The sequence below is a fragment of the Saccostrea cucullata genome, unplaced genomic scaffold, assembly GCF_032062105.1.
Source record: "Saccostrea cucullata isolate Sc308-1 unplaced genomic scaffold, CSIRO_AGI_Scuc_v1 ctg2384, whole genome shotgun sequence".
NCBI lineage: Eukaryota > Metazoa > Mollusca > Bivalvia > Ostreida > Ostreidae > Saccostrea > Saccostrea cuccullata.
Genome location: NW_026941540.1, coordinates 1 through 132,702, shown reverse-complemented (window position 1 = coordinate 132,702; position 132,702 = coordinate 1). Strand labels below are relative to the sequence as shown.

Genomic DNA, 132,702 nt, shown 5'->3' with positions numbered 1-132,702 from the left:
TAATTTTGAAAGGCAGAAAAGAAGATGTTTTCATACACCACCATTCCGCCAAAATTATAGTCCCTGCTAGTTTTCAAACGCAGTTTACCATTTCTATTTAAAGTTGTACAATTGTGATGAGGAAAGAAAAATATGGTCTTTTAAATTCCTCACACCTCAATATATAAGACATATAAGCAAATATACTTTGAATGTTTCATCTAGTCAGAAACCAGAGAAGAATCCTACCTTAAATATAACGCAATGAATTAACTATTTCGTGAGCTTCGTTTATCTGTGTTGCAACATACCATTATCACCTGGGGTTTATTTTTCCCTGTTGATTCCAAACGCAGTAGCATGCCCAACATACAAACAATATCTAAACCGTGGTCGGCTACTGACAATTAAGTTTGTGACACATTAATATAAACAATCCAATTTAAGAGTCAAATTATTGCATATTCTATGGTTTTTATGATGGATTTTTTTGAAAATGAACTTGTCCTCCTGATTTACGTTCCATAAAGAAATGGCCACGGGATTTCTTCGATCATTTTATTTTATTCCGCTACTTCTGGGAAGGGTCTTGTTTGCTCTTTTTCACAATATGCATTCTTTAATTGAACTACTGAGCTGAATTTCTGTTTGTTCTACTCTAATTTTCTTAAACCGTTGACCAACAATGTCTGTTGCTCAATCCATTCATGTTTCATTACATTTTAAAATACATTGTATGTTCTCGAAATCAAATTATCAATGACACTTAAAAGTTCGTTGCTTAGCACTATCTCATTGTTTAAGGTAAATATAAAAAAAAGTATGAAGCTAGAGGCCATCAACTCTTTACTTTAAAAAATATATATAAAAAATCCATAAGTTTATATATATTTAGAAAATACATGTATAGATCCAGATGGACAGACATACAAACGGTCAGTCATAATGAAAAATATGAATAATTTTGATAAATTGACCAACACACTATGTTCTAGTAGATAACTCTACATTCGTCTATGATCAATTTGTCTTTTTTTTTTTGTTTTATTTCTGGACGTAACACAAGTGACATCTGTTGACTGATAGCCAGCAGCATGATTTACACATGCAATTTTTTTTTTAATGTAAACAACTCAACATCAGGCAGTATAGAAGAACTGAATAACTAAAATACTGAAACAAAACTCCACTCACCTCCAAATTTATATTCTTGTGCCAGGTGTGGCACAATGAAGAGAAAAGAGCCCATGCCCATAATAATAGAACCACAGGCAACAATACGGGGTTTATGAAGTCTGGCGCCGATAAAACTAACGAATAACACCACTGCTAAGGCGCCAAAGTCTTGCGAGCTGGCAACCACTGCTGATTTTGTGGAAGAAATGCTGAAGTGTTTTTCGATGGCGGGTAGACCTGCATTGGCAATACCATTCACAGCAAACCCCTCCAAAAAACACATGATGAAGACCCACAGAACAAATAGGACCATCTTGTTCAGAAACTGTAAGCATCTGCAAAGATAAGAAAACAATGTTATTTTTCGGCATTATGTACATGGCGCTTTTTTTGTAATGATAACCGATGTTTCGAGATTTCGAGGGTAAAATACTAAAAAAAAAAATACTTCCAAACCACTTCGACAAATCCATAATATTCGAGATAGCGAAGTTGAACTGTACTTACTTTGGTTTGCAGGATCCCCATCCGATTCTTGTGTCCACTGCGTCTGCCGTGTCCTCTTTTGTCGGAAGCTAAAAAAAAATGAAATAAAGAAAATATAAAATAAACCATATATTTTAAGTGTAATAATAGTGATATTGTATATCTCAGGTTAACAATTTGATTTGAAAAAAATAAAATAAAACGGGAGAAAATTCGGGAAAAAAAGCTAATTACCCTAAAAAATTTAGGCTTCCTGAACTGAACACATCCAAAATTGACAGATCTAGACATTTTGTAAACTTCAAGATGAGCTGATTACGGAATGAACAATCACAAACCTTACACCCCGTGAGTAATTTGTCAAATCAGAAAAGATCAAGAGATGAGCTACATGTTACAAAACAATTGACATCTGAGTAATAATTATAGATTGATCTACAATAAAGTGATAAATTTACCATCAACTATCCTGTGGGCAGCCAAATTATTAGATCGATACTTGTGTGTTTTGTCTAAATTCAATTGTAGGAAAAATTTTAAATGTTCGAAATTAGTAAAACGAGAGAGGTTTAAACTTGAGAAATGTTTATGTCTAATTTACAGTGTTTGAAATGGACAGTGGCATAGTCCTAAGTTTTTATGCTACTTCTCAGTAGTGAAGTTGATAGTAAAACTAATAAAGCTTTTTTTTTTATTTTTGTAAGCACAAGTAACATATGTAAGCGAGAGAAATTTCCACTCGGCTGTTAAATATTTAGCATACTTCAGGGAACGTAATCAATCGCTTTAACTATCCACGGTTAATAAAATAATGAATATCATTCGATAGTTGCGATATACACATTTTTTTTTTCATTCAGAAAGCGTTTTTTTTAGCAACTTGAATAATAATTTAGTGAATTCAGCTGTCAATCATTTGTCGCGCTTAATCGTGTTATCATATAAACAAAAACACAATAAAATCCGTAATCAAATTCATTACTGTTAAAATTATCAATTACTCGAATTAAGAGAATAAAAAAAAAAAACTTCTCTCATTAAGTTTCTTGTCATAGTTTTAAAACTACTTGATGAAAATCGCACGTCACGTAATTTTAATTCTATAATTGACAACTTTTTTTACCTTTCCATTTTTGTCCACCACTGATATTTGAACAACTTCAGTGCCTTCAAACGCTGCGTTTACAACACCTCCAGAATTGCCTTTTTCCATCTTCTGAAAGGAGAGAAATACAACTTAGTTTGAATCATCTACTCCTTTACTTTGCAAAATACAATTTAAATATCGAGAAAGAAAAAACAAATCCCTCCTCTCACCAAAAACATATCCTAATTGTCTTAGAATTACGTTATATTTTATAATGAATATTTTTATTTTTTTTATTCTTTTTAATGCACGTCCTAGTCCAAATAATTAATACAGTAAAACTCGGTTATAACGAAGTCACTGGGATCTGGAAAATTACTTCGCTATATCCGTAATTCGTTATATACGTATAAGGAATTCATTAAATTTGTGTAGTTGGGGATCCAAGATACCGAGTAACCTCGCTATATCCGTGTTCGTACTAAATGAGTTTTATTGTATATAGTCAATTTGGTACAGTATTGACTAGTCTTAATCTAGGTGAAGACTGGGGGGTATATTCCACTCAGGTGAAAAAGCGCTTCATTTACATATTAAAAGGGCCAAATGAAATGGGAAAACATGGAGAAAAGTGATAAGTATCTTAAAATGATTCTGAAAGAAATAGGAAAAACATTAAGAGTGACAGCGAAAAGCTTGAAATAAAATCCAATAGACATAACTCTAAAAAGTCAACTCATAAAATGTCATTTATTTGAAAAATAAGTTGTGTTTAAAAGTTATTTATAATCAAACTACCATAAATCTGAAATTCGGTAAGCAAGGACCATTAACAGCTAAACTGCTAATAAAAGACGTTGCATTTTCCAAACATATGAAAACAAACTCAGGTCTACTCGTAAGACACACCCTTATACTTAGAAGCTACCCACCCATATCGAGATTACAGTTGTAATAGAAATCCCAGAGATAGCATGAAAACAAGGTTGGAAAGGTCACATTGTTCCCCTGTCAAAAGCAAGACTAAGAACGTATTTGCTGAAAGGTGTGTGCAATAGACAGAGAAGTTCAAAGAATCAAGGAGAGGGGCATCACAGACGTAATAATACCCACACAGCTGTAATCCAAATACGTGTACAAAGAGGTATTCCGTGTCAAATATAATATAAAAATAACAGTCTTACATATTTGTGAAAAATATGTCGGTTAAAAAATGCCCCAAATATGGACTGTGTTTGTAAACCATGCAGGTCTTTTGAATGAAATACGAAAGGTTGACCAGTTGAACCCCCTAACATTAACTAATTTTTTGCTACCCTGTCTCGGTTTTTAAAAAAACGATCGCACTCAGAACATGTTCTTTGTAAAGAATTGGTTTGGGGACAAAAATCTAGCGAGGAATATTACTACTTAAAACATTTTTGTTATGTAATCCTTTGTGTTTTTAGTACATTATATGGCATAATGGATTTGGATATTTAAAACCTGTACATTAAGTCACCTGTAACTGTACATTAAGTTGACAAAACTCTCAATTCTTAACTTAATCGACAGCGCTTTGTCAACTTAATGTACAAGTAAAGGTAACTTAATGTACAGGTTTTAAATGTTGAAAACAATACATAATTAAAATAGGCAATTAAATTTTTAATTTAACGCACAATCATGCATAAATATCAAACAATTGTATATGAAATGTTCAACAGTATATCGTCTTTGGAAATGACGAATCCAAAGCAAAAAAGACACATGTGTAAATCCTGATGCTTAATAACTCTAGAACATCCACATCAAGAAGTTTCTTTATCATAAAACAAACATCTCATCCTCTTCACAAAATTTGTAAATGAATGCTGGACGTGGTAGATCCATTCCATGAATGTTTAAAATATATCTAACAGCAATTTAAATTTTAAAAGAAAAAGGCTTATTTCTAGATGAAATAATAATCTCACTAGATGCACTGCAGGTGGAATCATTTTTGGGACAGAGATCACAAATTTTATCTTTTCATACACTTGCCATCAACTGAATCCCTCATATTTCCATGAATTATTCCATTTACTCTCTCCTGCTATTTATTGTTGGTTCACTTGTAGGATCAAACTGTAATAGATTTGTGGCCTGTTTTTTCTGTTATAAACTGTTTCCTCAAACTTCATACAAGGGGGTCGCCGTTATTGTTCACAGAGAATGTTTCGTATCACAGTGTCCCTTAAATCCTGATTGTTAAAAAAGATTTGCGATAGCTTTTGTCAAAACTTGAACACTAACTTCAGAATAAAACCTACTTCTGCTTGTGTCTACCTACTGTAATTTTGGAGAAATATGTATTACTTTCTTCATTCGATGAGGACATCTTCACTCATGAAGCTTTACATGGGAAGTGGTAGAAATCAAGAGCTATCATTTAAATGTAAATTTACCTGGCACTGTCCATTAAGTTAAACAATACAGCTACTGTTTTCACCCCCACTCTCTGGATCAAGTGTGTTACGTTCATAGGAAATACATAACCATCACCTGGGACAGTTTATTAAGTTAACAATAGAGAAAATGTTTTAAGTAGGATAAAGTTCTCAAACTGTCCATTCTGTGAGAGAAAAAACTATTCTCGGCCCTTCGGGCCTCGAACAGTTCTTTCTCTCACAGAATGGACAGTTTTCGGACTTTCTCCTTTACATAAATGATGAAAGCTAATGATTATATATTTCATTGATATTTGCACATAAACATCAGAGTTAGTAAACTATCCAAGTGCAAAACAGAACTGACAGAGTCAGAGAGTGATACCAAATAGTTACCTTTCTCAAAAATGAAGTAAGACAGTATCTATAGACAATGGAGAAAATATAGAAATCTGAAAACATAACTGATGGGAATAGGTGCCATGTAATCTTCGCCTAAGTCTTCAAGGGAGTAATGAAAAATCGCTCTACTAAGACCCTATCCTTACTTTTTACAAAAGCATTAACTGCTGTTGGGGAGAAACTCCAGTCGCATTGCTCTACAGCATATTCTAGAAGTTGTGTAAAACAGGTGCAGATATTTAAAAAAAAAACCTCAAAAGAACTTTTAGACAAGTTAAATTCGCTAATTTTCCAAAAATTCAGTAACATCACAGCGTACGACTTTTCGAAACCTTATTCAACCAAATTAAAAACTAGACTTTTTTTAATATAAACAACTGCTTCTTCAATAATAATTTTGTTTTTTAAAAATGCTTAAATATTTTCCTATCTTGTCATCAACCTACTTTTCAAAGAGAACAAATGATTAAGAAAATATGAATTAAAAAATTTCCTATCCATTTTTTTCAAAACATGTAATAAGAAAATTGTGGAGATAGAATAAACTTTAATTCAGTAAAGAAAATGAAGTAACTTCATTTTGATCAGAGGATTTGCCTGTCGTTACAATGTGTTGCATTGTAATGCGGCAGAGTGCAGATGGTGTTGCATTGTATTGCAGCAGCAAGCAGATGTTTTAATTACACATTCCCCACCATCCACTTCCAAAGTCTTCCTATATAAACAATTTTCCCTTGGGATTGATTGCATGTTGGAAAATTTGCATAATGTAATTTTACGTGAAGTTCGATAACTCAAATAACGTCCCTTTGAACAACGCAGACAACACGATCTTTGTTTTTAGCTTTATATTATGCAAATGTTTAGACAAAGCTAATAAGTAGCAAGCTTGAATACTATATAAGACTTCAGAGATTCGCTCACATTTAAACAACAGTGAAAGGCGGAGTAAAGAAAGCTATTCGCCTGTTAAGATTGCTCGTAGCATGAGTTTATCTCACTTACCAAGCACTGCTAGGCAGCAATATAAGGCGCTTTTCATTGTTCTTCTAATTAAACCTGTCCTGTATTTGAATTATACTGTACATAGACGATATATATGTAAAGGATTACACTGCAATATATTGCAGAACAGTTGCAGTTTAATCTATTTAAAATCAGAATTGAACGAGAAGAAAAAAAATCATTCAGTACTCAAATTTTCTCGGAATTGTTCTCATATGCACTTGCTCCCAATCCATTCTACAGAAAGAAAAATCAACAAAAGTAACTGTTCACTGTACCGTGATGAGAACTCAGTATTGTTATCAGCATAAATTCCATTTATCATAAAAAAAATTCACTCATCACATCAATCAAACAAAAAAATTTCTCTTTTTTTTAATCGTTCAGCCCAATGTTCAAGAAAATAATGCAAAACAAAAATTGGACTTCACTTTTTTGATGGACATGGCAAAATTATTCATCGGTCAAAGAGGAGTTTTCATATCTTGTGGATGTTTTCACATAGCCAAAACCAGTCGTTCAAAAAAGTAGCATTGCAAAACTTTGTCGAAAAGTTCCTCGACATGAATACAGATTGTTAATTTTAGATTCATTGCAAAGAGAAATAAAAAAAATATTTTTGTCAGTTTTGCCAACATTGTCATGTAGGTTCAAAAGAAGACCTTTAAACTCTCAAATACATGTATCTAACTCTTGAACAATAGTTTCAAGTAAACTCAGATGCTTCGACATTATTGCCCTGGGGACAAGATAAAACCTCAATAAACAGTGACAGAGGTCCGGATCATTGGAAGTAAATGTATATATCTGTTCGAGTAACTACATGTAAAAGATTTTTTAAGGGGCTATAAAATGCAAGTTACGGTATTTTGCTCCGCCGCGTCTTCAGTATACCCTAATCAGGCGCGTAGCCAGGCGTACGTTTGTACGCACAAACGTCCACATCATTTTCAAAAAAAAAAGAAAAGAAAAGAAAAAAAAGGAAAAAAAGAAAGAAAAGAAAAGAAAGAAAGAACATAAAGAAAGAGAGAAAGAGAATATTGTAAGCGTACTCATCATTTTTGCAAAATATTAGAAAATAATTTTTTAAAATAAAAAAAAAATACTAAGAAACAATTAAGAATTAACGATATAATACTGTCGAATATTCCTGAGTATTTCACACAATGAAACCCAAGTCGGCTCGAGCTCCCTTAAAACAAACGATGATTTTATTTAATGCCAAGAATTTCAATTTCTATTACTGGAAATGAACTTCCAACCGTAATGCTTAACTTCTGTAACGATAACCCCCCCCCCCCCCTTAAAAAAAATAATTATCCTATCGGATTCATGCGAGACTTCAAAAATCATAATTCAGCCTTATTTATGAACATCAAAAATTGAAAAAAATTGGTAAAATTCAGTTTAACCTTTAAAAAATATAAGTAAAAGTACCTTAAAACCAACAGTATTTGTACATGTTTTTATTATTGTTGCAAAAGTTAGATACCCGAATTGTGAATATTTTTGAACATTCATTTTAAATTGTATACAATATACATATGTAATCTGCAATTAAGAAAATGAGTTGAAAAGAATTCTTCTGTCTTTGTTATTTTCAATCTTTAGAGATGTATTTTTAACATTAATGTAAGCCTGACTATCAGTCAATTACGTGATCTGTCTAAACCAGTCAACCACTCTAGATAACCAACTACCGTATGCAACCATACGTATTTTGTCGAGCTTCAAAGGTCTATAATTGTTTTAGTGGGTTCGTCATGAACAACAACCCAAATTTTATTTAATCAAATGACATTTTCCTTTATTACATTTTGAGTGTTTTTTTTCAGTCCGCATTTTGTACAAGAAAAAAATAATAAGAACAGACCTCAATTGTGGCTGCGTAACAAACTGAAAAAATGAAAGAAAAATGCTATCAGAAGGCTCAAATATGCACATCGGAAAGTTGGAATTTCCAACTTTAAAGTTGGAATTACCAACTTTAAAAAAAATATTGCGTCACTAATACGCTTCCGAAAATTCACAAACAAAAAATGCTTTCAAATATGGGAATCGGAAAATTCACCAGCTTTCGTCCCCTGCATGGGTCCCCACCAGGGCTTCGTCCAGGACCTATTTGGCCCTTAAGGCGGCCCCCAACTCCCCCAACTCCCCCAACCCCGCCTTTTCAGACGTCCACATCAAAAGTACCCTGGCTACGCCCCTGCTAATTACTTAAACTTTGCTGAATTTAGCGATTGTAAAATTGCAGTAGTGCAGTGCATCTTCTGTACATGTACAAAGAACAATATTTATTCGGTGTCCTCGGGCTAAACTGTCAAATCAAACTCGTATAAAGTAGAAGAATGTTGAGAAAATGCAGGAGACTGCAAGTTAGAACATTTGCACTGTTCTAGGTCACATAGAAGTCTTGTTCAGTCTGATAAATGTATCATCTTTTTAAAATTTTCAAACATTTCAAAAATTCTTTTTCCTTGTAAATATGAAGTTTAGAACTAAAGGCTGGAAAACAAGATGTTTACTATAAACTTAAAGTCAGTACATATTTGATGATATTACCATCAAGTGTTTGCCTTCTTTGAAAGCTTCTGTATTTTGTGACGCTTCACACTTGACCTGTTTTTGTGAAAGTACAGCTGATTTTAGGTGTCCATCGATGGATATTTAATTCTCCAATTTTATTTGGTGTCTCAAATACAATTGTTCGGGGGTTCTTTTCTGCCATTAGAGTTTCCTTTAATGACAAAGTAATGTCAATAATCCCCATACCATTCAAATTTTACCATTATTGATGTGTTTCTCAAAAATACAGTATCAGAGCTCCTATGTAAAATAACATAATCAAAATACCAAAATAAATGAATGTAAATATGAAATACGTCTATGAATCCATGTTTTAACAGTTGTCATTGTTTGTTATGACTTATTTTATTCATAGTCAGGTTCGAGTAAATATTTAGGTACAAGTCACACGTTAAAAATGTTTGTATGCATCACCTTTAATACATGACGGTGCACTCCACACACATATAAGGGATCGGGGCATTTGTAATGGTTTAGCAGAGGAAGGTGCACAAAGGAAGAAATATTTTCTTGGCATGATTTTACACCACTAAAGAAAAAAAACAAGTATTTTCTAAGGAGCAAGAAACCTTCAACTTCTATTTAAAAGAAGAAAGTTTTAAATATGTGAAGTGTTCATTAAAATCAAACAACAAAATAAGACAAAATATCCAAATGACTATATAAAAGCGAATAAAAATAAAAAAGATTTACCTTTGGTATTTATTCCCGTCCAATTTGTCACATAAATGTGGGTGATTCGCTTGAATGCTCACGACCTCCGACCTCTTCGCTATCTTTGATGACTTGTCTAATCTTTCAATATTTTTTTTTCCAAAATGCAGGAGTTTTTTCCAAACTCTATTGCTGATGGTAATTTAGACACGGTCTGAACAATCGATTAGATTTAAACAATTTTTTCGCAAAAATTTTTATCTCCTAAAAAAACTTACGCTCATTTATTCAAACCCAAATACAGTATTTTCTCTAAACTAGCATTACTAGTACTAAACCAGTTTTAGTAATTTTAAAGACATACCTAAAATTATTCTAGATCTTTCCACTCTTCTGTTTATTTACAGATGTCAATATTCGTCAGATTCAAAAACAAAACTATAAACACCACCCGCAAGAGGTTGTACCCTCACGCCTCAGCAAAAATTTTCGCTTTACATCTGACTTTTATATTGTCGATATAACAGTATACATGTACGTCTTGAGTTCTTACTGTATATTTTTAAATTTATCTTTAAATACCCTTTAATGACACAAAATTAGCATCTATTCTAACAAATGGATTTCAATTATTCAATAACATGTTTCAAAAAGATTTATGCGTGTTTATTTGCTGCTTAAAGTGATAGTCCCTCTCGAGAATGTTTTAATTCACATGGAGACGCCACCAATTGCCGGTGGAGGGCTGCAAATTTTTACCTATACTCGGCACTCAGGGTCATTTAGCATTGAGGTTTCATTTACTACGACACGGGACCTCGGTTTAGCGGTCTCATTCGAAGTACCGGTCTCCACGTCCAACAGTAGGATCGAACCCGCGACGTAAAGATCAACTTACTTCGCGACTGTAGAGCAGACGCTCTAACCACTGCGCCACTTGATCAGCTAAGTTGATCCTTCCCTACTCAATGACCCTGAGTGCGTATAGGACAAAATTTGCAGCTCTCCATCGGCAAGTGGTGGCGTCTCCATATGAGTGAAAAACTCTCGAGGGGGACGTTCAACAAATACAATAAACATACAATCCATCAAAATCACTACGACGTCGTCAGTGTTGCGCCGATAGTTGATTTGTTAGATAAGTTTATCTGAGAGGAAAATGTTATTTACAGAGATATTTCATTGAATTTTTTTACATTACTTTAAAAATGTTGACCATGATCTATGCCAACTTTGGAGTCTTAGTGAAACGAAAGATATCGAAAATATTTGCGTTTTTCTGAGACAACCTCGTATTCATTAAATACTTCTCTTAAAAATGCAAATATGTTCGTTCTGTGTTTATACTGTATCTAGCGTTTCCTACACCTGTTAATATATAAAGTACCCGCTATCGCCTGTGTATGTGTACTCATTTATATTTATTTTGTACTAATTACTGTGACCAAAGAACTTGGCACACAGCTGTCACATATATCACCTATATCTCTTTGGATAGATTTAACAATTTGTTTTAAATGAACATCGTTTTATTACAGTCTATTAAGTAAATAATATAGGTCTATCGATTCTGACAAGTTGAGTCTCTTTCTTTAAAGCTATATTCTTTAACTTTTTCGCAGCCTTACAGACCCCCCCCCCTCTCTCCTTGAGTTGTGAATTAACCATTTGTATTTATAGATGTATCATAATTGATTAATTTAAAAAGTTTTTTTTAAATAAATTTAGAATAAGAAATTGATTTTGCTTGGCTCCATATTTGCTACAGGCATTAAAGCGTGGAAGGAAAATCAATGGTGGGGTTAATCAGGGCCTCAATATAAAAAATTAACATACTATTTTACAGTTTTAACAAGAACCCAGGTACTCAATCCGAAAATCATCTAATTAGCTGATTATAAAAAATTGACTTATTTCACATCCTTAATTATTATTCATTCATTTATTCAATTACTAGTACTATTTCATCATTCCTACTGATATAACCATAGTACTAGTAATATATCTGAATTGAAATGGTATCAAATTTTGAATTATCATATTTTGTTTTTAAAAAAAAGGCAACAGGTAATCTATGTCAGGGACATTTTATTCTGATACATGTCCTTAAAGCAATGTTATTCAAGAACAATCATATTTTTGTCCATGCAGTCCTCTATTCCAGTTGTCCTTCTTTGAAAGCAAAGTATATTTCCTCAATCTTTTTTGATAAGCTAAATATGAACAACAATCTTCTTTTTAACTTTCTAGCACATTTTTGACAATGTTGAAAATGTTAAGGGATTGTAAATACGAATCACGTTGAACCTTCTTGGAATTACTTTTTGTCTGTCAGCTGAAACAACCATTTTTATTGGTTCATTCATGACTGATGACCTGTCTCAGTGAGCATGCTCTGTAGCAGAAGATCCGCCCTTTCTTCAATATAAGGCTGGTGTACCCAGGCAGATGTAAAGAACATGACAGAATCTCTACTGTCAGCATGGCAGACATTTTCATAGATAGACTGCTTAAGTTCCAACTCTTTCTTATACATTGTGGACAATTCTTTGGCTGCTGATACTGAAATAAAACACAGCTACATCATACATGTATAAATTTAACAATGCTGGGTAAAGTAGTTAATGCTTTCGATATGAAAATACTGTGAGCATTCAAGTTTCCTTAAATTGTTCAATAAATACACAAATCCAGAATGTGCCATTAAAAGGGATATTTCACAAATGAAGGTCATTTTTAAAGTAAATCTTGTCTTCAAAAATTTAACCACTGCCTTACCAAAGTCTAGTGTGGACCAAGTTTGGAACAGCACTTCTGAATCATTCTTGTACTGTGACAGTGTCTGAACTCCTTGAAACTTTGCTGCAACTGTTCCAATCTTTAAAACTACTTTCTTCTGTGCAAAGATAAACAAAAATACTAGTATATTTCCAGTGCTTTAGTTTTTTAACCGTTTTACGGAAATTATTGAGTGTATCATTGGATTATATACATATTGTGAACTTGCTACTGTAAAACTGATAAAAATGACTGTTATTTAAAATTTTCAAGTTTTCATTATACATGTAAGAAGTTAAAATTCTGGTATTTTATTTCGCATGTTTTAAAACACAACCATAAAACATACTTAAGTAAATCATTTTGAAGTGACATGTTAATACATTTATATAATTTTACCAATTTTTGCACACATATTTTGCTCTGCAAGTTTTCACAAAGAGGAAAATAAATAAGACTCTTATATTCATTTTTTGAAAGTCAGCTGAGTTATCAGGTTTCTCTGTATTTTCTTATATTTCTTCATATTACTTAAGTAATCTTTTTAAAACAATAAGATATAAACAGTCCAACCATATCATGTAAATAAAAATATAAAATTATGTATACAATTATTGCAAATCCTATCCAACTTGAAATTAAAATTTTCTTGTGTCAATTAAACATGCCACTTTTCGCCAATGACAAAAACTCAGGAGAGACAAATATATTTTTCTACCATTCTTCAAAACGGTTAACTTTTTATTAAACAGTTGCAAAATGCCCCTCGTATAATATGTTGCATCTGTAAAACTGAATACTAATTAAAATTCCTTTAAAACAAAAACATAAAGCAAATCATTTTGAAATGACATGTCAATTTGTTTATATAATTTTACCAATTTTTGCACACAGCTCTGCAAGTTTTCACAAAGAGACTCTAACTTCAGAATGTCTGTTGAATTATCAGGCTTCTCTGTATTTTCTTCTTCAGATTGTAATCTTAAAAAAAATAAAATGACCTTCAATTGTTTAAAAAAATTAAGTTAACTAAATTCATTTTATATCACTTATTGGAAATCTAATCCAACTTGAGTTGTCTAAATTAAATATGCCACTGCAGATGACAAAAAAACACAAGTAGCTATGCATACATGTACTGGTAATATGCTTGAAATAAGTTTAATACAGGTTCCATAACCTGTTAATCAGGAAGAACTAAAATTCTTCAAAACTGGTAATAAACACAGATACTGTACCTAAAATGTACCTAATTTGGATTTTATTCGTGTATAAAATGTACATTTTGGACTATTCACAATTTGTCAGATTTTCTTGTATTTCAATCTGTCATTTTTCAAAGGCAATTTAAAATTTATTAGAAGACATGACCCATTAAAATATTTTCAACAATTTGTGCACATTAATTTCACAAAGCAAAATAAATGTATACAGCGTTTAATATTTGTTACACTCAAATGTTAAAATAGCATTAATTCAATAATTAATCTTATTTAAAGAAAATAAAAGTTACACGAAACTTGTAAGTTTGATATTTCCCCCCACCCCCACCCCACCCCATCCCGCTAAATGATTTTTTTACGTGTCATTTCATCAACTTGTTGCATATAAAATAATAAAAATTGTATACATTACAGGAAATCACTTTCCGGAACGCACACAATACACAGGTAATCAATATGTAATTACATGTATCATGTAACCAACAACTACATAATATTCTTGTGAATTTCGAATAAACTATATATATATGTGAAGAAACTGATAAACTATCATTATTTTAACAAAAACTGAATTTCTTTTTTCAAAACACATGACTCTAGGTGTATACAACTTTGTATTACAAATTATCAGTAATAAAATTTATATACACATGTGATGTCCAGTAGAGGCCATCACGCGACCACCTCTCTCTCTCTCTCTCTGAGTGTCTCTCTCTCTCTCTCTCTCTCTCTCGTACATTTTGTAAATACAAAAAAGTTTAGGATGTGTGTAAATTAACATGCTTAATTTATATCATAAACCAAGTTACTGGTGTAGAAATTCTGATGTTTGCTATTTCTGTTATGATTTCTGTTCCTTCCCGATTAGTTTTTGTCCATTTCTGTATAGCGTTGTGTAAATCAGCACATCCATCTTTAATCTGTCTCTCATTCCCTGTCAGATTTGCAGTTTTACTAGATTTTGCTACATCTGAAAATAATTAACCTGTCAATAAAAATATTGAAACTCCACAATGTTAATCATTAATTGAACATTAAATAATTTCTTTGAATTAAATTTCAATTATTAAATCTCCCTTCAATTAATTAAAAAATCTTTTTTAGGCCTTTTTTTTAATAGTGCAGGTCTGTTTAAAGTATCATCACATCATTAGACAATAACTTTAAGATATGAATGAGTGTTTGTCAATAATAATGTCTTAGTGAAACAAACTGTGAATATATAGCCTAGGGGGAAATATATCTAATCAGATATCAACATCATAATTTTAAGATAGATTTTGCCTTTAGTACTAATGACAGAGAGTTTTCACTTTTGTTTTATTCTTGAAATGTATTATTGAGCAGAGGGGAGTAACATGGTGGGGAAAAAAGACAAGAAATAACAGTAAATTGATGATATACCTGTATGTTTATTTGAAATAGAAATATAGATTCCTATCGTTATTTTCATATGATTGAAACTCTGATAAATTATTGTTAAATTTTTCGAAGGTGTGCTAAAAAAATATGGCACACTTCACCATCCAGTGCAGAGCTTACACAAAGTATAAAGTAATGACTTCTAGGTACATTTATAGGCACATTTTAGGTATGCCTAGAAGGTACACAATTAACACAATGTTACATATTAACCAGTTAACTGTAGTACCCATACTGTTTAATCGTACAGGAGAGAAAAGTTTATCCATGCTAATCTGACCATCTTCTTTTCTGGACATTTCACCATGCACCTCTATTTCTTATTTTCTTAATCTAGCACCTGTAGGCTGTACCTCACATGTTTTTTTGCGAAATTGAAAACCGGTTGTTGAACGGGTCAAGCTATGCTCGTACTTATTTCGTAGAGAATACCTTTTCCCGTAAAGGTTTTTTGCATTCTTTCGAATTTATGCAAAAATTGATTAAATATCTCTGATTTCATTTTATTTGTTTTTTAAGATATATTATTCATTGCACCTAGAGAAATTATCTCACACGAATTATTTTATGTACCGTTTATCTTTCTGGAAACCGAAAATGAAAATAGAACCAAAACAAAACATGAAAAAGAAGAAAAAAGTTTATAGAGTTTTTAAAGTACAGAAGACTTTTTAGAAGATAGAGTCAACGATGTCGTCATTTATTAATACTGTATCTTCAATAATGAACTCGTTGAAATGGACAAAAATTGATGCCATAACCTCCAAAACTATTCTTATTGGGATGGTATCTTTGATGTTGATGGTAGTCATTAAGAAAATATTTGATTTCTGTTTGTGGTACCGACATTACATAAAAATAATGAAACAGGTCCCTGGTCCTGAAAATACACACTGGCTTTATGGAAATTTGCATCTGGTAAGATGTTACTTATTGTTTCATTGATCATTCATGTTAGCAGATACAATATACCACAGAGTAAGAGATCCATCCAGTAATAAAATCATATTTAGGGGAGGGGAGGGTTGGTTACAAACTTCAGCTAACATTTCTTACAATAAATGCGTTCCAATAGAGAGTAGGTTTGTCCTACAGTGAGGGCACCTAGAGACTTGGTTTAAGTTTATTATCCCATGTAATATGGAGTTGGAGGGGATATGATGCACTTGTATGTGTGTAAGTTTGTCCTTGTGCAAGACAGAAGTGCATCTGGATCAATTTCAAATGCTGCTTTGATTTATTTATCTATATACATGTACTATATAAAAGGGTAGGCCTATGCTTTGCTTTGCAGTATCCTTATGGTCTAGCAAGCATTCCCTTAATTAACTTGGCTTGGGCAAGGAATTCAGTTCAACTTCTACTTTGTTACTTGATTCACATTTTAATGGGTAAAAACAGCAAAAAATAATGTGTAAAATTACAGCTAGAGTTATGCACTATTTTAATTAGGACTCTACTCTGAAGTGATCTATCTGGTCATGTGTCTGTCCATTGGACATAGTATATCTTGTCTCCTCTAGGCCCATTTCAAAGTTCAAGGTTGATAATGTCTCTGTAAAACACTGTCTGGAGAATATTTTCGTTGCTGATGGCCCTACCTGGTTCAAACTCTCCTTATATATAGAGTGTCCTTGGGTACAGGAGGCACAGTATTCTTGGGCTAAGAATCAAGATTAGTGGTCATACTTACAGCAAATCTCTGTCAAATTCCTTTCTTGAGTTTTTTTTTCTTCAAATAGCCTCGGGCTTAAAATAAAAATTTGTTTGTTTGCAGTTGCCTACCGACCCACTGAAAATGCACCCGACCCAAACTTTTTTTTTTAACCATTGTGTAATAATATTTTTTTTTTCTTCAATTTTTTAGGATATTAAAACCATTTCATTTTCAAGTTTTGACTTTGTTTTTGTCAAACAGTGGTTTATAATAAGAGTGGAGCTTATTCTTGTTTAGAAGGCCTATGAAAAGCTCTCTTGTTCGTTACCTAACAAAAATCTTAAATCATTTTTTTTTTTCAAAAAAAAAAAAACAAAAAAAAATGCCTACCTACCTACCCAGTCTAAAAATTATAGGTCAGCAACTGCAAACAAAGAATTTTTTAAGCTTGGCCTCATTTGGCTGAAATTTCACCAAAAGACATGGTCTTTAATCCTTATATCTTTAGCTAAAAGCATTCCTTTTGAGATGTTCAAAACTCGGAATGTCTAGTTCATATTATTGTCTCCCTCTTTTGCGAAAGTGGAGGGATGTTAAATCTCATCCGTCTGTCTGTCTGTCACAAAACTTAAACTTTATCATAAACTTTGAATGGGAAGAGAAAGGACTTTCATATTTCACATGTGCCTTACCACTAAGACAACAAAAGGGGGGACCACAATTCTGTGAATTTGCTTGTTATGAATTCATCTTATTTTTTATTATTTTCAAGCTGACAGAGAAACACTCAGACCAGCTGAAACTAGGAAGTGAGTTGACAGCTCGATTCCCAAGAATGTACAAGTTCTGGGTTGGACCATTTAATGCCACTATTGTTTTGAACCATCCTGAGACGATCAAACAAGTTCTGAAATATGCAGGTCATTGTTTAAATATGTTTGGTATAAGTTTTATATACATTTAATATCTTCATTTCGATATGTCAGATTTCAAAGTACACTGTATCAAATCTTTGACTAAATCAAGCTAGATGTCAAAGATTGATTCTGGTGAAATCTATAAAAAATGTTTTGTTTTTTTTTCCAAAAAGGGTAATAAAGTGAAGAGAAGGTAAAAAGTTAATTAATACATGTTTTAACATGAAATATTTAATATGACTCAGGGTAAGTGAATATTGGTAAAATTTTCAAAAGATTTTTCAAAATTTTCATGTCATATGTGCCAGTGTGTTTAGATGCGCTATTTAATATTTTGCTTGGTGTAGTTTGGTTTTGAATTTGGTGTATGGTGAAAAGATGTCTAAGTAAAGTAAAGCAAATACATTAAAAGTATATACATGTAATACTGAGGACTAAACGACATTAAGGTTTTTAACCATGAACATGTTTAAAAGGATTTTTGAAGTTCTAATGCATTAAATAAAATGTTAACATTTTCTCAAGTATTGTTGATTTACAACAAAGTAAAGGATTTATTTTTGTTTGTAATAATTTAATGTGGATTAATGTACAATTTACTCAAAAATCTTGATGATTTACATAATTAGGCCTAACTGGAAAATCATAATTTTGTGAAAAACGCTTTTGCTAAATTTCTTGCTTCTTTCATCATGTTCATAGTGATTTCTTTATTTAATGTAGTTAAAAATATTCCCATCAATAAATTGCCTGTATGTAATTAATTAGTTTACCTGTAAAATGATTTTTCCAGTTTTGATTAGATGTGAACTGCTGCTGAAACTGTGTTTTTTCTGTGAATTTGTGGACCTTGGCTTTTTGTTAAGGTTATAAGTCAGCAATAAATGAACTTACTTTTAAGAAGAATCAGTTGATTAATTGATTATATTTTCTATAGATTCCAAATCCATGGGCTTTGGAGGAGCTTACCGCCATGTTTATCCTTGGCTTGGGGAGGGACTACTTTTAGCAGATGGACAGAGGTGGAGCCGAGCCAGGCGACTTTTGACCCCTGCCTTCCATTTCAAGATCTTGAAACCCTACATACACATTTACAACAAAGCTACCGATCTACTGCTGGTAACTAAATGTTGTTCCTGATTTTATGAACATTGATGTCAGAAACTGTCGGTAAAATGAAATCCATGTTTAGAATGCAGCTCTACTTCTTACATACCTGTTTATATTCATAGTTTTATTCTGTTTGCAAGAGTAACATGTAGTACATGTATTAACAATGTATTTGTTAATTAAGGTACTTCTGGTTAAATTTATGATTAACTCATCAAATTTAATGTTGAATAGCATTAACATTTTAATTCTTTAACTTTTTTGTATGAACTAAAATTTCTAATGAAAACAAATCTGTTTCATAGCAAAAGTTTGAACATTATGCTGAGAGGGGAGAAAGTTTTGACCTTCTGAAGGAGATGAGCTTATGCACCTTAGACATTCTTCTACAGTGTATCTTCTCCATGGAAACGGACTGCCAACAAAGGTTGCATTTCTTAGCTCACCTGAGTCGAAGGCTCAACTGAGCTTTTCTGATCAAAATTACCAGATAACCTTTTGTCACCATAATGGTTGTTGTCATTAACTAGCTGTTTAAACAATTTTATCTTTTTCTCTGGAACCACTTGGCCAACTTCAACCAAACTTGGTACAGATTATTCTTGGGTAAGGAGAGATTTACATTCACTTCCCTGAAGGGCCACACCTTCTTCAATTCTTAATTAAAAATTTATCTTAAAAATCTTAAAAACACTGGGCTATTGACTCATGTGAGCATTGTGGCCCATGGGCCTCTTATTTTAAATTTTGTGATTTAGATTTTGGTTACATGTTATTTAAAAGTTTTTTCCTACCTGTAGACATGTAAAGTGCATATTACATGTATTCTGGAGTAATCCGAATATATAAATAAATTCATTGGTGTATTTTCTTTTCTTTAGAGAATCTGACTATGTCAAGTCAGTTTTGAAACTTGGAGAAATTTGGAGCAAAAGAAATAGGTAATAGAGATGTTTTTTTTTAATTCTTTTGTGTCATATTTATAAAGATACAGTAAATTGTAAAATCATTGAATCTTGAACATCTATATCTCAGATATCATGTATATGAAATGCATAAGGTTTTACTTTTATTTGATGGACTCATTTTTATTATATATACAGTAAATATAGATATATATATATGTGTTGTAAATGCAAAGGTAATTTGGTTAACCCTTTATATTTTTACGTTGTTTTTTTTTTTATAGAAAACTATGGCTGTTTCCAGATGTTATCTTCTACAACACAAGATGGGGGAAACAATTCAAAGAGCATTGTTCCAAAGTCCATGACATTGCACAGAATATTATTAAAAGGAGACAGCAAGAAATTGTAGGTGTTCTTGTGACATTCTCTCATTTATAACAAAATGTCGGTTTGCATTTTCTTGACCAACTGACTAAAACGGTCAAATCCAAACCTTTTTTTGCCTCTGGGAAACAATGTTTTACATTTTTTCAAATTGTTCCAAAGTTTTCTCATCTATTAGTATACCCAATTTTTTTTATCCCGAGCATAAATATATTTTCTTTTGAAGAAGGCCTCAGAATATTTTTTTTCCTGCATTGCTTTTAATATATTAAGGCATTTTTTTATATATATTTTACAAACTCAAATTTTTAGGATCAATTAGATGGAATGGGTGAACGGCCATACTTAGATTTTCTGGATCTGTTACTGCAAGCGAAAGATGAGGATGGAAATAAATTGACTGATGCTGAGATCAGAAATGAAGTTGATACATTTCTATTTGAAGGTATATTCTCAAATGTTTGTTAGTATTTAATGCCAAAATTCATGATTTTTCTCAAATTTGATTTTAAAAAAAGGTAAATTTCCAAAATAATTTTTTTTTTTTTTTTTGTAAATCAAAATGAATGAAATTATTCTGCGTATCTCACAAAAAACAACCATACATATAATATTATAAAAAAAAAATTTCAATCACCAGCTGGCTTAATTTGAATGTAAATTTAATCATTTATGTACAGTAAAACTTGCATAAAACGAAGTACCAGGAACGGACGATTTTGCTTTGTGATGAATGTAATTCTTTATATGTGTTAGCATCACAATATGTTTTAAATCCACAGAAGATGAAAAATCACATCACTGTGAGCATCAGTTCATTATAAGCTTGACTGTATATACTCTATATACACATTCCAGGACATGACACCACTGCCTCCTCCATCAGCTGGTTGCTTCATTTGTTGGCCCAGCATCAGAACTATCAGCAGAGAGTCCAGCAGGAACTGGACAGGATATGGACATCAAAGTCAACCGAATATGTCCAGTGGTCAGTACATGTCTATGCTGTTTATAAGATGTTACAGTAAATAAGTTTACAAACAAAAATTACAAAACAAATTTTTATGTTGGTTGTTTGTGCTTTGAAGAAATAAATGCTTTTAACAATATATATAAAAGCTATCTGATACCTGTATTTCCAGCAAGAAAAAAGGGAGAATATTGATATACATATGTACATGTATATTCGTAAAATATTTTTGTATGAACTTTGCCATTTGTTTTAACAAAAATAATTAATGTGATGATTATTTCTATCTAATACTTGAAGGGAGGATTTACCTCATTTTGAGTATCTGACCATGTGCCTGAAAGAATCTTTAAGGGCATCATCCACAGTGCCAATCATCCAGAGACTAGTGCCAAGGGAAATAACTATTGATGGCAAAGATTTCCCACCAAACACTCTCTTCACAATAGCTATAAATAGTGTCCATCACAATCCAGCTGTTTGGAAAAATCCAGATGAATATCTTCCAGACCGCTTCTCCAAGGAGAATATTTCCAACATAGATAATTTTTCTTACATCCCATTTTCTGCAGGTCCAAGGTAAATTTATAATATCATGAAATCACTGATTTACCTACAGGGGGTATGATTTTGTGGTATGAAGAGACCTATAAAATCATATCCTCCATGAAATGTTTAAATTCATTCTGCAGTATAATGTTTCTCCTTCAACTACTGTATACAGGGTTATTTTCGCCCTTTCACACTTGCAAACAATTTTGCCCCATTTTAAATTCGCCAAGTCACAATTTTGCTTCAGAAAATATACTGTACTCTTTATTTAAATTCGCCTCTTTTAAAATTTGGCTGTCCGAGGCTAGGACGAAAGGGGCGAAAATAAAACAGGGATGAAAATTTCCCTGTATACATTATTTAATTATATCCCTGGATAATTTTTATCACACTAAAATAAAAGTTTTTACAGCACCCATGTTTTCTTTTATTCCCTTTTTATACAAGAAGAATACTTTTTAAAACAAATACTCATTTTGATTTAGGAATTGTATTGGGCAGAACTTTGCATTGAATGAAGAAAAGGTGGTCCTTTCAAGAATATTAAAAAAGTAAGTCTTCTTATTTCAAAAATGTAAAATCTCATCAATTGTGCAGGCCTGTTTCATTTGCCTTGGATTATTTCCAATGACGTTTGTTTGCCTTATTTAGTTTTTTTCTGTCTCTTTCTCTTTTCCAGTTTCACGGTGACGCTGGACCCAAGTTTTACTGTAGAGAAGAAGATTGGCCCTGTGTTGAAGGCAGAAAGTGGAATTCATGTGTTTCTCACCAAACGAAACATCAGATAGTTCTGATTTTATCAGCAGACTGTTACAGTAGTGCATTACCTTTGATATTGAAAACTTTTAATATTGAAAGCTGGGAAATTTATACTCACCACTTTTTGATTCTCCTGCAGCTTGTTTTAATACATTGTATTTACAGTTTTATGTGATTTTAAGGAAATTAGCTGTAAAGAAGAAGGTACAGTTTCAATACAAAAGTAAGCCCGATATTTTTCTAAAATATGAAAGTGATATAAGAAAACAAAATTCATTCTTTCTTAATCATAGAAATTCCCTGCAGCAAGAATACACAAATCGTTTTTCTCATATGACCTCCTTAATGCTAATTGTGACGTCATTAACTTGTGCATTTTCCCGTATTTTCTTAAAAAGTTGCAGAAGACATCAATTTTCAGTGGAATTTTCTTTCAGAAAACATACTCTGCCACCATCGCCCGGAAAGATTTTGAGATATGTGATTTTTCATAGCAGTTTACATAATATATCCAAAAATTAAAGTGGGCGACGGTGGCAGACACTATTTTCTAAAGGAAAATATATGCACAGAAATGAGTCGTTGTGAGGCTTTTCTGCATGAAACTTAGAAATGCACCAAAGTAATGACGTCATACTACCAGAAAGGTCCTCATCCATGCTATATTCTTTCATGATTTATCATATTCATCTACTCAACTATTGTTAAAGCCAATATCATAACTTTTTAAGACCATTCAATTTTTAGGGCACATTAAAGCTCAAACTGTACCTTCTTCTTTGTTTCAAAGTGGGTAAGTGACTTATTCTTCAAGTGCCAAGAAAAATAACTCATGCAGAGATGTAACCTTGTGATATTTTTCAAGAGAACAATTTGAAATCTTCACCAATAATACTAAAATTGGATGATTGTTTAATTTTTCACTTAAAGTATATGTTTATACATTCATTATGTTATTGTTTATGATTATAATACAGTTGTTAGTTTTTTTTTTTTTTTTTGTTTTGTTTTTATTTTTGTTTTCAATTAAGTTGTTTTAAAATTCATTCCTTACTCAGATATTTTGCAAAATTTTCTGGTAAAATAAAGCAATTAAAAAGTTATCAAACCATCAGTTTACATGTAACTGTGTAATTTGAATGACATGTTTTAACATATTTTCTTAATACTCATCAAGATATTCAGAATTTTAGTGTAAGCAGAAGCACTACAAATATTATACTCGGAGATACTATATCGCTTTGTACTATGATATTTTCAATATATGTGTTTGTATTGGTTATAAATAGCAATAGCTTCCTTTCTCACTGTAAATAATTGATAAACATGCAATTGTATGTATAAAATTATATGTGTCAGTATACATGTACCTACTTGCATGACAATAAATTATATATGCTTTAACACCCCCCCCAACTCCAGGATGCTAGAGGTCCATAGTGAGATACCTTTGACGATGTGTGTCACAGGTATATAAGGAGCATAGGGATGTTAACTGAGGCTTTTACTTGTAGGAGTACCCCCACCCCATACCCATGGCATATTAATAACTTATATGTATATGTTTGCTTATGTTAGCTTTGTTTTAAATTTATGGCATTGTCTAAAAAAATACAACAGTGTGGAATTTGCTTATGGCTCTCTCCTGAATGGAAGAGGATTGTACATTAAGGCCATGATTTGTGATGCATATATGGGGATATCTTTTAAGTAGGTACGAGATTATTAAAAAAAAAATTGTTTCAACTTTTTATGCCAAATGATAAGAGATATTTTACGTGGAAGCAATCTTCTGTTTTCGTTGCTAGGGAAGATGCACATTTTCATGGGGAAAATTGTGTCTCAAGGTGATTTTTTTTTTCTGGTTTACATAGTATTTATTTTCAGTTTCTCTGTTGTGTTCATTATTATTTCTGCCATGTACAGGACCTTTTTTAATGTTACCTGGGTGTTCTTTGTTATATATTTTTCTGAGGTATTTATAGTTTTATTGGTTATCATTTAATGCAATACTCAATATATCACCTTCTATAACTCTGCTTACAGAGAAGTCAGAAATATTTTACTCATGTTTTCTGAATGTACTGGAATATATTTTCAGGGTATATTGAACTATTTAATATGTAGAAGAATATTAAATAAAGAGTTTTTGGAACTCCTTTGCCTTGTTTTTCATGTAAAAGTTAACATACATGTATTTTAAAAAGGTGGTATTAAAATCCTCTGGATTGCCAATACATGTAAGAAAAAAAACTTTAATCTATTTATTTATTGTTTGTATCCCCCACCTCATCTCAAAAAAAGGAGGGGGTGTTATAGTTGTTGGAATGTCTAGCTGTCCATTACATATGGGGATAGCTATTCCTTATCTGCAACTCCTCTAATTTACACCACTGAATGCAATTAAATGAAACTTTTACACAACGTCTTTTTGCAGGTCCTATTTTACTTTTGATTAGATACATATTTTGGGCTGCCCGTAGTAAAACCTGACTTTGTCATTTCTGTTGTTCTAGGGAGTTGCCGTTATCTGACTCTCACAACGATATTTTCACAGAGCCTTTATTACCTAACACAGTTTTGCTCCGCCTATATTTTAAATTTTAATTGGAAATTTTGGGTTTGCCTTTTCAAAAAACAACAAAAAACATTCACTTTGTTGATAGACTTGAAAAATGGGGTACCCATTTGTTAAGTTAATTCCTCCTTAACACCCCCCCCCCCCCCGAATGAAATTTAGTGGAATTTTGCACAAAGTCTCATTAAAATATCGCTAAGAAATACATGTTGCTGTTATCATATTCATTTGGTTGTGTAAGGTATAATTTTGTGAGCCTAGTGCTTGCAGTACCTTTACTTTTTAGCATGTTTTAGTTCGCCTTATTTTGGGCTGAGCATTGTAGCCTATGGGCCTCAATTTAATACATTGAAATGGATAGATAGGTATGAAATTATAAAGTTATTATATGTTCCTAAAGAGTATTTGGTACATGTTCAGTGATTTAAACACAAGCAATATCGATTTATTTAAAACATTCTACAAAGCTGATTAAATAAATGTAAATCATATAAAAATGAGATACCTGATTTTTCGTAAGTACTACTTCATTGTGAAAGAAAGTTAACAGCAATTAGTTTTATAATTATGCGATCTCATTCGTTAGTTTCTAAAACCTAAAGAATGCATCCTTACTACTTCGGTGAGAATTGAAAAAATCCCTACCGAAGAAGAAAATAAGGATGTATCCCCCCCCCCGGCGCACCATGTTTCTGCAAATTGATTTATTTCCTTCTCTCGAAATAAATTACGAGTCTAAAAATATTTTTTACATTTCCGTTAAACCATAGTTCTAAATCTATACGCAAATATTCACAAGAGATAAAACTACAAATAAGGTAATAGCTTTATAACCTCATAAAGCAATTTGCTCAACTCGTGACAGAAATGCAAGCTTTTTCACATCGTCGGAAACCCACGGGTGATCTCGTCCTAACTTATCACGTGATCTTAAAATGAGATCACCCGTGGGTTTCCGACGATGGCTTTTTCATTACGTGTTGCTTGGTAGCTCACCTGAGCTGAAAGCTCAAGTGAGCTTTTCTGATCACCCATATTGACCGTCGTCCGTCTGTAAACTTTTTACATTTTGTACTTCTTCTCAAAAACCAATGGGCCAATTTAAAGCAAACTTGAAACAAAGCATCCTTGGGTGAAGGGGAATTTAAGTTGTTAAAATAAAAGGCCAAGTCCTCTTCTAAAGGTAGATAGTCAAGAAAATACAACAAGAGGCCCATGGGTCACATCGCTCACCTGAGCACTGTGGATAGGAATGAAATAGAAATTGGTTTATTATTGAAAAGTTTAAATCCAAAAGTAAACCTTTGACCAGTTATGGTTTTACTTTTCTTGAGAAAAATTTTAAAGAATTTTCCTATATATTTCTATGTAAAACTTTCGTCGGCCATCGTGGCCCCGCCCTACCCCCGGGGGTCATGATTTGAACAAACTTGAATCTACACTACCTGAGGATGCTTCCATATAAATATAATCAATTATGGCTTTGTTATTTTTGAGAGGAAGATTTTTAAAGAATTTTCCTGTATATTTCTATGTAAAATTTTGGTCGGCCATTGTGGCCCCGCCCTACCACCGGGGGTCATGATTTGAACAAACTTGAATCTACACTAACTGAGGAGGCTTCCATATAAATGTGATCAATTATGGCTTTGTTATTTTTGAGAAGAAGATTTTTAAAGAATTTTCCTATATATTTCTATGTAAAACTTTGGTCGGCCATTGTGGCCCCGCCCTACCCCCGGGGGTCATGATTTGAACAAATTTGAATCTACACTACCTGAGGATGTTTCCTCATAAGTTTCATCCTGGCACAGTGGTTCTTGAGAAGAAGATTTTTAAAACGTACCACCAAATTTTCATTAATTCCCAATTATCTCCCCTTGAATGAAGGCGTTGCCCTTTATTTGAGCAAACTTGAATCCCCTTTACCCAAGGATGCTTTTGGCAAGTTTGGTTGAAATTGGCCCAGCGGTTCTTGAGAAGAAGTCGAAAATGTGAAAAGTTTACAGACAGACAGACAGACGGACGGACAGACAGCTAGACGGACGCCGGACAAAATGTGATCAGAAAAGCTCACTTGAGCCTTTGGCTCAGGTGAGCTAAAAATAGGGTGGGGTCATTAAAAAAATCTTCTTCTCCAGAACCACTGGGCCTGAAAAGCTGAAACTTATGTGGAAGCATCCTGGGGTAGTGTAGAATCTAAATTGGTAAAAATCATGACCCCCGGTGGTAGGGCGGGGCCACAATAGGGAATCCAAGTTTTACATAGAAATGTATAGGAAAAAACTTTTAAAATCTTCTTCTAAAGAACCACTGAGCCAGAAAAGCTGAAAGTTATGTGGAAGCATCCTATGGTAGTGTAGAATCTAAGTTGTTCGAATTGTGACCCTTTGGATTGGGCAAGGTCAAGATAGGTATTGCAAAGGAGGAAATCTGTTAAATAACAGAATGGCCAAAGTTATTCAGGTGAGTGATGTGTCCAATGAGCCTTTTGTTTTCTTTTTGAATCAAAGATCAGGTCAAATAGTAAATAAAAAGAAATTTTGTCTGTTTTTGCGAGTTTTATGATAATAATCAATCAGTTTGTTCGCTTGATGATTTTACGCCTTCGGCGTTTATGCAATTTTTCATGCGAGCAAATTAATTGATCGTATCTTGAAGCAAAAAAATGGGGAAAAAATGGACATTTATTCCTTATTTCTATTATATATTTTTATTATATTATAGTTTATTATATAAATTGGCTGTTCAGGTACCAATTTTGTATTATCGACAGTCTCTAAAAATTAGGTCCTGAAAAATCCGTGTTTCACAAATAAAATCACTGTGTGTTTGCGCGAATTTGAGCATGAAACGACAAAATTAACTCGGGGCAAAATATTCAAAATAACATACGGGGCGTAGTGCTTTAAATGAAGATACGATTTCATAATCAGAAGGAATTTCATATTTTATAGAAATGTAACAATTAAAACTGCGGAAACGTAATATATTAAAACATTTAAAAATTGCGGAAAGGTAATATCCCACATTTACGTTTTCTCAAAGAAGTCAAGGGGGATTTACATGTTCCATAACCCGTCTCCCTTAAGTTGACAAAGGATTATAGGTGAATCTTTAAAACTCATACTAGTATAGATAAGTGTACGTAACATTTGATTTTTAAAGATCAAAAGACACTTATGTCAACGCCCACTTGACCTCTTAAATTATACTTACTTAATAGGTAAATCTGACCAAATGTTTCGTGGTCAGTGCACCTTTAATGTTTTATACTAAATATGCACTAATTAATCTGATCAAATACATTACATGGGCTGTGTCGACGAGACGTGGGTAGTGTAAGGATTACACTGTCGACTTCAATATCCCCCAAACCCTCGTATTTTAACATTAGATAAAATAACAAGTGCACATGTCCGTTGTCAGAAATTTTAATAATTTAAATCGGTAATATCTTGTTTTGTTGTATGGTGCACTATGTACATAGAGCATTTGGCGATCATTGAATTAAAAACACCCTTTTCGATTGATCGGGGTAGATGAGAAAACTGGGTTAAGACGTCCCGACAGAATCAATAAACGTGAAGTATAGAAGTGTTGACTCACACAATATAATGCATATTTTATGTAATCTCTTCAAGGAGTGAATCATTTTAAATGGTGTCTTCACAGAATTTCAAATTAATTATGTTGATATTTTTTTTAATAAAGTTTAATGAAATATACTACTAACAATCGATAACAAGAAATTTTGACAAAACATCAGTCTAGCCACATCGGGTTTTACTGACCTTAAGTCTTTAAATTAATGGACTTCATTTGTCTGAATAGCCTTTAAACAAAAGACAGTGTAAATCAAGAAATCTCGTTCGAATCCCACTTAGTCACGTGACATGGAGATGATGGCAAAACGCTTTTAATAATGAAAATCTACAAAATATCTACCGAATATGACGTACGTACATACTTCAAATCCCGTTAAGTTCATAAATTCAAGATGAGTAAATATAAAACAAGATGCATTTGCGAGTTTGTGCAAATTATCAAAGATATTTTGTAAAACACTAAAGACCTTTTTGTCAGCGCTCTATCATGGGTTAAATTAATTTTAAATAAACTCTAAATTTTGAACCCAGGTATATCCATATCTCTTCTAAAGACCCTATACAACAGTTGCTGTGAAACACCGATGATCTTTAAAATGAAAATCCTTTTCATTAATAGCGCAATACCCGATCTACCTCGCCGACGAATTACTGCTGGACGAGGCTGAGAGATACACTTAACAGACTGAGTGTCTCATCCGACCAATCGATTCCAAGATAAAGACTAAAAACCCAAACTTACAGGTACATCAGAATTTCACCGATCAAAAATTAGTTAGTGACATATATTTGTACATGTATCAATTCGAGCTTAGGAAGTATTGAGGTCGGAGTCATTTTTGACATCGGCTGACAGTGACAGTATTTTTGGATATAACCAGTTGTTTTTTGCCGACGTTGTCAATTTGGTAAGTTATTCATATTTTTGATTTTCTACTCTTTTTTCTAGTGCTTCATATTTTTTATCATATATGTAGTACTGCTGTGCTTTCATATGACAGAGTCAGTAGTTTATATGATTATTATGCATACGTGCCTGATTTTCAAATCATGTGTTGATAATGGCAGACTGAGAGCCTTTTAAATGGGAGGTTTGGAAAAATTAACAGGAATGAAATAAACAATCAAGTATCCACCCCCTCTCGTTGCAAGAAGTGTGGGATTCCCTTTGGTTAAGACACTCTATATTTTTTATTATATTTTACTCCGTAGAAGATACATAAATGAAATAAAAATTCCCAAGCCTTAAAATGAAAGAACCCCCTCCCCCTTAATCAATTCCACCCTAAACATGGGTGACATATTGAACATGTATTTGGTAATTGATTAATTATAGAGGCATGGTATTGTGGCATTAGAGATCTCCTTGAAATTAAACGCTACATATTTCTATCGTTTTCTTACCATGAATTTCTTTAGCGGATATAAAATTTGGCGTTTTGCTTGCTCAAATGTATGTAAAAAAAAATGTATGCAAATTTTGGCCGACACTGAATTCCTTGACATTGCAAAAGAGGAAAAAAACCATCTCTTATATTAGTTTCAATACGTTAAATTAAGTACCAATTTACACAACAATTGAAGTAAATACCATACCAGCTAGATGGAAGTTATATTGCATATACAGTATACTAATCGAGGTTATCTGTATTCAGTAGTGATGGTAAAGACTGTAAATTTGGCGACTAAATTTTTGGTGGCTTACAACAAAACCGCTAAAATAAGCAAATTTTAGCACCCGCGAAAAATGCCTCACTATATGGTACAAGGTAAATGGTACCTTATTCTAATGTACAGGATTTTACATTAATTAAAAAAATTATAAATATGGTTTCAAAATAATTTTTAAATATTACAGTATGTTGAGACTGATAATAAAAGCAGTGAAAATGGAATTAAATTTTATCAAGCTTTAACAGTAGATTCTTTAACCAAAATGATATTGTTACCATTCTCATAATGGACTACCGTCTCAAATCTATAAAATCTCCGACGATTTCACTTAGGTCATTAAAACTGGCATTAGAGTTGGCATTAGATTACTTAGAAGTTGGTAAATGAGGTGTAAAATTAAGATCACCTAGGGTAGGTAAATTTTAATTTTCAGCAGGTGGTTAGTAGGATGTAGGTATTTTTATTTCTCTGTAGACCATCTATCTATAATTTTCTTATACAGGACTGCGCCCCCAGCTCGGACGAATTATACTCAGACCTTAAAAACACAAACACCTGGACCCACTAGAGAATAGCTGACCAGACATACGACCTAAGTTAACCTTCCACTTCTTTATCAAGCTAATTAACGTAATCCAATTAATCTTGTTGGTCTGCAGACCAAGGGAGCACCTTGATATTAGTTTTTGGACCACCTGAGAAATATCCTTCTATACTCTAAGAAGGGGTGAATTGTGATAAGGTCATTTCGGGAAGTCGGACATAGTGCTCCAGTGGTCCGGGTCAATTCAACTCCTTTTCCTTATCAAGCATCAACGCAAATATGTCAAGGTATGGTTTATTGGTTTATATTTTCCCACTTTCTTTTTTATCGAAAAATTGATCGAAGCTCTTAATTCTTTATACACAGGTGCTAGTAAACAGAACATCCCCTACCATTCCCCGCCAACTTGCATTCAGGACTTTCCAACTTATAATATTTCTAAAAAAGGATTAATGTGTCCATGAATTTTCCATTATTCACTGTTTTAGGAAGAACAATTAACAGATTAACTCTATTCAAAAAAAAAAAAAAAGAATTTAAAAACCCATCGGTATATATTATATTCTTTAATCCTCTGTAAAAGAGGTCCTCTCGTTTTGACCAGTCTCTCTTTCTCTCTCTCTCTCTCTCTGAAATCCACTGAAATCTTTGCTGTCACGTAATATGGCAATAGATTTCTGAGAAAAGGTTTTGATGATATATGCAAGTTTGTTTATGAATATGAAATCACATTTGTGTGTTTTTGAATTTGTTTTATAATTCATTGATATTTTATATTTAATATTTTTACATACAAATTACAAAAAGATTTAACATGGAAAAGCTAATCCGCATATTTAAATTTTTAATTCATTCCAAATGTCATCGATCTCTGATGAATTAACATGCCTATTTTGCACTTTGACGGGTCATGTACCTGTCTGTGAATTGAATACATTGGCTGGGAGCATAGATCCTTCTGAAGTTTCCTATCACACGGTACATTTTCACCAACATCTTCAGCGGCCGAGCATTGACTGGGAATTTCGTTTTGCGATATATTGCGATACTTTTAATTGTATTGTGATATGTATAGCAATATTTTCGATAAAGGTTCAAATGATCTTTTCTTTAATTTCCATTCATAAACAGAGCTATTACATTAAAAGAGTACTAGTATCAAGTTAAACTTATCTATAACAGTCTAGCATTGCAGTGCGATATATTTTGTCAACGAATCGCAATACTGTAAACCACTATCAATTTTATTCGCGTGCAAGAAATATCCACGAGTTCCGCGACCTACTTTATATAAATCGCGAAAATTAATCGCCGCGAACCAATCATTTACTTAGGATTTGTAGAGAATGTATCCTCAGTCGCAAAAAATGAATCGTCGCAGATTGATTTCAAGCTAAAGAAACGCAAATAAAGATGACGCGGATAATAGTTAATTTGCAGTATACGGGAATATCGATCTTATTGCCTTAACTCTTCATGTATCAGCGCTGTCCAAACTTTGGTCCAACTTTGGTATTGTGAATTTTAAAAAAATCATAAAATTAGATGTTGATGAATGGAAACAGTAATAATAATATTTTTTAAAAATCCAAATATTTTTTTTTTGTATTTGGAAAGGGGGAGGGGTTAAATATGAAAAGTTTTCTTAGTGATCAATGTAACTGCCGTTGTCAAATACGCTAATGTTTGAATATTACAGGCGCGGATCCAGAAATTTTTTCCAGGGGGGGGGGGTGTCCACCCGAGTCAAAAAAAAAAAATCCAATCCCAGAAATTTCTTGACAAGCAAAAAAAAATTAAATAAACTCGCCCAAACGTCAAAAATCTATTTCAGAGGTGGGGGGGGGGGGGGGTAGTGATGACTTCTATTGCCTCAAATCTTTCACTTTTCGTACCCATTTCACACATATTCGCGTTTACCAGGGGGGGGGGGGGTCCATGGTAATTTTTTTCTTCTTTTAGTATATACATTGTTTATCCTGGTAAATTCCAGGGGGGGGGGGGGGTCAAATACGCCCCCCCTTTGAATATGTATTACACAAGTTATTTCAAAATACACGTAATGAAAATGTTTGTTTTAAATACCATTGATATTGCCAAAGTGGTGCATGTCATGTTGTATAATATTTATTTATGAGGAAAATGTAAACATTTCGTTCATTCAAGGGAGAATTTAGTCCCCTATATATAGCTATTAAAAATCGCAGAAGCGACAGCGGATCTAAGATTCTGTTTGGGTGGGGGCGGGAGTGAATGACCCTCATGGAAGCTGGTAGTTTAGCTTAATTTAACTTTTGCAACAAACAACTTTTTAAATTAAACCAGAGAGAGGGAGAGGGAAGGTCTGAAGCTGAAAAACCTTTTTTTTCATTTAAAGAGATGGGTGGGGTTTTCGCTCAAATCAGTCTCAATCCGCCCATAAATTCAATCATTAAAAAAGTTAATAGGACTCCTTAATAGGTATGGACACAGGCGCAAATAGTCTCCCACTGATCCTGAAACCCCTCGCTTCCTAACATTCTCATCTGATTTACGCTCACGAAAATTTGAACAGGAATAATCAATTAATTGAGACGACTGTCCATATTCCAGTGTTCATTATTAAATTTTCTTTCGCTTGACCAGTAATAACATTATCGGTCAAAGTGAAATACAAAGACATTTTTAGCATATGATGCTTTGTTCTCGATCAAAAATGACCGTTTGGTCGAATCAAATCCCAAAACCTTGTAATAATATAAATCATCCAAATAAAAACCCCGTGTATTAGAATTAAACTCAATTATCCGCCGAACTCCGATAGGATCTCGTCATTGTCAAATGTTTCTATTAAGATGTAAGAGCAGATCTCTAATTTGATAATGTCCAGTTTAATTTGGGTTATTTTGTTTTCAATTCACTCAGGTGAAGTCCCCAATACAGTAGCGCTCTTGGAAAGTCCCAGACAATTTCGAAATTTTGAACGAACGAAAAAGAGTTGACAGCAGTCGAGGAGAGAATGATTCTGTTATAAAAGAAAAAGAGAAGAGCATTGACAACAAAACATGAAGACAGTCAGCTTAATTCGAAAGTGTCTAGCATTAGCAATTTGTTTGCATTTCGGTTTGGTAAGTAATATTTGCTTCTATTTTATTTCTTTGCATTGTGTTTAATCAGAAACATAAATATTTATGTCTCTGGTTTTATTAATTCTTTTTTCACTTACTTTGATTTCTTTTTTCATTTATATATATATTTTTTAATTTTACGTAAAATATAAATTTTGGAATTATTTTTGCGAAGACTTTTTTTCATTTATTCATTCATTCATTCATTATTTAAGTTCATTCATTCATTTTCTTTGGAGAGGATCAAGCTTGCATGTCAGAGGGGATGCTCCCCTTTAAAAAAAAATTATAAAAGTCTTTATGGCTGCGTCAACTTTTTAGGTTCATTCATTTGTAAAAATGTGATGTGTTTGCCCGGCTTCTTAACACCCCACCCCCTTTCCACTGGTAGGAAAAAAACTTTTCTATTTTTAAATTTTGTAAGACGCTCACAAATAACATCAACTTAAAATCTTGCATGTTTATCTTTTAGTAATGCTCATATCTTATAAAGTCGAAGAAAAAAGATCGCGAACATTTTTGGTTAAACCGCACCGGAATTTTTTAGGTCATTTCCAGTTTTTGAATTAGTTTTCAACTGAGGCATCCAGTTGACAGAAAACCGCGAAAATCGAGTTGTGTGCGATGAGGCATGGATAAGTATGATTACTTCACATTGTGTCGAATTTACCTATCGATTACCTTATTGACCAAAATTGACCATCTTTACAATTTCATTCAAGAAGTAACTGTGTGGCCACATATCGTTTTGCTTTATATAGCATTGCCGTGGGAACCAGGGTGGGCCATAGGGTGGGGGCAAGGGTTTCTTATGTACTGCTCTCCTCAAAAAACCCTTGGTCCATTGTGCTTTCAAATACTGTTATAATTTTAAGAATAATTAACTAAAATATGTGTATTGTGCTTTAAATTTAGTCCATTCAATTTTTAATCAAATGCAGATCACTGTATATCTATAAGGTCAATAGCTTTAGAATGAATATTAATATAATTAATCATACATGAAAAAATAGCATTAAATATATTTATTTCATATTACAAGTCAAATTTTATCAGCGGTTGTTACATTTTTTGTTTCAAAAGGTTCCATCAATAGATTGTTTTCCCTACTTTCCGCCTTAGCAATTTTATATTGAACACAGCTAGGTCAAAGGGATTTAACTTTGTGAAAATGACCACTGATCAAGTGATTTATTTGTTAATTCTGTTGCTTCTGTCAATAACATAAAGTAGTACACAATTTAATTGTCACCCTTTGATAATGTGAAATGAATGACAGTTTTTAGCTCTACTGGTCAGAGACCGCCAGGAGGCGGTCGGTTATATGATATGAAAGTTTGAAGTCGCTGTGCGTTTCTGTAAACAATTTTTCAAAACAATTTAAATTTTGGTCCGATTTCAATATAACATGGCACACAAGTAATATAATAGTATATTAATTTTGTGCATCAGTTTATGTTTAACAATGGTGTTGCCGTGGTTATAAAAATAAAATTTCTGTGAAATTCTTTCGAATGCTTTATACAAGTTTTGAGGTAAATATAACTTGGCACACAAGTAGACTACACTAAGATACATAATTCTGTGCATCAGTTTTTGATTTCGATGAACGGTGTTGCGGGTTACTAAAAATAGAAATTTCTTTGAAATTCACGTGCTACTCCTCCTACAGTTTTGGTCCAATTTCAATATTCTTGGAACACAAGTAGACTACACTAAGATACGAGGGCTATTGCACAATTTCTTCATATTTTATTTATTTTTAAGTGAAATTTGTTGAAAATTTGTTAGTACTTGTATTTAAATTTTTTAATATTTATGACGTTACACATGTGCATATATAAACATTTTCAAATGCGGGGGAACATTAACACGAGTATTAATGTTTAATTCTTAATACGTGAAGTGAAAATAAAACAGCCCTATGTGGTATATTAAACGAAAATTATGTTATTAACGATTTGGCCCTTTTATAAACCTTTCTGTGAGAATTTGACTGATTTTACACATTTAGTTTATTATTTGATGATTTATTGTTCATCTTTCAGTTGTTAGACAACTTCAAATTTCGCTCAAATCATAGCTGTTTTGTGAAATCCAGGGATCACTCTGGCTTTAATCCCGTATATTTTTGACATAAGCTGGGAAAAATGTATTTAGTTACTGGTTTTCCAGTGGCATAGGATATTCCTCTAAGAGAGAAATAGAACTTCCATGGACGTTGATAAAAGGTGTGACCGCCTTTTGTTTGTTTTAAGTGTTTATCCCCTAACAAATTAAAGCGTTAATGGACGTTGTCGATTGCATATCTTGACATTGTTACTGAAATTGGAACACCATTAAAAGATGGGAAGTATTCTTAAATATGATTGAAAAATGGAAAATAAATCGGTGCCTTTTCTTAATTAAACAGGCCCAAGGCGGTTTGTGTAGCATTACTTAGTCGAATCGGACATTAAGGTGAGATGCATCTATAACGTATCTAACTTGACGTTACGTCGAAGTCTCCCCCGGGTTTCACAACTATCCATTTTCAGAAAGCTCGTGTGTCCTTATTGGTAATTGGAAAGTGGTGAAATTTTCCAATTTTGTTTCATTATGATTCTATATTATAAATATGCCTGTTGTTTGCTTTCATCAAATCACGATAAAATTTTAGAAAGAAATTCCACGAACTTTTGAATCAACCCTCGTACATAATTCCATGCATCGGTTTTTGATTTGACGAACGGTATTGCCGTGGTTACTAAAAATAGAAATTCATTTGTAATGCTTCCAAAATGCTACTCCTCCCAAAGTTTTGGTCCAATTTCAATATTACTTGGCACACAAGGAACTAATAAGATACATTATTCTTTGCATGGGTTTTTGATTTCGATTATAACGGTGTTGCCGTGGTTATTAAAAATAGAAATTTCTGTTAAATTCTTTCAAAATGCTACTCCTCCAACAGTTTTGGTCTAATTTCAATATAACTTTGGCACACAAGTAGACTACACAAGATACATAATTTTATGCATCGATTTTTGATTTCGTTGAATGGTGTTGCCATGGTTATTAAAAATAGAAATTTCTGAGAAATTCTTTTAAAATGCTACTCCTCCTACAGTTTTGGTCCGATTACAATATAATTTGGCACACAAGTAGACTATACTAAGATACATAATTCTGTGCATCGGTTTTTAGCTCTACTGGAGAGGGGGAAGAGCTTATGCAATATAAGGTTTGGTGTCCGTCTGTCTGTCTGTCTGTAAACAATTTTTCAAAATGCTACTCCTCCTACAGTTTGGTCCGATTTCAATGTAACTTTGCACACAAGTAGACTACACTTAGACACATAATTCTGTGCATCGGTTTTTGATTTCGATGAATGGTGTTGCCGTTGTTACTAAAAATAGAATTTTCTGTGAAATTCCTTTAAAACACTACTCCTTCTAAGTTTTGGTCCAATTTAACTTGGCACACAATAGACTACACTAAGATACATTAAATAGTGCATCGGTTTTTGATTTTGATGAATGATGTTGCCATTAGTACTAAAAATAGAAATGTCCGTGAAATTCCTTTAAAACATCACTCCTTCTACAGTTTTGGTCTGATTGCAATGGCTTCTTCTCTTATCCTTTGTTATAAGTACAAACCAGTAGAGCTACAGTCTCGAGAGAGACTTCTGGTTTTAACTTACCATCTTTCTTTACAGCAGTGATGGCCATGAAAATGCATCGTCAAATTTGAGATAATTTTTGAAAATTCATGTCATGCTTGTTTTTCACGTTGGTTCAAGTTTTTAGAGCAAGTAACTATATAAACTACCTGCACTAAACTTGCATGGATGATGCATGCATCCATGGATTAACTCCTCTGGACATGCTTTTGATGCTGATAGTCCAATATTGACTAAAAATATGTGAAATATGCATTTACATCTATAGGGATGAATGCAACTAGACTTGGTTTTGAGACTGGATCAAACCTAAATTTTCAGGACAAGTGATCAGTTATTGGAACGTACAGGCCTATTCCAAATTATCTTTAAAACTTAAACTAACCAAACATGCATTGATGATACATATAAGGCCTTAGGATGTACACTGTACGTACCAGATTTCCTACAGATGCTAAATCCGATTGGACATTTTCTTACATTAAGTCCACTCAGATTGAATTTGCATTAATGTTGCAGTTAGGCATGCACAGTACGAGAAACATTCTTTTGTAGTGAGATTTTGCCTTACCTTCAGATAATACATATGGAGGTGAACTTCTAAATTTTTCATTTGTAACGTTTCGAGTTTGATGAATATTGATTTTAATATCAATAAATTACTTTACCGTCACCTATGGTAACGTGTAATATTTTTTCAACCTGGTACCTATGAGGCACGTTACAATAATTGGATTCGAAGGTACCTAGATTTGATAAAGGAAAGAAGTGTGTAAAAACAATTAATACATGTGTTTATTATAGCATCAACAGCATCAAAGACAATAAATAAATTTTAATAAATATCTTTAAAAGGTCTCTTTAATAGAATATACGGCCAAACTTTCACGGAGCTCGGTGCTGCTCGGGGCTCCTCGGTGTTCGGTGCTACTCGGGGTTCCTCGGTGTTCGGTGCTACTCGGTTCTCGGTGCTACAAGCTTACTAGGTTTCCGGTGCTATTAGGTGTTCTGTACTATTTTGTTTCAGGAGCTACAAGATGTCCAGTGCTATCCGTTGCCACTACTATGGATAACTATACAGGCACAATCAGGGACTCTGACACTGCAATCAGAACTATATCTGAAATCCAAAATCTATTTCGTAATAACAAAAAGTCCACCCCCCTTCCTATGCTAGCATATCATGCGTAGATAGGAGAGTTCTTGTACTAAAGCCAACCATTGTTGATTATAACCTATGCAACTAAGAAAAGTCAAACATATACTAATCTATGCTCGGTACTACTCGGTGCTCGGTGCGACCAGGTGCACGGTGCCCCGGTGCTCGGTGCCGTCGGTGCCAAAAATTAACTTTAACTACATCTGTAAATGAAATCTCAATAAAATGGAATTGATTATTCTGAATTCATAATCACAAGTTTACACAGTCAATAATACTAAAATGTATTATAATAATTTAAAAAACAAACTTTGGTTCAGATCTCGCACCGAGTAGTCAATATCTAAATACTTTAAAGCTAATAAAATTTTACTATAACTATTTGCTAAAGAATTTATATTTTGCTACAATTTCTAAATAGACGAAGAAATTTCAAAACTAATTTTCTAACCTATTTAAAATATTAATTTACTTTATTCTTTCCTGGCACCGACTTGCACCGACTGCTCTGCCCTACCACTATTTTTCTAGAGAAGATCTGACGCCGACGCCAGGAGTTTGCTGCTTTTATACTGTGACGCAGTGCTGCAGTGACTACGTCATATGTAATATGTAGAACTTCAAGAACAACACTTTTATCAATAAACTAGATTAACAAACCCACTAATAATACTCCAAACGATCTATTCTATCAGACAATATATTATAATTATTTTAAGTTAATTACCGGTAATTCTAGAGTTAAATGTCCATAAACAATTCGTCTGCTAGCAATCCGGATATATCTACCTCTACCATACAGTTTCCGCAATTACTACATCTTAAGCATTTCCAGTTTGTCGTAAAATCCCGGTAAACAATAAATCTTTCCTAGCTAAGTTCTACAAGAATTCTATTTAAACATAATAATTCTAAGGACGCACTTTTATAGCATAATTATGTACTGCAAGTAAACGCATTTCTACGTAATTAGAATTAACACTGACGTTTTTGTACCAAGTGTAAACATGTACCAAAGTTCTACATGCAACGAAAAACATACATTCTAAACAACACTAAACATGCTAAAGGTTGACTATGCAGGCGCAACACATTGTGCATATTGTGTATGTATTTTAAAAGAATAATTCACAACAAAAAATTCTATAGAGGGGTTAACAGTGGAAAGTCTTAAACATGGAAAAAAAAAATATAGAACAGGCCAGCATTTTAACCAAGTCATAAGAACCTAGCTGTCAAGTTGATGCAGAATTTTAAAAGATGGAAGTTCTTTGAACTTTGTAAAATTTTATTCATTTTAAAACCACTATCACTAAGGAGTGCTGGAATCAATTAGACACCTTGTTTTGTACAGAAATTAACTAAAATGCGGTAGTGTGACATAAAGTCTTGAGTGTAAAGACATCTGTCAGAAGTAATGAAGTGGTCAGACATTCATCACATGCATCACTAGTGTATGGAGATCAGTTAGTGGAATAAACATAGAGATTGGGGAAGGGGGAGGTCAAGTTTCTGATCTAGTATATTGAATATTCCTCCTTCCTCTTACATGTAGTCAGAGTTTAAGGAGTTGAACTTAAAATGGCTTGTGTTCTTGCACTGGCTTGTATCTATGTATGTCGAATATTTAATAGTTCAGGCCATGGAAATTGGCCTGGGTAGCTCAGTAGATTGAGCACCTGGCTACTGATTCAAGGGTCCTGGGTTCAATTCACTGTCCAGCCATACATTTTCTCCATTCCTGTTACATAATTTTGGTGCTGTTGATCAGATAAATGTAACCAGAAGGGGAAAAATGTGGCAGTCAGATAGGTTTGAACACCAATGGCCATAGTTTAGTTGGTAGAGCAGCTGATTTTATTCACCTACATGTATAGAATTATGTACCTTACTGGTGAATTTATGAGAAAAAAATGGATTTTTCTATGGATCATCACCTGTGTCTAAGGTTATTCATTGACAATTAATATGTAGAAAGTGCAGATTTAAATTATAAAGTAATTAGTAGGGATGTCAAATCGGTCAATTTTTAGTACTCAGTTACTCGGACGTTTTTCCGAGTAACTTAAAAGTGTAAATAAATATGAACAAGTAAATTGATGACTGTAAAACATTGTAAACTCTTGTAGAAATAAAACCACATGTTCTGATTGGAGGTTTACCCCTAATTGTATTTCTGTTGTAAGAATGATGAGCACTTGTTACGACGAAATTTAAATAACATTTTTTGAAGTTCAATTTAAATATCAGATAAACACAAGAAATAAAATTATAAGAGGTTCACAGTGTTTTTGTAAAAAAAAAAAATCTACTCCGTAAATGTAATGTAACTTTGTTGCATTTGACGTCCAGGTATCAGTCGTCAGAGCTACGTACCATATCAACTAGAACTTGATCAAGTTAACAGAGCGGATTTATGATTTTCGTACACTTTTTCACTCCTATATTTTATAGTTTTACGGGACGGTATTTTGTAGTTTGGTAAAACGATGGAAATCGGTATTTTAAAGCCTTTGCCTGCAGCCATTTTTATTGGCATGTAATCAAACACAACCAATCAACAATCGCACGTGTAATATCATTTACGGCTTCTCAGAGAGTTGACAAAATTATTTAATTTATTTAAACAAATTAGACCTTAAACGATGTTCAGTGAAAACAAATAATTAAAGCAAACCAAAAATAAGGGTAGAAGACAGCCGAAGGTGAGAAAAGCCAGGTAACAGGTGCTTGGTCATGATAATTACTGTATAAACACTGTCACAGGCAATTACGGTCATTTAGAGGCGTAGGAAACCCTAATTACTGCATGTAGTGCAAGGAGCATTTTAAGTTATAAAACAGATTGTTTAATGCATTGATGAATAAGTTTAGAAACATTCAAAAATATACATCCGAGTAACCGAGTACCGATTTTAGTATTCGATACTCGGACGTTCGATCGAGTACCCGGTTAACCGGGTACTCGTTGACATCCCTAGTAATAAGTGATCTGATAAAGACATCAAATAATAAAGACATGCCATTAGTTAAAATACTGCTTCATTCCATGTAATCACATTTTAACTGTAATCAGTATGATGTAAAGTTGATAATAGTTTTGATTTTATGATATTATTCTAAACTTCAAGGATATCCATACATTTGATCTCATTAAATAGTCCATGTAGCATAGATGATATGTCTTATCAGATCACAATTACCACCTACACATGGCATTAGTACATGTAATAAGAACTGATCAAAGTCTTTGAAACATAGTGTACATGTACCTATATTTTAATCCCCACAAATCTTCATTTAAGATCCGTTAAGCTCTCTTTGACAAAGTCAAGACGAGTTTAAGCTTTCTCTGTCATTGGCTTACCAGGGTTAGGTTTTAGGAGCAGGTTCATTGCCCAGTAACTATAAGCTCTAGCTTGGCCATACTTGCATGGATGTTTCCATTAGGAATGAACACCACCAAACATGCTTTAGACACAGCTTGACATTTTTGTCAGATAGCATAGGACAACATTAAAGGATTAGAATAAGTCCATTCCCACATAATATAAGCTGAACGTATCCTGAACAATCATACTTTAATATTGAATCTATAAGGATGCACACTAAAATTAAGACTTTATTGGATGCTGCATATGACTGTAATTTTTTGATGAGCAACTATATTAATTTATTTTGAGCAAGTCCAAGTTACTTTCGTCTTAATTAGTCCAAACTTATAGGAATGATGCATTGAGGAATATATGGCCTACATAGCATCAAACTTGCTTCAGATGATGCATTGGACCTACATTTTCCATATGAATGAAAAAGTTAGAGGTTGTGAGGCTTGTTTACTTTCCAAATAACTTTAAACTCTGTCTGGTCATAACTTTCATTCTTTTTGCATCTATTGAGTATGGATGCAGTAACAACCTGGTTTCAGATATTGAGTAGCACCTATGTATTCACTAGGTGATTTAATTTGGACAGATTTGGGACATGTTCCATACTAAATAACTATAATCCCTACCTAGACTAATATAAAAAAGGTATAGCTTTTGTAGTTTGGGCTTTACGGACTGTGGATATCAGCCTGGTGAGCTCAGTGGTTAGAGCATCTGACGAGAAATACAGGGGTCCTGGGTTCTATTCCCAGTCCAGCCATATGTTTTCTTCGTGCATTTCTCCTTTCCTACTACACTTTATAGATTGATCATTTTCTTTTCTTTTACAAAGGGACATGCAGAAAGAGTGTGGGATGATTGGGAGAGTTTTGGCCCTTGTTCTCGAACCTGTGGTGGAGGGGTACAATCTCGTCAAAGGAGCTGTATATATCAAAGGTATATAAGAAGCATAGTGTAAGATGCCCTTCCCCCCCCCCCCCCACATTACACATTAACTGTATTTTTTTAATGTGCTTGGTTGGTGAGTCCCCAAACAATTTGCATACAGGTATCTCCCTAAGTGGACGGTAAAAAGTAAAGTGCAAGTGAGAATGCGATATACCCATTAGCATGTGTGCATATAATTAATTAGCTTTCACCTGCAGATGAAACTTTGTTGTAGAATACATGTATCTATGAAATTCACTTATTAAACATGAAAGTTATTAAGTAATATGGTATAAAATATTGCAAAATTTGTTCCTATATTTGCTGATTTTATATAGGGAGTGAAGGCGTGTGAATGTATGAATTAAACTGTCTACACAACCATTATGCTATTATAACATTTATAAAATAAGTCAATTACATATCAATTTGTTTTCACATTTATAATCATTTCATGCTCTTTCAAATTGTATTTGGACTTTTACAAATTAAAATTATGATCTGTTTGAGTTAAAACCAGTACATTTAGGTGTTGTTTAAATTACCTACTGCTGATCAAATGTACTTTTAAGGAAATAGGACTTGAGTTTTAAACATTTCATTTTTAGTTTTAGTAAAACATTATTTTTAAAAAATTAAAGAAATTATCTCAAATACAGTTTTATTAAGTTTATACAAATTTGGCCACCCAGAATAAGGAAGTATAAGAAATATGAAAAAAGTATTTTATCGGGTAAAAGAAAAAATTGTATTTTGGAGGAAAGAAAAGAAAATTACAAGATATTTTATCTTTTAAATTGTGCTGGGGGGGATAGGGAATCCAAATTTTACATTGAAATAAATAGGAAAAATCTTTGAAATTCTTCTCCTCAAGAACCACTGTGACATGATAACAAGAAATACTATGTCGTCGTAGTTTGTTGCATCACAGTTGAATTGGGAATTTTTAGTCACAGAATTGGGAAAAATTAACATTTTTGGCATTGGGAAGGGTGCCGTTTATCGGTACCAGTTATATAAGGGAAAAAAAACACTGCTTGGGTAGTGCAGATTTTATATTGTTCAAATCATGGCCACTGGGGTAGTATGGGGCCACAATTGGTATTACAAGGGGGATTAAATCTGGTGAAGAAAAGCATGGCCAAGATTATTTAGGTAAGCATTGTGACCCATGGACCTCTCGTTAAAATTTCTTATTTTAATTAAGAATTGTTACTTAATTTGTTTCTCTTTATATAAGGTCAAGGTCAGGAAGAAAACAAAGTTGTGGTAGTGCTCGAGAGGAACGTGAATATAAGTCCTGTAATACACAAGTAAGGTTTCATCTGATCTTACTCCGCAATTGCAAATGCATATGTTCGTTACAGACAAAGTAAAATACAAATTAACTTCGTTGTAATTTGTCTCCCCAGTTGATAATTCATTACTTTGTATATGACTTCATAACAATCATGTTTGACATTTGAATTCCCCCCACCTTGTGATTATATCATTTAGCTTGATATGAATAAAGTATTTCGAAGCTGTGATATATTTCATAAGTTGTATAGAATTTTTGTTTTTTTAGGACTGTGATGAGGGCAGTCTGGACTTCAGAGCAATACAGTGTCAGGATTTTAATAATGTCCCTTTTCTGGGCAAAGTTTACCAATGGAGACCTTACTATGATGGTAATTAAGAGAGATTTACAAACTGTTTTAGATACTCAGATAATGATCATTGCCTCTAGAAAAAGGATGATATTCTGAAAGTATAATTATAAATACCTATCCCCATCCTCTATGAATACCTCCCCCCCCCCCCATCCACCCACCCATCACTCACATAAAAACTTGAAAAAAATTTCAACATTCTGGGCACAAAAAATGCTAACTGATATTAACAGAAAAAAGTTTTGTAGATGAAATGATGTTTGTCAAACAAAAGACCAAACTTTCTTATCTACCTCTGATAAAACCATGGTCCTATGAAAACACCTGCACAGGCAATTTAGAGTAGACAGTTTTCATGAAAGTTTGTTAAACTTGGACATTTATGTTAAAAAGTTAACCTCTTGTTTAAATTTTCAAGAGGACTTGAAAGAATATTAATATTTATTGTAATCTATTTGTTTTATTAAAAGTCTAGTTAACTGTTAAAATAATATGATTAGATCTTTAATTCTCCACCCTTAATTTTGTAAAAAAAAAAAAAAAAAAAAAAAAAAAAAAACTTGCTTGAGTTTGAAGGAGATTTAAGTATTTTTCTCTTCAAGAATATTTTCACTTTCATTACATTGCATGGAAATCAAAGAAAAGCTCCTTGAATGCATAGTACTTTCAAAAGACAATATTTTTGCAAGACTGAAAATCTGAAGGAAGTATACACCTGGATATGCCTCTTAGGATTAGTTCAAATACCTTGGACCATGAACTAATTGAATCAGCTTTTCTGATCTGGATTACTTTTTGAGTGATAAGGTCAAAGGTTATGACCTAGCTGTCATACCAAAGAGAGACACTGAATTTCATTATTTATAGCACCTGGAACATGGAAGATTTACAGGATGAAATTTTAAAAAGAAAGCTGCAGTTAAGAGAGCATCTTGTGAATAATTAAAAGGTTTTAAAAAATCTTTTGATGAATAATTGTAGCAAAGTTGGAAGAAGCTAGATTTTACTTAAATCCATGATTTTTAGTCAGTCATAAACTGTCTGAAGTTGTGAATAGATTCCATACTAAGTCAGGTCCCTGTACCTGATAGCTACTGTAGATTCCTTATTTTTCGCGAGTACTTTTTATCGCGAACTGGGTCTTTCACGTCAAATCGCGAGAATTATAATTCGCGACTGGAGGGTTGATCAACAGAATTTACATAGATTTCAGTACCATAAAAATAAAAGCGAGTAATATTTTTTCGCGAGTGACGCTTCTCGCGAAATTACGCGGAAATTAATTCCTAGTGTATAATTAGGAATCTACAGTATTTCAATTCTGTGAATTTTTCACATTATCATGGTCATACTAAAGCAAAGCAAAAAGATAGTAAGTAGGATTTATATTTATGATTTGCAACCAATAAGTGGAAGAATATGATTTCTGAATGCCCTCTAGTTGTATCCCAGTGAAGACGGCATTAAGTCAATTTGAAGATAATGTCTTTTGCCCTCTCCACACTCAGGATGAAAAATTTGGGTCAATAGTTAAGTGGGTTTTTTTTCCACAAAATTTTTTAAATCGGTGCAGAATTTTCAAAATCTATTTTCTGGAATGCATAAAAAAGGATTGATTCTTGGAGGTTAAAAAAGTTTTGAGTAAAGGCCATTTTTAGCCAGTCGGTACTAAGGGAAAGGGCACACCAGATAGACTTACTTAAAACTTTTTCATTGAAGGAGAGAAGAGATGCAGTTTACTCTGTTCAGCAGTCAACACCAGTGTGTACCATGAGTGGAGTGATAAAGTGATAGATGGCACTAAGTGTGACAGTCTGTCAGATGATCAGTGTGTGGATGGAGCTTGTCAGGTGAACCAGTCAGACAGAATCTTAGTCATACAGTCAAACTTCGTTATCCCGAGCCTGATGGGGCTAAGAAAAAACTTTTTGATATCTGAGGATTCAAGATATCAAGCGTAAAATACTTAAAGAATATGTGGTTGGGACTTCAACATCACTTCAACATATCCAGGGTATTCCAGATATGGGGGTTTGAGATACCGAAGTTCAACTGTATAATCAATTAATATAGAATTTGTCAAGTATTCAAATACATGCTGTACACTGTTAAGGCCAGTATTGGGGCTAAGTCTACTTATGAATTAGTATAAATATAAGTATAAAATAAAAATAGTCAAGGAACGGTTGATCAGTTTCTGAACATTTTTCTGTAGGCAGCTGGTTGTGACAACGTACTCGGATCTCGAGCGAGACGTGATGTATGTGGTGTGTGTAACGGAAATGGAAAGTCGTGTAAACTCATCCGAGGATCATTCACTATTCCTCAGCTTTACTCAGGTAGGACTGCCAAGTTTAACTCTACACAACAATATAAAACTTGTACAAAAATTGTGTACTGTGTATGTGTTTAAAATGCAGTTTATGTCTGATTTCATTAAAAGTAATACAGTAAAATCTACCTAGGAGTAGTCACAGGGGGGGCAGCGGGGGCACTAGCCCCCCCACTTTCAGATCTGGGGGGGCAAGAGTATGTCTGTGCCCCCCCCCCCCCCACTTTTTAATGAAGAACAAAATCACAGCTATTTTGAAATAATATTAAACCTCATTTTATGGCATTTTTTTAAGTTCAACAACTGAGTAAGCATTTGTCTTGAAGTAATAGTTGTATTATATAGTAATGTAATATAGTAAATAAGTCGTCAAGACCTGCTCCCCCCCCCCCCACTTTTTTCCCCAACATAACCTTTACTATAGGAAATGTTCATTGAAGGGATAATTGCCCCCCCCCCCCCACACTTTTTGACCATAGTATATTGATATTGAAGAAGTGTGGAAAAAAAATTGGAATTGAAAGTACTTGCCTTTGAAAAAGTTGGCCACTAACCCCCCCCTGCGAAATAGGATTTTTGAGTTTGGAGAACTTTCAATCATGGTTTTTTTTTTTTTTTTTTTTTTTTTTTTTTTTGTTTTTTTTTTTTGCTTGTCAAAGAATTTCTGGAGTTGAGCCCCCCCCCACTTTTAAGTTTGTGACTACGCCTCTGTACCTAATCCAACATCTGTAAATTCCATTACACTTTTATTTTCCTTCCCATTTTGCTTTTTTCATTGTTTTTTTTTTATACTGTGAAATTTCATACCCGGTATATTCTGACTCCAAATTTGTGTCCCAATGTATAATGAACTATTGTTTATAGTGAAGTGATTTTCATTCCCCATGACTATTATATATTGTAAACTTGATGGATTTAACAAATTTCTGGTATGCTTATAACTTAACAAATTTGTCCATCTCTGGCACTTCCCAATAAGCCTGTTTTACTGTATTTTAATTAAAGCTGACTGTGCTTGGAAGTAAAGAGAGAAGTTTAGTCAAACAGGAAATTTCTTCACATCAATTACTAATAGAACACAGTTACTGTATACAGGGAAATTTTCGCCCCCGTTTTATTTTCGTCCCTTTCGCCCTCTTCCTGATTGGGTGAATTTAAAATGGTGCGAATTCAAATTACACAGCATAATTTCTTAAACAAAACTATGACCGGGCGAAATTAAAACGGGGCAAAAAAGTTCGCAAGTGCAAAAGGGCGAAAATAACCCCGTATACAGTAGTGATAAAACTTCTTTTACTTATAGGTTACAATGAAGTCATCACTTTGCCAAAAGGATCAACATCAATTTTGCTAAAAGAGATGAAATTCAGTCCAAATTATTTAGGTGAGGTCAAAAAATACAGACAGATTTAATATATATATCATCAACTCTCAGTTAACTTATTGGAAGGTTTCTGACCATGTTGTACAAGCAAAATTTTCTTAAACAAAAAATCAAAATATTTCAGTTTTGAAAAGTAGTGATGAAACATTCATATTAAGTGGGGAACATTATGATGGTAAACCAGTTCTGATGAACATTGGAGGAACCAGTTTATTGTATACACTGGAAGGATCAGGCCGGAACCTCGTGAAGAAACTAAAAGGACAGGGCCCAACTAAAGGCAGCATACAGATCTATGTAAGATTGGCTAGCCCTGGAAAAACTTGTCATTAATTTAGAAGCTTAATGTGGAATATATGGATTTATTTTGCATCTTTTTGATGGGAAAAAAAACTCTATTGAAAAGAATTTTGATGATCAATAAATGAAAATTTAATTCAACTGCAAATTCTTAAAAGATGAAAACCAGGAGAATGTTATTATATGAAACAGTAAAATTGGTGTTGTAAAGCTGAAGGTAGTAAAATTTATTTCTCTGTTTGTAGTTTATCAGATTTTGATTATGGAAGTAATTCAGGTTTAAAAACTTGCCTGAATTTGTCACTCTTTATTAAAGATGATCCTTTTGATTAAAAGATGATGGCTAAGGAAGAGAAGAATCCTGGGGTGTGGTATGAGTTATACATCCCTCTGTCTGGAGGAGAGCCTCGATTTGAACCCAGAAGTTTACCCATTAGTTACAGACAAAACCTACACCAGGGGCAGGCAGAATTAAGATCCAGTGGTATTGGAGAATCCACTCAATCCAGCTTTTCTTGGAATTTCGGCGGATGGACGCAGTGCTCCACCAAATGTGGAGAAGGTATGAGATATATGCACTTTAAAAGCAGACTAAAATGTTTTATTTTAACTAAATAAGCAACAATTTTCTTCTTTTATTAATCTGTAGATTAGGATGATAACTTTTATTCAAATCTAATTGAATAGCTGAAAGTAAGCAATAAAGAATTACTGTCTGACATTTCTATATGATTTTTAACACATTTACCATGAAAAAGAAAACATCAAAAATATACATGTATATATATTTTATGAATGCATTTGATATTTTAGGTATCAGGAAAAGGCTGGTGGTGTGCACTAACAGGCAGACGGGGGAGAGAAGTGACCTTGAGAATTGTGACGCTTCTGGTCGACCTGCCGACACAGAGAAATGTAAGGGAGACAACTGTGATCAAACTTCTCAGGATGAAAAAACTGTGTAGGTCAATAAATGATGATTATCTCTCTTTGTATACATATTTTTCTTCTTAAAACTGAATAATTTTTTAAGACACTTAGAAAAAAATTGGAAAAAAAACTTAGTTGGCTACATTGATCTTTTGATCCCAATGTCTCTTGTTAGGTCTTGGGGATAATCTGCTTTATCATTATACATTATTAAAATCACATTAAAATGGACAATAATTTGTACTTTTCTCTTTAAAATGTGTGCAATAGGCGATAACATTTAACCCTTGTATTGTCCAATTTACAGATTTCTCTATTACAAGTATTTATTTTAGGAAGTGGAAGCTAGGTGACTGGGGTCCTTGCTCTTCCTCCTGTGACATCGGGGACCAGATACAGTCTGTACAGTGTGTCTCAGTGGATCCCAGGGGACAGTCAGTACCTGTAGAAGATGCCCAGTGTATTCAGCTGTATGGCCAGAAGCCAGAGTACAGGAGGTCTTGTAATGAAAATGTTCCTTGTCCTTACTGGACTGCAATGGAATGGTCCTCTGTAAGTGACATTATCGTTGGATTATTAAATTACAATCAAACATTATTAACTTAAATGTATTAACAACAGTCAAACTTCAATATTTTGAACTCATGTGACCAAATTAAACTTTAAGTTATTCAAGGATTTGAGATAATGTGGGCAAAAAAAAAAAAAAAACAAAACAAAACAATAAGAAAAGGTGATGATAGGACTGCCAACTCACCTTGACATATCTCTGAATTCAAGACATTGATGTCTGAGCTAAGGAAGTTCAGCTGTATCATGTCTGCATAAAGTAAAAAATTAATTTTATAATTCATAAAAAAAAAACACAACATACATTTTGTTACAAGAAGCATGCTTTGAAGTTATGGGAAGATGATATGTTTATAATTACCAAATATCAGTCAAGTATTGGACACAAAAAAAGCTTTTGGGTACAAAGAGTTGAATCGAATTTTTCTCTAATTTAAAAAAAAAGGCATACCGTAAATCTGGAAATTTTTACGTCGATTTTATTTTGCGAATCTGGGTCAAAATGCTGTTGATTAATTTTTACGTTTCAAAATTTTGCGAATGACCACTTCTTTCTTTACATTTTCTTATTGTTGAATTATTTTTAAGAACAATATTTTTGCGAATGCAATGAACTCGCAAATTTGCTAAAAATTTATCTACAGCAAAAATTTCCAGATTTACGGTATTACAGTAAATTTAGTTTAGATTTTCACCTACATGTGATTTAAGTTAACAAAGTGAAGATTATTTCTTAAATGTTTGTTTTCTTTAGTCATTATTTCCATAAAATTGCTATCCCTTGCTATGCTGTTTCTCTGCAGTGTAACAAGGCCTGTGGTATGGGGGAACAGACTCGCAGTGTACTGTGTATCAGTATAGACAACAGGAGGCTAGCAGAGAGTGCCTGTGATCCTACAAAGAAGCCAACCCCCACACGACCTTGTATGGTCAAGCAGTGCCCTGTAAGCATAACATCAGTGATTTTCTAAATTTCATCTTGTAAAAGTACTGAAGATACACTTCACTGTAGAAATTAACTTGCAGAGTTAATATTAACTGTTTCATCATTTGTGCCATATGTAATAAAAAATGACAATGAAGGTGAAAGAGGACAGTGAATATTTAATGATATAATTTTTATACAGTGCAGAAAGAGAGGGAATAGAACAGTATCTTTTTATTATGATTTCATAAATATTCTAAATAATTAGATAAAAGAAAAGAAATTTAAGATAGATGATTAAAAATCATTGTAGCTGTGTCATTTCTGAAACATGCTGTTTAAACTCCATTTACTCCTAGGAAGGTCCCTTAGAAAACTGTAGAAATTCGCTGTTTGGATGTTGTCCTGATGGTAGGACACCTGCAAGAGGCCTGAATTTAGATGGATGTGAAGTGACTTGCAAGGGTACAAGGTATGGTTGCTGTCCAGATCAGAGAACCACAGCAAGAGGTCCAAATGGGGAAGGGTGTGGATCGGACTGTTCAAGATCCAGATATGGATGTTGTCCTAACAGTCAGAATCCTGCTAAGGGGCCCAATGGAGAGGGTTGTTCTACTCCTTGTTCTAGATATAGATATGGGTGTTGTCCAGATAATGTAACTGTAGCTAGGGGTCCTAATGGTGAGGGATGTCCCACTTCATGTTCTGACAGTCAGTATGGATGTTGTGCGGATGGGAAAACTGAGAAGAGAGGACCTAATAATGAAGGATGCTCCAATGATTGTTTGAGATATCCATATGGATGCTGTTCTGATAATATTACTCCAGCTAGAGGTCCGAATGGTGAAGGATGTCCAAGCTCCTGTAGAGACAGTAGATATGGATGTTGTCCAGATGGTAGAAGTGAAGCTAGAGGACCAAATGGACAAGGTTGTTCTATTGACTGTTCCAGATACAGATTTGGTTGTTGTCCTGACAACGTTACTGCAGCTAGAGGTCCAGATGGAGAGGGCTGCCCTAACTCTTGTAGTAAGTCCAAATATGGATGTTGTCCTGATGGAAAGACAGAGGCAAGAGGTCCAGATGGGGAGGGATGTTCACCAGACTGCTCTAGAAGACAATTTGGTTGTTGCTCTGACAATATAACCCCAGCAAGAGGTCCAAACAAAGAGGGCTGTCCAAGTGAATGCTCTGCCTCTCAATTTGGTTGTTGTCCTGATGCAAAAACAGAAGCTAGAGGACCCAATGGAGAAGGATGTCAACCAGACTGTTCTCGCTATAGATATGGATGCTGTTCAGATAATGTAACTCCAGCCAGAGGTCCAAATGCTGAGGGTTGTCCAGTAAATTGTACATTGTCACAGTATGGTTGCTGTCCAGACAGGGTCACAGAGGCTCAAGGATTTAATTCTGAGGGTTGTCCCAGTGAATGTCAGAACAGCAGATATGGATGTTGTTCAGATGGGAGCACAGAAGCCAGAGGACCTAATGGAGAAGGGTGTCCTTTCGACTGCTCACGGTATCCCTATGGATGTTGTCCTGATAAATCAATCCCTGCAAGAGGTCCAAATGGTGAAGGATGTCCTAACTCATGTGTAAATGGTAAATATGGATGTTGTCCAGATGGTAGAACAGAAGCTAGAGGACCTAATGGACAAGGTTGTTCTATTGACTGTTCCAGATACAGATTTGGTTGTTGTCCTGACAAAGTTACTCCTGCTAGAGGTCCAGATGGAGAGGGCTGTCCTAACTCTTGCAGGAATTCTACTTATGGATGTTGTCCAGATGGAAGAACAAAGGCAAGAGGCCCAAATAGGGAGGGTTGCACTATTGATTGTTCTAGATACCAGTATGGATGTTGTCCAGATAATGTAACTCCTGCAAGAGGCCCCAATAAAGAGGGCTGTCCTAGTAACTGCACTGTGTCTCAATTTGGCTGTTGTCCTGATCAGGTGACTGAAGCAAAGGGATATAACATGGAAGGTTGCCCAAGTGCTTGCTTAAGGAGCAGGTTTGGATGCTGCCCAGATGGCAAAAGAGAAGCCAGGGGGCCAAATGCAGAAGGATGTTCTGTGTCCTGTGAAGAAACACGATTTGGATGTTGTCCTGATAATCAGACTCCAGCAAGAGGACCCGGTGGAGAAGGCTGCAATACTGAATGTTCAAGGTATCCTTATGGATGTTGTTCAGATCAAGTTACACCTGCAAGAGGTCCAAATGGGGAAGGATGTTTAAGAAACTGTGCTGAGTCTCAGTATGGGTGCTGCTCAGATGGAAGAACTGAAGCTAAAGGTCCCAATCAGGAAGGTTGTTTAACAGATTGTGCCAGATACAGATATGGATGTTGTTCAGATAACATCACTCCTGCAAGAGGTCCAAATAAGGAAGGATGTCCAAGTAACTGTACTTTGTCTATATATGGATGTTGTCCAGATCAAGTGAATGAGGCTCAGGGATATAATTATGAAGGATGTCCACCCGAGTGTATGCAATCTAGATATGGATGCTGTCAAGACAATAAAACAAGAGCAAGAGGTCCTAATGGAGAGGGGTGCTCTAATGATTGCTCCAGATACAGATTTGGATGTTGCTCAGATAATATAACACCTGCTAGAGGTCCAGATGGTGAGGGCTGCCCAAATTCTTGTTCTACCTCAAGGTATGGATGTTGTGAAGATGGACAGACAGAATCCAGAGGTCCAAATAGAGAAGGATGTCCCACTAATTGTTCCATAACACAGTATGGTTGTTGTCTGGATGGGAAAACTGCAGCTAGTGGTCCAGATGGCGAGGGATGCTTCAATGAATGTTCTAGAACAAAATATGGCTGTTGTTCTGATAATCAGACACCAGCTCAAGGTCCAAATGAAGAGGGATGTGCTGTTGAATGCTCAAGATATAGATTTGGTTGTTGTCCAAATAGTCAGAATCCTGCTAGAGGACCCAATGGAGAGGGTTGTTCTATTCACTGTTCCAGATATAGGCACGGTTGTTGTGCAGATAATGTAACTATAGCAAGGGGTCCTAATGGTGAGGGATGTCAATTTGATTGCTCTAGATCTGAGTTTGGTTGTTGTGAAGATGGAAGAACTACAGCAAGGGGTCCAAATAGAGCGGGATGTCTTAATGAATGTGCAAGAACTAAATATGGATGTTGTTCTGACCAAAAGACTCCTGCTAGGGGCCCTAGACAAGAGGGTTGTCCAGCAAAATGTAGAAATTCGATATTTGGATGTTGTTCTGATGGGGTCACAGAAGCTAGAGGTCCAAATGGTGAAGGATGTGAGTCTGACTGTGAGAGAAGAACTTATGGATGTTGTGCAGATAACAAAACTCCTGCACGAGGCCCCAATGGAGAGGGATGTCCTAGTGTTTGTGAGTTATCAAGGTATGGTTGTTGTCCAAACAGTAACATTTCAGCAACTGGACCAAATTTTTCAGGTTGTCCATACACATGTTACAGCAGTTTGTATGGTTGTTGTTCTGACAACTATACAGCTGCAAGAGGTCCTAATAAGGAGGGTTGTCCAACAACAAGTTGCAAGTTGTCTATATTTGGTTGTTGTCCTAACAGTAACATTTCAGCATCTGGACCAAATTACTCAGGTTGTCCATACACATGTTACAACAGTTTGTATGGATGTTGTTCTGACAACTACACAGCAGCAAGAGGCTCAAATGGAGAAGGTTGCCCTAGCCCTTGTGATGAGTATCCGTATGGATGTTGTCAAGATGGCAGAACACCAGCTAAGGGACCAAGGAATGAGGGATGTCCAACAACAGATACAATCTCTGGTAGGTTTATTGATTACATTATTTTTTTAATTTTATTTTGGATAGAGAATCAAGAATATGTTGTTCAAAAAGAACAATTATTTAAGTATATGTTAAATTAATCCTTTTAAAACATGACATTCACTATAATGAGTCACAAAGGGCCACATTCATGATTTAAAAAATTGTATTGAAAATTTTGTTGAAATGACAAGCAATAAACTACTGTAGAGGTACTTTTTTCCACGGGGTCATAATTCGGCAGAATCTCAATTTCTGTTTAATCCACGGGTAGAAAAAAACGCGGATTTTCTAGATTGTTACTAATTGCCTTACATTTATATTAACTACGCTTGGACAAATTTCAGCAGAAATATTGTGACTGCATAGTGCATACATAGCGTAAATTAATACCACGCGGAAAAAAAGTACTTCTACAGTAACTGATTTTAACTTGAAAGATCTTTGAACCAGTGGTATTTATCTGTAAAAAGGAATGTAAATCCCTATTATATGAATGATTTGTGAATCACCAATCATCCAATTATTACTCAATTCTTGATTTCCATAGTGAGATGCATCTTGGTTTAGTGTAATGGGGATCGATATGTGTAAGAGCATTTTCACCAAGCTTGAAGCAATTTGACCCAAGACATTGAATGCACAAGTTATAGAAAGTCAATGTTTAAAGTGAACAAAAAATCTTATTTTAATTTTCTTTGCACTGCTTAAAGTATATTTCAACCTACTTTTAAAAAACATAACATAATAATAAGTTCTAAAACAATCAGGGATGTTAATTAATCTCATTGTGACATCTTGAAGCAAGAGGGTATAAATTTGATTTATCAAAATTTGTTCTGAAGAATTTCAATTATTTTTATTCATAAAGACAGCCAAAGACTTTTGGTGATATATATAACAAAGAATGAATTTAAGAAAATAGAATAAAAAAAAAAATAAAAATGCAGTTAAAATTATTCTAATCTTGGACCCCCTAAAAGTACAGATAAAATGAGGTTATAAATTGTTCAAAGACAGTAAGCAGGTAATCAGGAATTACAGTTTTATAACAAAGTTACATTATTGTGTCAAAACCAGTCATCACAGATGTTGTTGTAGAGGGAAGTGATGCTCTAATTTAAGTGCTTTGAAAATACATGAAAAGACTAGATTGAAGGAAAATAAAAATTTGACGAGACTGAATATTAAAGTGTGGATGGTTTTTGCGGTATTCAATCAAACCCATTGATGCTGCACATATGTTAATTTTAAGAGCATAATTGCATGGTAATATAATAAATCTAAAGAATGGCTTCGTTCTTCATTGAAACTTTTTAAGAGATGCACTTTTTGGTGTGCAGTGGGCAGAAAGTAGGAAACTTCTTTGTGTATATGTTTTATATTGTTTTCTGCCTTTTGTAAAGAGGGGCGATGTTTTTTTAACCATATATTATTTCCACAACATTTGTCAGACCTAGGAATAAGAATTTTAGGGGATTACTGTGTGACAAAGATTCATGTCTCTGATTTAATTGTTTAGACATTCATTGCTGCTGCAAGGAGCCCTCAGTCAAAATGAGTATGCACAAGAAGATTATTAAAATAACAACATGTTGAAACATTGATGACTATTAATATTCAAAGGAATCTCAGTGGGCTGCTTAATTAACTAAATAGACACATGAAAAGAATTTAGATTTTAGCATTGATTAACAGTGTATTCAGTTGCTGGGATACTTTTCGAAAAACTTGTATAATATGTCGACGTTTATATCGCTTTTATAGTCCATTAACATAATAAATCTGTGATGGAATTTAATCTAGCTTGAATATTACTCACTACAAAATCCGAGCCAAATTGTAGAGCATTTAAGTTTTTTTGTAGGTAAAATATGACTGCAATTTCATATTTATATGTGTCATATAGGCAGTCTTAATGAGGTATCAGGGTTACATGATACAGCTTCTGTATACAGATTCCGGCCCAATGTCATGATAACAAGGATTTAACTTTGTCTTAATTTTTTGTTACACCGGCATGCCATTTCGTGACACCCCAATATTTCACAAATGAAAAAAGTGTTTGAATTTCAGTTTTATGCCTACCTTCAGGTTAACATTTCACAGTATGTGGGCACCTCATTGGAGACCTTGATCTTAATACATCATCTTTTGGCATGGTTTTGTTTCCTGCATCAAATGAAACATTTAATTGCTTAATCACACCTGTATTGTGGGGGATTTTTAGTATTGTTGTTTACTGGTTGTCTGGAAGATTATAACTAGGTTGTTTTTCACCTTCATATAGTGCCAGAATTTGTCATTTAGCATCATCTTTCATCCTACACTTTATGCCAAAATTTGTCACCCGACAAAGTCTAGTTTCATCTTGTTTCTTAATTGCATAATCTAAAATTAAAAAAAGAGAAACTGCAAAAAAAAGTCTTTTTTCCCCCAATAAATTGAACCAATACTTTAGTGCTCCAAGTAGCACAATTTCAGCAGATAGATATGTGAAAACCTTGGACTTTTTTTCCTGATTAATTTTTTTTCTTCAAAAATATAGTTGTATGAACATTTTTTCATTTTTGGGACTGATAATAAATTCAATTTTTTTTTAAAAATTTTTGGTCGAGATCATTTTACATGATGTTGCTTCTGAACTATGAGGGGGACCTTATATTTAGTGTCAGTGTGGTGAATGTGTTAGAATTTTAGCTGAAAGAAAAATACAGTACATAAAACTAAATTTACTACCTTAAAAATCAATGCTTACTGACCTGAAATTAATTTTTAAAGAGGCATGAAATTTTTGTCGAGAAAAGAAAATTTTTATTTAAAGACAGAACACAAGTTGATCATTCATCAGATATTGTCTGAGAAGGTGATAGGAACAGCGAAACCTGAGCAGAATAGAAATTTGATAATTCAAAGACTTTATTGTAAATATTGTAAGCAGATCCTCTAAAGAAGAAAGACTGACTTTAATTGTGCAAGCAATATAGGAAAACTAGACAAAATTACATCTGGAGAATCGTCACCCAAATTTGTGAACTGCAAACATTTCGGTAGTTTTTTTCAGAAACATTTAAAAGTCGGATAAGATTTAAAGTGCATTTGTCTGCACATTTATATATATACAATATGTATATATTAGCATAACAATGATTTGCTTTACGAGGAATTTGAGTCGATGCAGAACTTGAAAAAATTTAAATTGAAAAGTCAAAAAAGCAATAAACAAAAAACATTATGTAATATCTTCATAAATAAAGAAGATGTTTTCATATAGGTATTTAAATTATATATGGTCAACAATAGAACCCATATATATAAAGTGTTGAAAATTGTGCTTAAAGATTATTATCAGGATTTTCACAGGTATGTGAATCACTAAAAATGTCAATACATGTACATTTCAAATTTACACATAAAATACATTTTGTGCACACCTGAACATGCAGCTCATACCTTGAATTACAGGTAAAATTTGGAAAGCATACAAATACCTGGGTTGTCTCTGTCTATGATAAAAAATAAAAGAAAGGTCCAATAAGTTTAAAAATTACCTGTCAATTTTTACAAACATCAAAGTAATGATTCACCTGAGTATGAAAACAATATGCGTGATAAACATCCAACAACAAAATCTTTATGGGGGCTGAGTGTTGCACAAAGACATAATTTTTGTAGGAGAGAGAGAAAGAGAGAGGGAGACTCGTAAAATGTGAAATGATACTGTCAGAATTTTAAATTGTTTCATTGAGCCCTTCAGCACCCTAGAAGTTGTACATCATGAGTGGTACAGACAACTTTAATTAGTATTAGTGATGTCATGTTCTGTTATAAGGTTTTTTTTAATTCTGGCTTTTATAAGTTATGGTGTAATACAGTAGTGTCAGGTATCTACACGGAGATATTATTATCCTTTGTGCTAACTTGATGTGTTCGTTTGGGATGCGTGTGAAGACTGTCAATCAACCACGTTTTTAACATGGGGATTGGAATCGACTACCACAAAATTCTTCGCTGGGTTTTGATGCATCAGTTGCTTTACAATGTAAGTAGGGGACAAAAAACAAAACAGAATGAGGGATCATTTGTCTTTGCGGAGAAATTACTTTTGATTTCACGTCAGTGCTTATAATGGATTGGAAGTGGCACAAGTTTCTTATTTAAGAAGCATGGAGAGGAAAATAATGCTTAACAAATTGTTTGTTTGTGATTGAGAGAAGAGTGTTTTTTATGTTGACATATTTGCCATGGAAACTTTATTTGACTGTTGGAAATTATTTCATTTGAATATTCTGTGAAAAGTCATGAGGATCCATAAAACATTGTGTGCTGTATTTATGTGTTTGTGCCTTGTGTTGGAAAGTCCAGCAACAATCCAAAGGAAAAGGAGACGGCATAGGCAGAAAAAACCTGTCTTTATTCCTTACTTATTTTCTCTATTTTCTGAGAATGGGGACTTTAGATTAAGGAAGAAATCTACCCCAGCCCCATACAGTTCAACGACAGAGCCCACAGCTGTGTCAAACTCTGATGTTTTGTTGAACTCAACGACAGTATTACCAGACAGTAGAACCTTGTCACCAAATGATGTTAACAAAACAACATTGTCTCCAGACAGTGTTATTCTGTCAAATTCTACCCTTTTATCTGTGATATTTCCAAGGAATTCCTCCAATTCTAACACTACTCCAACTTTTCTCCCAGTGACAACTACAAATGCTACAAAAACAGAAGATGAAACAAACAGGTTAATAACAATTGCAGAGGGTGGAATTACACCTAAGATAATAAATGTGACGGGCAAAGACAATGTTACGGAGAAAAGCTTTAATTTAACTAGTGGAATAAATGATAAAAGTGAATTGAACAAGAATACAACCAATGTAAGGTTAAGTAATAAAACTAGTATAGTATATGATAGAAATGAAAAAAATGAAACTATAAGGACTGTCCTTAATGGAACAATTGATGAAGATGACAAGAAAACAACCACTGCAAGGACAACAGAGGCCACTGAGAAAGAACAAGTTTTAACAACATTAAATGATCAGAAATCAACAAATGAAGAAGATAGAATTAGCTTAACTATTGATAGGGTGCAAAATGTGTCAAAGTCTTCTGATAAAAACCATAGTATGAAGATAGATATTGTGACAGAAAAAGCAGTAGAAACCACAACAACCAAAACAACCAAAATACCACAAAACACAGAATCAACAAAGTCCGAAAAATCGGTGACAACAGGAAAACTGTATGCGACAACCGTGGCCCCATTCCTAGAATTAAGAGGAATCCGGATATTAAGAACAAAGATTAATGAGGATGACCTCGTGATTCAGGACATCAATGACGAAGGGGTTCAGGGTTATCGGGCTGGATACCTTTGGAATAGATGGACCCATCAATGGTGGAGGGCCAGAGGTAAATAAGTACATTGGTCTGTCTATCAAATGTCGCAAGAGTTCACTGAAGTATGTAGGCTCCATTGGAGTCTATTATCAAAAGGTTTAAACCAGTTCTCGTCACATCTTGGGTGCATTTTTGCACTTTTCAATCAGCTATTATAAGAATATTTAATAGTTCCAGAAAAACCAGTTCTCATGTGACAATTTTGGCTGCCTACACTTTTTAGGTACATTTTTTGTCGTTTTTTGATCATGCAGTCAAGTTAATTCAGAGGGTTAATATGGCATGTAATATTATGTCATCTTGTTAGAGAGGAAGGAAAAGGCAGAACTGTTTAAGGGGCTTTGATTTTATTCTAGTGAAATATTTGAGACAGAAGTTGAAAAAGACAATTAGGGGCACAGCACGCAAACAGTTGGAATTGTAGTAAAGAAAGCAGGATAAGCAGGAAACTGGTGCCATAAGCCACGTGCTTCTAATCTTTCTTGATGTGAAAAAAGAATAATGTTTGTTGAATGAAAAAGATATTTTTAATGCCTCTAGAATCACTGTTATGTTGTTTTGATGATGTTTCTATTTTGGAGGTTTTATTTGATGGAAAACTAAGTTAATGAGATAAGTAATCATGTTAAAGATATTAAAAAGCATAGCTGAATGATGTATTTATGTCATTTACAATATCTGTGAGAAAAACTATCTTCTGTTTAATGAGCTTACAGATAGACAAAAACGGGGCAAAATTGGGTTCTGTATATTAGTTTGAAATGGATTATTTTCAACATTATAAAAAAAAAAAGAAAACAAAGATGCCAATGAGTTTTGAGTTTCAATTTCAAATTGCAATTCAAAAAAACAATAATAAAATTATATTTTAAAAAAAAAAGTATGCACCCCCCCCCCCAAAAAAAACCCAAACCAAATCACTGAATAATTATAATGCACAAATATAACAATGTATCTGCTCTATGTGAGGTCTTTGGGTTTGGTAAACATAGCATCAGGAAGATCTAGTTTACATGCCTAACTGCAATCATTTGTAATTCTGACATTTACTTCATGGTATGTGATGAAATGAAGGTTTAAACTAACATTTTTATGTCGATTTATCTTTCAAAATCAGGATACTGGAATCAGGGTGAATTAAATTTGACACAGTTTGGGAAATGCCTGATCAGTTACATATGTATAATGATGAGATATCTGCTGGGAAATTATTTGAGGAACATTTTTAAAAACTATATGAGCGGAAGCTGCAATAATATAAAGTAGTAAGATGATCTGTAAAAAATATTCTTAATGCATATTTGTTTTTGTTCAAGATAACTTTTTTGTAAAAATTGCTATAGATCAAAAAATTATGCGTAATCGACACACAATTTGAAACTTTATGCCTAAAAAGTACCAGTAGTAGGCAAATGCAGTATATATAAATTAAAAAACTTCTTGCATATGTATCAGTGCTGATGAAGATGTACTTTATAATTTATTATTAGGTTTTCATTCATTCCCTAATTAAGTTTAATAAGTGAAGAGGTATGTGCATCCTTATTTAGAACATCAGTACTACATGTACTGATTGAAAACCAGGACAAGGGAGCTAAATATAAAAAAAATTCCAAGATTTCATCCTAGTAAAATGATTATCCACTTTATCTAATGATAAATACCTCAGCAGAGGTCCAAATATCATCTTGCTTTTTATGCCCCGTAATTGATTTGAAGATTCAGAGGTATATGGCTTTTGTCCTGTCCATCTGGCTGTTTGTCTGTTTATCTGTTTGTCAGCAAAACATTTAATTGGTAGGAACTATGGCTCTTATATTTACATGTGTATTCCTTGTGACAAGGTCTTTCTTTGGATACCATAATATTTGACCTTTTGACCTTGGAGTTTGACCCCAAATTTGCAAGAATTATCTAACTTTAATCATGTTAACCTCGGCCATAAATTTAAGACAGTTGGTGCCAGGGCTTTGATGAATACTTCACCTGTGTATTCATTGTGATAAGAATTTTCCAAGAATATAAATATTTTTGACCTTGACATTGGTGTTTAATCCACTTTTTAAACACTTAAACCTTGGAAATAAATTTTGAACAGTCAGTACTTGGGGCTTCACATTTCACAGGTACATTATATATGACAATTAAGGCCTTCCTTTAGATATCAACAATTGACCTTTTGACCTTGACCATAGAGTTTGTTTGACTTTAACCTTAACCATTACTTTTGAACAATTTGTAATAGGGATTTATTTTACATGTGTATTTTTTATGACAAGACCTTCCAATTAGTACTTTTAATTTGACCTTGAATTGTGACCTAATTATAAATCCTTAACCATAACTTTTTAATGGTTAGTGTTTGGCCTTTAAATTTTACAGATGTATTCACTGAGAACATGTTTTTTGGGGGTAACAACATTTTTCATCCCTTGGTCTTGGGAGTTTGACTTGCATTTGAGAAACTACAACCTTTTGTCAAAAGCTGTCCTCCGGGGGCATCAGTGTTACACAAACACATCTTGTTTTGAGTAGCAACAAGTCTTGATCATGTGAAAGCATCACTATATTCTAAGAAGAAAAAGAAAAGAAGTTAGAGTTATCATCTTTGATTTAGTTTTGAAGCCTAATTATCCATTTTGTATCTATCCAGTTATCATAAAAGGTGCAGGTTAAATTAGGTGAATATTTTTTCTTTTTGGACATCTTGTTCTTGTTTGAGAAAATAGCCACAATAATTTCTTTTTACTTACAGTTCAGGAATATATATTGTTGTTAAGTAAGTTTAATGTACCTGACACCTTTGCAGGTGCAGATTTAAGTTTGTAGAATAGGGAGCAGTCACATTACTTGCAGCATTTAAGCCTAATAGATGGGGAATTCAAAACTATAATTTGGTTGAGATATGTATAATCTAAATTGCATGTTACAAATGCAAATTCAAGTGCAGCAATTGTGTTTCAAGTATCTGCATATACAAATAAATGTAGGTTTATGTATTAGCACTGTAAAAGTTCTTTTCTGACATTTGTAATGGTTAAATTGACAAATTGTGTCAAATTTATAAGCTAGCTTATTAAAATACTCAATATGATGACCACTTTTAGTAGCAGGAACCAAAGAAGGAAATGTACATTATTAATAGCCTCATGCATTTTCAATAAAACTATACAAGGCCATGAAAAACACATATTAGGGTCAGGGTTTCTTTTTTTAAATTAAAGTTGCATTTGTATATTTGTTTGATCAAAATTATTTTAACTGTTTTTGGGAGTACAAATTAAAAGGGGGGGGGGGGTTAAAAAAAGCTTTTCATTATCATTTGGGTCAAGTTGGTCATGCAATTTTCTGAATTTTGGGTATTTATAAATTGCACATTTATGTCTAGATTTAACAATATTGTGTGAAGACCATCTTTATATAAGGTGACTAATTTTGAAACTGATGAGAAATATGATATCTGTTTAAATAAGTAGGTGGAGAGGAATTCAGAATGACAAATTTTCCAACTTTGAGTGCTCCCTATTTGCATATGTCAGTATTAAGTTTTTTTGTCGAAATTGGTTATATCTGGGAGGGGCTCTAGAGTGCTAGAAAAAAATTGGCAAATTTGTCACCTTTAGTATGTAAAAGTTAATACAAGGACACTGATAAAGTGATGTTTTATTAAGGGATATCAACTTTATCTCTTCTTCAAAGGCAATAGTATTAGAGTGTGGAGCCTTGCAGAAAATGTTCCTTTGAAGTTGTCGTTTACGTTTTTATTTTTTAATGAATTCACAATTTTTTTTAAAAGTCTTGGTCTAATCTTTATCATTAAACTTTTTTGAATTTTTTTTTTATTAAGGCTGATTTAGAGTCAGTAGCTGTTTATTTTCAATTAGGGAAATAAACTTTAAATCAAATTGTTTTTCTCATGTAGAAGTACTAGGTCAAAATGAACAAATATATCACACAAGTGTAATAAATTACCAGGTTGATTAATATCTATAATTAACATTTTTTAAGCAAATAGGTATTGCAATGTCGGTAAAGAACGCATATTGTACATGATGAGTACAATCAACTTTTTAAATCATCATGAAATCATCAAAAAATCATTATGGCAAAAAAATGTGATATTCATTGACTGTAAAATTGTTAATGATGTACTTCGCGTGAAATGAAAAACTACTTTATTGGTCTTCTGAATAACCTGTAATTTAGAATAAAAGCCCACCCTAGTCATTTTTAATTTGCGAAGATTATACGCACCCCCTACTTAACTGAATTTCTGTAATTCACATTATACAGTGTACAACGTAAATTGCTTTTCAGGTTATAACTAGTACGAGATTTTTAAAGCCATTCTAAAATAAAAAATGATTTGTGTATTTCATTTGTTTAAATGTATAGACCACCCATTTTATTTCAATTTTCGTAGAATTTTTTTGATAATGGTTTCAGGTTATAATTTCACACTTTGATCTTGGTGGCCCTAGGTTTATAATGGCTTAAGCCCCCTGTTTACTTCCAATATGCTACATCAAACAATATTTTCACTCCACTTATCTCATCTTATATTGGAAAACACTTGAGATTGAATCCCCAGAAAATTGTTATAAGTTTTATCTAATCCTGTAATTTTAATATCATCTATGTCAAGGCATTACCAAGGACAATATGAAGATGCACCAAATTACGAAGATTCTTTAGTTTGTCTCATACGAGGTACTAATTTGTGATCATCGTTAAAGCATTCCTCTCAAGAGATTGCAGTTTATCAGATCATTATGTTTCCCTTTTTACAAATTAACCTTTTCACATAAAGCACAATGTTTGATGTCTTAACACAGAAAGTTATTATTACTCACAGTGGGAGGAATAGCATAATCTGTTCTTTTATCCTGACTTGTAGATTATTAGCACTTGAAACTATCATAGTACTTGCAGGTCTTGTCTTGAAGGTTTTTCCTGTTAGAATAACAATTTATGAATGTACCTCTCACAACATGAAGGGGGAGGGGGGGATGACTCACTGTCCACTAGATTGTAAATTTGGGGCACTTGGTTTATATGACAATTTTCTGACAAAAGATTGAGACAAAAATGAAATTCAAGCAATATTTAGCACAGTATATTTATGTGGAAAGGGATGAGGCAATCACAATGATGATGAAAATTTATAAAGGAAATACTGTTTATCTGACTCTAATGTAGCAGAGGGCAGTTTATGAATGTCTTTAAGGACTATGATCTAAAACATGAGTAACCTAGACAAATTCCAGGTGAATGAAAGCTGAAAAAAAACTATCAGTTTCTTCATGCCCAGTCATCCATACAGAGATATACATTGGAAGCTTATTCTTGGAAGCTCATTCTTGAAAATGAATTGCTGATATCTTGATTGTGTGTCTTGACCTTGATCCAAGGATATTTGACCATCATATCTATATTTTGACCAAGGTCCTTAAGCAAGTTCAAGGTCACTCTCAGAAAAATATGACATATCTGGCTAAAGACATATCATTAAAGAGAAACATCAAATGTTTATTTACAACTTTATATCAAAAGATTTCTAGGAGTATGGTATGACCTTGGCCTGAGTCATTTGAACTAGGGTCACTGATAGAAAATGTGAACTTGAATTTATTTTCAGAGGTTGCAGAATCTCATTTACATCTCACATTTTTATCACTCAACTATTTATTATTAACCAATAACCAATAACACAAGGTAATAATAAGGGGGGGTTCAGATGAAATGAAATAGAGGGATGATATTTCACTTAACATTACATATACAAAGAGATTTAATTGCAAGCTAGCATTTAAACCCCCAAAACTTGCAGTATACATTTGTCATGTGTTGTACAAAATCTTGTCTACAACATCATCTAGACTCACTGCTACTTTTGTGCTCATTGCATCAGCATAAAAAGTTACAAATTAATCTAGACCACACACAATTCAGGAAGAATTAGTACATTTGTACCTGCCTTTATTACATAACAAAGTCTTGGCCAGAAATCAAAATTGTACTAACTACTGACACTGTCTAGATAAATCCATAGACTACAAGGCTGATCATGAGTATTCTCATGAGACTGCTTGTTGTAGAATGTACGCAGATTTAGTCAATATATAAAAATAAATTTACAGTTGTTGTACATAGATAAATTATAATTTCCATACATTATTGCACAGTTGTTCCAATTTACAAACTGTTGCAGTTATATATTTCTGTAATGGACATGCTCATTTCTATGATTTTGGTGAAAACATAACAGACAGAGACATATTATGACATGACATATGCCAGAATCAGATTATTTTTGCATATTTTCATACCCAACTATGGATTTGGCCTGATGTGAATATGGCTAGGGCAGATATTGTTTGTCATGTCTGTCTTCTGTTCCTCAATTCCACCTTTGCATTAAGCTATTCAAGATACATGTATCTCTTAACATCAAACTGTCAAAATTTTTGTTCCTAGTCAATTTGCTATTCAAGATACATATATCTTTTAATATCAATCTTCATATATAGATACATTTTTGTAGAAGCTATTCAAGGGCATCAGCTATTTTTGACCTTGACTTTTACTTTAACCTTGACCTTTTCTAAACTTTGTGTTTAGCTAAATTTCAAAGAGACTGCTCAAGATATTTGTTTCAAACCTTATTTTCTTATACAAACTGATGAGAACTATTCAACTCAACATTTTTTGACATTGACCTTTCCTTTGACCTTGACTTCTATTTTATTGAATCTGTGTTTAGCTAAGTTTCAAAGAAACCAAGATATTATTATCGAAATTTATATGCTGATACATATGAGAGCTATTCAACTGCGTCAACACTTCTTTTTTACTTTAATCTTTCTTTTTGAACCTGGCCTTACTTAATCCTTAAATAAGTGATCATCTCAATTTCAAAGAAACTTAAGGTATTTTTATCAAATCTTATATACATATTGGACAAAGAAGTTCAACTGCATCATCATTTATTTTTACCTTAATCTTTCTGTTGACCTTGACCTCGCTATGGTAATAAGCTCAGTTTCATATTTACACTATTCAAACCTAATATGCTGATACAAATCTGGTGACAACTTCTTATGCCTTTTTTGACCTTGACTTGACCTTTCCAGGAAAAGGGTTAAATAATTGCAAACACAACTTATTTGAGAGAAGGCAATACAACTAAGTGAAATATGCTTTATAGGAAGTTAACGATGATGGTATAGTCATTTCTTTTATTTTTGAGGGGGGTTGGGGTTGGATGGTTAGTTGGGGGGGGGGGGGGGGGGGTACATGTAATTGCATTTTTACTTTACTTTATTTTAAATAGTTGTGTCTGAGATGTTTGTTTAGGGAAGATAAAGAATTTATATTGTTGGTATTTGTGACCAGCTTGAATCTTTTAGACATTTGTGAAATTAATGTAGAGAATTATATAGTGATCGACAAATCAAAAAAAGCATAAGATGTCTGTGATAACTTCATAAGATTTTCATGAGGTTATGTTCTCTACTATCTGTTAAACAAAACACTTTATACCCACTGGCTCCAAAAGTGTCTAAATGAATGTTAAAAATGCATTTATAATGAGTTAGATGTGTTTGAAAAATGAGTGGGATCAGAGTTGATCATGAGGGAGTCAAAAGGTTTTCTTCGCTGTGGCTCCTCAGCGCACAGGAGGAAAAAGCTCTGTACCTGATACAAGAAACTCCCCTCGTAAAAAATTAATGTCAGGAGATAAGGTTAACCCATTGATAATTATTCATAAAAATTCATACCTTTAGAAATATTCTCTATTTGTACTGCGTATGAATAAGAGGTTTTTGTCCTTGAATGATATAAAAAAGATTTAAAGCCAGATTTCATGAATTTATTTGAGAAGAAAATGACATGATTGCTTAAAAACTGAAAAATGGGACTTCTAGCAATGAAGAATATATTTATATTATAACCAAATTTTATGTTCAGTTCTTTTCTCCAAAAAAAAGTTATCCAGAGCCATGTGTGAATGAATACTGATGAATTTAAGATTATAAAAATACAACGAAGTTTAGTATTAGAATTATAATAGTTTGTATATATGCAGGCATGGTTTTGTCATGTAAATGGCATGATTTACTTCCCTTTAAAACACAATATTATGGAATACATGCATGGGTTGGCCTACGTGCTGTAAAGGAGAATATGTATGCACTAATGTACATATATTTTAAGCAAGAACAGTGCAAACATCTCTGATTTCAACCACAAACATCGCAAATGCATTATTTTGTCATGTTAAACAAATTTTGTGAAATTAGCAACAACTAGCTTTTAATCAATCTAATACATTCCCCCATTCAATTGGTCTATGACTCAGACAGAATAGATATGTGAATCCCACCTGATTTATCAACTAATTAAGAAGCTTTTAATATACAAAGGCAGCTGCACCCGATTAAAAATACATTTTTGCTGCCTGTTCCTCATTTTTTGGGTGGTTTTATATATGCATGAACACTGTTTCCACACATTAATGACTTGGAAGACTTCCTTAGAAAAACCACAGTATATTTTTTGAAGAAATGGTTGACTACATGAAATAAGCATAAAGGTAATTGATTGCCTGAAAAGAGGATTCCAAAATTAGAATGTCAGTTTTGTTCAGGGCAACTGTCGCTGGAGCAAATTGTAGACCAAGAGTTATCTTTCTTTCTGTACTAGCTGTCTTCCATTTTCAAGTCATATGATAGCCCTCTGGGCTTAGGCTAATGCCAACTGCTCGGGCCAATGCCAGGGCCAAGATAAAAATAGCAGTTTGATATAAGCATTTAATATTTCATTTCTTCTGAGGAATCGTCAGTATTTCAGTAAGAAGCAATACATTCTGTACTAATCCCCACTGCTTTGATCTTCAACATAACTCTTTCAAATTGATATTGGAGCATATAATACATGTATAAAAGTATGTACTTGTATATTGACTGGATTTGAAGACAACATTTGTTTTTTGGACCCAAGAACCAAACTGATTGCCTGAGAACATTATAAGTTGGTCTTAATATTAACTCTGCACACTTAGATTCTGAATACCGGTACTTCCTTCCTTACAGAGCATGTTGTTTAGCTTATGGAAAATATGCTTTGATTTTTCAACATTCTGATAATGATATAAGAGCTAAACTTAAAAATTAACAAGTAGTAAATAATTGTTTACAGGAATAAATGCCTCTCTCTGCTGTTGTTTTATGGAGAATCTAAGTACATGTACATTTGCTGTTTTGTGAAACATTGATGCTCCAGTATGGCAGTTCAGGGTTATTGTTTTCAAATGTAGGTCAAACTCCAAGGTCAAGGTAAAGAGTTAAAAAAAAAATTCATTCCCAAAGAAAGGTCAAATCACATGGAATACACTTGTGAAATATAAAACCCTATTACCAACTATTCAAGGAATATGACCAAGTTTAATGATTTCAAAAAGTAGGTCATACTTCAGGGTCAGTGTTGTAAGGTAAAAAAAATAATGGTACCAAAGGAAGGGTCTTATCAAAATGAATGCATTAGTGAAATAGAAAGGAACAGGCATTCAAAAGTTTTTGTTTTCAAATGTACGTCAAACTCTTAAGTCAAGGTCATCTCAATAATCTTAGTACCCAAAGAAGGTCTTGTCACAAAAATAAACATGTGATGTATGAAAGTCCAAGCAACAACATTCAAGAAATATGGTCGAGGTAAAAAATTTTTAAAGTAGGTCAAACTTAAAAACAAAGGTCAAAAGGTAACTATTAAATGTCGATACCCAAAAAAAAGGTCATGACACATAAAATATACATGTGAAATATAAAAGCACTAGCCCTAAATGTTCAAAAGTTATGGACATGGTTAAAGTTTGGTAAATTTTTGCTAAAGTAGGTCAAATCTAAGGTCAAGGTCAAGAGGTCAAATAATTGATACCCAAAATAAGGTCTTGTTACAAGGAATATACATTTGAAACACAAAAGCCTTCGGTTAGCACCAATCATTCAAAAGTCATAAAACTTAAAGTTTTTGCGCACCAGTAGATAAGCTGACAGACATCTGGACCGACCCAAAAATATATGTCCTATGAGTCTTCAGTTGCAGGGGTTTAAAAACCAACAGTCACACTAAAAAAGATGACTGGTTGTAGGTTCTGGTTATGCTGGGTGTTTCTACTAGTAGTTATATTTAGTATCAATGTATCACTATTTTTGCAAATTGGACCTAAAATCAAGGATACAAAAACTTTTTGACACCAGCCTTTAAGTCATAAGTTGGACCATATAATAATAATATCTATGTTTATTTAAGGTCACCGGCACTTTCATTACTAGGTTAAATGGGTCAGAACTTAATGGGTCACAAACTCGGCTAAACTCCCATAAGCTCTGTTGATTGCCCTCTGGAAATTTTTAAAATCTGTCGATCTGCACAAATTTTGTATGAGAAAGAGGGATTCCATGTATTGAGCTTACCACATCAAAAGATTTTCAAAAAAGATTTTCAAGTTCAATAAGTTTAAGGCAGCGTATGTCTGATCTGTCTAAGAATGTTGCGTGCACCACAGAATTTTTCGTTCACCATCTGTGGTCCAACATCAGATATGGATTGACTAAGGATAGTATCCATACTTATCTTTGTGGAAAATGTAAAGAGGTGGTCTTTTAAACAATTTTATTTAGTTTTAATGGTCAAAACCTAGGTCTTGCCCCCATAAATAACTTTAAATATACAAGTAAAGTATGAAGTGCTTCTTCAGATTGAGCTTTAATGTCATTATAGCCAGGTGAGGTAGTGGGGCTTTTAGATGATGATTAAACAAGGCATTATAGTTATAATTGTTAAAAGAATTTCAAACCAAAGCAAAAACAGGAAATAAAGGCACTCTGCAAATGTATACTTATGCCATTTAAATGATCCTGCAATTCGATACAGTGTTAAGTAAATTTGGTTGTAAGTACAGTTAAAGTTCTTTTCAACACCATAGACATCTTGACCCTTTTGAGTAATGCAGACTCAACCACACTGTTTAGCTTAGGAATTACTTTGAAGCATGTTTTAGAATTCTGATCTGTTGAAAGAGAAACATTTTGACAAATATTGACCTTACAGTGTGGACCGTGTTGACAGTTGCCACCTTGTTTGCATAATAAGTACTTGGTACCCCATGTCACTTTATTAGCGGTCATGTGGAACAGCTAAGTCAGTGATTCACGTCCATTTAATGAGGGTATACGTTTATTTTTCATTCTAATGATCTATTTGCGATACCAGATGTTTTTCTTTTTCTGGAATAAAATAATAAGTAGAAAGTTGATCCAGTTATTGTTTATATAAGGGGGATGATCTTACATGATATTAAAGTCGGGGTATGTTGAAAATTCTGAATCATCTTTTTCACCTGCGCACCTGAAAAAAATTCGGAAAGGGCAAGTCCTAAAGATTGTCTGTTTTGCAAGCCTCCTCATCAGGAATAAAAAAGAAAGGTATAAGTGGCAGTATCTGCTTAAAGTTAAAAAAAAATGATGAACATTCATGTGTTCTGGGTACACCAGAGGTTGGAACCTCTGAAAGAAACAAATTCTGGCGTTACTAGCAGTTCTTCAACATAAGAATTGTCAGATGTATAAAACATTTAAAAAGGATGGAGGAGGGTTCTAAAATATGTCTGTACTAAGATAAACACTTAATATTAAAGTGGGGGTACGTCACATCATAAAACCACATTCCTCCCACCTAGCGTGTGCTTTCAGGGAGAAGGAAAGTATGGGAGAAGTATGCACTGATTGCACTTGAAACAATATCTTATGATTCAACTTATCTCTCTTGATTTAATTTGAGGATCCTTCTTCAAAAGTTTGAAGTTTTACATTATTTGGGATCACAAACTATGATACTGTCTAGACTAACTGGCAGAGGGGGAGACTTTTTAAAGTCTGCTTGTCTTGCAGAGCTGCAGAAAAGAGTTGCATGCTGTATTGAAGAAACAGTTGGTAAAGATTATAGATTTGAATGAGATCAAGATAGAGAATTTTGACTTTACTTTGATGTTTATCTTCTGCTGTAAAAGAATTTTGTCCAGGTTGCATTTTTTGGCATCATGTATCAGGACTAATAAGAGCTTCAAGTCTTAAGGATGAGACCAAAAACCCATTCATACAGTTTCATCACTTTAGAAGGCCATATTAGTCTAAGCTAAATGTACAACAATACTTTATACTTTCTTAATAATTATGTGTATTAGATCCATTTTTGGGAAGGTTTTTTGGAATATATGCTTTAAAACAGCTAATGCTTGATCATATATTAAAAAAAATGTTGATTCAGCAGAATAATCATCGAGATCCTGTGAATTTTTTTTTTAGGCCAAATGTCAGTTTGTAGAGGAAAGCAACCTTAGTCTTAGATAATGTACATGGTCAAGCATTGTATAAGGTCACATGAATGAACAGATCTGCCATGACCACTTGGCTTTAATTGGATACTGTTGACACCAATGAGTTTATCAAGTGACCACAAGAGTGGTCGATTTTGGGAATTTATTTTGGACATATAGGTCAAATAGCTTGCTCCAGTTAAAGGACTTTTTTTTTTGGAAAGGAAGGGGGGGGGGGTAAGATTTTTTTTTTGTGCTTTTGCCCTTGAAAGATATTTGTTTTATAAATCTGTAAATTACCAATTACAAGAAAAAAAAATCCTTAATTTTTTTCAAAGTAAATTCACATGTGTATGTTTTTTGCAATTTTTCAAAACGCTAAAAAATTTCAGTATTACTTGGCACACAAGTATACACTAAGATACATAGAATAGTGCATTTTTTTTTTATACGGTGTTGCCATGGTTACTAAAAATAGTTTTCTGTGAAATTCCTAAATGATGTTTTGGTTTCATTTCAAAATTTCATAGAATAGTGCATCGGTTTTTGATTTCGGTGAGTTTGCCATAGTTACTAAAAATAGATTTCTCTGTGAAAAATTACAGTTTTGGTCTGAAATATAACTTGGCACACAAGTAGACTACACTAAGTCAAAATAGTGCATCGGTTTTTGAAAGGTGTTGCCATGGTTACAAAAATAGAATTTTCTGTGAAATTCCTTTAGCACCTTCTACAGTTTTGGTCTGATTTCAAAATAAACAATAGACTTGCATAGAATAGTGCATCGGTTTTTGATTTCGATGAACGGTGTTGCCATGGTTACTAAAAATAGAATTTTCTGTGAAACTCCTTTAAAACGCTCTACTCCTTCTACAGTTTTGGTTTGATTTCAAAATAAGTTGGCACACAAATAGACTACACAAAGATACATAAAATAGTGCAATGGTTTTTGATAAGTACAAACCAGTAGAGCTACAGTCTCGACAGAGACTTCTGGTTTTCAAAGTAAATTCACATGTGTATGTTTTTTGCAATGACGTAAAAAATTGTCCATGTATAAGAAGATAATTTTTTTTTATACCTAAGTTCTCAATTTCAACAAGTTTTGTGGAAAAATTATGGGAAAAACTTGGCCAGACTTTTAGTCAAATGAAGTTAGAGGTTACAACAAAAAAGGGAACAGCACCTTGAATAAACATTTGCTACCTCGTACTGCATTATCTTGTCACAAGGAATACACCTGTGAACCTTGAAATATAAAAGACCTAGTACTAACTGTTCAAAGTTATGTTTTCTAAAATTGGATCAAAGGTCCAAAATATTTATACCATTTGATAGGTCTTAAATTGTCACAATGAATACATAATTGTGAAGTAAAAAAGCACAAACTATTCAAAAGTTGTGGCCTAGGTTAAAGTTTGGCAAATTTTTGTAAAAGTGTGTCAAACTTCAAGGTCAAGAGGTCAGTGTTGATGATATCAAAAGAAAGGTCTTGTCACAAGGAAAATACCTCTGGAATATGAATGTCATAGCCCCACCCAATCAAAAGTTATGCAGAAGGTTAAAGTTTTTGCATACAACAGACAGACAGATAAACAGGGCAAAAACTATTTACCCCCCCCCCCCCAATCATTGATTTATATGGGGCATTGGAGTACTCCTGTGGATGTCATATTGTTAATTTTTTTTTGGGGGGGGGGGAGGGGTGCCACTGGGTGGGGGTGAATTAACATATAGTGGTTAGATTGATTCCCACTTTAATCACTCGCATGAAAATATAGACATTCGAAATAAACAGATACGCAGTTTTTGGAGGGTGTATGATATCTTAAAGTGCCACCTGATGAATATAATCTCCCAATGACCTCATTAGTACATATTTAGCCCCCTTGTGTCAAGTACATTAAGTGGTCACTTAACTCATCTAAAAGAACAAAAGGCGGCTAATCTCATTATTTACAGCACAGACCTTTTCATGTTCCATATTTGTTGAATCATGTTTTCTTATGAAGCCAAATTGTCTCATTCAAATAATGAATGAATTTCAAAGCATTCAGGTGCAGTTATGTTTGTTGACCTTCTTTTGCTACTTAGGACATTACTACATCACAGTAATCTGTTGCTGAGCAAAACTGTGGAGGTGTGAACCCAAAGAATTTTATTAAATATTATTGAAGTAGTATATACTTTTAGCTCTTATTTTTTCTCTGTTTGATGTTGATGATCCAAGAATGCAAAGTTGAAAGTCCACAAGATCTCTCACTTTATTTTAAGCAAGATTTTCTCTAAAAGGAAAGATGATCAAGAAAAGACAAAATAGGATGAATATCTTTAAAAACTTAATGTCTTCTTGAAAATATGAAAAAACATCTTGACTTAATGTAAATTCACTTTTGTTCAAAGTTTGGGGACACAATAAAAGATCAAAATTTATGATGAGCTAATGTATGAAAATTACTAAAAATATGCAAACATTCTCTACGACTCTAGTAGTGAAGATGTGTTTCTGCAAACCAGTGACCAAGGGAATGGGGAAATCGAGGGTCGAGTTGTACAGGGAATATATGAAGGAAATAAAATCTGTAGGATACATTTTGTTTCAAAATGCAGTTCAAATCATACCCCTCCTAAGAGGTAGGGTTGGGCCATAATAGGGGATGAAAGCACATTTTGCAAATATAAATGGAAAAAAAAATCTTATTTTTTTGTCCTCTAAATGACAGTAGGGCTATGATTAATGATAATTTTAATGTTCAAACATCTTCAGGTAATGTAGATTTAATTTTTAGCTCTACTGGTCAGAGACCAGAAGAGCTTATGCGATAGTAATGCGTCCGTCGTCCGTTTTCAAAATGCTACTCCTCCTACAGTTTTGGTCTGATTTCAATATAACTTGGCACACAAGTAGATTACACTAAGATAAACATATTTTTTTGCTTTCAAAATGCTACTCCTCCTACAGTTTTGGTCTGATTTCAATATAACTTGGCACACAAGTAGATTACACTGAGATACATAATTCTGTGTATTGGTTTTTGATTTTGATGGTGTTGCCGTGGTTACTAAAAGTAGAAATTTCTGTGAAATTCTTTCAAAATGCTACTCCTCCTACAGTTTTTGTCTGATTTCAATATAACTTGGCACACAATTAGACTACAATAAGATACATAATTTTGTGTAACGGTTTTTGATTTCGATGAACAGTGTTGCTGTGGTTACTAAAAGTAGAAATTGCTGTGAAATCCTGTCAAAATTACTACTACAGTTTTGGTCTGCTGTCAATGTAAATTTGCACACAAGTAGACCACACTCAGATACATAATTCTGAATATCAGTTTTTGATTCCAATGAACAGTGTTGCTGTGGTTACTAAAAATAGAAATTTCTGTGAAATTCTTTCAAAATGCTACTCCTTCTACAGTTTTAGTCTGATTTCAATATAACTTGGCACACAAGTAGACTACAATAAGATACATAATTCTGTGTATCGGTTTTTGATTTCGATGAACGGTGTTGCCGTGGTTACTAAAAATAGAAATTTTTGTGAAATTCTTTCAAAATGCTACTCCAAATACAATTTTAGTCTGATTATAATATAAATGTGGCATGCAAGTAGACTGCACTAAGAACATAAAGAGACTTAATCAAGGATCATTATTCTATTTATTGCTGTTGAAAAGTTTCAATTTCCAACTGCTTAAGTACTTTTCTCTTCCTTTGCTATAAGTACAAACCAGTAGAGCTTCAGTCTTGACAGAGACTTCTGGTTTTCTTCAGTTTGATCACTTTGAGCAGGATTTGGTCACTAGAGAATCCAAGAAATGCCTTTATTTAAAAGTTAGAATTCTTATTAAGGATAGAATGTTTATAATTTGTCTGTGCTGTGTAGATTCAGGTTTGATCATAACTTAGCCCCTCTCTCCCCCCAAAAAAGGTGGGTCCACTGTTTTGAAGAAAATTAAGAAAAAATCCAAGGTGACTCAGTGAGTGTTGTGGCCCATGGGCCCATTTGTTAAATTTTTTGGTTTTAATTTTTTTTTTTTTAATTTCATATCATACACTTTTACACATGATTTTCCTAAGGTGCACTAAGCAACCAATGCACTTCCTTCAAAAAGTACCTTTGGAAAGAAACCCAAGACAAACAACCCAAAATCCAAGTGTTAATTGTAATGATTTTTAAATGCTAATTATTTAACTTTTTAATTTTTTTATAACTATTTAAAGTAAATATAATGCATAAATTTGCATAAGAATTAATAATTTAGAGGGGTGTTATCTAAAACACAGTTCAGACACAGTCCAGACATTTTTATTCCCCCTAAATAGTTTTACAGCTGCTAAAGGACACCACATTATTTCTCCCATTAGTAAATCTTTACTCTTTGTATATCACCCTGGCTGACATATGTCCAGTAATCGCTTTAGATCCTAGTTTAGATTTTATTTGAGCCTTTCAGACACCTTGTGGTGTCCGTTCACTAAGTGTCTATTCCTAGGTGTTGATGCTGTAATACCCATGAAACTATCACATTAAAATTATAATGATTAAAGGGCTAGGATTTTTTTTTGTCATAGAGTTAATATGTAGCCTATACTAATAGATATATATTTACATAATATCTACACTATATACCCAGGCTGGCCAGTGTCCGCAATAATGGGTTTATATCCCAATTAAGATTCTATTTCAGCCTTCCTTACACCTGGACTCTGTTCAAAGAACTGCATGCTGTAATACCCATGGAATTAACACATTAAAATTATAATGATTAAATTATAAGGAAAGTATTTTCTTTTGTGGTGTTGACATGTATCCTATATATATACACTAATAGATATTTTCATGTACAATTAATTGTGATGCAAATCATGACACACACACACACATCTCACCCCCCACCCACCCAAAAAACTTCTTTAAAAATTAAACTTTATATTCTCTTACTTTGAAAATGCCTACATTAAATGCCGTTGAAAAATTTATGTGTAAATTCAGTTGTGTAGATGTTTCTAGAATTTTGATTTCAATGACCTAGATTCTTGATTTGGATTTTGAAAAACTGCGTAATTCAGATTTTAAAGATGTGATCAAACATTAGTCACATTACCATTTCAAACTTATAACCATAGAGTGTAGTAAAGACCCTTAAATGTACATTACTTCTCTTTTAATTTGTTGGTTCATTACTAAATATTTGATTTCTTACATAACACTGATGATATCTCGAATGTAAATCTTAGTCCCTCAGGCTCTTGTAGACTAGTGTGTCTCCAATGCTTGAAGTTTACAGACATCATCATTGTGTGTATTCAATACATCAAGTAGCTAATAAGTGTAACATCGAGAATACTACTTCTGGATTTGTAAGCTGGAGGGAGGGGAAAAAACTTTCATTCTGATCAAAAGAATCAGTTGTGGCTTCAATAATTAATTCGTAAAATCTCCATCCTTACATATAGGGAGCTGATCTTATAGGATCAGACTTTTAGGTCAGAATGAACGGGCGTATTGTAAAGAAAAAAGATCGAAAAAAAAGATAGTCATCAAGCTGGGTATTGTTCGGCAGAGATTTAATCTTCTGTCAGATGTAGCACTGTTAAAAGTTTTATATGGTCTCTGTTGCCCCAGACCAAGAAAGATGAAAGATTTGAAAACCAATAATGAAACACATGGACAATACACAAGATCTTATTTTGACTGGTATTATGAAATTCAATTTAACTGCTTGAAATCTTTCTTTAGAATACTTGGGATAGGAGATTTAAATATTTCCACCAATTAGGTAATGAATGAATACTCAGGTAATTTACGTAACTTACGGAAGAGGAAGATATTATTATCTGCTTACTAGATATCATTTACGATAGGTTTTCCACCAAATGGACTTACGGAATTATTGTTATTTTTAAATACCCAATGAGGTTTTTACAATGTTGGTCATAATGTTTTACACCTGCCCTTACCTGTAATTTAGAGAATCAAACCATGAAAAATTTCATGGTATGATTTTGAAATCATTCATTCAGTTTCGAGAAATTTTTTTCTCCTTGATCTCTCCAATATATACTAGTATGTACCAGAGATTTTCTCAGAGATAAAAATTTACCTGTACAACCAGTTTCTCTGAATTACTCATGATTCTGTGGTTTTTTCAGTACAGGTATATTTATGAGAAACTTAATTCAGACAGAGGATAAGACAGTTGTTTACAGTTAGATACCAAGCAAATGATGGGACACTATACAAGAGGGTCTCTCTCAAACACTGACTGGGATTAGTTCTGAAAGAGAGGGTTATATAAGAAATGTTTACCAACTTTGCACACTTTTATCATCCCTAAGCTTATTTGTTTAAATTCTCCAAAGCTTTTAAAGCATAGTCAGTGACATAGAAATAAGTGTAGAATTGCAGTTTCCATATTTGGGACTGTTTGGATGTAAAAAACAAGAATTTTAACAGCTACCTGAATTCCAGGTGTAATCAGGTTTTCATTAAAGTAGCACACTCTGAATGGCATTTTATCTTGGTCAGGTAAAGACCCTAAAAAAGTCTGTCTCTCTCTCTCTGCCTATAATGCCAAGCTAGGTCGAGGGGGAGGAGTTTCTAGATAATAAACATACAAAGAGCTTCAACTCGTAAAGGAAATAGTGTTTCCCACCTCTTTTTGGTCTAGGGGCCCATTAAAGTAATGCAGATCATAATAGTGTGTGACCGGGTGTAGAAATCCGTGACTAGCACTGACCAATATTGTGTTATGGGGATTTAAAGCGTGAGACAAGCTGGGGATATTTTCTTTTTCCGTATACTATAACTTATTTTAAATACTTTCATTACAGTGGTGAAGTTTTTTTTAAAGTACAGTAGCCTAGTGTTGATTGGATTTTTTTTTCGGGTTGTATTTTTAGTATGTGGAATTTTAACTGTTCTGAAATAAAAGGTTAAGTTGTAGCATGAGCGGAAATTTTACACAGAGTTGATTTACATTGGAATTATTACTGTCTGAGTTCCCGTTGATAGTTAGATTCAGAGGGATTATTATATTGATTAAGTTTCGTGAACTTTTTTTTTTCTCTCTCTCTCTCAATAAGAGAGATTTTGGATGTTGGTGTGTGTGTATGTGCAATAGTTTGGTTCCATCTTAATCAACTGGTGTTTTTCGGGAGAGAAAGCATCAGCAAAATTAACTGATGATGGACAAGTGGATACTACCTCAAAATATCCTATGTGGGATCGTTGGAATTAGTGTGATCTTTATTCTCAATTGTTCTCCTGTTGTGGCAGATTTCTGCGGCTTGAAGCCAGAGAGGGGACCTTGCAGGAACTATACTGTGCTCCATTTCTACAACAGTACATCCAGGAGGTGTGAGAGATTCTGGTATGGAGGGTGTGAAGGGAATGACAACAGATTCAAAACCAAAGAAGATTGTGAGGCCAAATGTTCAGGAAATACTCAGGGTAAGTTTTTTTTTTCAATTTTATTTTTTTTTTTTAAATTTTGAAAGACCAAAAATGAGGTTAAAATTGAAAATTGCTATTGGAATTTTGCTTTTGCCACACAATAAGGCATAATTGCAGTATAGTGGTAGTCCCAGTAGATTTGTTCATTGGCTGAAACTAATGCAGCATAAATCTCCTAAATGCACCATTTACTGGAATTCAAATTGTGATATATGATATGCCCATGTTAGAAAGTCTATGCATAGTTCATAGAATTTTTACAAATACTGAGCATTTTTTAGGATCATCAAAAGGAAGTGATATGCCTATATTTGGACTGGATTTCGTAACTTTAATTCATAAAACTTCTTTCAACATGGAAAAATACAGTTGAAATATGTAGAAATTTCTAGAAAAAAAAGAAAGATGATTCTTGTGAATTATTATAAAAATTTGGTGAATCAAATTAAATTCTCCAATGCTGCAATTTAGAAATTGTAGCCTGAGTCATAATGTGAATTATTATAAAAATTTGGTGAATCAAATTGAAATTTAATGAAACTTTCACAATGCTTTATTACAATTTAGAAATTGTAGCAAAACATGGACTTTGCCATTATAATCATATGACTTTATTTATTCTGGTAGAATGGTGTAAAATCTTAATTCAGCTTCTGGATTTAAAATTTTATATAATTCTTGCAGAACTTTTAATAATCTGGATCATTATTAGCAAATATTATATAAAGCATATTTCAAAATTCTAACTCTTGTTGTGGCCTTCAATTTGACATTTTGATCCAAAATTTTTTCCCCATGTCATGTTTATGATAAATTCTTTGAACAAAATTAAAAAAAAAAACCCACTAGAAATATGCAGCATTATTTTTTAATATATAGAAAAAAATTTATTTCCGATACAGGTATGTGTTAATCACAAAACTTAATATTATAACTTTCCATCTCATTTTCCATTATTATCTGTGAAGCTTTAATGTCTCCCATCATTTTGATGCAAGGTATGACAAAATAATGATCCTATATGTACATGTAACAAGAAAATAATGTACAGTATGTATTTTGTTAAGTCAAATTTGATGTGTTACAGTACCTAGTAAATTTAACCAGTGTGCCTCGTAAAGCGTTCGTCGTGATTAGTAATCATTCTGTTTACTAGTTATACCCCCCGCTTGAAAAGCGGGAGGGTATATAGTTATCGTTAATTCCGTCCGTCCGTCTGACTCTCTGGAACATCTTCTCACCATGTATTTGATTTCATGGTCTTTATTATGGCCATTGTGCACCTCCTATTTTACTTTTTGAAGTCAAAATGATTTGTTATAACCATATGGGAGGCGGGGGGTACTGGGTGGCAAAACTAATTATATTTCATAACTTTCCTTGTCTAATGGCTGAGTCAAAAGGTAAAAAATAAAGGAAAGTGTTTAATTTTAAAATGCAATTTTTATGCCAAAATTATGATCCTGCACAAGAAATTTCAATAGGAAACCATGGTGATATCTGCTCTCTTTCTTTCACATTTAATAGATGGTATTTTTTTAAGTTATGAAAATTTTGCAAAATATAAACCCCAAAGCAATAGTTATATAAGCTTTGAATTCAAAGTGCAGAACCATTAGGTTAATTGTATGATGCATATTGTATCCATTAGATTTACATGAAGCACTGTTGTTACTGTCAGCTGCATGAAATTGACTTTTCTTCATATTGATTGCTGCTATGACAGTAAAATTTGGTCTTCATATTGCATTATCTTTTATATTGCTGAATGTCCTTTGAAACTCTTTTTTTTTCCATTAGGACAAAAAAAGTAAACTAAGGAAACATTTAAAATGTGAAATTTCTTTCTAAGAGGCTCTTTGTCAACATTTATTCACTTTACATAACCATTCATTAAACTTTACACCATCATAATTTACCCTTACACAAGAGCCTGTTCAATCATCTCTTGGCTCTCAATCTCACTTTGCTAAAAAGAAGCTTAAACTAATTGTTAGATCCAGGAACTGTGAAATTAATAGGTTTAGTGTTAAGCTTAAATTCTGATAAAAAGAATTATAATAAATTTAATTCTATAAAAAAAAAAAATACTTCTCATATTTGTTCATTGAGGAAAGAAGGAAATAAACTTAGCTTCATTTACAATAATTTTTACTTGATCTCAAATATAAGATATTTTTTCAATATTTAATAAAGCTTTCTCTTGGATGTGAATCCATTATTGAAAGAAGGTAGATAAAAATCACATGATCTTACTTTGGGGGACCTTTATACTTGCATAACCTAATCCTTGTGGAAGCTCAGATATGGCCTTTAAAATAACACGAAATAGGCTTATAATGGCCAAGTCATTCCATGTTTATGTTCAGAATTTGATCAGAGTTAATCAGATAGAATAAACATGTTTTTATTTTTCTCGTAACCTTTATTGATGTGTATTATTTATTCTACGTAGTACATGACTTTTAAATTTTTTTCTTCTTAAAATCTTTGCAATTTAAAATGATGACATGAAACTAGATTTTTAACCCATAATTTTTTTTCAAGAAAAGATGTTCCCATTGTAAATTTTAAAAAAAAGACCTTCTCCCCTAATTGAATGTGCTCCATTTTTGCAATAGTAATCTTTCCTTGGGATTTAAGAACATACAGAAAGATAATTAATAACTGAGCTTGTTTCATATTCCTCTGTACAGAAAACAGACATTTGGTTCACAACAAACACATTTTAAGAAACCCAATGTACTATGATTTAATGTATGAATTTTTGCCTAAAATTCCTCCCAACTTTTTCCCAATTTTTATGGGCTTGACCTCAGCCCCCAAAAGTGGTGTGAAATTATCAAAAAATTACATAGGAAGAATTTACAAGTTTTTTGGAGAGGAACTAAGTTTTAACAATTTGATAAGCAGAAATCTATACATTTTCCTAATCAGATTCCAAGTCATAAATCAGATTTTCATTTTAAAAATACTGGTATCCTAAGCATGCATGTAAACTATAGTGTCTATGTGGATAGAAGTATCTTGTCACAATGATATTTATTGCAGGGTCAAGTCAAGGAGAGCCTCTTTGGCAATGCATATTGATAGTAGTTAAACACTAAATTTGTCAAGCTATAAAGATCGTAAATATTATTTTGATGAGGATGAGATAATCATTCCTATATTGAAATAGCATGCATAGTGATTTTTTGCCAATACCGCAATTTGAGACCACCCTTTAAAAGTTGAAAAAAAAGTTCTGAATGACTTTGAATGATTTTCAAGGTAGTGAAATTTTTTAAGAGTACCATAATTACTTAACTATTATCAGTCATAAATTTCAAAGAATAACATTGTAGCCTCAACATTCTGTAATATAGCTTTATTCATTCTTTATAAAGATATGTCCTAGATATTACTGGTTCAGGAAGCACATACGTTCATGTTCAAGATACCCCTTTGTCATTGACCTAATCTCATGATTGACATTTAACATTGTGAAAGGGTAGTTATTGCTTGAATTCTTTATGTGATGCCTTCAAAGGGTATCAGGTAACCTGTTTTACTGAGGCTCAGATCTGTTGGTCACCTTTTTAGAAAGATAATGATTAATTTGAATATGCATGGTCTTCCATAACAGTTTGATATGATTTATGCGCTGACTAAATTTGAAAGGATAATTAAATAGATTTTACTTTTCATCGGCAATAAATGTCTTTTTAAAGAATTCTATATGTATATGCACCAATAGTACATTTTTTGCCTAGCCAGTTTTGTTGACCTGTTTATGCTATTTGCACAGAATTTCAGTACTAGCATACATTGAAGAACAGACATGTTTGAAATTTTGATGATGAAAAGGTCAAAACTCTGATTACTTTGCTATGATTTTTTTTACATTAATTCATATTAAATGTCAACTCATTTCAAATTCATACATGCCGACCAAAAGCTATTCAGTCACAATGTAGACAGTAAATGCATGTACAATTTATATGTACAGATGCAGTCTGATTTCATTTTCATCAGATGGGAGAAGTTCCACGTTGTAAAATAGTCAAATTCTCATGCTCTGTCAAGTGACTGGGCTGAATTCAGAGGGTTTTTATATTCACATTAAAATACTCCTCATCCTTTTAAAGTTTATTGACACCTGAGGTAGGAATGAGTAACAGAGAATTACTTCTGTGAATTTTGATGACTTGGCGACGCCAGCCACTTTAAGACGTATACACTGCATTGACAAATTTCACACCTTGAGCCATTTTTATAAAATATGTGGAAAGCTCGGGATTCATTCATAAAGTCTCTGCATTATGAATTGTGCATTTATTATCACCTGCTTAGGTAAATCAGATGAGACTTGTAGAGATTGTATAATTAGCTTACCCTCCAATGCCCATGTCAAGGTGTCTGAGTGATGCCCTTAACAGTCTGTTTGCCTTCCACGTTTTTTTTTAACATTCTCAAGTGGTTTAGTGCACTGAGATTCAGTTTGCAAGGTCATATCAATTTTTAACTGCATTTGCTTAAAAAGTATTCATTATAATAAAATACATACTTGCGAACATGTTTATAATGAATTGATGCTTATACAGCTAAGTGATTCTCATTCCCCATGATTTAAAAGTATTGTAGATTTAACGGATAATACAACAGTATTTACATTTGCTGATGTCTTTCCTTATATAACAATGCTAATAAAATTGAAATTCAATTTTCAATGACATGCAGTTGGTCAATTGAGCAGACATTCTTGCGTATGGAAAGCAAACTGCACGAGCAATTTGGAAAGTTCTGACTGTGACGTACGTCACATGATGTCGTAGATTCTGCATTTCAAAATCAAAGTCGGATTAATGCCTGTATTTCTTTGTAACATGAGTAAAAACGTAAAATATAAATATAAGAAATAAAATATCATTTTTATAGTTTCATTGAGTTATGACATGAAGTCGGGATGTGCATGATCAAATCTGCTATAACGCCTTTTGGGTGTTATAGTATTTGATCATGTGACTGACTTCATGTCATACCCCAGTGAAACTCTAAAAATGATATTTTATTTCTTAATTAATTATTACCGGTACTCTTTTAATGAAGCAATATCATCTTTCCCTAGCACTAAGTTAATCTTAGATCACTCATCAGGCTCAGGTGAGCATCATCCGGCTCATGGTAGATCTTATAAAGACTTGTGAAAAAAATCTGATGCCAAAAGAAGCCAAGTCTTACAGTATTGAACCTGTGTCTACTGGTACCATACTTCAAGAGTAGCATAGCACAAAGCATAGCAAAGAGTATAAGGAGAGAGGTTTAATTTGCTTAATTACTTGATCAAGACAACTTAAGCACAGATAGTGAAAAGAGACATTTACACAAAAGTATAGCAGGCTGGGAGTCAAGAAAAGTAGAAATTGTTCTACAAAAAGCGAGTGCTTTCAATAGTCTAGACTAAATTGCTATATATATATCTTCATTCAGAAGTAGAAGGGCAATTGTTAACTAGGTAATAGACATTTACTAAGCAAAAATTTTTTAGTTATTATGTTATGTGTCTATACTGTAATTGTGACCCCTTCATATAAGAATTTATTGATGGTCTTGGAGTCTGGTAAAACACTCTGGTGAAGATGTCAGATCAGTGTGAATGCTGGCAATTACCATTTAGATAAGGCCAAGCTTAAAAAATTCTTTGTTTGCAGTTGCAGACCTATTTTTAAAGTGTGTTGGAAGGTAGATGGTTTTTTTTTTTTTTTTTTAGAAAAAAATTGAAGATTTCAGCTTTTTGTTATTTAACAAAAATAGGTTTACCAAACATAAATAAGCTCCACTTATTATAAACTATTGATAGATAAGAACAAAAATCAAATATATAAAATGAAACAATTTCAAATTAAATCTTAAATTTAAATACAAAGAAGCTAATAAAAAAGTTTTGGTCGGATATATTTTCAGTGGATTGGTAGGCAACTGCAAACTAATTTTTAGCTCTACTGGTCAGAGACCAGAAGAGCTTATGCAATAGTAATGCGTCCGTCGTCCGTCCGTCTGTCTGTCTGTCTGTCTGTCTGTCTGTCCGTCTGTAAACAATTTTTCAAAATGCTACTCCTCCTACAGTTTTGGTCTGATTTCAGTATAACTTTGCACACAAGTAGACTACACTAAGATACATAATTCTGTGTATCGGTTTTTGATTTCGATGAACGATGTTGCCGTTGTTACTAAAAATAAAAATTTTTGTGAAAATCATTCAAAATGCTACTCCTCCTACAGTTTTGGTCTGATTTCAATATAACTTGGCACACAAGTAGACTACACTAAGATACATAATTCTATGTATCGGTTTTTGATTTCGATGAACGGTGTTGCCGTTGTTACTAAAAATAGAAATTTTTGTGAAAATCATTCAAAATGCTACTCCTCCTACAGTTTTGATCTGATTTCAATATAACTTGGCACACAATTAAACTACACTAAGATACATAATTCTGTGTATCGGTTTTTGATTTCGATGAACGGTGTTGCCGTTGTTACTAAAAATAGAAATTTTTGTGAAAACCATTCAAAATGCTACTCCTCCTACAGTTTTGATCTGATTTCAATATAACTTGGCACACAAGTAGACTACACTAAGATACATAATTCTGTATATCGGTTTTTGATTTCGATGAACGATGTTGCCGTTGTTACTAAAAATAGAAATTTTTGTGAAAACCATTTAAAATGCTACTCCTCCTACAGTTTTGATCTGATTTCAATATAACTTGGCACACAGATAGACTACACTAAGATATATAATTCTGTGTATCAGTTTTTGATTTCGATGAACGGTGTTGCCGTTGTTACTAAAGATAGAAAAATTTGTGAAAATCATTCAAAATGCTACTCCTCCTACAGTTTTGGTCTGATTTAGATATAACTTGGCACACAAGTAGATTACACATAGATACATAATTCTATATACCGTATTTGGCCGAGTATAATACGCATTGATGTAAAATACGCACCCCCCTTTTTGAGTCTGAAACTGGGGGAAAAAACGCAGTTCGGATGTATTATACGCAACAAAAAAATTTACCAAGCGATGTTCTGAACTTTGAAAATCGCGGTAATTTGTTACAAAAATCGGCGCGAGGATTAAGTGTCAAAAATTTACTGAACACACTTTTTTTTTTTAAAATACACACTTTATAACTTATCTTAATCCTGACATTCCATATCGCGGCAATCTGGAGAAAATTATTTATTCATTTATTTCAACAAAGTACAAGATTATATTGCGTAAAAGTATTAACAGATTTTTTTAAAGAATAGTTACGGTGATTTTGAAATAATGCGTCGCCATATTCTTAGATGAAATAATTTTATTTCAACAAAGCAAGAGATATTGTCGAAAGTTTTATCAGTTGTCATATTTAATTTTGGTTCTAGATAATCATGCTGAAAATTATCTGACAATATTTTAACAGGAAACGAAATTGAAACATCAAAGTATTTATTTCTTTAAGAAGACTACGATTTTCCTCTTCTAAATCTTCGCGGATATCTTATTTTCTAAATGATACCACTTTTATTAAAAGTTTTAGCATAATTTATATTTCATTTGTCAACTCTCAATTATTTAAACAAGAGGCCGATAAGTATAAGATAAGGTAAAATTACATTTAACAAGTGTTTAATTATTTAAAGTGCCGTAATCAACACATGCTCACACATACGAAAGGTCATAAACCGACCCCCCTTTTTAACAAAGAAAATAATCAAAGCAATTAACATGGCAGTAAATAATCAGTGCTGTAACTGTAAAAACATTGCTTTGGAGTCGGTAGACATTTAATTGCCTGGAGGGGTGTTGATAGGTAATTATCATTTGACAAGCGCACGTGTGTCACAACATTGGCTTCCTTTCATTGGGACGTATGGAGGGGTGTTAAATATTGTTGCAGATTATCAATGAGTTATTTTAAACCTAAAATTAATATTTATTTTATTGTATTTCATTAAAAAATTATTTATTACTTTGTCTGGCAGATAAGGTGCATGTGCACTATCATTACGGAAACACGTGACATAAGCATGAGTTAACGTCTAAAAATAACATCGGTAATGGCGGCTTCCTCGGAGACAATCAACATGCAGCTCAAATTACTTTTAACTTACTTTTTCATGTTATTTTGGTATCAAAAGATTGTGAAAGTGACATTTTTAAGAAGCATACCTTCCAACAATAACTTTCCGAAGTTTAAAATATGGCAATAAACAAAAGAAATTGCATATGTCTCTAGGTAATACTGCGGTATGTACGTATGATAGCCGTGTTTCACCTGAAAGAAAAACTTGTCAAAATCCCATTGTGATGTAAAATACGCATCCCTTTCTCACAGTAATTTATTTTAGGAAAAAAGTGCGTATTGTATTCCCCGAAATACGGTAGCAGTTTTTGATTTCAATGAACGGTGTTGCCGTTGTTACTAAAAATAGAATTTAAAAAAAAACTTTCAAAATGCTACTCCTCCTACAGTTTTGGTCTGATTTTATTATAACTTGGCACACAAGTAGACTAAACTAAGATACATAATTCTGTTTATGGGTTTTTGATTTCAAAGTACGGTGTTGCCGTTGTTACTAAAAATTGAAATTTCTGTGAAAAACATTCAAAATGCTACTCCTCCTATAGTTTTGGTCTGATTTCAATATAACTTGGCACACAAGTAGACTACAGTAAGATACATAATTCTGTATATAGGTTTTTGTTTCAATGAACGGTGTTGCTGTTGTTACTTTAAAAAGAAATTTCTTTGAAATACATTTAAAATGCTACTCCTCCTTCAGTTTTGGTCTGATTTCAATATAACTTGGCACACAAGTAGACTACAGCAAGATACATAATTCTGTGTATCAGTTTTTGTCATTATTCTATTTATTGCTTTTGTAAAGTTTTATATCCCAACTGTTACTTTTCTCTTTCTTTATTATAAGTACAAACCAGTAGAGCTTCAGTCTCGACAGAGACTTCTGGTTATTTTAGGCCCAATATATATTTTAATGCAGTTGGGGGGGGGGATGCAAGAACACTCACTCAAATATGCAACATTATATAGAAATGAGTGAAAGTGTCACCCAAAGATTTTAGTACGTCAGATTCTTATCCAAATTCTCAGCAGGAAAAGTTCACTTGGTGTGATACATAGTTATATTGCAAAGTGGCAACAAGTTCAGATCACTTGAGATATATCTAGTTATTAAATACCGAGATCTGTGGATATTTTATTGACAATTATGTAGAAAATTACAAGATTTGTAGGTTATATAGAAGAAAAGTATTTCGATTTTTGTAGTGTGAGTCTGCAGATACTAGCTCCCATAGGTTTCATATTTCTAGATTAGGATGGCAAAGCCGAAAATCCAGGGAGAAATAGATTTATATGTGCAACATTAGAGGAGAGCTGCTTTTACGCATTATTGGATTACACTAAAATATTAAGGAATGTAAGGGGGCTCTATGGGTAAATTTTATCTGAAATCTAAATGAATAAGCAAGCAAGGTGGCAGACAATTTCCTAAGCATATTCATTAGGTTCTAATCCCACAGAAACTTTACAAGCTTCATTGTTGGCTCATGTTAGTCCAGGCTTGCCAATCTCCAGACACTGTTGATGTTTTAGTGAATAATAAAAGAGCTATAGCCCTGGTATTAGTGAATGTCTCAGATATTAATGGTTTGTTTGGGTTTTCATCCTCATCTTGCTAAAGACTCTGAAATTTCAGACCAATTATTCAATATTTTCTGATCCTGTCTGCAAATATAAGACCATACAATACACTTTATGACTTTACATTAATGGGAAAATGTTGGGGCCTGGTCGCATATGGATGAATGAACTGAAGTGATTTTCATGGAGTGTGAAGTATGGAGACTAGTTTACATTGCGATGAAGTGTGCGAATATAGAGTTTCAAGAAATCGGGTGGTCCGTCATCATTAAATATCTTGCCCCTTGGCACTTGTACCAGCAGGAACATTAATATCTTATAACATCAATGTAGAGGGGTGGGGTTAAGGGTAGTCATTTTGACCTTATCTTGACCTTTGCTTTGTTGGAATTTGGGATCTTGCAAGAACAATGCTGTTCTAATGATCCACAGTGTACAAACATATCTGCAGGGATAAGGATGGGGCTATGGGCTTTAGGGTCTTTTATCTATTAATGTTAGGAGTATAAACTTGTAAATGCTTTTATCACTGTCTCAGTTTGAGTTCTTTTGAAGTAACAATGCACACACTTGTATACCTGGTGATGGGTGAATTTACTGCCCATAAAGAAAAAATTTCATTCAAACAGATGGTTAAAGTGGATAGTCCGCAAAATTTTTCATTTATTCATTAAGACGAACATGAGGGATTATTATGGAATATCTTTTATATGAAAATATACCCTTAAACCATCATTTTAGTTACAAACTGGTAGCCAACAGCTCTTAAGAAAGCTCTGACCCAAAATCTCAATTATATAAATAAAACCCTGGCAGGCCAAGGTCTAAGTTTAAGGTGGTGGTGGTCAAAATTGAGACTACATTACTCCTCAAGGAAAGCAAAGGTTGCTTTTTACATTATGATTCAATTCAAAAATTTGGTTCCACCAAGTATTGAATATGCTTATAATTTATCACAGGCAATTTCTTCCACAGATGCAGTTGATATTTGCCAAATTCTAATGCCCAAACCAATTATATATTTTGAGAGGAAAGCATTATTTACCAAACTGTACTCAGAATTTATTGATTTAATTGCATGAACTATGGTAAGATGTAATTCATTTAAAAAAATAATTTTAATTTTTATTTTAATAGAGAGACCCCCAGTAACAGCGAGACAGACCTGTGAGAACAGTTATTATAAATGTTGTCCTGATGGGGTGACTTTTGCCAGAGGACCAAATTATGAAGGATGTCAGCAAACAGAGGCTGGGACAAGTAGCTCAGGTATGTCACAGAACTCCATAGCATCTCCACTGACAAGAAGATAATATTGATGGTGATCTTGAGGTTGAATAATATAAAACACCATTACATTTACATTACACATGGATGGTAGGGAGGATACCTGTGTCCAAATTTTGTAACCTCGAGCTGATTTATGTTACATGATGATTTGGGGGAATCTGGTTTTGGTCTATGTCTTTCTGTCTGTTAGATTGACTTAGTTTTCAGTTTGAAATTAGCTTTAACTTTGCAAGGTAACAACCTTTGAAAAGTTTAAAGTGCTAAGGCTTTCCTGTTTCACTTGTGTATTTCTTATGACAAAACTTCCTACGTTTATGACCCTTTGACCTTGACCCTTGACGTTGAAGTATGACTTGTACAGTAAAACTCGGTTATAGCGAAGTCCTGGGGACCTGTGAATTTAATTCGCTATATCCGTAATTCGTTATATCCGTATAACAAATTTGTATAACCATACATAGCGAATTCGCAATATGCATGTTTTCCTTCAAGTGTTACTACAAAATATTTTAGGGAAGCAAATATTGCAAAACATACTTTCGATAACTAAGGTTTTATTATGAATTGAATTTTATATACAGATGCTAAAAGAAATTAAAGTCAGTTCAATTTAATCAAATTTTGAGATCTTTGAAAGTTCGTTATAAAAGATGTAAATTTCATTATATTTAATCTCAACGGGACTCAAAATCAGTTCGTTATATCCGTAAATTCGTTATATCAGAGATCATTATAACCTTAAAATTTTACAAAGTTTTGTTAAGAATTTTGCCGGGGATCCAGAAAAACTTCGCTATATCTGTGAATTCGCTATATCCGTGTTCGTACTAAATGAGTTTTACTGTATTTGGGGAAAAAAACTTTAATAATGGCCTCAACTTTAGAATTGTTTATGCCAAGACCTTCAAATTTTACTATGTTGACCTTGGTCTTGAAATCTTACTTTCTGTAAGAAACTTTAATCTTGCCTATATAACTAATGAAAATTGGTGATAAGGTGCTTTCATATTTTACATGGCTATTCTTTGTGAGAATAATTTCCCTTATGTGGAATTTTAAGCTCTACTGGTCAGAGACCAGAAGAGCTTATGCGATAAATCGTTCGTTTTTTCAAAATGCTATCCTCCTACAGTTTTGGTCTAATTTCAATATAACTTGGCACACAAGTAGACTACACTAAGATACATAATTCTGTATATCGGTTTTTGATTTCGATGAACGGTGTTGCCGTGGTTAAAAAATAGAAATTTCTGTGAAATTCTTTCAAAATGCTACTTCCTACAGTTTTGGTCTAATTTCAATATAACTTGGCACACAAGTAGACTACACTTTAATTCTGTGTATCGGTTTTTGATTTCGATGAACGGTGTTGCCGTGGTTACTAAAAATAGAAATTTCTGTGAAATTCTTTCAAAATGCTACTCCTCCTACAGTTTTGGTCTGATTTCAGTATAACTTGGCACACAAGTAGAATACACTAAGATACATAAATCTGTGTATCGGTTTTTGATTTCGATGAACGGTGTTGCCGTGGTTACTAAAAATAGAAATATCTGTAAAATTGTTTCAAAATGCTACTCCTCCTACAGTTTTGGTCTGATTTCAATATAACTTGGCACACAAGTAGAATACACTAAGATACATAATTCTGTTTATCGATTTTTGATTTTGATGAACGCCTCAACTGTGAAATTCTTTTAAAATGCTAATCCTACAGTTTTGGTCTGATTTCAGCTTGGCACACAAGTAGAATACACTAAGATACATAATTCTGTGTATCGGTTTTTGATTTTGATGAACGGTGTTGCCGTGGTTACTAAAAATAGAAATTTCTGTGAAATTCTTTCAAAATGCTTCTCCTCCTACAATTTTGGTCTGATTTCAGTATAACCTGGCACACAAGTAGACTACACTAAGATACATAAACCTGTGTATCGGTTTTTGATTTCGATGAACGGTGTTGCCGTGGTTACTAAAAATAGAAATTTCTGTGAAATTCTTTCAAAATGCTTCTCCTCCTACAGTTTTGGTCTGATTTCAGTATAACTTGGCACACAAGTAGACTACACTAAGATACATAAATCTGTATATCGGTTTTTGATTTCGATGAACGGTGTTGCCGTGGTTACTAAAAATATATCTTAAAATTGTTTCAAAATGCTACTTCTCCTACAGTTTTGGTCTGATTTCAATATATCTTGGCACACAAGTAGACTACACTAAGAACATAAAGAGACTTTATCAACGATCATTATTCTATTTATTGCTGTTGTAAAGTTTCAAATCCCAGCAGCTTGAGACTTCTGGTTTACTTCATGACCTTAAAAGTTTTACCTTCCAGGTACTTTGGAAAAACTTTAACCTAGCTTGGTCAAAAATTTAGAAAAATAAGTGCTAGAATGTTCATGTTTCATTTGTGAATTCCTTTTGACAAGACCTTTCCTTGGTTTTCAATACTACTGACCTTGACCTTTGAGTTGAATTGCATTTTGGAGACTTTAATCTTATATCAATAAGCTGTCAAAGCGGGCTTAAGTGTTTCACAAAAACAACTTGTTATTTTTGTGATTGACATTTAATATGGTATTTCAGTATCATGTTTCAAGGTTGCATGTCTTATAGTCAGTTTGTTAGCAATGTATAGTAAATTGTAACTCTCAACACTTCTTTTTTATGAATTCAGATGTTTAAATACCTATTGTCAAAAAATGTTATATGATCTTGAAGGAAGGTCATGATCTTGAAAGAAGGTCAAAGTCAAAGGATGATATGGATGGGGTTGAACTATGGATAGGGGATGGGTCATCAATTTGAGTTAGTATGGTTTTATGAAAGCTTATTTTTGTTTACAAAATTCACAATTCAGGGCCACTTAATTGAATTTTAATTGTTTTGACCACACCTGAAGGTTTAAATACCTTCATTTCCACATTCGGACATCAACCTTGTATCAATTAACATTTTACAGACAGCTAATAGTTGGCTAATTTTCTCTGTTTTTGTTGTCTTTTGATAATTTGCTAATATGGGATCATCTTTCATTGCAACTTTATTTTCAATGGCATTGAAGAAGAATACCAGTGACTTCAAATGTGCCCATTTATTTGTTGTAAAAAGAATGGGTTCAAATGATTTGAACTGAACACATCAACAGGCAGAGTTTTTCACATTTGCTATAGATAGATGTATATGAGACTGTATTACTCTCTCTTAGAATACAAGTATCTTGATTAACAAGCTTACAATGTAAGTTTTTCAATGACATCACAAAAACAGCTTTGTTTATGGACCAAGGGAGCATTTTACAAATAAAAATGTTGTTATCAATAAGTTGTATACATATTGGAAGGGCTAGATTTTTGTAACTCATAGGATTGGTTTCAAGATGAAATCTTCAAATGGAATTTGGTTTCTCTAAAATGCTAGCTGTCCAGAACTTCAAACAAATTATGTCTCTCTTATTATTTATATGTGCTAAGAACATTTTATTTGCTGGGGGTAATGATAAAATGAAATTTGTTTTTGATAGGTTGCTTCATATTTTTTTATGAAAATACTAGATTTAGGATTATGAATCACCTCTCTGTACCACAAAGAAAATTTCAATACTTTTTGACATGCAAAAATTTTTGTACGAGGATGTTAAAGAAATGCAAAAAATTATACTTTAGCATAATTTATTGCCATAAAAGAATTAAATAAACTGTTGCAAGAACAGTTCAATTAACAATTTAAAAGTAAGAGAAAGAAAGAAAACTAAAAGAAGCAAAATGAACAAAAAATATGAAGAGTTCATTTTTTATTGAATCTGTTATACAATTATCAGGCAGTTGAACACAGTGCTTTTCACTGTACTAAACTGAATGGTCACATAAGAATGTCTTTTTCTGCAGACTGTCAACAGCCATCGGATTCAGGCAGAAACTGTGAGGAGGCGAAGCTAGTCATCAAGTGGTACTACAACAGAGACACCGCACGCTGTGATCGCTTCTGGTTCAGAGGGTGTGGCGGAAATGGCAACAATTTTGAAACGGAAGACGAATGTCGCCAGAAATGTAGGGGCGGTAGTCGGCCGGTCACTAGGCAACCAGTCACTAGGCAACCAGGTAGGCCAAGGACATGGTGAATGTTAATGTATTAATCCGTAAAAATGATGATATGGATCAATTAGAAAGATGCTCAGGTGTTAGAAAGTTTTCTAAGATTTAAATTAAAAGGAAAATGTGCATTTTTAATCCTGCTTTTTAACATCACTACTTGAGCAAAGCAATAAAGTAGCTCAGTACTATGAGCTATTCAGGTAGACTTTTGTATCTCTACTGTTTTGCATGGATATATCAAGCTTTGAGTGGCTATTTGTGTTCAAATAGTGTGAATTTAGATTCCATATAAACAGTGTGCTGTATGACTACTTGCATTGCATTTTGAATGATGATAGTTTAGTTAAAAGCTAATGCTGAAATGCGGCATTAAACAGTAGGTTGTAAAGGTGGATCTAAGATGTTGATCCAAGAGTTTTCATATTACAGTGGTGACTCGAGCACCAACCACACGAGCTCCGGTGTCAGGTCCGATTTGTGAGTTAGATCATGACACAGGACCCTGTAGGGAATACAAAGTACGGTGGTATTACAATAGAACGGAAGGGCGTTGTCTTCAGTTCTGGTATGGTGGATGCCAGGGAAATGGCAACCGTTTTGAAACACAGAGAGAATGTGACAACACTTGTCGTAGGGGACCAGTCACTTACCCCACTGAACGACCCCCTGTAACCCCATCTGCAGGTTAGCTGAGTGTAGTGCCTCATTATATGTATAGCCAGAGCATGGCTAAGCACTGACATCTCTTGGTCTTATATTCTATGTACTCAGTTGCAATCCATTTGTTTCTTGCAATGTATCTATACTGCAATCCATTTGTTTCCTGCAATGTATCTATTTCTTTTCCTTTGTATATTTTACTACCTCTTCTGCATTTCCAAGCTGACATATCCTTTAATTTTGCTTGCATGTATATTTCTTTCCTGTCATTTAAATTCCATACATGTATTAATTATACAGAATGAATAGTTTCTACCTTTCCTTTTCATTAATTTTACTATGCATTTTGAATTACATGACCATTCCATGACCCTTTTGTTCATATAGTTACAGTCCCCTCACAGTAGTGTCCAAATTGAATAATTAATCGTACCTGGGCATAAATTTTTAAAAAAGCATGCACCAACATTGATAACACTTTGTCCCATATTTACCAACTATGGAGAAAAATTGTGTAACGGTAAATATATTTGTTTTTAGTTGTAAGCTGAACTGAATTGCTTTGTCATCATATTACTGTCTCCTTTCCTATGAGCTTGATTTGTGTTGTTTGCCAAGCCCCAGCACTTCATGCATGAAATGATATCAAGTGCTTATGTAATTTTTGGAGGAATTCATTTTATAAGGCTTATAGAACATGCTATATTGAAACCATTTTTTGACAAGAATTTCTCAAGCAGCTGCTTTAGTTCTTTGATGTGGAGCTTAATAAGCATAAAAAAATTGCTACAATTGTGCATTAAATAGTTAAAGAGCAGCATTATATATAATATTTTTGCAAATAAAAAATCTTTTTTCCCCCAAAGCTATAATTGGCTGCAAGGAAATATAATTATTTGCATCACTCTTTGGATAATCATATATTTATAGACACCATCACAGTTCAAATAATATTTATTGAAACATAATGAGTTGTAATGCAATGGTCAGAACAATGTTTTGATTGGCTCTCCCTAGCAGACCCTTGTCAGTTACCCCCTGTGGTTGGCCGGTGTAGGGCACGCCTACAGCGGTGGTACTATAATGCACAAAACAAAGAATGTCAGCTGTTCACCTATGGTGGATGTGGCGGCAACGCCAATAACTTCAGGAATCGGATGGAATGTTTCAACAGATGCATGCCAAAAGGTACTGCATGTAAACTGCATGAAAACTGCATGGAGAAATAATTCACACACAAAAATCATCCATTCAGATTGATAATACAATGTGTATATAATGTGTGCATGTATTTTGTATGGATTTATCATGCCAAACTGTTAAGTCTTAAATATTGTATTCAATATTTTGCATCTATTTCATTCTATTTATAGGATGTATATTTTACTAACATGATTGCTTAAACAGAATGCAGTTCATTTGACAGAAGATGTATCTTATGGCTCAATTTATACTCAATTCAAATAATGAAGGAGTATATGATAATATGGCACATAATGTAATTTTTATATGCCCCTATATACTCAATCACTTAATTTTTGCATGAAAATGTTCATCTTTGTGTAAAAATTGGGTGTTTTGGTTGTACACACAGTCAAACCAAATTATGTTGTATCTGATGATACCAAGAAAAAACATCAAGACATCTGATAATTTAAGTCACTTTTTTTTCACTGTTTGGATTTCTAACATGCCTAATTGATGGAACATATACAATACTATAAATCACATTTTATTCACAAGAACTTAATTTTTATGTAATTACAGTACTGTAGGCAATTAAGACCTTTTCTTAGCGAAAATTTCATTCTCGCAAATAAATCTTTTAAAGTTTAAATGGAGCAATAAACGAAATTAAAAAAAAATGTTTCACTTACAGACACCAAACAACAATCTTGCGAAAATAAAGTGTCATGAAAATTTAAAGTGATCTACAGTTATACATGTAATGCAGATATCCACTGTATATTTGTGTGTACTGTATTTAATTACCCCAGTAGAGAAAGGAGGGAATCAAGAGTTACAAGGAAGGGAGTAGGAAGGGGGAGAGATATGATATTCAATTGATGTTGTTTTTATTTTGTGTACCCTTCTCTGGTTATACAGAAGTTGAGGAATTTTAATTTTTGCTTGTGAGTTTTGTCAATACAGATTCAGTTTTAAAGTTACTTCCAAACGAGACTGTTTCATATTTCTATATATTTTCATATATTGTTACATTTTTTTTTTTCCTTTGTATTTATATTTTTTTTCTTGTCTTTTTCAAATATATTCACATGTCACTGTTGTCTTTATACATATAAAATTTCATTTATATTTTACACATATATTGTATAATACTTTTCTAACCAGATTTGAGTGCATAATATATGTATAATAATTATATATTGTTAAAACAGGTCATATTTTTCTATTTACATTTTGCATTTTGAAATTTTAAAAGATTACACTTGGACATGTACCGATACATGTATGACCATGGCATTGTGTGATATAGATTTCAAAAAGCTGAGCAGAAATGACAAACATTTAAAATATCTCTTTTCCTTCTAAAATACATTTGATAGTTTATTTTATACAATACCGGCCCCTTATGTTGAAAAATGTGGAGGTGCAACTTTACTGTTTCAAGGTTAGGACATAAAGCTAATGTTAAATCATTTAGGAATTTATGCCTCCTCAATGTGTTTAAAGATGGTATACTCCTCAATGTTATGAGAACTTATAATGAGAATAGAGTAGTTAAAATACCCAAGTAACATTCAAAATCATGTAAAATTCTGTCATTAATTGCTTTTTCTCTCAAAAAAAATGCAATCTTCAGTCACCCCTGTGTTAAACATAAAGCTAATGTTAAATCATTTTGGATTTAATCATTTAATGTGTTTAATTTGAAAGAGCAAATGGGAAGTTAAAATACCCAAGTAACATTTAAAATCATGTAAAATTCCTTAATTGCTTTTTTCCCTAAGCTTTATTTTTGTTAAACGTTTTTCAGCTAATACAAGGGAAGTAAATCTGACATTTATTGCCTTTCATTGCTTTATTTTGAACGTTTTTCAGACATGATAAGAAACCTCCACGTGGAAGAGTCGACCTCGGACAGAATCATCGTGGCCTGGGAACCTCCACAGAACAATGACGTCCAGTCCTACACGGTAACCAAACCAGACTCCCTGTCACCAAGTCTGACAACAAACTGAAGCTTTGATTTGCTTCTTCTAGAGTTTTATGTTCTATTCTAGATCTCTTTTTTGAAGTTTTGGAATTGATTTTGACTTCAAAGTCTTACTTTTAAAAACAAGGCAGTTATTTTTCTTAAAATAAATGGTGCATATAAATGTATAATGTTTCTTTTCTTTGTGTATTCATTCTAGAAATTCAAATCCCATCGAAGAATAAAAGTGTGCCAAATTTATAATCATCTATAAATAATAGATTATTTTTAAAATACAATTTTTATTGAAGTCTACATGATATATACTTGAAAGAAGGGATAAAGAAGTCTATAAAACATCAACTAGTTCATTGAAATACCCACCCCTCTCCATCTTTTTATTGTAACAGTACGTTTGATCTGTTTTGTAGCTGGCTTACATGGGAACCAAGTACTACCGCGATACAACCAAGCAGGACCCCATGAAGGAGGTGATTCTGACCCCTGAGACAAAGAACTATACGATGCATGACTTGATGGATGGGGCTGATTACATGATCAATATGTATCCAGAGTTTAATAATGGCAGAGGGAGCGGTCCAAAGAGCAGCATCATGGCCAAGACACGAACATTAGGTATATTAATACAGGGTCAAAGCACAAATATAAGCTGCAAAAATTTTTGGGCCACATTACTTAAATAATGATATATGTAGGATAATTTAGAAGGGGCAGTTAGCCTTAAAATCTAGAAAAATCCAGAAGGAAGAACATTTACAGATGTATGTTAAAGGATTAACACTGAAAACAGCTTTATTTTTGCAATTTCTGTGTAAATGGAGAATTTCTTTTGTTCTTTTCTGACTATATTATTTATTGTGTTGATGCTGGAATGATACGCTTTGTTTGACCTGTTGTAGTGCTCTGCGATGATTCAATCTATGGCTGCTGTCCTGATGGCATTACTGCTGCGTCTGGGAAGAACTACGAGGGTTGTGACTCCGATCCCTGTAAGGTGAGGAAATTGTGTATACATATATATGTCACCAGGTTCACAGGTGTGTGAAAGTCAGTCAATATATAGGGTCTAAATAGCTCAGTGGTTAGAGCACTGGCATGGTACGCCAGAGGCCCTGGGTTTGAGTCCCATTTGAGACTTGATTTTTTACCACCTGTGACATATAAATACATTAAGGGCCCAGTTTTTTGGTTGTTTGTTTTTTGTTTTTTTTTTTGCATTACGACTTACCCTTTTCTTTATTCTTGATGTGAAAATTAATTTTGATAATTATTCCAGGGTTTTGTTTAACTTATTTAAAACAAACAGGTTGAGTGCTTCATAACTTCTCTATATTGGTTTCCAACTGATAATTTGTACCTCGTTACACTGGAAAGATCTATATTAATGTAGAAATTTGATGTAAATCAAACAAAGTGCTGGAAAAGATCTTCAAATCAATTTTTTTATTAACAGCATAAACATATACAACAAGTTTAGTCTTAAAAGAAGACATTCAGATCTGAAAATACACTTTTTAATTCTTTTTTTCAGAATTCTAGATTTGGCTGTTGTGAAGATGGAGTCAGTGAAGCCACAGGTAAAGGGATAAGTAACCATTCCATTAAAACAAAAAACTCTGTTTTATGGATAAAATGCAGCAGGGATCTTTCCTTGTTAAGAAAAATTAATATATTTGTAATTGAGGCAATTTTTGTTGGCTTGATAATACATGTATTGTAATCACTTTCCTTTTTTCAATGTTACTATATTGTTTTAGGGCCTAACTTTGAGGGTTGTGACCTTGATGGTCGACCTTCAGGGGATTTTTGCAATGAGACTGTGTATGGCTGTTGTCCAGATGGGGAAACCCCCGCCCAGGGGGCCAACCATTACGGCTGTCCTAAGGGTAAGTGTGGATCCTGGGAAAGGGCACCAGTATTAGGTCAAAATGTTTGGTAGATAAAAATTAACGATTTTAAAACTTGATTAAAAATTTCTAGTTAAAAGTTTGCAAAATGATTCGTTTTCCAATTCCAGAGCCAGAGGTGACCCCTGTTGGAGTTTGCCGAATGAAAAATGACCACGGAACCTGTACCGATTATGTTGTCAAGTGGTTTTACAATTCCACCGCTAGCCGCTGTGACCGGTTCTGGTATGGTGGCTGTGGTGGTAATGACAACCGCTTTGACGATGAAGAATCTTGCTCACGCCGGTGTGGACAGACTGGGCCAGATACAGGTGAAGGTAATGATGCTGTAGGAAAAATTAGTATTAGAGAGGTTCTTTTTTAAACATTGATTTTTCTTATATCCAAACGAAAATTACCAACACATACATGTATTGCTGATGTAGGTTATTTATTTACATGGAGCAATCCTGAACTCAAGAGAAATGAATCTTGCCCATATATGTACATAATCTGTTAAACTTTGTGAACCCATCATTTTGACTCAATCCAGGAGCTGAGGCTAATCATTAGGGTTGGATACCGTTAAGGATGAAACGGTATGATACCATACCGGTATTTTTGAAACGATACGGTATTTTTAACGGTATGGTACTATACACTGTACCTTGATAGTGAGAATCCAGGTTTATTTTAATAACAAATGTGCTTTCAATTATCACTGCTTATAACCAAACTTTCAATATTATAATCTAAAATGTGTTTGATATATTCTATTTCTATAATTAAACCTTTTATTAAATGATCAACAAAACAAATTATTCTGAATCTGTATAAAATAAAAAATAAGATTACAAACACCGCCGTCTAATTCTCTGCTAAATGACAGCTGATCGCTTCATCCGGTCGCCATTTTGCTTGGTAGCACTAAACGACGAAACATGAGAAATGGAGAGAGATGACATCACAAATTCGCAACGTTTTGCCTTTCTAATTGACAATTTCTATCAGTTTCTATTATTAAAATTGAAACAAGATTAATGTAAATATTTTTAATACGCATTGGTTTCCCTCGAATATCGGCTATAGAAAGGAAGTATCTTACTTAGTACTGACTTCGTTAATTAGCCCACCCTTTCAATGCACGGAGAATTCCATTTTGGCAAGTCTGGAATCTTTTTAAAAAAATAATATTTTAAATGTATAACAATGTTTTAAAGATTAAGAAATACCGTTATCAGTACCGGTATTAAATGAAACGGTATTTTACTGGTATTTTTTAAGTAACTATTCGGTACGGTACTGTTACCGTGTACCGGTGTCCAACCCTACTAATCATACAATGAACTGTATTCTGTGATGCAGTAACAAAGTACCAGTATTCATATATTTGTACAATGTAGATATGTTAATTCATTTTTTTTTCAATGATATTCATGTTGGCTTGCTTGAATGAATATGGTGAAGATTTATTTGTTTTTAATTCACTTAAAAAATTCATACTGTTTTTTTTCTACTCAGGTATTTATTGAATCAGACACCATTTTTCAGAGGCTTATTCCTTTTTTTCAGGCTCAAAGCCTGTCTGTGAACAGCCCAGGGTCACGGGTCCCTGTAGGGCATATTTCAAGAGGTATTATTTTAATGGGCGAGAGTGTGAAGAGTTTGTGTACGGAGGATGTCAGGGCAACGACAACAATTTCGAAACTCAGGAACAGTGCGAGTCCACCTGTGAAATCGACATCGATAACACAAAAGGAGAAGGTATGAACATAGACTTAAACATATAGTATTGAAAATGTTAATTAATGCATCCATACTAATTAATAGAAGAAATTTAATATATAATGGAACAATAACATACTATGTTCTTATTTCTCCAGATCGAGGTATGATGGATACACACATTTACCTTACATACGCCATTCCTCGTAGTATTTTTTTCACTGGCTACATTTGTAATTGTTTAAAATTATAATTTCAATTTAATTGTAAACACATATTTAACTTTTTTTTGGTTTTTTTTTAATTAAGTAAAGAGATATGTGCATCACATTTATCTATATTAATTTTCTTTTATTTTATTATTTTTATTTTTATTTGCTAGTCTGATCCCTTGCAGCCATTAAAATTTATAGGAATCAATCAGATGTTATTTTGCAATATTGTGTCATTGTGCGAGATCATCATTTAAGCTTATATATTTAATCAGATCATCTTTGCTTCAGCAAATGGCTTTATGCACCAATATATTTATCAATTTTGCAGTATTTACAAGGTGTTGTTGATATTGTGATTTATTCAGTACATACTTTGCAAAAAATGTGTATTTCAGACGTTTGTCTTATTTGAAACTTTCTTAAAGATTTCAGCCTCTCACGTACCTGATAAAGGCTATGAGCTATATTCTGAGAAAATCATCAGTACCTGTTGAACATGACAATGATGAAATGTGTATTTTTAGAAACTTGTCAGCAGTCCATGGACACAGGGCCCTGCCGGGGTAACATCCCAAGATGGTACTACGATACCCCATCCAAACAGTGCCTAGAATTCAATTACGGAGGTTGCCAAGGAAACACAAACAATTTCGAGACCCGAGAGGAATGTCAGAAATCGTGTGCTTCTGATAGCGGCTCAGGAGGGGAAGGTGAGTCCTAGGTGTGCAGTGAATCAATGGTATATGCAGACCTGTTTGTGTAAATTCTTATATTTTTTTGTACACTTGAATTGTATTTGTTGAATATTTTCTATTTATAGATCAAGATGTGTGTCGAATGACTTCCGACTCGGGGCCTTGCAGGTCGAGCATACCTCGATGGTTTTACGATTACAATCTTGGGATCTGTAAAGAATTCATTTATGGAGGTTGTAATGGAAATCAAAATAATTTCGAAACTCAACAAGAATGTGAATCTTCTTGTAGTAGACAACGTAAGTTTTGTTCTTTGTTTATACTCGTACATATCTTATTTTTTATTCGTATATCAGGATAGTACTGTTTTACCATAATAAAGGGGATAATTTACAAAACTTAACAAAAAAAGTATAAATAACTTGCTCTTAAATTTATGAATTGAAAACTGCATATTGCTATGTAACAGGGGCTTTATCCATATTTTCTAGATGTTTGTAAACCTTTTGAGACTGGACAAATTCAGTGCCTTGCCTATCACCGCCGTTACAAATATGACCCCAGTAAAGGGGATTGTGAACAGTTTATTTACGGAGGATGCCGTGGAAACTCCAACAATTTCGCAACTTTAGAGTCTTGTCGCAGAAAGTGTGCCCCTGAAGTATTACTGCAGACCACTACAGAATCCTCAATTGAAGGGAGTGGGAACCTAGAAGGTACATTAAACTTTTGTTTTTTATTCTTTTTTCCGTGGTGACAAGTTGGCAAAATTATAAATGTTTTTCCTTCTAAGTCGTGTAAAAATATGACAATTGAAATAAAAGTCATGTAAGTTATCCTTGTTTGGGAAGTTTTGAAGTTTCTATTTTATTTTTATTTCACTACTTTTTAACAGAAGAGTACTGTCACCTGCCAATGGAGAAAGGGAAGTGTAGGGCACTGATTCCGGCCTGGTACTATGATCACCTGACTGGGTTATGTAACCAGTTCGAATACGGGGGATGTGATGGAAACGACAACCGCTTCACCAGTCGCGAAGTGTGCGAATCTTCTTGTAGTCGGGACAGTAAGTTTGTTATATTTTTAATTCGATGTTGGGATAAATTTAGCCATAAAAAATTTATAAGATTTTCTGCAGGAAATGTAGAATTTAAATGGAAATGTGTAGCTGTCACTTTCATGACAAGAATTAAAGACTTGCTGACCAAAACATTTTTTTGATGGCTTAAAATTGCAAGCATGTGTAAATGTGGTCTTGCAGATGTTTGTAATTTGGATACTGAAGTTGGCAACTGCCTGGCCCTGATTCCGAGGTACACTTACAACAAAGTCACCGGGACCTGTGAATCTTTCTCCTACGGGGGCTGTGGAGGAAATGCCAATAATTTCGATTCTTTAGAGGCTTGCAACAGAAAATGTGGACAAACTGGTAAATATAGATTAAAGGATAACAAAGATGTGAACTCTAACAAAGATGTGAACTCTAAAGTTTTTGATGAAGGAAGATTTTTAAATAAAATTGTGATTTATGTTACATTTATTTATTTTACTTTACTATAGAAGAAGGTATCGTGACCTTAAAAAAACTTTGTGCTTAGTCGATGTGCATTTCTGTGAAGCTGATATATCTATGGATTGACCTCATTAAAGGGCTATATTTATATAATATCACTTTCATATTTTAGAAAAATAAATGGCCAAATTTTATTGAAACTGTACCTTGTTCTTTGGCATAAAGTTTGATCATTGCAGTAAATTGAACTAAGTTTCACTAAAATACCACCACCTACAAATCAACAAGTTGATAATCATGACATGTATGAAATCTATTTTTCCTTTAAGTGCCGTCCTGCTCTAACCAGGAATTCCAGTGTGGCAATGGGCAGTGTGTATCTATAAGGCAGCGTTGTGATGGCATACCAGACTGCACTGATCGATCTGACGAGGATTCAAGTTTGTGTGGTAAGGGGGAATCAAGTTATTATGGATACAGTAAAAACAGTTATAACAAAGTCAATGGGATCTATGAAATTATTTCACTAAATCTGTATAGGGAATTCATTAAATTTATATAGCTGCATGGGGATCCAAGATAACTTTGCTATATCTGTGAATTCGCAATATTCGTACCAAACGAGTTTTACTGTATTATTCACTGTATGTATGCTATGCAGAACTTGGCAACATCTCAACACTGAAGCCAAATTTTAAAAATCTATGCATTCAAAATGCATCTTGGACCATTTGCATATATTTTAGTTTATTAAATTGCTGTGTATATGATGATTAATTGATATATTTTTATTTATTTGTTGTTTATTTTTTTTTTACGTATTTGTTGAATTAAGGTTCCAGATCATGCCCTGAAGGTTATTTCCGTTGCTCAGATGGCACTTGTGTTGCTGGGGCTCGCTGTGACGGCAGACAAGATTGCAGAGACAACTCGGATGAATCATCTTGTGGTAATTTAAGTTTCATATGCGTGATGTCAGATGAATTGAATATAATATTTGTGCTGATTTAAGTTTCACTTGACCTCATGACCTAGATTTCAAAGTGTGCAACACTGTAAAAATCATGCAAAATAATATTCATTTATTGCAGCTAAGTAAATCTATTTAATTTAATGTGGGCAATGTGTTCAAACTTTACACAAAGAACATAAATCAAAGGCGTACTTCCACCATATTTAACTTTTTTTAGTAAAATAGATGAAGACAGGAGAGACAACACAGATGCAATATGCCATAAATGCGCCCCAACAGAAAAAAAAACCCTATAAAATGAGGGAGCAGACTTCTCTAAATTTGCTTGTCACTTCTTTATGTATTTGATTTGTAGAACCCTCCAGATCATGCCCTGAAGGTTATTTCCGTTGCTCAGATGGCACCTGTGTTGCTGGGGGTCGCTGTGATGGCAGACAAGATTGTAGAGACAACTCGGATGAAAATCAGTGTGGTAAATTTATTTTAGATGTACCGTAATTTTCGGGTTATAGGTCGATACTTTTTTTCTCAGAACCGCTGGGTTCGCCCAATATACGAATTCGACCTTTCTAAGGCTCAAGTTTACGAAAAATGTCCCAAAATCAATAAAATTTACGTAAATTTCAGAGCAAATTTGTGCCACTTCCGTAACTTTTTTGATTATTTTTCGCAAAAAAATTTATGCCTAGGTAAACAATAAAATATTTATTCTATAGCTTTCTTACAAAATAAATTCCATTAAATATCCTTTGATGACAAAGGAAAAAACTGTGCTTCATCAAGTTAATAATTCCTCAACGTGTTATCCATTGCCATCATGCGGTAGCCATCTTGTGAAGTTAGGAAGTCCCTACCGTTTACTAAAAGTAAAACCGCAACCGTATCAAAATTTAAAATACGGAAAATTTTTCAAGATCACAAGTGTAGTGTTTTACCATTAATTGGTAGATTGATAAATTGAAATAGTATTAATTTTTTTTATTGTGACAGTCTTATATTTATTTTAATGTAAAATGAGTGAAATAAATTGTTGCCAGTCAATTCCTAAATTTAATTACCAAATAAACCGATAGTCATTACTATATATTTTTTTTATTTTATTTAATTATAATACCGGTCAAACGAACTTATTTTGAATATACCGGTACTATCATACGTATTCGGAAGTTATTAATTCATTTCTTATAAACTCTAAAGTATCGGTAAATTCACGATGTGTTTTTTTTTTATTCGCTTATTTTTTTTTTGTATAGCTAATTCTTCCATCCAATAATTTCCCCGTAGACAAGAAGTACACTGAATTACCTCTATACAAAGATTGGCTTCTAACGAATTTTAATTGTCTGACAGATAAAAGGATTTACACTGTGTACACGCAAAGATTTTAACACCTGTGTTGGTTTAATACCCGCAGGGCGTGATTAGCAAATCCACGTGCCGTTATAGGGTATTAGTGTTACACATCATTGAACAAACAAAGCCATGAAATTCATAATGACTGTCAAATTTTGGATGTACCGGTACTCTCAATTTAATTTATAAATTAAACTTACAGCGTGGTAATATTATTTCAATTCTTTACTGTTGCTTTATATATACATTCAATGGTCGTTTGCGGGTTTTAGCAAATCGCTAAAAAACAAAAATGAAAATGGCGGACATCGAAGCAATTGTCGTCCACCGGTAAATAACTACCGGGTAACTGAATAAACTATATTAGGAATGTGTCCAAGTTGTTCTGAAATCAGAATTATTATTCTTTGATCGCGGATATTTCCCGAATTATAGCTTAAAATAAGAAACGTATGTACGTGTTATTTTTGCCTCTGGTTTAACAACAGTATGAAACTACGGAGGCATTGAACAGGCAAGTTGGAGAAAAATAAGTGATAACACAATTCAATGAAGTTTTAACTACATTTTTTAAAAAAGTTTATTTAAATGCTGTACTCATTAAAATACCTGTTTGTTTTCATGATACGTTCATGTCACGGATTGCCCCGGTAATTTTAGAGGTTTACTTGTTCTGATACGTTGTATCTGCGTAAGAATCTTTAGAAAACGGGAAACAAAGCCTCGTCCTATATAGTAAGTTCGTCCTATCTTAGGATTTTTCAAAGATTAAGGCTGAAAATGAGCCTTTCGACCTATATACCCCATCGACCTATAACCCGAAAATTACGGTACATTTCCTGACACTGTTAAACATGTTACATATATCAATTATATAGCTTGCTTCATTGAACAATAAAATCTTAAGTCTTTAGTGTTTCCAGAGAAAAGATACATGATGAACAAACAAAATTAGAAATCAACTTTAGGAATTTTTTTTTCTCCTGTAGTAAAACCTTGTTTTATATGTTTGTCTCCTTCAGGTCTGAGTGCCTCCCCTACAGACGTGGATGTATCTCCATCCAGGGGAGACAGTTTCACCGTGTTACTGAGATGGAGGGCACCTGCTACCACGGGTCTGAATCCAATTGTTGGTGGGTACATGTATAGCATGTAATATGACATTGTTTAAAATATTGAGGAAGTTCTGAAAACAATTATAAATACCGTAATTTTCGGATAATAGGTCGATACTTTTTTTCTCAGAACCGCTGGGGTCGCCCAATATACGAATTCGACCTTTCTAAGGCTCAAGTTTACGAAAAATGCCCCAAAATCAATAAAATTTATGTCAATTTCAAAGCAAATCTGTGCCACTTTCATAACTTTTTTCATTATTTTACGCAGAAAAATTAATGCCCAGGAAAACAATAAAATATTTATTCTATAGCTTTCTTACAAAATAAATTCCATTAAATATCCGTTGATGACAAAGGAAAAAACTGTGCTTCATCAAGTAAATAATTCCTCAACGTGTTATCCATTGCCATCATGCGGTAGCCATCTTGTGAAGTTAGGAAGTCGCTACCGTTTACTAAAAGTAAAACCGCAACTGTATCAAAATTTAAAATACGGAAAAGCTTCTTCGTACACAAGAAGTACACTGAATTACCGCTATACAAAGATTGGCTTCTAACAGAATTTTAATTGTCTGACAGATAAAAGGATTTACACTGTGTGTACACGCAAAGGTTTTAACACCTGTGTTGGTTTAATACCCGCAGGGCATGATTAGCAAATCCACGTGCCGTTTTAGGGTATATGTGTTGCACATCATTGAACAAACAAAGCCATGAAATTCATAATGACTGTCAAATTGTGAATGTACCGGTACTCTCAATTAAATTTATAAATTAAACTTATAGCGTGGTAATATTATTTCAATTCTTTACTGTTGCTTTATATATACATGTATTCAATGGTCGTTTGCGGCTTTTGGCAAATCCCGGAAGAACAAAAATGAAAATGGCTGACATCGAAGCAATTGTCGTCCACCGGTAAATAATGTCTGAATAAAATATATTAGGAATGTGTCCAAGCTGTTCTGAAATCAGAATTATTATTCTTTGATCTCGGGTATTTCCCAAATTATAGCTGTAAAATAAGAACGTATTTACGTGTTATTTATGCCTGTGGTTTAACAACAGTATGAAACTACGGAGGCATTGAACAGGCAAGTTGGAGAAAAATAAGTAGTAACACAATTCAAAGAAGTTTTAACTACATTTTTTTAAAAACTTTATTTAAATGCTGTACTCATTAAAATACCCGTTTATTTTCTTGATACGTTCATGTCATGGAATTACCCCGGTAATTTTAGAGGTTTACCTGTTCTGATACGTTGTATCTGAGTAAGAATCTTTAGAAAACAGGAAACAAAGCCTCGTCCTATATAGTAAGTTCGTCCTATCTTAGGATTTTTCAAAAATTAAGGCTGAAAATGAGCCTTTCGACCTATATACCCCATCGACCTATTATCCGAAAATTACGGTAAGTACATTAATTTGTGTACTCTATATTTTGGGAATTCTGACATGTATGATTAACCTCTAGAAAGTATCCCACTTGAAACATTTGGTTTGAAACCCCCTCCCCCCAAATTATAATGAATAATTTTTTCAGCTACATTTATCATGTCGTGATTGATGCCTACTGTAGATTCCTAAATATATGTGTGGAATTAAATATTGCGTAAATTATTCTCGTGATTTGACCTTCAAGAGCCCTTTCGCGAAAAAAAGTACTCGCGAAAAATAAGGAATCTACAGTACTCATTCATTATTGTATAATGTGTTGAGCATCAACCTCTTTTGTCAAAATGCTTCAAAGTCTTTCCTTATGCATTAGATATCTTAACTTCTTTTTATCTATCGAAGTACAAGAAAATATACATGTAGTAGCATGTATTTTCCTCAGATTACCTGATCTCCTACACAAACAAGGAGCCTAACTCAGACAGTAGTCAGTGGTACACACAGCAGGTAGACGGAGGCCGAGAGTACGCCTACGTAACAGGACTACAGCCAGACTCCACGTACTATTTCAAGATACAGGCCAGGAACAGGATTGGTTATGGACCTTATTCTGGAACTGTCATCTATGTTGCACCATGTGAGTGTGTATTATTTGTTAAAACCCCAGTCACATTTCCAAAAATGACCAGCGGCCGACGGTTTTTGAAGCAAAAATGGGTTTCTTTGGGTTAAAGTGGGCAGTTCATCGTCTGTTTTCTTGCTCAATTTTGACCTCTTTTTTGTCGGCCGACCAATTTTGTGTCCATTGGTCCAAGTTATAATTTTTTCTGCATCGGTGCCCGATTTCTTCAATTTAAATTATCCGTCGACCAACCTTCGATCATCATCCAGCCATTGGCGGTCAGTTTATTAAGTCGGTCGTCCGTCATTCCACAATAAGGGTGTTCAAAATTTCGGCCGACAGTTAAAATCAAACTGTAGCTCAGAGCTTGATGATCGGGTGACGATTGGCTGACTTGTGAATATTAAACCTAATAAGGATACCTAGCGCAAACAAAACTTTGATGCATGGATTCATATATATATTTTTTGAACGGAAATAACATAAATTATTAATCCGTAAGATATAAAGAAATTCTAAGTATTCTTTGCTGCATAGATATGCGCCATTTGTCGTATTTATGCAATTCTATACAAAATCTTGCACACATTCTCAACATTGAGTCAGAATCTTACAAAATTCTGACTCTTTGCCTTGCAAACATTACTCACATCACCTATCTGAATATAGATCTATGAAAAATATTGCTGATTTCTAAAGAACAAGATTTTTTTTGTGTGTTCTTTATCTAAGTCATTGGTTTTCTTAGGAATTAATATGACTGCTCCGTGTCGCACGGCACTCGTGTCGGCTGATCATGTTCTTTCAGCCGACAAGACCAGAAAAATTTAGTAGCCCAACCATCGGCTTAAATGTGACCTAGGCATAACTTTTCAATTGCATACAAAAATTGGAGAGACTTGGGGTTTTTCAGTCATGAAAATAGTACAGTATGACTTTTTCTCTCATTATCTTTGTTCATTAAGAAATGTGAACTACTCTGCCACAAAATCCAAAGAACCCCTTGGGGAGAACTAGGGATTGGTTTTATCTTTTCTGAAAAATTCAATGTTAAGTATGAATTTTAAACATAACAAGATTTGAACTCCATGTTTTGCTAAGATGAGGTCAGTATCAAAGCTCTAAGTAAAGATCCTTGTCAAGCTTAACAATCATACAGTACATGTGAAGAAAATATGATTCATGAGTATATTTTGTTGATTGTCATGTGAAATTAAATTTTATCTAGATTTTGCTTTTAAAGTTCCCAAGTGCTTCAACATCAGAAACAAGTTTTACATGAAGGATGTAAAATTTCCTCTCTCCAGTTCCATTAGATATACCATTACATCACACTGAAAAGATTATTTTCATTTTTAGCATCACACTGGAATAAAGCAAAGATTATTTTCATTTTTAGCAAGGACAACCGTTGCACCCAGAAACAAAGATCCCAAGTGCCTGCTTCCAGTTGACAGAGGAAGCTGTAGTAACATGACAGTTATGTACTACTATGACCCATCTATCAGTGACTGTAGACCCTTCAGGTGGTATGGCTGTACTGGTAATGCTAACAGGTTTAGTACTGGACAGGAGTGTAGAGAAGCCTGCTGGGATAGGTACAATGTTATACCCACAGAGCGACCCAGGGTCACCACTAGACGACCTACTTATCCCACTGAGAGACCCCGCTTTACCACCCGAAGGCCCACGTACCCCACAGAGAGACCCAGAGTTACCACCCAGAGGCCTACCACCACTAGAGAGTACACCCTCAGTATGTTTATCTCTCTCTCTCTCTCTCTCTCATTTTTTTCTCTGTAAACGTGGATACTTTATTTTTCAGGATAGCCAAAAATTTGTTTTTCAAATATTGTATAAACATTTGGAAGATAAAATTTACGGAATTTTTTTTTTTGTAGTTTTCAGACTGTATATTTAATAGTTGTCACTTAAATTTCGTACATTTTCTTTTGTGAAAAATTGCAACAGTAACTCTTGAACTGCCCTTATAAAGAGTATTTAACATAAAAAACTAAAATTTTTAAATTCAGATGTGGACCTGTGTGATGAGACATCTGACAGAGGTACCTGTTCGAAGTGGGAAGTCAAGTGGTACTTCAATAAGACTGAGGGAGAGTGTCGGCAGTTCTGGTATGGAGGATGTGATGGAAACGCCAATAGGTTCGACGATGAAAGGGAGTGCCGTGAAGTCTGTATAAATAGACAGCGCCCAACACCAGGTAGGACAATGACACCGTTCAGAAAAGTCAACCTGTTTATAGGGCAACTTAAAAACCAATCAAAACTAGCTAGAGCCGCTGACCCTCGGGATCTTATACTTAACCTTCACATTTTCCATCTGCAGCAAAGAAATTATATCCTATGATCATATTTCATTTTGCTAGTTAGCTAAACTAATTAGATTGCATAATGCCATGGAAGATAATTTAAAATTTATTATTGATACACTTGATAAATTAATGAATAAAAGATATGTTGTACCCTCAAAAATATTGTACTAACAGTATATCTTAATCTTCAAAGCCCCCACAAAAGCCCCGGATGACAAAGATAACGAGATAGATGACAGGAATTGTGGGTCTCGATTCGGCTGCTGTCCCGACGGAATCACCCCAGCTAGAGATTTCTACTTCAGTAACTGCAATGGTAGGTCAGACAAGCAGCTCATGAGGTGATGTGAATAGTTTGATAAACCATTTATTTGGTAGGTCATAAGGAATTTTCATTGCCACCCTGACAAAATTGTAAAATGTTTTGATCATTTTTAAATGTGGGCTACCTGCACCATGCCATCTGAAAAACTAAATTGACTTCTATCCCACTGATTTTATCCTTGAGATTTTTCTTCTTCAGATGAAGCTGGTCCAGATACTGATGTGATTGAGGGAGATTATACATCATTGATAGAGGTGCCAGACTCTGATGTCGTAATACCGTGTAATAAATACAGATCAGGATATGGTACCATCTCATGGTACAAAGATGGGTAGGTAAATTTTTTTTCAAATAAAGTGAAAGAATATTCTTTTGTGTAATTTGTTTTATTTATGATATGTAATTGGTATTTAATTGAAATTCAAACCGAAAAGAATTGCAAGTTCAAGATGACAAAGTTTAACTGTATGTAGGAAAAGAATATAAAATTTCTACATTCAGTTTCAATACTTAAAGATTATAAAAATAATATCAAAATCTGCAGATTCCAAATAACAAAGAGTGACAGACTGGTAGTAAATCTGGATGGTTCACTATTGATTCATATGGCGACACTGGATGATAGTGGCATGTATGCCTGTCGTGTTGCAGAAATTGGATCCACCCCAGAAATAGAGAGGTTTAGACTGCAAGTAGAAGGTAAGGGTCCCCTTATGATGAATTTATAACCCAGGTTTTAAACTTTTTTGTAGAAATGTGCGTTTGGTTTCTGAAAACTGTTTTTTTTCTTTTCTCCAATTAGAATAATTCCATAACAACTTTGTACAGTCATGTATATCTTTATGTGTTTAGAAGTGGATGGGGCTATGTGTTTAATTGGGATTTTCTGTAATTGTAAACAATTTATTTAATACAGTAGTGGTAGATTTGCTTGAACTTGAATTTTCCATAAACTTTGTGACTACAAATAAACTTGGGATTATGTGTTAGTCTGAATAATTTTTTCATTCAATATTTATTAAAGCTGTGTGTTTGTCCTTGCTTATTTTCACCTTTCTAAACTGTCTTTTCATTAATTTGTCTGAAAAAGAATTAGAAATTATTTGAGTCTTAACTTTTGGAAGGGAATTGGGAGGGAGAAGGGTAGTCAAGGTGTTAAAGCTAAGTACACAAGACAAGGTATTCCCAATATATGTACCACCGGCACCCTTTTAGATGACACTCCTAACTTACCATGAAAAGTTCAGACATTTTTTAAGCTGAAAATTAGATCCACCCTGCGTTAACGTCATAATCTTTGTTGACCTTTAACCTTTGTGTAATAATATCCCTGACACCTGTGTTTGGTTTCAGCCCGTGGAGTTGCAGGTAATTACAGGCGTATAATTTATTGTCATATTTTTGGTTTCCAAATTTGACTGCAAACTAAGTAACTCACTAGTTTCAAATTAGTATATACATTTATACTGTATACTGTCAAAATTTATGCCTATGCCATTTTTTGCCTCAATTCTAAGAAAATATTTTTTTCCTATAAATTCTTTCTTTAAACTAAAGTGCCCTTTATGAAACAATGCAGTAAAAGATATGAAAATTTACACAGTATACAGTATTTTCACAAACTTTTTTTTATTTACTGTAGATTCCTAATTGTACGTGTAGAATTAATTATCGCGTAATTTCACGAGAAGCACCAAAAGCGAAATTAAATTACTCACCTTTATTTTTATGGTGCTGAAATGTATGTTAAAACTCGATCTTGATCTCCATTCGTGAATTCATATTCTCGCGATTTGCTGTTGAAGAGCCCATTCGCGATAAAAAGTACTCGCGAAAAATAAGGAATCTACAGTAGTTAACATGATAGACTATGAATGTTGTCTAAAATAATATGTATATTTTAAGTGTAGACTACATTTGCATGAGCAGTTTTAGCTTTTTTTATATTAATTAATTTAAAATGTTCTTCATGTTATAGTTACATGTATTGTGTGTATTTTATGTTGATATGAATGATGACTCTTGTCAATCCATTCTGTTCTTCTCAAAATCAACACTACATTATAGTTCAACTTTAGCATGTCTTGATTTACTCCAGTCCAGAAGTGGACAAAAATTAACATTTTTTCTAACCTTCATGTATTACTGATTTTAAGGTTGTTCTACATTTTAACTCAAAATATGTTGTAAAATTTTATTACACACATTTACCAACATGAGATGCATACCGGTAATTTAGAACTTGGAGAAAGAAAAAAAATATATGCTCATGTTTTAAAAACAAGGGATTTTGATGTTTAAAAAAAAAAGAAAATCAAGTGTATATAGTTTTGACAGAACCTCATATTCTTAGTTAATGTATATATTTTTAAGGACAACATTAAAGCAGATAAGGTTTTTATCTTTAAATCATGAAACTCTACATGATGTATAAACTCATATTTTTGAATGATCGATTTCAAATCTTTGACAATAACAAGATAAATCTTTTGTGTATACACATAATAAAATGTACTTATACTGATGCATGCATTTTACATATACATAACATATAGAAATTCAGTGTTTTTTTTTTTTTTTCAAACATACCATTTAGATTACAACAAATTTCAGAAACATATCAGCCAAAATAATTGTTCTTAGATTTAGAAATGTGAATACAAGACAAAATTGATTAAATAACTTCATTGAGAAAGAATTTGAATAGCTTATTCATGTTATTTTTGCATTCTTCATACATATTTATGAATTGATGGTAATGACTTTACAGAAGCTACAATATGATTGGTTACTTTATGGTAATATCCCATCATCATTCTTTACCCACAGCTCCTATCACAATTTTCCCGACACCAGCCATGATTGTGGTTCAGCCGGGAGCGGACGCCTTCCTCCATTGTCAGGCCTACGGTAACCCCCAGCCCCGGGTTGCCTGGTCTCGGGACGGGTACGACGTATCCAGGGACCCACGGTTCACCGTGTACCGTAACGGTACCCTGATCATACAGAGGACGATAGAACAGGACATGGGAAGCTACCTCTGTGTGGCCAGCAATGGTGTGTCCACACCGGAGCAAAGGATCGTCAAGCTACAGCTCAGAGGTAATGTAAACTCATAGGGATACATTGTTCAGCTACCGTTATTTGCATTCTTTTGGGTCACTGACATAAAATTGGTCATTGGCCATGTTTTAAATCCAAAAAGATTGGCAGGGTGTCCCACATCTGACAGTCTGTTTTAGTGTTTAGCTGTATGTTCAAATGTATTCATTTGATCAAATTCATCAAAAATGGTAACTAAGAATGGGAATTTTTATAAAACGTTTTCAAAATGCTCCTCTGTTAGATTTTTGATCTGATTTCAATTGTTTTTTTTTTAGAGTCTTTGAGGGCAAGAATTGACCGTTCAGAGGAGACAAAACGAGAGGGTGAGGCCCTTTACTTGACGTGTTCAGGCATTGGGTACCCCACTCCAACGATTTCCTGGAGGAAGAATGGGCTACCATTAACAACTGACCAGAGAATAAAAATCCAGGGGGGCAGTATGAGGATTATAAACCTGGCCCTCGAGGACACAGGCACTTACACCTGCGTGGTGAGGAATGATGAGGAGACAGTTGAGGACACTGTGTCAATTCAAGTTGTTCCATTTGGTATGTGTAAGATTTTTCTATTATGTTTGCATAGGATCATTTAGTCATGTCACTTAATGCAAAAATGATAAAGGGTTCAAGGAACCAAAATTATCTCTTGTCTTCATGCATGTACATGTACATCATATTTTTGTCAAAGAACTGTTCAATTTTACAGAATACATTTATACTATTCAACAATAGATGTTTATATGAACATTATTTTATGACCAGTACATCTGAAATCTCATGTAATATAAAAGAATTCTAAATATGTAACTTTTCATGTTCAAAGCATCAAGGTTTAAAATTATATATGAATTTTTATCAATTTTGTTGTAGATTTAGTTCCCTCAACTTGTGTAGACACAGCCAATAAAATCAAATGTTCACTGATTGTTAGCGCGCGCCTTTGCGGCCACACCCGATACTCAAAGCCTTGCTGTGAGAGCTGCCAAAGGGCGCGAGAGAAATTAATGCGACAGTCAGGAAAACGCAGGAAATGAGAAGGCACTGCCACCTTTAATACTCAGCCACTCTCTGCGTCACGCCCTAATGTAACAACACTTGTATACACTATGTAAACTAGTTTCTCCATTCTCCTCCTTATATATAATTCATTACAAATCTTAGGTTAAGCAATTTGATATGCATGTATAAGGTTACCTTTTTTGTATTTTTATAATTATATAAAAGTGTATGCTGTTAATTTGTGTATATGTCTTCTGGTCTGTTAGTACTTTGTACTAGGTATAGATCACATGAGAAATCCTTGCTTTTTTTCTGTAAAAAATCATTTTTCCCCAAGTTTAATGTGTATTCACCTTTGTCTTACTACATGCTAGCTATAGGGCTGACGGTGGCACTGAGGCCAGTTAACATTCCAAGAGAATTATTGGATCTGTATTGAGTATTATGTTAATTATATGCATGTAATCATTCTCAAGAAAAAAAAACAGATTGATACCAAAGTATGTAAATTATAATAAGCCTAATAACATTATGTAGCCATATTCCACACTTTTTTAATCTCACACTGTATAGAGAATGTTTATATAGTGAATTATTCATGTATTTTGAAATTGATATTGCCTTTGTTAGGTGAAATCGGTCAAGTGATTAGTTAATTTACAGATTATATTAAGATTGTAATTAAGGAGAGTAAAAACGAGAATGCTGGGAGACTATTCATCAGAAAACATGGATATGTTAGGAATTTTTGTGTTAAATGATGTATTTTAGCTAGCTATTCAGATTTTTAAATTGCAGTTCAAGAAAAACCATTAGATACCTCTTTCTGTGTTACTATGCAATGGTGCTCATTTAGTATTGCTTTTCTTATTAAGTCTACACCTTATACAAAAAGCAGTGTCATTTTATATTGTTTACAAAAATCTGGATTTTTAATAAATGTTGTAAATTTTCTATGTTGTCATTGTTGTCATTATATATTGGAAAACAAGCAGATTTTATGCTGACCTTTTTTTTAAGTTGACCTACATATGAAGAAGCAGCCCTCACAATGGGTGATGGTGCTTTTCAAACAACAGTTCGTAGAATAGTTGACACAAGATGTATCAACTGATAAAATTTGAGCTCCTTATTATCCTAATTATTGAGATAAAAGTGCAGAATTCCAAAAATACATGTAGTTAACAGTGACATAATTTCTGGTTGACACAATCCAAGGACCTTATAAGATCTATCAGCTCAAGAAGTATGATTCTAAAGCCCATTATTATTCAAAATATTTAGATGGCCTTAAATTACATCAGTAAGGCATGGTGAACAGCCTTTTGGCTGACATTCAAAAGACCCAGATGCATGTTTGCAAATATTGATGATTCTAAGCCTCTCAGTTTCTGAAATATTCAAATAAAACCAAATGAATAAAATCAAATGAAGTACTAAAATAGGTCTCCATGACCTACTTTTTTTACATGTAGTTGATTTACTCAGAGACCGTTGTGGCCTCAAGATACATCAGCTGACAAAGTTTGGTGATCCTAGGCTTTACATTGTCCAAAATAAGCATTTAAAATTGAAAATACCTGCAAGGACCCAAGATGCATCAACTTACTAAACCTCACAGTATCCAAAATATTAAACCAAAATGTTTTGAAGGTGATGAGCTAAATAATATACAGAAGACATTTTTGGTTGACACACTCTGCAGCACAATGATGCATCAACTGACACGTTTTGATGATCATAGGATTTATGACAAGATTTGATTATCTCAGTCCTTAAGGTGGACAAAATATCAAACTTTTCACAAAATATCATTTGGATAAACTTCGAAGTGACCTCAAGACTAGTGTACATTCTTTGCTTCAGTGTGAAGCCTTAAACAACTTTTAATCCACATTTCTTTATAGTTTCATTTTTATCTGCCCAGTGAATCCATGAGAATCCATGACTTTTGCTTTTTTTTCCCACTTATCTCCCCTTGTTCATGGGCTACATCCCTTTGGGGTAAAGATACTCTAAGAAAGAGCCATAGCTGCCTTACCGAGAAATCACCTGTTTCTGTTTATAGATACATGTACCTTTCAATTCAAAATCAAACTGCATGTAAATATTTGTGGACCACTGTTTATTTTAATAGTTGCAAGTTTGTTACATGACAATAATTTTACTTGTTCAATACTCTTATTCTAGACAAGATTGTTAGAAAATTTTAAAAATACAACAAGCTAGCAGCTATCATGACTTTGTGTCATTAAACTAGTTTAAGGCTGATTTTTCCCAAGATAATTTCAAGGTGTAATGTTGTATTATAAATCTCTTACAATATTTATACATGTATTATAAAATAATAAAAGAAAACAAGGGGAAAATGCACAGAGAGAAAAAAAATAAAATCGTAGACAAGAAACACGCACTGTGAGACTGGAACTCACGATCATGATGTCTTCAATCCAGCAATCATACCACTGCGCCACGAAGTCATGAGGATATTGTGGATAAATTTAACACAAATTGTTGAATCTTGAAATAGTTTTAGAAAAAAAATTAAATACATATTTTCAACATTTTCAATATGAAGACCACCTTTAACCAAAATTATCTAAATGTAATGATGTACAGTCTTATCCAAATAAAATTATTCAGAAGTTGTTTTTCTGGTTAAGGGTGGTATTTTGCTACAGTTTGTAATTCTTTAGGGGGGGTCCTCAGTATTTACTATATTCTCCATATAAACTGAACGATTTTTATATCTATCATATGAGGGAATTATTAATATTTGAATATTATTTTTGTGTGATTTGCTTTAAGGCATGTATAAACTAACATTGTATGACAAAATTTTGGTTAAATAATGTATTTAAAAAATCACTACTAGGGTAGGTGAATCTATCGTGACTATCAAATGCGCTATGGCTCTTTGACAAAATTGGATTCCTGAGATAATGCCCATATTCCAAGAAGTTTACTCACAAAGAACAAAATTACATAGCATGTGGGCTCAGAGGAGCTAATCAAGGGCTTTCAACCTGCTTGCTTTTGCTGGTTTATAGTCATCTCCTAATCCATTCATAACGAACATTCACTGAGCTGAGACATTTCAACATTCAATATCACACTCTTTTAATGAATAAAAAATATTTCACATTCTATGAAATTCAAATTTTCTCCCCAAGTTATTAATATCAATTAACGATCAAATTAAAATATTATTTGGACAGTATTACCCGGTAAAACATCTCAGTATTTTAGAGAACTTTAATATCTGTTATAAAGCATGCATTGTTGTTATATGTAGATGCATACTTTTATCAAATAACTTGTTACATAAACTTCTGAAGATGGCATTGGTGGACTGTCACTTTTTTAACTCTAACAGGTCCTTTTTCTCATTTCTACATACATATATACCTCTATCACAAAGCAGTTATTGCATTAGATGCTACAGATACACTCTACTAAGAAACCAAATTTTGTTTTTCTGAAACATTTTATGAACATGAAAATTAAGAGGTACATTTCTGCAAGCACAGCAAATGTCTGTTGGGGCATTTCAGATTTCATACACTCTTTATAACTGAGTAAATCTCAGGATTTGGGGTCATCTGTTTTGGTTTCACTATCGTCTGTGTTTCTCACATCTTTTGAATTATCCCCCGATTTATCCTCACTAGCTTTACTCTGTCCAGTCCTTTCACTGTCCCCTCTCTTGGGCCCCTTTGCCTCCTCCTCTGACCCTATTTCTCCTGTCTTCTCTCCATCCTCTATCCTAGCCTCCTCTCCTTGCTCCGCCTTCCCTTCTTCTCTCCGTGCGCGTTCCTCGGCCGACTCCTTCTCCACTTCATCCATGACTTTGTAAACAATATCCTGGATGTCCGGCACATCAGGTTGTGGCATATCCTTTAATTTTTCCGCATTTTTTCGTTTATCAATCATCAGTCTCACACCCGTGGCTGTTTCTCGGAGTTTTTCTCCGGGGGTCCTCAAATCCAAGTCTTCGTCTTGTGCAATAACATCGGGATCCTCACCAAACATGTCCACATTGGGATCAAAGGTGATCAGATCGTCATCTACTGGCATAAGCATGTCATCGTCAATTACCGTGGGAGGTATCACCGCTGCAGCAACTTGACGCTGTTCCGCATTCAGGAAGTTGAACAATGCACATGCTTTTTCCTGCACAAATTTAAGAAATTTTATTCAAATTGAGTGTGGATCTATTTCTACCTTTTCCAAACCATCAAGAGTTTTAAATACAGTGAAATCTGTCTTATCCAAAACCAGTGAAAACCATTTCACTGTGAATTCTGACCCATTCTATTTCAACATTCTTTAGCATTAAATCAAACTATGTAATCTGACATATTCATGTATCTGAACCACTTCCAGATGGCTGTGATTATATTTAACAACTAAAATTTCACAAAAATTAGGTTTATATTATCTCTGTGTTGTGCTTAATATTTCAAAATACATACTGTAGGTAGAACATCAAAATTAATTTTGTTGACTCTCAGATATTTCAAAGCCTCCGGACTCAGTCTCTCCATGTGAGTGCCCACTCCAATCAAGAGGATGTCTGTAAGGAGGTTAAAAGAATAATGTAACAGGCCTATTGACTACTTAGCTAGTAAATCTGGTAAATTTTCTAAAACTTCCTGTGAAAATTACAATTCACATTCCTTGTGAAATTCTAAAATCTGAATACTAAAGTACAATGTTTTTCCTTCAACCATAAAAACCTATTCCCATGTAGAAAAATGTTTTCCCCAAAGGATGAAAACCTTACCCCACAAAAATGAATGATTTACAGTATACTCACCAACTTTTGGATCAATAAGAGTAAACAAGGACAAAGAGGCTTCATTTATATCTTCTATACCCCTAACCTTTGAAAGGAAAAAATAACAAGAACAAGTTGCAAAAAAACATAATTAAATCATATAAATTTTCAGCTTAAAAGTTTGCTTTTACTTAAATTATAGAAAAGGTAGTCTTTCGAATAAGGACAAAGGAAAAGTTAATCAATATAGGCTACATAGTTAGGCAAGAATTTTTAAAAGTCTGCTAGTCAGCCCTTTTACTGGATCAAATCAAGTGTTGGACAGATCTCTCTCTGTTTAATTCTGCATAAACATTATAAGTTTACAAGACACCTATGGAACATGAAAACTAAGAATTGAGTGACATACATTCCAATGTAGAACCTCTCTTGGGAAGAACACAGTGGGTCCTATAATCCTGATGTTCTCATTGTGTAAAACAAAGCTTGATCTACTGATGGTCTTTATCATAATTTGGTCCTCCAAGTGGTCACTTAACTGGTTCAGGGTCACCTTGGCTGCATTGGCCGCACTGGACTGATCCCATCGAGCACATCTCCTGCAAATATAGATAAAACAAACTGCAATAAGGGTTGGCCAGGAAATAACAGCAGTTAGAATTACCAGTGGTAAATTACCTTTGCTAGTACTAATAAAGTCACAGTGTCAGTTTGACCATTACAGTTCATCTTGAGCAAAATTATAGGTCATAAAATGAACAACTTTCTCAAGTTTTGTATAACAGATGTTGTAAGTTGGACTATATATACCATGGAATGAATATTTTTGGATGGGTGACCATCTTGCATTACAATACTGGTGGCAACATAGTGACTGGAGTTTGATGACCTGCTTCATAAAGCTATATAGTCTAGAGCAAGGTCTTTGAGTCCATTTACAGACTTAATATCCATGCACAGCATAGATAACATTAGGTTGCCACTGCCACACACTCAGAGAGCATGGAGAGGACCTAGCTTTTCTTCAGGACTAAGCTTCCCTGGGGTGGAAGGAAGTGCATTGGACACTTAGGGTTGAACTGCTTCAGATGCGGCCCGCCAGTGAATTTATTATCTTTTCTAGTAATGTCAGACCAGTCTTTTTTTGTTTCAGACAAGAACTGCTTATGCAACTTTCTTTAGATGCAAATTACACTCTAGTTGTACTAGTCTGTTTTTGTTGTTGTTTTTTTTGCATTATGTAATCTATTAATTATAACTATACAAGAAATTACAGTGTACCACAGGGCTCACTTATCACGCTTATATTTATGTAACCATATAGTCAGACTCATATTTAATAACTCGATCATATCACAGCTTTTAAAAGAAGGAACAACTAATGAAGGATATTTATTTCATTCCTTACATTATCATTTTATGTAATGCGTCTTTTTATCAGTTTCGCATTTTATGTATAGTGAAATTATGCACCAACCTCATATGATTTGTGAGGACTTTTCTGCACAGTAAAACAAATTGTGAACGAGACATGTTTCATAAATGACCTCTCAGTTCGAAGACATACTAGCGTGTGATTCCGGAACTGGTCCGCTTTCTAGTCGTCAATTGGATTTCCAAAAGTCTCTGTTGGTTAAGCGTTTAGTGGAGATAGGATTTTCTTTATCTCATGGGAAGCATCTGACTAACATTGAAGCAACCCGAAAGCGCTCAGACGACACAAAGATTTCTTTGAAAATGAATTTATAGAATTTAAATGATGTCCTGCAGTATACTAAGAAAGCTCTACAATAGAGAGGTTGATTACTTTACAATTATATTCAGTTTATGCATGTTCTGAATAGATTTAGTGAATGATACATAACGGGTTTTGCAGTAAGAAAACTTCAAAAACTAATGTGAGAATGTTGTTCTGGCCACATGGTATTCAATCAAACTAGCAAGTCACCTCATTTTTCCAATAAATTAAAAATGAAGGAATAAAAGTATTCCAACAATCAAGTATTTTGTTGATACTACTGATTTTCATAACTATTTCTGCTCAATACCAAATCGATCAAGGGTACTGTTCTTCCCTTCACTGCTGCAGTAAAAGAGTTAGTATTTTTATTTGGATACCAAATTAATTGCCTGATATTTATGGGATTAAAGACATTGTCTCTGTGTATCCATGTCTGTCACTTATTTTCTAGGCTTAGATTGTCTTTGTGTATTAGTTGATGATCGAGTTTTAGTTTCCTTGGTATTTTAATCCCACACCCTTTCACTTTTTTTTTTTTTACACTTGATCCATTAGTTGCAAGCAGTCTCTGAAGAAGATTTCTAAATGTAAAATTAGGACTTGCCCATTTGGTTCTCAGTTGTATCAGTTGAAGAGGTACAGGAAAAATGGGGTTAACCCCATTAGGGGTTCAATAAGCAATCATTAGTCAGGTGTCTGTTGGAAATACAAGTGAAATGTTAGCTGCAAAACTGTGGTGTTATAGTTTTATATATTAGTTTTTGACCATAATGCTACAGATCCTGTAAAGGAAAAAAAAGGTGCAATTTACGGCACAGGATTTTTTGCGTAGTGTTGGGGTGAATTTCTTCTCTCTCCAGCGTTGGTCAATCAACTACATTTCACTCCCTGCTTTATAATTCATCCACCTCCCAATTCTTTATAGTTTTCTCTGAAGGCCAATAAACTCGCTTGTTCTGAATTTTGTGCCATCCAACTGCAAGATCAAAACAAGCAAGTTAATTGATCTGTAGCGACAACTATAAAGAGTGAGTAAGTAATTAAAAAAAAATACATGTTGGTTAAAGTATGTGTCTAGAATTAGGGAGTGAAGGGTAGATGATTTACCAATGCTAGAAAATGGAAAAATTCTCCCTAACAGTGTGCAGAAAATCTTGCGCCGTAAATTGCACCTTTTTTTGCGTTACAGGATCTGTAGTGTTATGGTCAAAGTCTAATATGTAAAACCACGACGCCACAGTTTTGCAACCAGTGAAATGTTTGATATTTCGATGGTCCTATTTGTCTAACTGACACAAAGTCAATAATTATTTTTTACAAAATTGGTTGACTGGGAGTTAAAAATTGGATTAAGCTTTCTAGTATGTCCATTTTGAAGTAAAATTTTGCATAATGTGTTGCATACAGCTGTAATACTAAATATAACATATTTTTTTAACACAGACCAGGGGAACAATAAAACTCCACAGGAGACAGAGACAGTGCCAGTTCTTCAATAAGATTCCCACTAGATTATGTTTCAGGCTCCCATCACTGGTGTCAGAGGAGGCATTGGAGGAGGGGTAAGGAAGATGAAGTTTACAATCATCCTTCAGTAAAAGATGTTAAGTTAAAAAAATCAATCAGATACATTTCATGATAAATTCATTTTTGATTGGATAAGGATTCCTTAATTATTATATAATTGTACATGTATTTAGAATTAATGATTATTTCCTTTAAGAAGTTGACATAGTATGTACACATATTGTTGTCTATACTAGCACCTTTTCTATGTTTAAATGTCATATTCCATTTATTCATGAGACTGATAAGATGAATTTTAGAAGGAGACGATATTGCAATTTTAATATAAATACATGTGCATCTGATAATGATATGAGGTTTTATCAAAGATTCTGTACTGTATAGTGATGATTGTAATACTGGTGGAACTTTGCCTATTATTCCACCTTCCTGAACTTTAGATATGATTGCAAGAAAAATTAAAATCAATTGAACTTCACAGGCAAAATATATCATTAAAAGTTTTTATCCGAATTCATTTTTTAGGCATGTGTTTCTGGGATTCACAAAGTGTGGTCAGTTTGTGGTGAGCTACACGACTTCTATGGATGCTGATCACCAGTCTGTGCTCCCGGTGTGTACATATGAATACAGACTACAGTGGTGGTGGTTTGTACCCAATCAGCCATTACAAAAGGTAATATTTCAACTGGAGACAAGCAAACATAATTTTACACGTACAAGCAAAAGATATTCAAATACATTTGTACACTTTGTAATTCTTTTTATTTATTTCTTTGTTTGTTTGTTTGTTTGGGTTTTTTTTGTAGGTGTCTGAAATCAAGTTGTTTGGTGAGGAAGAATTGACTGTGGATCTATACATTTCTTTTTGTGAGTGGCCATCAGACCCATGTAAGGTTCTGATATTTGGACACAGGTAAGCACCAGCAAAATCAAAAACAGTCAAACCTTGTAATCTCAAATTTGAAGGAACAGTGAAAACACTTCTGAGATATTGGAGGATTTGAGATATTGAGAATAAAATACTTCAGTAAAAATTGTTTTGGATTTATAAATCATTGAATTATCCATGGTATTTGAGACGTCCATTTTTGAGATACCAAAGTTCGCCTGTAATTAACACATACATTTGCACTATTTTGTAGGCAGGTTTTCAAAACATTTATATTTTATGTAAACTTAGTAAATCTTCAATATAAACATAAATGAGTGTCTTTGTATTCAATGGTAAATTAAACAGCCTTTTATATGTATTGAAGTGACTAAATATTCTGCTTTGTTTCAGTCTCCCAAGCCAAACACAAGATGGATGTTCCTCATGTTATATGACCATTACATCAGTACCTCCCCTCCAGAATTGTACATTCTGTCAGATTATTTCACCAGGTATGAATTGAAAAGTAAAAGTATTTCAGAAAAAACAATTTTGTAGCTATAGTTAATACACTTACCATAAAATTGATTCTAATTTGATATTCTGCAAGGCTCTTTAGCTCTAAAACCTTTTAAAGTTTGTTCATATGCTTGCTAGAACACTGTATTAATTGATATTTCTTTCAGAGTTATTCTTTTTAATCTTAAAATTACGGCTAAAGGGAGGGGGTGTGGAAGAGAGGAAATAAATGCCTTAAAGACATATTTATTTACATGACATGTACATCCATGTAAAGTAAAAGAAATTTTTTTGTGCAATTTAGATGAAGACAAAAAGCAGAAGCCAATCAAGATTCCTTGTATGAAGCATGCCTTTTCTGTTCATACGAAGTTTGAATTGACACCTCCATTTCCACCATTTGGACCAAGAACTCAATTGAAAATAGATGGAGTGGCTGTTATAAATACCGGGGACTCAATAGTAGCACTGTCAGTCAATGTGGATGGCTGTGATGAAAAGGAAACTACCTCCATAGCATTAACAGAAGTTTCTGTTCTTATTGACAATCAAAGTAAAGACCAGCTTTTAGAAAATCCCAAGCTTGAAAGTCTTAAGCAGTATTCCAGGGGACCAGTTTCACCGAGTATGTGTGAGTGTCGCCGTAAACATACAGACCCTGCCCTCTGTCTATCTCCGCATTCTGTAGATTTGATGGATGAGAGTCAGAAAGAGAACATGGATGGTGGTGTGTTAAAGGAGTACACACGTCAGCGTTCTCCGAGAGCCAGTTATATGGAGGGACCAAAGTTATGCAAGCATGGGGGGTCTTTAGTGCCTTCCTCACAAGACTGGTTAGATAATATTAATCTAATGACAGATACCTCACAAACTAGTGATGTGCTTACCCAAAATAACTCTGTGATGCAAGAGGTTCACGAAAGCGGATCTCAGGTCCACACCATTGATAAAGACAATTCTCCACTGGATTCCATAAAGTGCCTTAGGTCACCCTCAAAATGTGATAACAGTGAACTTAGTAAATGTAACACACCTCTGACAAGTATGCCTCAGAAGTCCACTTCACCAAACGAGCCCACCGACAATGCAAGATGCCCCTCCCCCAGCCAACCCACCAATTGTCGCTCCCCTGGTCCAGCCAAGTCTCCTGGGCCCCTTTACAGCCCAGCTAGTAGCCCACTTCAACCCAATCCCATCTGTAACAACTGTCTGTTAGGAAACAAGAACCCTGCCTCCTCTCAGCGGTCTTTCTTCTCTCCCTCTAACAGTGGGACCAGTACCACCAGTACCAGTAAGAGTGCAGAGAGTGTGTACTTACAGGTCAATGAGACGAGGACTGTCACCTACACTGTCCGCAAGTTTTCTCATGCCTTACAGAGTGGAAACCAGTCTCCTGGCATTGTGGAAGGTAATTTGGGAAGTCAATTAAAACTAGTAAAATTATACATTTAGATCATTAAAGGCTATCTTTAATAATGCTTCGTAGATACAAATGAATGCAGTATGCAACAAGTGTTGCATTTTAAATATTTTTTTTTGATGGATTATTTCAATATCATTTTGGTAAAACAGAATTGGCTCAGAATGAACTTTCTGGCTGTAATTTTGATTTCTGAGTATCAATAATGATGTGAGATTTTTTTTACAGAGGACTTTGATCTTGCTTATAGAAGTATACTACCTCTGGAAGTGTATGGTGACAAAGATAAGCCACTTTTTCCAGCCCACTGTAAAGAGGCATTACAGGTTACTCACAGATTTTAATTGCTAAAATACAAGTAAAAATTCTAGACCATCTGCCAAATTGGGAATTGATGTTTTTCTGATTAAATGTCTTGGTGTTATTCCATGATATTACATACTTTTTGAAATAAGGAATCTACAGTACACTTTAATACAGTATGCTTATCATTCTTGAATTGAACAATGTTAATGTGTGTGCATATATATAGGAAATGAAATACCTGAAATGTAAATAAATTATGTTGTAGGAGTGTGTACGTGTGACCCAGATGACATTTGATGTGGAACATTATTTAGAGGAGGTCATAGGTCATTTTGCTGATTGGGGTCACAGATACATTGCTTTCACTAACTACGACCTGCAGATTTTAGATGTAAGTCCTTTTCGTTTCTGAGTTTTTCAGGAATGTGGCCTGTATGTTGTAATAGTGGTTTAACATTATTTTTTTTTGCAAAAAAATTGTAGAATCTCATCTGAAATTCTAGATAAATTCAGTGTAGAACTGTTTGCAAAAGGCCCACTTTGTGAAGCTGAAAAAAATTATTAAATCAGTTGTTTTACATAAGCTCCCTGGTAAGCTTAACAAAAGAAATGTGATAGATTATAAAGGGATCTCAATAAAGAGCAGATATATTCTTAATGTACGTGTATTGTTTTGCCTGGAATCTTCTACAAATTGTTTTACTATAGGTATGTGCAGAAAGTACCACAGTGATAGGTAAAGTGTTTGCACTAATTCATGCCAAAGAGGAAACGGATGCAAGCAGAAAAATAAAACGCAGGTATGCAAAAAAAGCAATGCACAATATTTTTTTAATGAATTTAGCTGTCATTATGAATGTAAAATGAATTTTTTTTTTGAAAGATGTATATTTAATTTACAAAGTCCTAGAAATATTCTAGACATACTTTATTTTCTGTGTGAAATTAACGCAATGTATAACAAATTTGCTGGGAAAATTTATCACAGTGTATCTTAATCATTTAAAGATAGAGATTGGTATTTCAAGAAATCTGTGTAATTCCCTACCTAAAAATTGTGATTCTGAGGAACAACAAACTCATTTTTCATTTTCTTGTGAATACTGCATCACTTCTTACTTTTTTAGTAAAAATGCCATAAGAAGATATCAAACAAGCTTTTGTTTTGCCTGGAATCTTGCCACTGGTAAGAAGTTTGTCTTGATAGGGAATTTTAAATATGTTGAGTTTAAGAAACGTACATAGGTGTGAAGATGTCTGCATGTGGGAACCTGCTGCAATTAGTAAAGTTTCAAACCATGTGCACGCTTTCAAATTAAGGTATCACAAGGTATTTGCAAATCTTCTTGTGGCGGAGATTTAGATTGATTACAAATAAACATTTCTATTCATATCAAAACCACACTTGCTCATCTTATGCATTTATGAAAACTTTTTAAGACATTTTTATCAAATTTGGCTTTCTTTGCAATTGACCCCATGGTGTGAAGGAATAGGGGTCGATAGGTGTAAATATTTAAAATTGTCAAGTTGGTATCAGTACATGTAAATGCTTTCAATTTAAGTAATTTATTATCTTTCTTTTGTTTATTATCTTTCTGTTTGGAGTTATTCGTCTTTATCTTTATTGCTAATTATTATTTTCTAGGAGGATATGAGACCAAATTTATTGGTGATTTGATAGAGGTTGATGAAGTGGAAATCAGAAGGATTGAAAGCACTTGGTATGCTTTCAAATAATTTGTTTTTTCAATGGATAACATTAGTAATCCTTTACATGATCTTTAAAATTTTGACTTGATTGTATTAATATATGTGTGATTTTTTCATCTCAATGTAAGCTTAAAGAGAAATTTGAATGAAAAATTTGCTTATCATATAGATAGGCAAATTTTTCATTCAAATTTCTCTTTAAGTTGTTTGTATTAGACAATATAGATTTTTATGAATGTTATAGAAATGAAAGTTTAAGTAATAAAAAATCACAGATTGATATAATGGGGTCATATATTATCTGTTACAGGAAAGAGTGGAAACCTGGCTTCAAAGAATGTGCAATGCTGAGACGACAAATGTACATTCCCCAGTCCACACAACGTTATGTCAATGTTTTATCAAACGAATCTGTCATCAAAGGTTTGTATTAGCTAACTTAAGCTCCTTAAAATATTCACAAAACCAACAAATAGTTGAATGTTCAAATGTTTATTTTGATTGATATGTTCATAATAAATACAGGAAAATAGTCTCTCTTTGTTACCAAGATGATATTAAAATTGATAAAAATACAAATTGCTTACAATAAATCGAGCATAACAAAAATTTACTTTTTTCTGGGGTTCTATGTGAAAATGATTTACATTAGGCCAAGCTTAAAAAATTCTTTGTTTGCAGTTGCTGACCTATAATTTTTAGTGATCAGGGTCAGAGATTGGTATAAATGGGGTATTTTTTTTTTTTACAGGAAAAAAAATTGTTTCAAAGATCTTTGATAGATAACATAAAATAAAGTTTTTCATAGGCCTACTTTACACAAAAAGCTGCACTCTTGGTATAAACTAATGATTGATAAAGACAAAAATTGAAAATGAAGCAGTTTTTAATATCCCGAAAAATTGGAAAAAAAATATTACAAAATGGCTAAAAAAAGTTTGGGTCGGGTGCATTTTCAGTGGGTCGGTCGGCAACTGCAAACAAACAATATTTTATATTAGGCCTTATATGCATTGTTAAATTCATACAAGCATGCACTGTTTTTTTATTAACAGGAGAATCTCTGAAGTTCATCATAGCTCCTCAGCATTATGTAGCCCTCCTGATCTAACCTTAATTCATGGAGCAGAAATAGGAAGATATCTTACTGAAGGTTTATGTAGGGCAAGATTATGTAGATATGATGATCCGAGATTAGAGCATGATTATACTGATATCCTGATTTGACTCTGTATAAAGCAAGAAGATAAAGCTAACTGAAATCAAAGTTCTTTGTTATTATATAAAGCAAGTTTATATAGCTACCTTGATCTTACAAGTCTCACACAAAAGATTGTATTCATGTATCTTAGGCTTGCTCTAGACCAAGACTCAACAAGTCACCAAGGTCCATCTTAAAGAACTCAAGTGGTAACTTACTGTGTACATGCATGCCAATAAAAAGGAATTTATCTTGAAATTGTGATAACATATTACTTGTGCATCATTATTATCTTATACAGTTGTGTTCCATACACCAGATTTAATATTTAAATCTGTTTTAACATGTCCAGCATCAAAGTTTTATGAGTATTCTTCATAATTTATATTTCAAGAGAAAATCAAGCCTTTGTTTGTGAAAATGTTTTGTCCATTACTAAAAATGCAAACATTGTTTTTACATTTTCATGTATTTAGAAGCTACCATGTTATTGTTACATGAGAAATAATAAAAACTGAGCTACATGCTTTTTTTGGTTTATCTTCTTTCTTAGTCAAGTTTCAAGCTGAAATTGAGTAAACTAAGTACTTTACCAGACACAACATTTTGTGTAATTATAAATTTACCTGACACAGTTTTTATGCTCCAGTTTTTGAAGAATTGGGGGTATATAGTTTTTGCCCTGTCTGTATGTATATCTGCCCACAAAAACTTTAACATTGCCCATGATTTTTGATGAGTTGATGCTATTGGCCTCATATTTCAAATGTGTATTACTCATGACCTTTTTAGGGGGTACCAACAAATTTGACCTCTTGATCTTGACCTTGGTTCTATTCTATCTTGACCTTTGACTCTATTTCGCTAGAAGTTACACAGCTTAAAGCTTGTTCATAACTTTTAAACATTTGCTGCTAGTGTTTTCATACTTCACTTACATACATGTATTCATTGTGTCAAGACCTTTCCATGGATATACATGTAAGCACATATGTATTGTATTTATGACCTTGACCTTTTAGTATGACCCACTTTGAAAAAACTTTAATTTCGGACATAATTTTTCAACAGTTTATTTTTACTGCACAAAATTTACCTTGAAATTTTATTTGGGTCAGGAAAATCTTCATATTTCACAGGTGTATCCCATGTGACAAGGCCTTCCTTTATCTTTGACCATGACCTTGA

General features: G+C 33.5%; 7 protein-coding genes across 7 annotated transcripts; 4 read left to right on the top strand and 3 right to left on the bottom strand.

Annotated features, from left to right (window-relative positions):
• Window positions 1–1,173: 1,173 nt before the first annotated feature.
• LOC134258022 (solute carrier organic anion transporter family member 4A1-like) lies at window positions 1,174–10,278 on the bottom strand (the record flags this gene model as incomplete). The annotated part of the gene is made up of 4 exons (XM_062740581.1): window positions 10,151–10,278; window positions 2,765–2,857; window positions 1,663–1,730; window positions 1,174–1,490 (listed from the first exon to the last, which is right to left on the bottom strand). Coding segments are annotated over exons 2-4 (475 nt in total), but the record flags the coding sequence as incomplete, so codon positions are not given.
• Window positions 10,279–11,827: 1,549 nt separating this feature from the next.
• On the bottom strand, window positions 11,828–15,606 carry LOC134258020 (cyclin-dependent kinase 2-interacting protein-like). The gene is made up of 5 exons (XM_062740580.1): window positions 15,445–15,606; window positions 14,597–14,757; window positions 13,443–13,565; window positions 12,565–12,682; window positions 11,828–12,348 (listed from the first exon to the last, which is right to left on the bottom strand). Exons 1-5 carry the CDS (start codon window positions 15,506–15,508, stop codon window positions 12,149–12,151), a joined length of 666 nt encoding a protein of 221 aa, XP_062596564.1. The 5' UTR covers window positions 15,509–15,606; the 3' UTR covers window positions 11,828–12,148.
• Window positions 15,607–15,807: 201 nt separating this feature from the next.
• LOC134258018 (cytochrome P450 4F4-like) lies at window positions 15,808–24,615 on the top strand. The gene is made up of 11 exons (XM_062740577.1): window positions 15,808–16,127; window positions 17,639–17,786; window positions 18,721–18,902; window positions 19,199–19,320; window positions 19,775–19,834; window positions 20,083–20,206; window positions 20,498–20,630; window positions 21,044–21,173; window positions 21,456–21,734; window positions 22,193–22,258; window positions 22,387–24,615. Exons 1-11 carry the CDS (start codon window positions 15,900–15,902, stop codon window positions 22,493–22,495), a joined length of 1,581 nt encoding a protein of 526 aa, XP_062596561.1. The 5' UTR covers window positions 15,808–15,899; the 3' UTR covers window positions 22,496–24,615.
• An 18,086-nt stretch (window positions 24,616–42,701) lies between these two features.
• On the top strand, window positions 42,702–49,438 carry LOC134258019 (A disintegrin and metalloproteinase with thrombospondin motifs 6-like). The gene is made up of 10 exons (XM_062740578.1): window positions 42,702–42,757; window positions 42,994–43,125; window positions 44,357–44,429; window positions 44,684–44,786; window positions 46,488–46,618; window positions 46,984–47,107; window positions 48,404–48,484; window positions 48,609–48,781; window positions 49,121–49,346; window positions 49,434–49,438. Exons 1-10 carry the CDS (start codon window positions 42,702–42,704, stop codon window positions 49,436–49,438), a joined length of 1,104 nt encoding a protein of 367 aa, XP_062596562.1.
• Window positions 49,439–49,689: 251 nt separating this feature from the next.
• On the top strand, window positions 49,690–118,387 carry LOC134258025 (papilin-like). Its single transcript, XM_062740584.1, has 35 exons — window positions 49,690–49,699; window positions 50,050–50,266; window positions 51,088–51,228; window positions 51,569–55,004; window positions 80,072–80,245; window positions 91,087–91,218; window positions 95,133–95,345; window positions 95,769–96,023; window positions 97,017–97,187; window positions 99,063–99,157; window positions 99,588–99,792; window positions 100,077–100,171; window positions 100,709–100,754; window positions 100,935–101,063; window positions 101,195–101,395; window positions 102,636–102,827; window positions 103,528–103,713; window positions 103,824–103,997; window positions 104,190–104,414; window positions 104,594–104,764; window positions 104,960–105,127; window positions 105,541–105,660; window positions 106,047–106,160; window positions 106,540–106,656; window positions 108,560–108,670; window positions 110,493–110,687; window positions 112,072–112,428; window positions 112,706–112,894; window positions 113,199–113,321; window positions 113,529–113,661; window positions 113,875–114,029; window positions 114,684–114,698; window positions 116,160–116,432; window positions 116,711–116,983; window positions 117,305–118,387. Coding segments are annotated over exons 1-35 (8,967 nt in total). The 5' UTR covers window positions 49,690–49,697; the 3' UTR covers window positions 117,469–118,387.
• A 2,141-nt stretch (window positions 118,388–120,528) lies between these two features.
• On the bottom strand, window positions 120,529–123,848 carry LOC134258024 (uncharacterized). The gene is made up of 5 exons (XM_062740583.1): window positions 123,691–123,848; window positions 122,623–122,812; window positions 122,253–122,319; window positions 121,909–122,009; window positions 120,529–121,606 (listed from the first exon to the last, which is right to left on the bottom strand). Exons 1-5 carry the CDS (start codon window positions 123,744–123,746, stop codon window positions 121,019–121,021), a joined length of 1,002 nt encoding a protein of 333 aa, XP_062596567.1. The 5' UTR covers window positions 123,747–123,848; the 3' UTR covers window positions 120,529–121,018.
• A 25-nt stretch (window positions 123,849–123,873) lies between these two features.
• Window positions 123,874–132,039, top strand: LOC134258023 (DDB1- and CUL4-associated factor 15-like). Its single transcript, XM_062740582.1, has 13 exons — window positions 123,874–124,011; window positions 125,398–125,516; window positions 126,007–126,157; window positions 126,291–126,397; window positions 126,767–126,867; window positions 127,179–128,282; window positions 128,523–128,620; window positions 128,866–128,991; window positions 129,309–129,400; window positions 129,728–129,786; window positions 130,249–130,324; window positions 130,624–130,736; window positions 131,369–132,039. Exons 1-13 carry the CDS (start codon window positions 123,970–123,972, stop codon window positions 131,422–131,424), a joined length of 2,244 nt encoding a protein of 747 aa, XP_062596566.1. The 5' UTR covers window positions 123,874–123,969; the 3' UTR covers window positions 131,425–132,039.
• The last annotated feature ends 663 nt before the right edge of the window (window positions 132,040–132,702 follow it).

Excerpts from the sequence above, each read along its gene's own strand:
- LOC134258020 (XM_062740580.1), bottom strand. The coding sequence starts at position 15,508 with ATGTCCAGAAAAGAAGATGGTCAGATTAGCATGGATAAACTTTTCTCT. Across the intron at positions 14,758-15,444 it reads CTCTCCTGTACGATTAAACA|ATGTAGCAAAATCTAGTAAA; the intron begins GTATGGGTACTA and ends AATTATTTTCAG. Across the intron at positions 12,683-13,442 it reads AGAGCTGTGTGCAAAAATTG|AAGAAAGTAGTTTTAAAGAT; the intron begins GTAAAATTATAT and ends ATCTTTGCACAG.
- LOC134258018 (XM_062740577.1), top strand. The coding sequence starts at position 15,900 with ATGTCGTCATTTATTAATACTGTATCTTCAATAATGAACTCGTTGAAA. Across the intron at positions 16,128-17,638 it reads TTTATGGAAATTTGCATCTG|CTGACAGAGAAACACTCAGA; the intron begins GTAAGATGTTAC and ends ATTATTTTCAAG. Across the intron at positions 18,903-19,198 it reads AAGCTACCGATCTACTGCTG|CAAAAGTTTGAACATTATGC; the intron begins GTAACTAAATGT and ends TCTGTTTCATAG.
- LOC134258019 (XM_062740578.1), top strand. The coding sequence starts at position 42,702 with ATGGATGCAGTAACAACCTGGTTTCAGATATTGAGTAGCACCTATGTA. Across the intron at positions 46,619-46,983 it reads GTGTGGATGGAGCTTGTCAG|GCAGCTGGTTGTGACAACGT; the intron begins GTGAACCAGTCA and ends ATTTTTCTGTAG. Across the intron at positions 48,782-49,120 it reads AAGGCAGCATACAGATCTAT|ATGATGGCTAAGGAAGAGAA; the intron begins GTAAGATTGGCT and ends TTTGATTAAAAG.
- LOC134258025 (XM_062740584.1), top strand. Across the intron at positions 99,793-100,076 it reads GGCCAAGACACGAACATTAG|TGCTCTGCGATGATTCAATC; the intron begins GTATATTAATAC and ends GACCTGTTGTAG. Across the intron at positions 106,161-106,539 it reads CTCGGATGAATCATCTTGTG|AACCCTCCAGATCATGCCCT; the intron begins GTAATTTAAGTT and ends TTTGATTTGTAG.
- LOC134258024 (XM_062740583.1), bottom strand. The coding sequence starts at position 123,746 with ATGTCTCGTTCACAATTTGTTTTACTGTGCAGAAAAGTCCTCACAAAT. Across the intron at positions 122,010-122,252 it reads TCTTATTGATCCAAAAGTTG|ACATCCTCTTGATTGGAGTG; the intron begins GTGAGTATACTG and ends ACCTCCTTACAG. Across the intron at positions 121,607-121,908 it reads ATTTTGATGTTCTACCTACA|GAAAAAGCATGTGCATTGTT; the intron begins GTATGTATTTTG and ends AAATTTGTGCAG.
- LOC134258023 (XM_062740582.1), top strand. The coding sequence starts at position 123,970 with ATGATGTCCTGCAGTATACTAAGAAAGCTCTACAATAGAGAG. Across the intron at positions 124,012-125,397 it reads GAAAGCTCTACAATAGAGAG|ACCAGGGGAACAATAAAACT; the intron begins GTTGATTACTTT and ends TTTTTAACACAG. Across the intron at positions 129,787-130,248 it reads TGCCTGGAATCTTGCCACTG|GAGGATATGAGACCAAATTT; the intron begins GTAAGAAGTTTG and ends ATTATTTTCTAG.